This window comes from Camelus ferus, chromosome 10, assembly GCF_009834535.1.
Source record: "Camelus ferus isolate YT-003-E chromosome 10, BCGSAC_Cfer_1.0, whole genome shotgun sequence".
NCBI classification, from domain to species: domain Eukaryota; kingdom Metazoa; phylum Chordata; class Mammalia; order Artiodactyla; family Camelidae; genus Camelus; species Camelus ferus.
In genome coordinates, this window is record NC_045705.1 from 55,668,874 (window position 1) to 55,813,052 (window position 144,179).

General features: G+C 40.6%; 13 protein-coding genes and 1 pseudogene across 13 annotated transcripts; 5 read left to right on the top strand and 9 right to left on the bottom strand.

Annotated features, from left to right (window-relative positions):
• Window positions 1–4,873: 4,873 nt before the first annotated feature.
• LOC102505030 (olfactory receptor 52D1) lies at window positions 4,874–5,830 on the bottom strand. Its single transcript, XM_006185629.2, has one exon. It carries the CDS (start codon window positions 5,828–5,830, stop codon window positions 4,874–4,876), a length of 957 nt encoding a protein of 318 aa, XP_006185691.1.
• Window positions 5,831–15,816: 9,986 nt separating this feature from the next.
• LOC102512930 lies at window positions 15,817–18,002 on the top strand (annotated as a pseudogene).
• A 9,306-nt stretch (window positions 18,003–27,308) lies between these two features.
• On the top strand, window positions 27,309–28,246 carry LOC116666633 (olfactory receptor 51I2-like). The gene is given in 2 exon segments (XM_032490463.1): window positions 27,309–28,200; window positions 28,203–28,246. Coding segments are annotated over 2 exon segments (936 nt in total).
• A 12,196-nt stretch (window positions 28,247–40,442) lies between these two features.
• LOC102512697 (olfactory receptor 51I2) lies at window positions 40,443–41,387 on the bottom strand. Its single transcript, XM_006185657.2, has one exon. It carries the CDS (start codon window positions 41,385–41,387, stop codon window positions 40,443–40,445), a length of 945 nt encoding a protein of 314 aa, XP_006185719.2.
• Window positions 41,388–50,035: 8,648 nt separating this feature from the next.
• Window positions 50,036–50,980, top strand: LOC102511688 (olfactory receptor 51I2). The gene has a single exon (XM_006185627.1). It carries the CDS (start codon window positions 50,036–50,038, stop codon window positions 50,978–50,980), a length of 945 nt encoding a protein of 314 aa, XP_006185689.1.
• A 7,394-nt stretch (window positions 50,981–58,374) lies between these two features.
• LOC102504774 (olfactory receptor 51I2) lies at window positions 58,375–59,313 on the bottom strand. Its single transcript, XM_006185628.2, has one exon. The coding sequence runs from the start codon at window positions 59,311–59,313 to the stop codon at window positions 58,375–58,377; it is 939 nt and encodes a 312-aa protein (XP_006185690.1).
• A 9,491-nt stretch (window positions 59,314–68,804) lies between these two features.
• LOC102524005 (olfactory receptor 51I1) lies at window positions 68,805–69,737 on the top strand. The gene has a single exon (XM_006195450.2). The coding sequence runs from the start codon at window positions 68,805–68,807 to the stop codon at window positions 69,735–69,737; it is 933 nt and encodes a 310-aa protein (XP_006195512.2).
• Window positions 69,738–75,675: 5,938 nt separating this feature from the next.
• On the top strand, window positions 75,676–76,626 carry LOC102524253 (olfactory receptor 51I2). Its single transcript, XM_006195451.1, has one exon. The coding sequence runs from the start codon at window positions 75,676–75,678 to the stop codon at window positions 76,624–76,626; it is 951 nt and encodes a 316-aa protein (XP_006195513.1).
• A 4,355-nt stretch (window positions 76,627–80,981) lies between these two features.
• Window positions 80,982–82,030, bottom strand: LOC102524519 (olfactory receptor 51Q1-like). Its single transcript, XM_014568341.2, has one exon. It carries the CDS (start codon window positions 81,984–81,986, stop codon window positions 80,982–80,984), a length of 1,005 nt encoding a protein of 334 aa, XP_014423827.2. The 5' UTR covers window positions 81,987–82,030.
• A 4,251-nt stretch (window positions 82,031–86,281) lies between these two features.
• Window positions 86,282–87,237, bottom strand: LOC102503580 (olfactory receptor 51J1). Its single transcript, XM_006195452.2, is given in 3 exon segments — window positions 86,282–86,673; window positions 86,675–86,937; window positions 86,940–87,237. Coding segments are annotated over 3 exon segments (951 nt in total). The 3' UTR covers window positions 86,282–86,283.
• Window positions 87,238–94,268: 7,031 nt separating this feature from the next.
• LOC102503829 (olfactory receptor 51L1-like) lies at window positions 94,269–95,169 on the bottom strand. Its single transcript, XM_014568342.2, is given in 2 exon segments — window positions 94,269–94,393; window positions 94,396–95,169. Coding segments are annotated over 2 exon segments (690 nt in total). The 5' UTR covers window positions 94,961–95,169.
• Window positions 95,170–100,768: 5,599 nt separating this feature from the next.
• LOC102504076 (olfactory receptor 51M1) lies at window positions 100,769–101,729 on the bottom strand. The gene has a single exon (XM_006195453.2). It carries the CDS (start codon window positions 101,726–101,728, stop codon window positions 100,769–100,771), a length of 960 nt encoding a protein of 319 aa, XP_006195515.1. The 5' UTR covers window position 101,729.
• Window positions 101,730–123,599: 21,870 nt separating this feature from the next.
• Window positions 123,600–124,539, bottom strand: LOC106731188 (olfactory receptor 51B6-like). Its single transcript, XM_014568347.2, is given in 2 exon segments — window positions 123,600–123,981; window positions 123,983–124,539. Coding segments are annotated over 2 exon segments (936 nt in total). The 5' UTR covers window positions 124,537–124,539.
• A 5,809-nt stretch (window positions 124,540–130,348) lies between these two features.
• LOC102504321 (olfactory receptor 51B6) lies at window positions 130,349–131,417 on the bottom strand. The gene has a single exon (XM_014568346.2). It carries the CDS (start codon window positions 131,415–131,417, stop codon window positions 130,482–130,484), a length of 936 nt encoding a protein of 311 aa, XP_014423832.2. The 3' UTR covers window positions 130,349–130,481.
• Window positions 131,418–144,179: the final 12,762 nt, after the last annotated feature.

Here is a 144,179-nt window from a genome sequence, read left to right on the forward strand (position 1 = left end):
GAGATTCCTGGGGATGGAGTTGGGGCGATGGGCAGGGCAGTATTCTGGGATCCTAGAAGAAAGCTTCACCCTCCTCCATCATGCTGGCTCCAGATACCTCAGTGGGGTAACACACCTTGACAATAATGTTAGTAGTCTTCCTGGGGGCTGGACCCTGCTACCTCCAATCTGATAGCAGTTACTGGCTTCTACAAATTGCTTTCCCCCTCTTGGAACTATTGTATTCTAGCTTTAGGATTACAAAAGAGTCAAAAAAAAAACAAAAAAACAAACAAAAAAAAAACCGAAGGAGCTCTCAGGAGTGGAGTAGGAGTAAGCTGCAGAATCCTCTGTCTGTCTGTTACCTGTGGTATACGAAAGCTGAACTTTGGTCAGCAAGAGGAAACTATGGAGAAGAACAGTCCTGTGCTAGATCCCTATAGGGCATCAGCCCAGTGCATAGGGCACAGCTCAATCCCTGTGCCAAAGTGTCTGCAACTGTGTGGTCCCTGCATCTCATATTATCTCTTTAGGCAGAACAAAGGGAGGTGAGATGCTCTTGGAAAATCCAAAATTGGAAAAGAGGGTTGTCTGTGGGAGATCTCTGCTAAAATGTTTTTTCTATAATACCAGTGTTGAAGTGAGATTAAAGTTTAGGGAAGGAGGAAGGATGCTGGGCAGAATGGATGGACTGAATCCCACAATGCTCTCTTATACATGCATCAATTTGCAGAATAATATACAATGAAAAATGTGGTTAATGAGACATATGGTAGAATTATAACCTAAAGGTAGGCTAGTTCACATGGAGGATATCACACAGTCCTACAGCAATTGTACTGTAGAAAATAGAATGTGATAGCCTTATGCCTGAATTTTCAGTCTTTCATAATGAGAGAAACACAAAGATGAATTATCTCTACTCAATAGCAACTATTAATCGGATGCCTGCCGGTTGTAGATGTATATCACAAAATCATACACAGTTTCAATCGCAGGCATCTAGTCAGCTCACAGACATTTATTCACACACAGAAATATAAAGAAAAATGAAAATATAAATTGTGATAAAATGACTTCAGTTCTTCTTATAGGTAATGTAACTAAAATTCTTGACTGTTTTGCTTAATATAATATATTTAAGATCTTAAATGTCAGTGTTAGTTTTCACTGGGAGTAAAAAAAAAAATGAGAAATTCAGAAAGTGACTCCTTGAAATTTCTTCCATGTTGGAGAACCTGAGAGAAACCCAGGGAGCTGGGGAATAATAACAAAGCTAGCAACCATTCTGTAAGCACTAGAAGCCTTTCTCTTTTGAGAGAGTATACAGCTATTCCTTAGAAATTCCTGAAATATATGGAGTGTTATTTTCATTTTACAGCTAAAGAAACAGGCTCAGAGGGGTTAAGTGACTTCCCACACACGTGTGGTAGAAATTCTAAGCTGGTTTTCACGATACTAGCACCCTCATTCTGTGCACCACACAGAGAATCAGATGATGAGAGTGCGGGATTCAAAATGACCATTAAGGAAACAGAATGTGGTCAGATTACGAAGGCTTGAATTCAGATAAGGGTGATGGAAAGGCTTAAAGGTCTGCCCAGAGTGTGGAATCTTATGGAGGGTGGAACCAACGGATCAGAGTTGGTGGTCTGTGGAATAACTTCTTCAGAAGGGGCAATGGGAACAAGACCTAGGGTTGAGCAAAGATGGACAGATATATCAAAGGGATGATGCAGAAGTCTGGAGTTTGTCAGCTATACAAGGGAGCAGAGGAACAAGAAAAAGATATCTGTTGAATTCATTTAAAAATATATGAAAGAATATAGTCCAAGAATAAAAGTATAGTCACTAAAGCACTGAGATGTGTCCATCTCCCTGAAGTCTACCTCTGTCTGCCCTGTGTGGAGAATAACGTCTAGTCAGGTATTTTCCAACTTGACTCTTTATATTAAAAAAGTGTCTAAGGGTTATGCAATGCTGGACAAGGGAAGTGGACAGGGATGAGTCACCAAGATCACTGACATTGGAGAGGATATACCTTGTACAGGTAACTCAATTTCTTGGACTGGAGTAAAGTCAAAAGCATCCAGTTCCTCTCACACTGGGCTGCTGATTTTGGTCTTGTGGGATGATGATTTTATGCCCTAGCCTCTGTCTAAGTGATAGTAGAGAGAAAGGAGGAAAGAGAAAAGAAAAAAAGGGGAGAAAGGAGAAAGAGAAAAGAAATAGCAAACATCATCCCCAAAAGAAGATGTTGGGAGAGAAGTTAGACTCTCAGACACACGATATGGTGAAGAGAGGTGAAGGGAGCAGAAGTATTCTTTACTGGATAATGTCTGAGAGGTGCCTGTGAGGCATCTTCAGCCATGTAGAAAGAACAGGTCCTTTAACAATGGGGTTTTGTGCTAGTTATTCTTCCCCTTGAAGTAGTAGCTGCAGTGCCTGCTGACATCAAATAAGGATGCTGACAGCCTCCAACGTCACGGTTGACAGCCTCCCTGAAACTTTCATCCTGATGGGATCCCAGGACTGGAGGCTGCCCACACGTGCAGTACTGCCCCCTTTTGTGCCATGCATCTGGTGAGACTGGCTGGGAGTGCTCCTCTGACCCTAGTCATCGTGATGGGCAGTGCTCTTTATATATCCATGTATCTATTCCTTTGTCTTCTCTCACTCATGCCTCCTGGCTCTCACCTTCATCACTGTGCCCAAGACACTGGCCATTATTGTGGCTCCAGGCTGCTGGGTTTCCCTTTGGTGGGTGCTTGGCTCAGAAACCTTATGTCCATTTTATCTATGCTCTAGAGTCCTTGGTTCTTCCTTTCATGGTCTTTGATTAATACGTGGCTATCCACAATCTACTGAGATATACAACACAGGGAAGGATTTGGTCTGATCCATCAATTGGAGATAGAAGATGAAGACAGTATAGAGCTACAGCGGTTGGTTAAGAAATTTGTGGGTAGAATTGGGGAGCACAAAACTATGAGAATTGGGTCCTAACTGTTGGACACATCATTTGGCCGCTTGTGAACCTAAATTTCCTTACCAGTATCTCAAGCTCCTTATAGCTCTATGATCCTGTAAATCGAATCCATAGGTGGGTGCATTTTAAATATCACTGAGAGAGTCCAGAGTCCTGAATCCTGGCCCTGCCTCTGACACCAATTTTACTTTATTCCAGTGTAATACAAACAAAAATCAAATTAACGAGTATCTACTCTGTGCCAGACACTGTGCTAGGTACTCTACATACACTGTCCATTGTTGTTACTTATCACAATAGCACAATGAAGACATCATTCATTTATTCATTAATTCAACAAAGGACACGATATATACCAGTATGACCCACGCATTTGTTCCATAATATTTTTGTAATACTTAGTAACTATATGTAAGTCACAGACAAGATGCCTGCTGTGATGAAGTTTTAGAATGGCAATGAATCATGCAAGAAGCAAATAGACAAACACTATAGATTGTTTTAGGTCATGCAAATAAAATAAAACAGAGCACACTTTTATATACTTAGGGTTTATTAGCCAAATGCCATCAATAACCACCAGCTTTATTGAATACTTGATTTTATGTCATGTACCATGATAAACATTTTTACTAAGGCTGAGGATGGTGAAGTGGAATGCCCTAGTTGATGCAGCTCAAGTAGATAAGAAAGCCAAGTTTTAAGGCCAAGGTTATATGGGTCCAGGTCTCACTTTTTTTTCTATTATAAAATATTAGGTAATGTGTAAGACATTGTTCATATAAATGCATAACCTTAGGACTATTACCATCTTTAAATCACAGGCTCTTAATTTAAAATGCAGATACCAGTAACAATCTTTTTGAACCTTTGGGAGGAATATCTGCTAACCTATTTGTGTATTTTAAAACTGAGGTTACTAAGTCAATGAAGGGATATTAAAGACGACACTTGGATTCTGCGCAGTCTCCCTAAGTCCTCAACAAGGGATAATTTTATGGCTGAAAGGAAGAAAACCTCAAAGTGGAGGACCAGAGGAAAAGTGGAGAAAATACAGTTTTAATAAGCACTATTCATATCCAAAACACTATCTAAATATTTTTAAGTTGTTATATAATATAGTTATCACAGTAACCCTGTAAGGTGATATAATTTGAAACAGTACTAAACATGTAACAACTTGGCTAATAATATTTAGAGAGGTTACATGACTTTCCCACATTTATTTATTGAGCATTTTACCTGTTATGTACTGTCTTAACTTTTCTACATTCACTGATTTATTTATTCCTCACCACAACATTAAGAGTTACATGTTAACATTATCCTCCATTTAACTGTTGGCCAAGCTGAGGCTTAAAGAGATTTAGCAACATGCTCGAAGGCCACAAAACTAGTAAGCAGAGAAACCAGGATTCAAACCCAGGTACTCTTATTTCAGACCTCCTGCTCATAATCACTGCCCAAAGACTTGGATTCAGAGGAATTTCAAATGTTCTTTTCATTTTCTACTTGGACTCACAGAACACTCCCACCATGACACCCAGACTGCTTTCAAGCACAGGAAGTGACTTGATTTTTAGTACGCCATGGACACTTCTGAGTCAAGAGGAAAAATATTATCATAGCTAATGAGGTTTACCAAGGCATGGTTATTGTTAACTGAAAACTTTTTCCAAAAGTGAAAGTATTATCATCTTTCTGGGCTATTCAGAATTGCTCAAGGAGCCTTAGGGATATGATACACTCAGTGTGATTGTTGATACCTCCAGCTCATCTGACCTTTTCTTATCCTTCCTCCCATACAACACATTCCTCTTGTATCAGAGATCTCCATCCGTGAAAATGCATCCAGATAGCCATCATACACATTTACTTTTCTTATCTCCAATCTCTGCTCAGAATTCATATTGAAATTTTCCCCAAGTGAAGCAGTCTTGAAAGTCGATTCCAAATCTCCTTGGTCCTCGCCCCATAGATGATGGGGTTGAGCACAGGAGGCACCAGCACATAGAGGTTAGCCAGAAAGATGTGCACATGCCTGGGGACTCGGTGTTGCCCAAAACGGTGGGTGAGGAAGGAGAAGAAGGCAGGAATGTAGAAGACCAGGATGACCCCGAGGTGTGAGCCACAGGTGCTCAGAGCCTTGCGCTGGGCATCTTGGGATGGAAGACGAAAAACAGCATGGAGGATAAAGCCATAGGAGAGAGCAATGAGAATAGAATCTAAACCCATGGCCAGAAGGGCCACAGTCAGCCCATAGACAATATTGACAGTGATGTTGGCACAGGCCAGTCGAGCAATGCCCATGTGCTCACAGTACGTGTGTGCCATGACACGGTGCTGACAGTAGGGCAGTCGCCTCAACAAGAAGATGAAGGGAGAGACAATGGCCACACTACGGAACATCCCAACAAGGCCAATTCTGCCTATGACGGTATGGTTGAGGATGGTTGTGTATCTCAGGGGGTTGCAGATAGCCACATAGCGATCAAAGGCCATGGCAAGAAGAACCAAGGACTCTAGAGCATAGATAGAATGGACACAAAACATCTGGGCCAGGCATCTTCCAAAGGAAATCTCACCAGCTTGGAGCCACAAAATGGCCAACGTCTTGGGCACAGTGGTGGAGCTGAGAGCAAGGTCGGTGAGTGAGAGAAGGCAAAGGAAGAGGTACATGGGTGCGTGAAGGGCACTGTCTGTCACTATGACCAGGGTGAGGGCGGCATTCCCAGCCAGCGCTACCAGATACATGGCACAGAAGGGGATGGAGATCCAGACGTGTGCCCACTCCAGCCCCGGGATCCCCGTCAGGAAGAGAGTGTCTGGGAGACTGCCATCACTGCTGTTGGAAACTGGCATTCTGGATGGCAAATAGAGGGCCCTGTCTGAGGGGTGATGGTACTCCTGTCCTGTAACAGGAGAGATTGGTTCATTCACATAGCATGTCCTTTCCTTGAAATCATCTTCTGAGAAAGATTTTTATTGTTATTAACTTAATAATCTTAAAAGATCTCAAGGATGTATTGTACAACACTGACAATATTTTGTAATAACCATTAAGTGGAAAGTAACCTTTAAAAATTGTCTAAGTATCTTTAATTTAAAAAATAAAATTCAAAAACAGAAATTTAAAAGATTACCACATATGATCCGTTTTTCCATCTGCCGTTTCCTTTACTCAGAATTCGTGTTTTGAGTTCTGTGTTTCAAGCACCAAGCTAAGAACTGAAGCATTTGCCCAGTCTAACTCTTCCAGGCTCATCTCCCACCACACTCTGCACCTCATTCACGTGTCTTTTGTCTGCATACAGCTAATGAAATTTTGTGACTCTTTTTTTAGTTTATGCTATTCCATTTGCCCAAGGAGCCACTTTTCACTTATTTTTTTCTCTCTAGTTTTTAAACATCTGAACAAGTGTCTCTGCCTTTCCTCTCTAATTTAGTTCTTAGTAGTCTTTATATTTTTCATTCATCCACTGTTTTTCAAAATCCTATTAAGCTGTCTTTATACAATTGCAATCTCCACACAACATGACTGTGGCTGTACCTAGAAAGTTTGACCAATATTCTCTGAAAGACTCAATCCTGATAACCCTTAGTAACATAGCACTGCCTTATGCCTTAATGCTGCAATGTTTTATTTACTTAGTCTATATTTGTAAGGTTACTGCCTAAATGTACACCACATGGTTCGTTTCTGTATCTCACCTGGAGTGCCTGTAAGGAGGCTAGGCAGCCTGAGCACACTCAAATACCCCGTCACTGAGTATCTGCAGTATTTAGAGCACACCTGTGGGTACAGTGGAAGAACGCAAGAGAGACATTAGACATGCTAGTTGGGGAGCTGGGGAGGCAGCACTCCCAGCTATGGCAAAGCCAGCTCAAAGTCCTACATTCCCACTGGTATAACGGTTGCATGTAATGGCCAGATCAGAATGTCAAGTGCAGATAGAGGCAGATTGAGGAGGGAGTGGAATGTCTTAGAGTTCGCCAACAGTAGCCATCCTGGAAGAGAGAAGACTTTTTTCTGTTGCAGAGTGCTAGTATTATATACTTCTTCTCTCAGTAGCATTGTTTACCTAAAAGAGTCCTTTGTAGGAACACTGGGACCCTGAATGTTACTTCTGAGTCTGTCTCAAGAGTGTTGTACGACCTTGAGAATATCCCTTCCCTTCTCTGGGAAGTCTCAATTTATAAAAAAAAAAAAATCCTGAAATACTCATCTCAGATTTTCTACCTATTCACTATTTAGCATTGGATATGTCTCACGACCTTTTCTTTTTTATAAATTGAAAATGGAAACACCTGGCTTACTCTTTTTGTGGGTGAGAAAGAGTAAAGTATGTGGGATTAAAAAGTTTGGACACCAAAAATAATGTTCTCCCCATTTTTACAAGCTCTTGGTCCCATAGTACATATTGGAGTGATACAGGGTAGAGCAATTATTCTACCTCTGTCTTAGCAAAAGGAGATCCAAGTTCGTAGAAATAAACTGTTGTCATCTACATCACAAAGCATGTTAATGTCAGAACTGAAATTAGGTCTCAGAGCTCCTAATTTAAAGTTCGGTGTTCTCCTCTCATTTAACCGTCCATTTATATGGGCAATACTTTAGTTCCTATCTTTCTTTTTCGAGGCACTCTAATACTAATACGTACTGCTTCAATACCATTACTGATTACCTGGACTCCAAAGAGCCAGATAAAGTGGAAAGCCCTTCTTATCTGCTCAGAGACTTTCACAGACGGCCCCAGTGGCTAAAGGAAAGCAGCTGTGTGGTGGAGACCTTGGGGTTACTCCCATCTTCTCTTCCCCTCTTTATCCACAAAGAACAATTTCAAAAGGCCATTGTAAGGAAGCTGCTACTCTGTGAGCATCTGTGGATGTGAGGACCAGAAGGATTATGTATAAGCAGGACTGCTCTCCAAGGGAAATCACAGGAAAGAAGACATTGTACAGCAGCCCCAGTCTGGGTGGTATAGGGGAATCTTCCCAAATTTGTCTCACTCAGCCTTGTTTCTCGGTCACTATGATGGTTAAGTTTTTGAGGTCTCCCTCTAAGATCTAGACTTCAATAATTCAACTTCGAGTTCTTTCTCTGAACAGGTATTTTTGGGAAATACAATTTCAAGGACATACCTGTGTGATTCACATCCATCCACAAGTTGAGTGCACCGAGGTTGGGGCTCTGTGATGAGTGTCACATACCAGTGCAAGGCTCTACGGGAGAGTGTGTGGTGGAACAGCAGGTTGTGCAGGTGATGTGTACCTGAATGTAATGGTTGTTCAGAGATATGGAAGTCTTTTTTGTGCAGATTGTATGGTTGTGATTTAAAGGATAGTAAGGTCTGAGTGTGTAATCTGAGATGTCTGATGTAGTCTCACTTTTGTGTGCTCATTGAGTGTCTTCAGCTTAGCTCCAGCTCCAGCATCCTCAGGTAGAGGGCTAGGTAAATGTAGTTATTAATTCTCTGTGACACTCAGGTATGAAAACCCAGGGGGCCTGCTCTAGGGATGTCATAGAAGCAGAGATAATTGGATATCCACATGCAAAAGACTGATGTTGGACCCTTCTCTCAAACTACATAACAAAATTAACTCAAAATGTATCAAACATCTAAAATGTAAGACGAATCTATAACATCTTAAAAAAAACTTAAATATAAATCTTTGTGTCTCTGTATTAGACAATGGTTTTATGATATGACACACCAAAAGCACAAGTGACCAAAGAAAAAAATAGGTAAATTGGACTTGACAAAAAATATACTTTTGCCCTTCCAAGGACAGTGTCAAGAAAGTGAATAGACACCTGCAGAATGGAAGAAAATATTTGCAAATCATGTATCTGTTAAGAATTTTATATCTAACATATATAAAGAACTCTTATAACTCAACAACAAAAATACAAATCAATTAAAACTGGACAAATGGTTTGAGCAGAAATTCCTACAAAAAAGATATACAAGTAGCCAATAAACACACACAAAAAAAGATGTTCAACGTCACTAGTCATTTGGGAAATGCAAATCCAAATTCCTATGAGATACCACTCCATCCACTCTCACCACTTCTATTCAACATAGTATTGGAAGTCCTAGCCATAGTAATCAGACAAGAAGAAGAAATAAAAGAGATCCATGTCCCAGGAATCCCACTCCTGGGCATATATCCAGAAGGAACCCTACTTCAAAATGACACCTGCACCCCAATGTTCATAGCAGCACTATTTATAATAGCCAAGACATGGAAGCAGCCTAAATGTCCATCAACAGATGACTGGATAAAGAAGATGTGGTATATTTATACAATGGAATACTACTCAGTCATAAAAACCAACAACATAAGGTCATTTGCAGCAACGTAGATGTTCCTGGAGAATGTCATTCTAAGTGAAGTAAGCCAGAAAGAGAAAGAAAAATACCATATGAGATCACTTACATGCAGAATCTAAAAAAAACCAAAACATAAATACAAAACAGAAACAGACTTATAGAGATAGAATACAAACTTGTGGTTGCCAAGGGGGCAGAGGTTGGGAAGGGACAGACTGGGATTTCAAAATACAGAATAGATAAACAAGATTATACTGTATAGCACAGGGAAATATATGCAAGATCTTATGGTAACTCACACTGAAAAAAAATGTGACAATGAATATATGTATGTTCATGTATAACTGAAAAATTGTGCTCTACACTGGAATTTGACACAGCATTGTAAAGTGACTGTAACTCAATAAAAAAAATGTAAAAAAAAAAAAAAGAGAGAGAGAGAGAGAGCGATCCAAATTGGAAGAGAAGAGGTAAAATTTTCACTATACATGGATAACATGATACTATATGTAGAAAACCCTAGAGGCTCCACACAAAAACTACTAGAGCTTATAACAGAATACACAAGGTAGCAAGACACAAGATTAACATACAGAAATCAGTTGCATTTCTTTACTCTAACAATGAAATATCAGGAAAGGAAAGAAACAATGTCTTTTAAACTTGCATCAAAAAATATTAAAAAAAAAAAAAAGGAATATACTTGACCAAGGAGATTAAAGACATATGTGAGACCTACAAAACATTGATTAAGGAAACTAAAGATGACTTAAAGAAATGGAAAGATAACCTATGCTCTTGGATTAGACAAATTACAATTGTTAAAATGGCCATATTACCCAAAGCAATCTATAGGTTTAATGCAATCCCTATCAAATTACCGAGGACATTTTTCACAGAACTAGAACAAATAATTCTAAATTTTGTCTATAAGCACAAAAGACCCAGAATTGCCAAAGCAATATTGAAGAAAAAGAACAAAGCTGAAGGAATAACCCTCTAGACTTCAGACAATACTACAGAGCTTCAGTAATCAAAACAACATGGAGTTATCACAATAATAGCTATATGGATCAATGGAACAGAATAGACAGCCCAGAAATAAATCCACAGATTTATGGGCAACTAATCTTCAACAAAGGAGGCAAGAATATACAATGGAGAAGTGACAGTCTCTTCAGCAAGTGGTGCTGGGAAAGCTGGGCAGCTGCAGGTGAATCAACGAAGTTAGAGCACTCCTCACACCACACACAAAAGCAAACTCAAAATGGGTCAGAGACTTAAACTTAAGACAAGACACAATAAACCTCCTAGAAGAAACCATACGCAAGACTTTTGCTGACATAAATATGAGCAATGTCTCCTACAGCAGTCTACTCAGGCACTAGAAATAAAAGCAAAAACAAACAAATGGGACCTAATTAAACTTATAAGTTTTTGCACAGCAAAGGAAACCAGAAGCAAAACAAAAAGACAATATTCAGAATGGAAGAAAATATTTGCAAATGATGCAACTGACAAGGGCTTAATTTTCAGAATATGCAAACAGCTCATACAACTTAACAACAACAAACAAACAACCCAATCCAAAAAAATAAGCAGAAAACCTAAACAAGCAATTCTCCAGTGAAGACAGAGAAATCTCCAATAGGCATGTGAACAAATGCTCAATTATGAGAGAACTGCAAATCAAAACTACAGTGGGATATCACCTCACACCAGTCAGGATGGCCATCATTAAAAAGTCCACAAACAATGCTGGAGAGGGTATGAACAGGGAACCTTCCTACACTGTTGGTGGGAATGTAGTTTGGTGTGGCCACTATGGAAAACAATATGGCAATTCCTTAAGAAACTAAAAATAAACTTACCATATGATCCAGCAGTCCTGCTCCTGGGCATATGTCCAGAGAAAAACAATAATTCTAAAATACACATGCACCCCAATGTTCACAGCAGCACTATATACAATACCCAAGATGTGGAAACAACATAAATGCCCATCGGCAGATGACTGGTTAAAGAAGCTGTGGTATATTTATACAATGGAATACTACTCACACATAAAAAATCATAAAATAATGCCATTTGCAGCAACATAAATGGACCTGGAGAATGTCATTCTAAGTGACTTAAGCCGGAAAGAGAAAAAACAAATATAATGTCACTTATAGGTGAAATCTAAAAAAATAAAATAAAATAAATGACACAAATGAAGTTATTTACAAAAAAGAAACAGATTCACAGACATAGAAAATAAGCATATGGTTACCAGGGGGGAAATGGGTTGGAAAGGAATAAATTGAGAGTTCAGGATTTGCAGATACTATTACATACAAAATAGATAAACAAAAAGTTTCTTCTGGATATCACAGGCAACTATATTTAATATCTTGTATTAACCTGTAATGAAAAATAATATGAAAAGGAATATATGTATGTACATGTATGACTGTGGGTTTTGTCCAGAAAAGTCCCACTGTAGAAGAACGAAATTACTCAAGACTTTATCAAGTCAAGAGAGTGAGAGGGAGCCGGAGGTCAACTCCCCGAACTCCTCCAAGACCCTCATTTTTATTGAGAATAATCAAAAGGTAGATACGTCATCGGAATTTGTGTAAAGGGCAGGGGGCAAGGCACATGTGCTCAGACACAAATCAACAAAGTTGCAGACGAACGGTTTTTGTGAAAAACAAGAACGTAAATCTCAATTTCATGATATGGGAAAGGTTAAAATTTTCAAAGGCCGGGGGGCTTAACAATCGATAATAAATAACCAAGGATAAAGGGCAACTAACACTGATTGCTAAGCTTAACGAATACACAAAACAGGCAGAAGTCATAAACTGTTCTTTTGAAAGGCACAAAGTCTCCATAAAGCCTAGAGTACTCATCAAGAGGGTTGCAGTGTCCCTGTTTCAGGAACTGGATTTAAAAAATCGGTAACAAAATCTGGCCACCACAAGACTTCTTGTTAAATGATCAAAGGTAACCTGAGCAAGCAAAGCAGCCTCGCTGTTCCCAGCTAAGGGCTAAGTCTCAGCCTTCTGTGAGTGCCAGCAGCTCCACTCCAGCCACCTACGCCGTAGATAAGTGAAGTACGTCCTGCTGGTTAGAGCAAGTGAGAGTGATGGCTTTCCATAAGTACAAGCAGCCCTTAACGCATGAGCTCAAGCTAAGCAAGCAGGCAAAGCATGTCTCTGCTTCTTACGGCAAGGAGACGGGTCGTAGCAGCCTTCTGCTAGCTTTAAAGCAGCTTTAAAGCAACTAAACTAAATTCCACAGATAAGGTGACGACTTAACTGAGAGATTAACGCTTGAGCTCTTACACATTTTTCTTTACGCAATAGTAAAAAGGGTAGATACAATTTAGAAGTAAGAACTTTAAGTTTGATTGTACAATTCCATATGCTTATGTCAGATTGAGAATAGAATTTAGCAAAATTAATGTTACAATATCAAAGTTTGTTAATCCAAGTTTGTGCTCCCCCATATGACTGACACATTATGCTGTACACCAGAAATTGACACATTGTAAACTGACTATACTTCAAGAAAAAAAGAGAGATACTGCTCCATACACATTAGGAAGGCTATAAACAAAAACGAAATTAATAAAACACACACACACACAAACAGAAAATAACAAATGTTAGTAAAAATGTAGAGAAGGTGGACTCCTCATACATTGCTGGTGGAAAAGTAAATTGGTGAAGCCATTTAGGACAACAGTTTGGCTTTTCTTCAAAGTTATACATAGTGTTACCAATGAGTCAGCAATTTTACTACTAGGTATATATGTTAAAGAACTAAAAACATATTTTCACACAGAAGCTTATGTACAAATATTAAAAGAAGCATTATTCCTAATAGTCAAAGAATGAGAACAGTACAAATAGCCATCAACTAATTAATAAACAAAATATGGTATATTCATACAACGGAATATTATATTAGGAATGAAGTACTGATATAAAATGCACCTTGAAAACATTTTGCAAGTGAAATAAACCAGCCTACAAAACCCCACATATTTTATTATTATATATATGAAATGTTCAGAATAGACAAGTCTAAAAAAACAGAAAACAAGTTAGTTCTTGCCAGGGGTGAATGAGAATGGAGAGTGAATGCTAATGATAACAGACTTTCATCTTTGAGGGATAGAAATGTTCTGGAATTATATGTTGGTGACAGTTGCACAACTCTAAATATGCTGAAAAAAAACCCCACTGAATTGAACACTTAAAACTGAATTTTACAGTATATGAACTATATTTTAATGATAAAATTTAATAAAATTATAGAATCATGTAATCATTGAAACTTAAAAGTTTAACTGCCTGGGACCCATTTATCCATGTGACACCACACATAAAGCAGACGCAAAGCCTGGGTCTGGGTGAGGGGCACGGAGGAAGGGGCTAGGGTTTGTATTCCAGGTCTCAGCCCTGTGGGAAAGCCAAACATTTACAGTCATAAGAATGGAAGAAATTGATTTAGCTTCTTTTATTCTTTTCCTTTTTTAGTTTTCTCTGTTTATTTTTGAGGGAGTTTGCAAACAGAGGCAAAAGCAGAGAGACAATCAATTATAAATTATATAGGGAAAAAAAGGATAAACAGGAAAAAAAAAAGATAGAAATGATAACAATGAATAAGTGGACGCCATTTGTTCCAGGGTTTTTACTGGATAAAATTTCATATTAGGTTTTCTGAAAATGTTCAGTGAATAAATGAGTGATCTGTGTTTGAATACGGCTCTGCTACTTAGTGGTACTATAAATTCGAACTTAATTTGACCTCCTGGGCAACTCATTTTTTCTCATTTGTACAATGGGAAGATAATATTTCTCTCCAAATTTGATTGTTAGGATTGAAAAAGACAAAGCACATGAAATTCTTAGCGGAGTCCAAGGAACATTGTAAACACTGAGCATCATTGATGATTATTGTATTTTCTATCACCTATGACTCTAACCAACCCTACATCCCAGCTTCTGAAGTTTCCATAAGAAGAGAGCCCTGGAGTGGGGACTCGGCTTGGAAAAAAGAAACCCAAGAGATGAAGGTCAGGAAGAATGAGTTATATTGTTGGCACTCACACTCCTCACCTGCCCGAGGTTCCTTGGGACCCATTCTTGAGAGGATCTAAGGTGCCATGAGGACTTGGAATGGAGGCAGATAAGCCCTGCTCAGCTAGAGGGGAAGAGGTGTTACTGAAGCAAACTTGGGTACCCTGGCCCACGCACAGGAAGTCAATCTACTGATGTCTACTGACACCTGGTGGTGGCAGCAGAAAGTGCAGCATTTAGTGTAAGGCACAGGACAAGGAATCTGGGGCAGCTAAAGAGCAAAAACCCTACCTCTCCTATGGGTTTCAAGAAAGCATTTTTAAAGGCAAGGTGAGGAAGGGGAGTTGCAGGATTTGTGATCAGCTTGAGCACAATCCTCTGATAGAGCAGTGTCACAGGGATTAACATTATCAATCCTCGGCCTCCAGTAGGTCTGGGGCTGCGTGCTCATAGTCATTCAGTAGTTAACTTCCTCCATTTGATAGGGATTTTAGTACCTGCAAAATGACTAAGGAAATGTGCATCAGATACTGTTATCTGTGTATTTCAGGGAGGAGCTAAAGATTCTGTGACCACCATACAATTGATCTACTGTTTAAATTGGTACCAGTTCTCCTGGCCCAACTGCTACTTTGGTCACTACATGTTCACATCCTTTTGATGCAGGAAAAACTGATGTGGGGCGTGAGGAGGGCCGTGTCCCCGGCTCCGGCTGAGCCCGTGGGACGTGCCCCGCCAAGTGTGGGTCCTTGGCTTCGCGCAGGAAAGAATTCAAGAGTGAGCCACAGTTGAGTACAGGTAGATTTATTCAGAGAGATTCATTGAAAGGCAAGAGAAAGGCCACAAGGTGTGGGGGTTGGGTGCTCAGATTAAAAGTAGGTACACATTCCATAGACAGTGTCGGCCAGAGAGAGGGGGCTGTGGCCGCAAGGCACTGAGGCACCCAGTTACCAGTTTCTATGGGCTCAGTGGCTTCATATGCTGATAAGTGGAAGGACCAGTCTAACTAGTCTGGGGAAGGGGCTGGGATTCCCAGGAAGTTGGCCATTTCCCACTCTTTGACCTTTTGTGGTTAACCTTTTAGGACTGCCATGGGCCTGTGGGCATGTTAGTCACCATGTTAATATATTACAATGGGCGTACCTACCACCATCTTAAGCCTCAAGGCCTCCTGGGGGTTGAATCTTTCACCTGTTTGATGTTAACTGCTGTAGCATTCCTTGAATGGCTGTGCCCTGCCCCCTTCCTGTCTCACTTTCAATCATTAATTCTTGAGCCAGGCCTTTGTGACTCCGGGGAGGCCTGGGAGACTAAGGCTTTTCCAGAAACAAGAGCAGGCAGAGGACATGGGGAGGAGTGTGCCCCAGGAAGGTCCTGTAGGGTCCTGCTGGGTTACAACTGTGTTGCCTTGGCCTTTGCAGACAGGTCTGAAACACCCATGGGAATAGAGCAAGAGGTGTCCACTGGGACCCCACCGCAAGGAGCCTGTTCCCAACAGGGTTTAGCTGGGAGATATCACAGCTTGCCACAGCCCCTCCACCGCTCAGAGCCTGAGAGGCAGCTTCTGCGCAACGCGATGTGTGTGGGGTCTGCTACAGCCTTGGCCTAGCTTGGGGGAAACACAGCCCCATCGTCCTGGAGCACCTGGGTCAGGCTGGGGCACTTCCTTGTAGCTGTTCCTCTGTCTTCTTATTTGTCTTCTCTTCCTTCTCCCTCTCCAGGTTCAATGTTCCAGCCACTGTCTTTTTAAAATCCCTTCTTGGACCTGCATGCCCTTTTCCTTCCCATTTTTATATTGTTTCTTCTATATTCTTTATCTCTTTTTCTCTGTCTCTTCCCCACTCTCTGCCTTTCCTGCTGCCCTTTGATCTTTCTCCCTCTGACTTTTCACTTCTCTCTCCATCCTTTGCTCCCACTTTTTGCTTGGCATGAACATGGAGAAAAATTATTAAGGAATAGAAAAGAACACTCAGCTGAACTCAAGCATCATCTCCAATGAGGACAGGAAAGAGGTACTACAAGTGGCCGGATTCTGTGGCAGCTGGCTTTTAGTTAAGACAATTTTAGACTTCCTTATAGTGGAATATGTGACATGATGAAATGAAACTCAAGGGTGGGGTGCTCAAGAAGTTGGGGGGGCATGTGTCTCCTTAAGACAGTCTCCTCTAAAACCCTCAGTGTCAGTTCCTTTGTGCAGTACTAATCAGAGCTCATTATGTTGGACGGGTTTCCCAGGGCTTATCCAGTTCCTCCTCTCTGCCTCTTCAGACCCAGTGCCCTTACTCAGCATCTCCATCCTTCAGCAGTAGTTCCCGGAATCTGTTGTCCAAAACACGTATCCCTCGGGTAGAGAATTTCTCTCTGATTTCCCATCTGATTGTTCATTGATATAAACTGAAAATTTTCTGGCAGAAAAACATTTTCCCCCCAAGGAAAACATAAAATAATAAAGTACTCAGTAGTGGGTAATTAAACTGAAACATTAGGAATGATTCATGAAAGACAGAAGGGATCTAACAAATTCCAAAACTAGTAGGCAAAGCCACTCAGCCCAGGCTCTGGGAGGGTCTTGGATGCGCCATAGAAATACTGTGCAATATTCCTAAACGTAGCTCCTTCCTCGAATGGTTGTTTCTGAAACTCTGCAGTGCAAGAGACCAAAGGGAAAGATGTAAAATGCACTGATGACTCTTATCAGCCTTTCTCACAACCTCATTTGGTCTGATGTAAAGGCAACATTTCTCATCATCTACTCTTGAGTTCGAAAGTCTGTGAGAAGGAAAACAATGGTCTGTTACGGAAATTAAAGAATGCTGCTTTTTAACCACCCATAGGAAAAATAAGGTAATGAATAGAATGTCTTCAATGTTATAGTTTTCCTTTCTCAATTTTTCTTAAGCTTTTGCAATTTGCTTTGGCTTGTCTGCACCATAATTTATCAGCTGCCCTCTGCTTCCATGCCCGAGTGATTGCCTTTAATGCCTGCTTGGCCCAAATGTTTTTCATCCACCTCTTTGCTCGGACAGGGTCTGGCATCCTTCTGGCTATGACCTTCGATCGCTATGTGGCCATCTGCAACCCACTGCGCTATGCCTCCGTGCTCACTAACGCCCGCGTCGTGGTGATGGGCCTGAGTGCTGTCCTCCGACGCTTTGCTCTCACCCTGGTCTTACCACTGCTGCTGCAGACTGCCCTTCTGTCACCCCCAGAACATTCTCTCCCACGCCTACTGTCTTCATGCAGTTATGATAAGGCTGGTATGCTCTGATGTCTCCCTTAATAGCCACTATGGGTGGTCCATTGTGCTATTCACCTTCGGCCTGGACTCTGCACTCAGTTTCATCTTCTATGTGTTCATCTTTCAATCAGTGCTAGCCATCGCCTCCCGAGGGGAGTGCCTCAAGACACTCAATACGTGTGTGTCCCATATCCTAGCTGTGCTCATCTTCCATGTGCCTATGGTGAGTGTGTCCCTTGTGCATCGCTTTGGAGCTGGCCTGCCCCATGCTGTCCATATCCTCGTCTATAATCTACCTCTTTGTGCCTCCCATGCTCAACCCTATTATCTATTCCATTAAGACAAAGGAGATCTGCCGCAGTGTGGGGAGCCAACTCATGACCTGAGGACGGTCGGCACTAACAGGATAATAAATCTTGAGTGCTGGCGTCAGGCTTTGAGGTTTATCTGTTAAAGACAATCTCTGTCCCGCCACCCCTTGAAGATGTTTGCGTCAAGGAATCTTAAGCCTTAAGGACATCCTATGCAAATAGGATACCAGTGACATTATTAAAGAAGATATAATCAGCACACAAGTTAACAATCTTAGCACATGGTGGTTTACGATTAGGGTAAAGGTTACAATGCTTATGCCTACGTGAAGGAATGCATGCTTTGAATTGTCAAAATTGTATAAATTGACTGCTGGAAATAAACTCGGGGTCCATTCTGAGTCTTGCGTCTTGCGGACTTAGAGTGTGTCCCTCTCAACCCCACCTTTGTTGTCTTCTTGTTGTCTTCTTTCTTTTCTCAGTCCTGCAGCACAGGTTTTTGGACCTGCTCATTGTCGGCTGGCTCCGACACCGCAGATTTCTCAAGATGCTCTGCAGGGTTATGTCCTGACTCTTTGGTAGATCTAGAAGCCCTGGAAGATTTGTGTTGGAGGAAGAACCATCCGAACACCAGAGGAGGAAAGGATCAATGGATGTCAGTGTTATGCTTTTTGTGAAAGGATCAAACATTTAGTCTAGTATATGGGCCAGCACCTGCCTGGACCATCTTGGGTTTCATCCAAAAATCAACCATGTCAATGTTCTCTAGAGACAGAAAAATTATCTCTTTTCAAGAGTAACTTAGAGAATGACAAATATTACTACAATGTTAGGAGGTTTTTCCAAAAGGACCAGGGAACAAACTTCAAGACACTTGGTAACAAGGCTGGGGCTTCTGGTTATGGGCTTGCACAATTCTGAAAAAGACAGAGGCACAGATGGAGTAATTGCGGGCTGGGAATCACAGCATTATCAGCATGCAAGTTTAGCTTGGGTGAGCAGTTTCGATGCAATCAGGATCCAAAGCCCTTCTTACCTTGCTGCTTGAAAAGCTGAGTTTTAGAGTCTGATAACTGTAATGCTTAATTTCATGGGTCAACTTGACTGAGCCTCAAGGCATCTGGATGTTTGGTTTAACGTTATTTCTGGGTGTGTCTGTGAGGGTAGTTCTGGATGAGATTAACATTTGAATGGATAAACTGAGTAAGGCACACGGTCCTCCCCGGTGTGACTGGGCCTCATCCAATCCACTGAATTGCTGAATAGAATAAAAAGCTGAGTGCCTAAGAAAGAATTCTCTGTCTGATCATCTTAGAGCTGGCTATGAGCCCTCTCCTGCCTTTGGAGACCCTCCAGATGGGGACTGCAGCTTTCACCACTGGCTCTCCTGGTTTTCGGGGCTTCAGACTCGGACGGTAACTGTGCCATTGGCTCTCCTGCGTCTGGACTCCTGAGTCTCCGTATTGTGACAGTCAGTTCTTTATAATAAATTTAAGAAATCTTTTTGTACACGTATTCTATTGGTTCTGTTTATCTGAAGAACACTGACTCATACAACAGCTACGATACTAAAGCAGTCAGAACTAGACTTCAGGATTCTTGGCATGTTCTTTTTACACAGGAGGCCCTGAAATATGTAGGCACTTGGACCTGCCAACCACCGTTGAACTCAGTGGCCCTTTGTTTATATCTCTCCTGTGACCTCCCTTCACTCTTTCATGTCTATCTGCTCTCCCCTCATGGAATCTGAGCTCCCTAAAGCCGCAACCTTGTCAAACACTTTGCCCATCCACATCAGGACATACTGTGTCTCCTCCATTCAGAGCGTGGCTGATGATGAGAGCAATATGAAAGAATTAGTGAGAACCTGGATGAGTAATCCATAATAAGTGATAACAGAAGGAAATCAGGAGTGAACAAATTAATAAATGAGTATTTGAACTAATAACTAATTTCCTTAAATCAGAATCTCGTATTAGGAAATATTTCTTCTCCCTCGGTGCCCATAACTCCTCTATAGAGAGAAATGCAAATTAGAGGTGGCATTTTTTTCCCTTTGTTCTTTCATTTTCCCAGCTTCATTGAGTTGTAACTGACATATAACTTTGTGTAAGTTTAAGGTGAACAACATGATGACTTGTTACACACAGACACTGTGAAATGATTACTCCTACAAGGTTACTTACCCCATCCAAAGAGGTGACCCTTGAGTGAGTAGACTGAATTCAGTCTTAATTTCCTCAACTGTAAAATGGGATCTCTGATTCAGCTACCTCACTTGTTTATTTCAAAGAGTATATAAAATGAATTGTTCTGAAAATTATATGATAATACGCATTGCTTATTTACTCAGTGTTTGTATTCAGCAGAATCAATGTAAAATCCAATGTTTAGCTTCAAAATATCATGTGCATCAGCCATGGTCTAAAGAAATGTTTTGTCTAAGATTCTCTTGAACCCGAAATGTTACGGAAACGACAGGCCAGTCAAGAAACAAGCACCACTCGGAGGGTTGGAGTACTCAGATGTATTACGCCAGCGGGCTCAGAGGGCCTTCTGCTCCGAAGCTCTGAGCACCTCCAAGATGTGCGCATGAGGTTTTATAGGGTAAAGTACAAGCTTGGGGTATTAGGCCAATAGGCATGCAACAGCTTTAGCAGCATTATCATCACAAAAGTGGAGGCGGGGAGGCAGCAAACCAACATTCCAAAGCCAGATATGTCTCTTTGAAAACCTAGCTGGCTAGCAAAAAAACATGAACAGCAAACCAACACTAATTAACTTAGATTTACAAGTTAGTCCAGCAGAACTCAGATCAGTATTCCAATACTTAGACTTGTGAGTTATCTTGTTAGCCCAGCCCAGCCTCTCCTTCACATTCCTAGACCTGTGAGTTATCTTGTTAGACCAGCCCAGCTTTTCCTTCACACAAGTAGAACTGTTCCACATCTGCTTTGTGTCCTCATTGTACTTGGAATGTACCTTAATCATATAAGTTACTTTGGGCAGCTTGAATCCTCAACTAGACTGCAAGCAATTCATGGGCAGCAAGCCTGTCTTACTTATCTCTGTACTCTTCAGTCTCATTAACATAGCCAGACATCCTCAAAAAAGTAGTTAGGACATACTCAAAAACTATACCAGACATACTCAAAAACATACACATCTATCCATCCATCCATAAATACACACATACGTATATATAATGAATTTTTATGTCTATTAGGAAAATAAGAGCTTATAATTTTTTTTTGCCTCCTGAATAATTTTATCTATTAATTCAGAGTCACTTTAAACAGGTTGTGCATGTGTGTGCCCATGCCCCAGAGGTCCATAACCAAGAGCTGGAAAGTGAGTACTTCTGAACACTGAAAGAAATTTCTATCACTGTTTTGTGCAGTGATCTTTTATTTATGCACAGCTTAACTCAACACATTTGCATTAAACTGGTGTGACTTCTTCCCATTCCCAGTTATTCTCTCATCAGAATATCAACATGTCAACCTTAGATCATTATAGCAGCCTTTACTGATTTCCCTATGTTATTCAGCCCTAACCCAATCCACTCTGCAAATTACAGAAATGCATTAAGGAAAATTTCATTATATTATTTCCATTTCCATTACCATCAAGTCCAACCTTCTGTATGGCCCAGAGGACCCTATGTGATATGACAACTCCCTTCTTTCAAACTTTATCTTGAGCCATTGCCCCTTTGTTCTTTTTGTTGCAACTTTAATGATCTTTCAGTTCCTTGAATATTCAAGGTTGATTCCTTACACGTGGCCTTCACAAGTGCTGTTCCCCAAGTCTTGGAGGCTCTTCCCTTCATCTGGCTGGCTCCTTATCTACTATCTCCCAGCTTAAATTGCCCTGTGGAAGATTCCTAGCCTAATAAATGCTTATATTACATTCTCTATTGATCTCTTCTAGGACCTTGCAGAGTTGTGATTAAGTGAAATGGCATATTTGTTTCAGAATCTGCAAGAGGTTCAGAAAGACAGAAACAAATGTTATAAGTCTTGGAGTGAAGAGAGATCACTCAGAAGAGGAGCAGTGAAGGGTCTTGTGTACACGCAACAGCTCAATCCTTGCAGAGGGAATGATTTGATAACAGAGAATAGACAAATACAAAATTGCTTAACTGAGCTCAGAAAATGGCCTTTTGAGAGGAAGAATTCTAATCTAACTGTTTGAGATGTTTTGCATGTGGAACAGAATTTTTAAATGGCTTCTGCATATCTTAACATAGCTAATACATGAAGACAATGGATATTATATTCTTAATGGACAACCATGGGGAAATTGTGAATTCATTTTCATAGAACTGGTTACCTGACTTGTAAACTCCTCTGAATTCAGTAGTTCTCAACCAGGGGCTATTTTGTCCCTCAGGGGACATTTGGTAACGTCTAGAAACATTTTTGGTTGTCAAAAATGGGGTAGAGCATCTATTAGGTTAAGACCAGAGATGCTGCTAAATATCTCACAATGCACAAGACGTCACATTACAACAAAGAACTATCCCTCCCAAAATGTTAACAGCACTGAGGCTGAGAAATCCTGCCCTAATTACAGACTCGAAGGAGTTATGAATTCTAGGATGTAAGTAGAGGTTCCTGAAGAGAACCACTGGAAAGAGCGAGGCCTCACCTCACACCCAAGAACGGGGCAGGGAGTTACACGGCACTTCCCTTGAAGCAAAAGAGAGGATCCTCGAGAATTCTGCTCAGGAAACAAACGTCCCCTGAGGTTTGGGGAAAGCGAGGCATAGCAGACTGGTTCCTTACTTATGTCTGAAAATCTGAATAGAGCGATAAAAGCTCCCTTGCTGTTCTGATAGCAGGATTGAATGGGAGCCTATTCCTGTTCTGCGGTAGGGCATTTGTTGCAACCATTTCCTGGGTGGGCTACATGTTACAGCGTGCTGTTGTCTGAGATCTTGGCCAGAAGAATGTATGGTTTTACAAAGGGGGCCTGGCTTGTGGATGGAATCAAAGGCAACCATATATTAGTTTAAATCAAGTGGAGAAGGAAAAGATGGGGAGAAGGCTCTTCATTCATCAAGGAAAGCACCCAATGAAAGAAAGAGTCAGCTCTAAACACTTAGCATGCCTGGGACACATGACAGCAGCTAACTGAACCATAATCAACTGTGAATCTTCCCCTTGCCCTTGTGGCTTCTCAGGGGAGGAGGAGCCAGAGAACATGCTTAGCAAGTGAAGGATGGGAGAAGACGAAAGGCTGTGCCTCTGAACCCTGGAAAGCGTGACTGTCCCAAGAGGCTGAGCAGTCTAATAGTCACCAGAGGATGTTTTATTTTCTGAATGTGACCAGGACCATAGGGAACTGAGTTCTCATCCAAGGGTAAGGAAAGAACTAATCCTTTCAGTACATTTAAAGGAGTAAGAAAAGTAAACTTATTTTCTCATTAGCCCTTATTTGTCGTACTAGGTCAACAGATCACAAAATGCTGGGATTTCTTAGAAGGTAACGAGCTCCTCTCTTATATGCCTGCCCAGCGGCCACCAGACGGTGTCTTGCATTGGGTAGAGAATTGCTCTGGCAGGTTGCTGAGTTCTTTTTCAGCTAAGAGTATGTGCTTTATTCTCAGTAGTCGTGGAAAACCTCAGGAGACTAGAGCCTTCCTGATGTGTTTTCAGACATGAAGTCAGCATCACTCTTTGCTCTCTCTCCAGGGTCTTAGAATGAAACATAAAAGAGGCCGGCGTGAACGCACTGTCGCAGCTGGAGAGAAGGAAGTGTAGTTCTGTGGGTGTCTCTCATCTGTCTGTCTTCTGGTGAGTTCTGAAACCCAGTCGGGGTGAGCTAGCGGACTGTCCTGAAGCCTGCCCCAAGAAAGGGTTAAACTGGGAAAGGGGTAGGGTGAGGTGCTGAGGGAGAGACTGAGTGGTGGTTATCAGATAGAAGCATCTGAGCTGAGTGGGCAGAGCAGGTGGAAAGTTCTGTGGACTTGTGGTTCTTGCCATGGCACTATCTGATTGTGTGACTCTGGGTAATTCACTGTATTCTCTAGATTGTTCCCTTTCCAGAATCAGTTTCCTTGAGATCCATGTTTCTCTGACTCATTAACATTGTTGCAAGTTCAGAGAGGAAAGCAGGACTCTGAGTACAAGAAAGGTTCAGAAATCCAGGAGCAAAGTGGTTACTACCAGTTCCACGACTCTAACAGCAGAGCCAGCTCACATGGTCTTACCTTATGAATTCTGAGAAACAATATGTAAAAGTCACCCAGGAGATTATAAAAGCAGGAGAAATCAGCTAGTTATAAACTTTAGATGAGCATGGATAGATAAGCATTTCTAGATTTTTTTATAATCCATGATGTAGATTAACAGCTATGGCTTTTGGGGGGAGGTATAGCTCAGTAGTAGAGTGTGTGTTTGGCAAGCATGCAGTCCTGGGTTCAATCCCTAGTACCTCTATTTAATAAACAAACAAACAAACCTAATTACCCCTTCAAAAAAAAAGCCCCCAATACTATGGCTCTTAGAAGACCCTTTCTATACACACTTCCAGTCCCATCTCTACCTTATTTTTGTTGTCCTTAGCATCGCTAGCAAATCGTCACAGCTATTCTTTGCTTGACCAAAAATTAAGAAGGAAAATAAAAGAACATCAAAGCCATAAAGGATATTTTAAAATTTCCATAGAGATAGTTATAAAAAAGAAGAGATTGAGGTGTAGAAAGAGAAACAGATTTGCTGAAGCTTACACAGCCAGGACATGCCAGAGCACAGTTAAATCACAGGACGTTAGATTCCCAGGCCAGTACCTGTTCCCCTACACCATCCTGGTTCCTATAAGGCTTCAGTTAAAGAAAGGCTCTGGGTTGTGGGGTCAGAAGAAATTGAGTCCAGCATTGAATGCAGGTACTTTTTACATCATTTTCACCACATGAATCTGCCTTTAGCCACCCTCTCTCTTCAAGGATACCTGAGAAATCTCCATCCAGACACATGCACCTCTATTTTCTTTATCCATGTCCTTTCCAGCATCTTTGTGATGCCTCTCAGACCTCAGTGGGGTCTTCATATCCTTTTTTAGAGAGTCTTATGTATCTTTATTTACACTGAGGTTTATCAGCTCCTTGATCTACTCTGTGAGGCAAGCTCACCGCAGTGAGCCTTAGTTTCCACTTCTGTCGAGGATTAAAAAAGTAGATGGTTGTAAAGGTCCATGCAGAGTGTTTGGCACATAGCACATGCTCCATAAGCATTGGTTTTCTCTCACTGCGTTCTTTTCTTCACTTGCATCTAGACAACCGCCAAGTTTAGTGGCTGCCAGATATGATAAAGGATATGATCCTGAGACTGTCAGGCAGCCTTTTTGCCATGGATACTAAGGTGTAGATAGTCAAACCCAGAATGCCTTTGGCTCTGCCTTTCACAGAATCCTGGTTTCACTGAAGCCTGTTTCCTTCTCCCTTTTCTTCCTGTTTCCTTTACATTAGCTCAGTCCTCACCTGTTTTTGCTCCTTACCTTCCATGAAGCTGTGTAAGGAGGAATTGTAGTCAGGTGGGTAAAACAAGAGATGGAGAACTTTGGAGTCCTGGATCCCAAGGAATCACAGTTCTGAAGGGGAGACGTGCCTGCACGGACCGAACTCTAGGACCAGAAGGGGTGTAATCAATCCAACTCAGACAAGTGGCCACTACCTTTTTACAAATCTGGAGAAGGTCTGAGTTCTATATTGATGGAGAAAGTCCAGGAGTCTTTCCCAGAGTGTTGATGTTGCATGACAAAGCATTGCAGCATCTCTGTGGCCTTCAGGTACCTAAGGTTCCCAGGCCCCCTTCCTCTGCCATTCCCATCAGGAAGGACTCTGAGATCATGCTCTGGCCTTGCTTTGTCAGAGGTTAAAGAGGAAAGGAAAAGGATAATAGTGGTACATATTTCTGGGGTTCCCTCCCCGCCACAGAGAAGGGTGCTTTATAAGCCTGAAACACATCTGCCAGGTGAAAAGCTTTTTGCCTTCTCAACCTCTATCCATCATCAAGGAGTCAACATGGAAGGGTTTCAAAAACAGGAGAATGATAGGGGAACGAAAAATATCACTGTCAGAGGGAAGTAGCTGTGGGTTGGCCTCTAGGAATTGGGTAAGTAACACAGACGTGCCACTGTAAGAAAAACTGAGTAAATGCAACACGTGAGGTTGGAAGGAGTGTCTGTGTGGGTGAGCGGGTTAGTAGCTGTGAGCAGGTAGGAGTCTATGAACATGCAGGTGGAAGTGTTTGCTGTGTGAGGACACGAACCGATGTGTGCTCTTGAGTGTTATGCAGGTGTGAATGCGGCATATATGTCAGTGTGGACAGAGAGTACGAGCAGGACATGTGCATGTTAAAGTGTACAAAAGTCAAGAGGGAGTGCCAAACACATATTTGTATAATAAAAGTAAGTTTGTGAGACAGAGAGAGATGTGAGTGAGTGCTTTTACAGAGTATGAATGGGATCCAGCATGAGGCTGTCGTGAAGGTACATGAATGTGTCTGTGTGAATTGTGTATTTTGAGAGTCCATATGACTGTGTGTAAGGGTGTGAAAATCTCTATTTGGAACAATGCTGTCCCACAGGCTGAATGTTAGTGTACCTAGAGCAGATTTAAGGGAGAATTCATATTTTTTCCCCCAAAACAGGGGTGCCTTATGCCTTTGCACAATGAAATAAATTCTTTTTGTTTTTTTGTAGCAACTCTTCCAATGAAAGGCTGATGTCCAGAGGGGGTCAGTTCCCTCCAAGTCCCACTGCGCCTTCCCCATCCTGAGTGTACACACATGATCATTCAAACCAGCTCTGGGGAATACTTTCATTTATCAGTGACACCACTGAATTAAATGACATTTTCAGGGGAAATTTTTAAATTTCCAATAGTTATTGATGGCTCAAACTCATAGTGCCCTTTTATAATAACTATCTATGAATTGTAATTAACTTACTTCCATTCAAACTCTCAGTGTCCTATAAAAACTATCTATTATTTGTAGTTAACATATTTGCATTCAATGATGCTTGTAAAGCAGTTAAAATTGTGGACAATATCGTTAAAGTTTTTTCTTGGTGACTGATATGTTTAAGCATTTATCAATATCTTCCTTTTTCCATAAAACAGAGCCCAGGCCATAAAATATTCCAGAAAACAATAGCCCAGCCCATGCCTTGATGATCATAAAACATGAAGAAAAGAAGTTTGCCTGCAGTGTCCCCGAACCAGTGATTTCACGAGTGCATCAGCTCATACTGTGTAGACACCTCCTGCTGTGTCTTTTACTCCCTGATTCCCTCTCCTCCAGTAAGTGCAATTCTCACAAATCTCTCAGTCAGAAGGTCTGACCCTGAAAAGCTCTCTGGCTTCCTCTTGTCATGGGATTGTTCAACGTCACTCGCCCTGCTTTCTTCCTTCTGACTGGCATTCCCGGTCTGGAGAGTTCTCAGATCTGGCTAGCCGGTCCCCTCTGTGTGATGTATGCCGTGGCTCTTGGGGGCAACGCAGTGATCCTGCAGGCGGTGCGAGTGGAGCCCAGCCTGCATGAGCCCATGTACTACTTCCTGTCCCTGCTGTCCTTCAGTGATGTGGCCATGTCCATGGCCACACTGCCTACCGTGCTCAGGACCTTCTGCCTCAATGCCCGCAACATTGATTTCCATGCCTGTCTCATCCAGATGTTTCTCATCCATTCCTTCTCCATGATGGAGTCAGGCATTCTGCTGGCCATGAGCTTTGACCGCTACATGGCCATTTGTGACCCCTTGCGCTATGCGACTGTGCTCACCAACGAAGTCATTGCTGGAATGGGTTTAGTGGTGATTGCTCGGAGCTTCGTCACCCTCTTTCCCCTTCCCTTCCTCATCAAGAGGCTGCCTATCTGCAGATCCAATGTCCTTTCCCACTCTTACTGCCTTCACCCAGACATGATGAAGCTGGCCTGTGCTGATATCACTATCAACAGCATCTATGGACTCTTTGTTCTCATATCCACCTTTGGCATGGACCTCTTATGTATCTTCCTCTCCTATGTGCTCATTCTGCGCTCGGTCATGGCCATTGCTTCCCATGAAGAACGCCTCAAAGCTCTCAACACGTGTGTGGCACATATCTTGGCTGTACTTGTGTTTTATGTGCCAATGATCGGGGTCTCCACAGTGCACCGCTTTGGGAAAAATGCCCCACGCTACATACATGTCGTCTTGTCCAATGTCTACCTCTTTGTACCTCCTGTGCTCAACCCTCTCACTTATAGCGCCAAGACCAAGGAGATCGCCGAGCCATTGTCCGCGTGTTTCACCGCATCGAAATGTGACTTCACATTTGGCTTATAATCTGTTGGTTACTGTAGCCATAGGCTGTCATCCGTGGGGTCATTTTCATCATCATTATCATCATCATATCATCATAATGAATAAGATAGACTTTTTATACTGAGAGAAAAGTAAAAGATCAGGAATGGAGCTGCAAAACTTATAGCACAAAACAAGTGATCAGTCCATTCAGGAAACAGTGGCATTTATAGAAAGATAAATGTTAGAGGAAATTGAGTGACCAGACAAAACCTTACAAAGGGGATTAATCTAAGCTAGGAATCATTTCCTATAATGATAATTATTGCTAATATAATGCTAATTAATACATGGAGTCCTTAAAAGTTCCAGATTTTGTTTGAAATTATTTTTGCATGAATACACTTAATCTTTGTAACAATCTTACAAGGTATAGAGAGTTAAGTAAACTGTTCAGAGTAATACAGATAATCTGTGACCCAGAGGAGATTCAACACTAGTCTGTCTCCAGTATCTGTACCCAACCGCTACAAATCCTGCCTCTCTAACTGACATCACTATTAACATTACAACTGCTGTCCTTGCTTCCACTACCATCATCGTTCTCAAAATTTCATGAGTTGTTTTAACTTCACAAAGTGAAATTTGATGTGCTGTCAGAATTTGCCATAAGATGTATAAACAAGTATGACCCAGGAAAACTGATAGAGGCTGACGTCTAGAAAAAATTCCAGGTTCCTCTCTGCCTCCCTTATCTGCCCACCACTCAAACATGTCCCAAGGAAAACATATTTAATAGCCGAAACCATTCTTCCCTCTTCCCACTGGTAACCATTAGTTTGTTCTCTATATCTGTGAGTCTTTATGTTGTATTTGCTACTTTATTTTATTTTTCTGATCCCACATTTAAGTGATATCGTACTGTATTTGTCATTGTTTGACTTCTTTCTCTAAGCATAATGAATTCTAGGTACATACATGTCATTGAAATTGGCAGAACATCAGTCTTTTTATGGCTAAAAAGTATTCCATTATATATATTATATATAAATATAGTATATTAATTAATATATACATATATATATATCACAACTTCTTATCCATTCATCTGTTGATAGACACTGAGACTGCTTCTATATCTTGGCTATTGCAAATAATGCTGCTACAAACATTGAATGCATGATCTTTTCAAGTTAATGCTTTATTTTCTTTGGATATATACTCAGGAGTGGAATTGCTGGATCTTATGGTAGTGCTATTTTTAGTTTTTTGAAACCTGCATATTGTTTTCAACAGCAGCAAAACGAATTTACATTCCCACCAACAGTGTACTAGGGCTCACTTTCCTCCACATCCTTGTTAACATTTGTTATTTCTGGTCTTTTTGATGGTAGCCGTTCTGGCAGGTGTAGGTGTTATCTCACTGTGGTTTTGATTTGCATTTCCCTGATGATTAGTCATGTTGAGCATCTTTTCATTTGCCTCTTGGCCACCTTTTGGGGATTTTAATTCTCTGCCACACAATGACGTAATGAAAGATGTCAGAAGCATGTGTTCTAGAATTTCTAGCTCCAAAAAGTCTGGAGTAAGCAGAATAGAGTTTTTCATGATTTATGCACTAGAAAATATTTTTTAAAGCTTCTCTTATATAGATTTTTCTTGCATACTCTTTCCTTGATACAAGGGAGGTAGGATATATTAGAAAATCCCTTGACCTCATTTTAGTGCTTACGAGTAAGTCGAGCATATGTCTGTATTACACTAAAGAGGACGCCCTATGGAGATTAATCTACTCACACAGAACCTGGGCTAGAGACCTCATAGCAGCATTGCATACAGTTATTAGATTTTTTTTTTCTTGTACAAGTCTTTATTGGTGAAGTGTTAGGAAACAGAAAAAGGGAACTATTTCTTAATGGAGATAATATAATATTTAAAATCCAGGTTTCAAAAATATCCAGAAGTACATTAAGAGACTCAGAAGTGCCCTTGTTCACTAAATTAATTACTTTAGGGGCAGGATTGAATAACGTAACTCAGTAAGATATCAAACACAAAATAGTTGGGATATTTAGTGGTCCAGAGGCAGACTCTGGTCTTCAGTCAATGTAAATAATGACTTTTCTGATTCATACAAGAAGTTATTTAGTTCAACATCAAATAATAATAATAATAATAATAATAATAATAATAATAATAATAATAATAATAGCAATCCATAATGCCTTGAGAGTTATTTTAAAAGATTCTGCAGATGCAGAGACAAGGCTTGGAAAAGCTGCTATACATGAAAAGGAGGTGAACACTCATTGATTCCCACCCCAGGGAGCAGGAGGAAGATGTCCTTTTCATCACAGGCCTAACTTTGATACTAGAAAGGACAAGGAGCAGGGAGTGGGAGCCTCCTTGAAGAGCCTCGCCCCCTCCCCACTCTTTCCTCCTTGTTCTCCATCATCAATTAGAAATGCTGCCTGTGTGCAGAGGATAAGGGAAAAAGCATTTTTAGGTTTCATCTCCTCCTATGAGGCTGGTGCCTTAAAAATAGATTCACAACCTCAGCCTCCGTCCTAAGAAAGCCAATGATATGTAGAAATTCTCTTTCACCTCTTTTTATTTAACAAGGTTTCCTTTGAACTCAGCATCTTTTCCTCTTAAAGTGGTAAAATACCTGGATTTTGGCATAGTGAAAATAAAAAATAAACTCTTATACTCCTTTTTGGTGAGGGGGGGGGCACTAGGTCTGCCCCTAATTAAGAAAATGAAATACTGAACATGATTCAGCTAGGCTGGTGAGAGGCTGTTTTCAGATTTGTGGAAAAAAAATCTCTGAGTAATAAAGGTCATTCCTTACAAGTTAAACAATGAAAGCAATAGTGTATTCAACAGTGGATTGAGTGATACAGTCATGTGCAAAAACAAAAACAGAAACAAAAACAAAAAGGTCATTCTTTTGTCTGATCTTGTCGTGGGTGCATATGTCTTCCTCCCGGGCTGGTGCCGGGTGGTCAATGGAGAGAGAAGACAGAGAAGGAAGTAGAACAAGAGTTATGGGAGGATAGGATCCCTGAACTCAGGGCCTCACAGAGTCTCACAGAAAAGTTTATACGGCTAAATGTCATATAGAACTAAACAAAACCCACGTTGCATGGACGTGTGTGGTCCCAGGAAGTGGGAGAACCTTACAAAGGAGAGGGTGGTAAAGAGGGTGATGGATGGGCCCCTGGACACGGCTCACCATCTGCGCACTTCCTCAGTTCCACAGAGAGGTCCAGCCTGAGCTCATCGAAGCCGTCTCCGGACCTGATCTGCTCTGCTAGGACAAGGCGACTTTGCTGCGCGGTAACAATTCAGTGAGATGAGAGTGCCCTTCCCGCAGACACTGTTTTACAAGGTGGTAAGTAGGAGCCAAGGTGAGGAGAGTCCGTTTCCCTAGGCAGGATCATCTCGAAGGGCATTTCCTCATCAGGAGACTATCCAATACTCCAGTATCAACTGGATACATTTTCTAAATGGGCTGATGCAGTGTGGGCTCAGGACTCTCTATTGTTCTGTCTCACTTTCTGATAGGGAGGGATCTTTCTGGTGGTGGTTGTACATTTAAGCACAAGGAATCCAGACAGCTCAGTAGGCCATGTGCTTCTAAATGCTTTTAAGTCTCATAGAATCAGCAAACAGCTTATGGAGTCAGAATTGCTTTGTGAATTATCATCTTCCTGACCTCAAATAGTCAGGAGTCACTGCCGAGGAATTACCCTCTGCAGGGGAGGAGGAGGACTGCTCAGCAAGCGGAAACTCTACAGGAATGTCAGAAAGTGAGACTTGGCTTCGTGGGTTTCCTGTACTAGAATTAAGCATATGTGGTTTGTCTTCATACGTGTACTGTCAAGTGCTGATTTTTCTTTTCTTCTCTCACCCATGGAAAACTTGTAGATCAAATATTTATAAGAAAATAAGTAACATAGATATATCATCCATTAAGTGATTAATTAATTTGTTTGTTTTGAACATGAATAGCTCAGAAGTCAAATGACACCCCCTAAACATTTGCTGTTTCATTGAAATCTGCATAAGCTTCCAACATCTTCAAATGGAAAGGGTAACCCCAGCCAAAACTTTCTATACATTTCCGGAGTCGTGTATCGATCACCAAAAGCATTGGTGTGTGGCAGAGTCTATTAAGTTTAGACGACAAACAGATCTCAACTAACAGAACTGCAGAAAACAGAGCTGTTTATTGGGCAATCCTGATCTTCCATCATTTTCTGTCTGTCATGTTGATCAGGAAAATTTTGCCCTAAAATGTTTCTCAACTTCCATTTCTCCTAGCAGCGATATTTAGTCACTGTCCTTTACTCAGTCCTTGGCCTAAAAAAGTGCAGTGATTTTGGGGTGAAATGAATATAATTCTGGTGACAATCTGTTTTTCTTAGAAGCTTTGGTTTTTGTTTGTTTGCTTATAAGGCACACAGTAGTTTATTCACTTATTTATTCACTCAGCATTATTTATTGAAACCCACAATGTGGCAAGCATGGTGTTAGGTTGGAGGGCTCAGTGATTACAGAATTTTGTCATTAGGGTTTCTGAGAGAAACCTACCTGGAGAGAGATAGAAGACGGATGTCAAGTCTCCTGGGATGTTTACTAACTGCACATTCCTTTTAAATACCTCCTTACAGAGCTGTACCGCATTTGACTGGCTGCAGTGTGATGGCGGGTGTTAGTGGTGGAAATGTGGCCAGTGTTTTTGCGAACTGTGCCAAGGCGACGCATCTAAGGCAAATATCCCATATTATAAGCTTCCTGGGTGACAATATGTATGTTTACAACGAAAGACAGATATAGGTAACAATGGTTTAGAGTCAGGTTTAATTAATTATTAGTCTCGACACTCAAGTCTATAGTCTTGATTGAGACAAATACTTTTGTAAATGTTAAACAGTTTAGAACTGATAGAGGCCAAATGACTTTTTTTTATATTTGACATGACATTGTGAAAACAAGGTCTTCTGTGGAAGTTAACTCAAAAATCTAAGAATAAAGAATTTAATATACAAATCTTGACTAAATGTAGAAGATGCAAGTAAAATAAATCTGAAACTCAAAGAAATGTCTGCTAAACAGATATATTAAAAATGATTTAACTGGCTTATAGACAGCAGATTGGTATGTCAACTATTCAGCTAGGTATGGAGTATATAATTCAACAGGAAATACTACTCAACATTTGGAAACCCAATAACTACAAGAACATTTTTGCAAATAATATAGAAAAATAGATTTTGGTTATTATGGGAAAAGAGCATTGTAAGACACAACTCAGGTATAAACCGGACAATTGGTCATTATTTTTAAAACTATCCTGTTACGTTTTCATCATAATTCCTTAAAGAAGCCTTTTAACATTTAGTTCATACAAAAATATTATAAATACCTTTATTATTTATAATTTACTTACATGTCAGTACCCTGTTTAAATACTTATTTTAACAGTTTGAGCAAATACAACTTATCTCAGACAAAAGGAGCCCTTTTTCGGAACCCTCCTACACTGCCTGGTGGGGATGCAGTTTGGTGCAGCCACTGTGGAAAAAAAGTATGGAGATTCCTCAAAAGACTAGAAATAGACTTACCATATGACCTAGGAATCCCACTCCTGGGCATATATCCAGAAGGAACCCTACTTCAAAATGACACCTGCACCCCAATGTTCATAGCAGCGCTATTTACAATAGCCACGACATGGAGACAGCCTAAATGTCCATCAACAGATGACTGGATAAAGAAGATGTGGTATATTTATATAATGGAATACTATTCAGCCATAAAAAACAACAACATAACATCATTTACAGCAACTTGGATGTTCCTGGAGAATGTCATTCTAAGTGAAGTAAGCCAGAAACAGGAAGAAAAATACCATATGAGATTGCTCATATGTGGAATCTAAAAAAATTGAGAAAATAAATATGAAACAGAAACAGACTCATAGACATAGAATACAAACTTGTGGTTGCCAAGGGGGAGGTGGATGGGAAGGGATAGACTGGGAGTTCAAAGTTTGTAGATACTGACAGGCATATGTAGAATAGATAAACAAGATTATACTGTATAGCACAGGGAAATATATACAGGATCTTGTGGTAGCTCACAGCAAAAAAAATGTGGCAATGAATATATGTATGCTCATGTATAACTGAAAAATTGTGCTCTGCACTGGAATTTGACACAACATTGTAAAATGACTGTAACTCAATAAAACAATGTTTAAAAAAAAAAGGGAGCCTTTTTTCTCACAAGTCTCTTAATTAGGGAATTGATCAATATTTATTAGGTAGCAGTAAAACTCATACATATACATACATACATCTATAAGAATTTATAATGGATTATTTTTTTCTGTTAAGAAAATAAAAGCTTTAGGGGGAGGATATAACTCAGCAGTAGAAGGTATGCCTAGCATTTACAAGGTCCTGGATTCAATCCCCAGTACCTCCACTAAAAAATGAATAAACAAGTAATTAAGTAAACCTAATTACGCCCACCACCAAAAATAAAAATGAAAAAAAAATAACGTGATGTTAAAAAAAAATAAAGTTTAAATTTTCTGCCTCCTCAACAAATTTCTTTCTAATCTCTAGTCACTAAAAATAGGTTATGTGTCTGTGCATGTGTCCCAGTGGTCCTCTTCCAACCAAGAGCTGGAAAGTGAGTCCTTCTGTAACACAGAAAGAAATGTGCTGAGATCCCTTCTTTGTTGAGAACTTAGCTCTGCATATGAGTATTCAACCGCTGAGACGCAGGAAATAAAGCACCGTCTAGTGTCACAAGTTCTTTGCTATCAAGAATCAGGCCCAACCCATCTCCAGATCCCCTCTGCTTAACCCAGAGCTAGACCTGGAGTAGTCACTCCATGCACGTGTGTTAAATCAATAAAGAAGGGGTCACTGCACAAAAGGCTGAGAGAAATACATTCACTGTTACGTGGTACTCACTCTTCCCATCCTCATGACTTCTTCTGTGATTCCTCAGTTCTTTAGTTGAGATGAGGAAGTGTTTCTTAGACGGAAACCTAAAGACTACTGAACACACACTCAACAGTGTGGTTTTTAATATTCAGGTCTGGATACTGAAGCATCTGATTAGGATATAATCAAAAAATTTTTTTTTCTTTTAAAAGGAAGCTCTCCATTGTAAACATGGGAATCCCAGGGCGATGGGTTAATCTTAGTTCTTGATTTCTTTTTTCTTTCACTTTTTTTGCTCTAAATTGTATACAGAGTTAGCTATATCCATATATAAACAAGGATGGTTTTCCAGAATAACTGGAAGGAGGATTCTCTGGACTGAGAAGGGATAACAGAGTAGCTTTCCAGCTTCACTGGCTCTAAGACCCCCCTCTTTTGCTATGGGAACAGCTCAAAGTAGCACTTTTTCTTTGAGGTCACTTCTGTGAGTCAGAGCTAAGTCTCTTTCTAGAAGATGTCTGACTCCCTCTGTTATAGCAATAAAGTTCACTTGTGCAATATTTTCTCTCTGTCCATAGGTTGTCCTTTTGTTTTGTTCATGGTTTGCTTTGCTGTGCAAAAGCTTATAAGTTTAATAAGGTCCCATTTTTTAATTTTTGCTTTTATTTCTATTGCCTGCTAGACTGCTCTAAAAGAACATTGTTAAGATTTATGTCAGAAAATGTTTTGCCTGTGTTTTCTTCTGGGAGGTTTATAAGTGTCTGCCTTGTGGTGTTGGGAATACTGTACAGCTGCATGTAAATCAATTAAGTTAGAACACTCCCTCACATCATACACAAAAATTAACTCAAAATGGCTTAAAGACTTAAACATGCTAGGTTTTTTGGATATAGATTAATTTATTAATTATCCGACAAAACCTGATGAATACATTTTATGATGTCTCAAATCAGTACTGAATTTTTCAGTAGGCAGACTAAACATACATACTAAACATATATACTAAAGTCACAAAGAAATAAAATGCAAAACTGTATAGTACATTTAGATAATTTTTTTAAATGTCAAAGTGTCAATGTCTTCCTCATGAGAAAATTAGAAATGTGTTGAACTTTACAACACTTATTTCAGGGTTTCATTCTTTTAATTGTCTTTAAATTAATACAGAGGAACATCAAAGTGTTATTTAATATCCATAGAATCCTTATCACCTATATTTTTGTCTTCTTTTTACAAATGAAATATCTGAGATTCAGGGAGTTTATGACACTCGCTGAGATGGAAAAGTTATTAGAGAAACCAAGATTCCAATCTGGGTGAAAAATCATAATTATAAACATATATACTACACATGCATGCATGCACACAAGCACAGTCACCATTTGGAAGAGGAGATTAAAGCAAAGTGACTCAGTTATACATATACATACATATATTTTTTCAGATTCTTTTCCATTATAGTGTATTACAAGAAATTGAATATACTTCCCTGGGTTATAAGTAGGTCCTTGTTGTTTATCTATTTTATATACAGTAATGTGTGTCTATTAATTCCAAATCCTAATTTTTATCCCTCCTTCCCCTTTCCCCTTTGGTAACATAGTTTGTTTTCTATGTCTGTGAGTTTATTACTGGTTTGCAATTAAAATTTGTATCTTTTTTTAGATTCCACATATAAGTGATATCACATGATATTTGTGTTTCTCTGTTTGACTTACTTCACTTAATATGATAATCTCTAGGTCATTTAAAAATATATATATATTTAAAGCACCCTGCACAACATTTAGCAAATGGTAAACATACAACTATTTTTACTGTAACTATATCATTAGCATAACACCACCAGCCTTCTTTCCATAAGTTTCTGCAAAATGGATAATCATGGTATTTGGTGCATCCCATATTAAAGAAGATATAATATGCACACACCTATTCAAACTATGCTTTTTTGTCAATATATCTGGATACATATGAGCCCCACAGTACTGTCCTGCAGAATGGCCCACGCTTGGATCATTTCGTCATTTTTTTTTTAAACAAAGCTGTTCCCAGTCTGTACACTGTTTTCATTCCTGGATAGAATCTTTGTAAAGTATCTGATTCACTTTTCTACATTAATTAATTCAAACCAACGTGCGCTAGAGATAACCGTGGCTCTAAAGGCCGTGTTAGATGCCCCTTTTCTGGGCTATCACCAACAGTAACCATGGCACCATATCTCCCCAGATTGCGGCTGTTCCCTGCACCAGTAATAACATTTATGTTTACTTACTGAGTGTTTTATGTGTTGGTCAACTTCATTAATTCATTTAAACCTTAGAACAGCCTTATGAAGCAGATATTCTTATTAGCTATCTTTTTTCACATAAGGAAACTGAGGCATAACGAGTTAAATAACTTTTCCAAAGTCACAAAAAGTATCAGTAGCAGAGCTAGTGTTCGAATCTAGGTACTCTTTTTCCTATTTTTACCGAGTATATTTGATTTACAATGTTGCATCAGTTTCAGGTGTACAGCAAAGTGATTCAGTTATACATACACATACATATATTTATCCTTTTTCAAATTCTTTTCTAAGTTATTATAAGATATTGAATAAAGTTCCCTGTGCTATACAATAGGTCCTTGTTGTTTATCTACTATATAAATAGTAGTCTGTGCATGCTAATCCCAAACTCCTAACTGATCCCTCCACCTCTACCCCTTTTCCCTTTGGCAGTCATACTCTGTTTTCTATGTCTGTGAGTCTATTTCCAGTTTGTAAAGAAGTTCATTTGTGTCATGAATCTAGGTTCTCTTAACCATTATACTCTACGGTCACACTGAATTCAGAGGGTAAGTGCCCCTCTGCTTTATTCTCCATGGACCCCTTCTGTGCCTGACGTGAGGTCTGGCACATCGTGGACGCTCAATAAAGAGCCACTGAATGGCCAGATGAGCCTCCTTTTCATTTGGTATCTTGCAGATCTCCAGCCCAGACTAAGTATCGTTGGTGTTAAGTATGTGTGGCTGTAGATGGCAATGCACATGAAAGATAAGAATTGCAAGATGCTCCAAAGCAGTGTCATCGACTCAAAGTCATACTAATTGGACTCAGGAGTGGGGCTTCCTGGGTCCACCTCCTGCTCCTCCTCTCACTAGCTATGTGATCCTAGACGATTAATCTATTCTGTGTGTCTCAGTGTCTTTACCTATAAAACAAGAATAATAATTTTACCTACATCGTAGGCTTGCCGATAAAACCTAATGAATTTTTAAGAGTAAAATAAGTAATAAAATAAAATAAAATAAGCTTTGCACTTTGACTGTCTCCTAATAAGCTGTGAGGAAATGTTACCCTTAGTAGTACTCCGCTACTGGGAGAGTGAGCATCAGAGACTTTAAATGATGGTGTAGTTACTCCAGTTGAATGAAGAGATCAGTGGGATTAGTCCTGACATCAGGCCTGCCAGGGATACATAGTCTGCCATTTTGTTTTAAACTAATGATCTCATATTATCCTTTCATGCTACAGAGTGAACATTCTGACTAGCACAGGCTTCTGCTGAATCGGGATATAGGGGATGAAAGTTTGATGTGTTTCCAATATGCACCACAGAGGAGGTGAGTCCCTTGGGGCCTGGAATCAAGCCCCTGTGGGTAGTGACGTGGGCCCTCCACAGCCTGTGGTCACATCTGGAAGGGAGCGGCTCTCCTGGGACAAGAACCACTTATCCCCTGAGAGAAGCAGAGAGGAGCATTCAGAAAGCACCTGGTAGGTAGCCAGCAGGGGTGTCAACGCTCAGACTTCTCCCTTGTGAGGCTCACCTCCTTGAACTGTCTGATTATTTTCATTCGACTGCCCCCCCCCCTTTCGTTTGATTAAAAGCATAATGTATATGTTTTATGGAAAAGCAGAAAATGAAGGTAAATAGATAATAATCTTCCCAATCTTTCCTAACCAGAAACAACTACTAATAAAATTTCCATTAATTCTTCCAAATATGTTTTCCATGCAAATATATGCATGTTTAACAATAATATTACATCTTAGTGTTTCTACCAAGAAAAAAATTGAGACTATGCTACAAACACTTTTTATATAACGTTTTATTTGAAATACTGCTCTACAGTGGTTTACACATTCTTCTAAGCTATCCTATGCCAGAAATCTGCTGTTGCAGCCACATCTCCTTTTTTAATTAGTATAGATTTTTTTTTGTTTTTTTCCTTTATGTTTTAACATTTGAGAGATCTACTCTATTCCTGTACCATTTCTTTTTTTTTTTTTAAGAAATTTTCAGAGCAGATAATCTAAACTGTACTAGAATTCTAAATTTATTTTTAAATCATTGTTCTGTATTCCCCTAAATATTCAGAATGAAGCAAAATGAACTGGGAAAAAACAATACCTTCAATATTTGTTCAATCTTTCCACCAAGGCACATGATTTGTGTCCATTCATTCAAGTGTACATCTAAGTATGTGATAAGGGGTTAATCTCCAAAATATGAAGAAACTCCTACAGCAGCAAAAAACAAAAACAAAAACAAAAAACAACTGATAACTTCATTTTACTGTGGGCTAAGGAATTGAAGTTTCTCCAAAGAAGACATTCAAATGGCCAACAGGTATATGAAAAAATGCTCAATGTCACTAAATCATTAGGGAAGTACATATTGAAACCACAATGAGGTATTATCTCACATCTGTCAAAATGGCTATTTCCAAAATTACACAAAGTCTGGGGAGGATATTGAGAAATTCAGAGCCTTGCACACTGTTAGTGGAAAAGGAAAATCATGCATTTTCTATGGGAAACAGTATGAAGATTCCACAAAGAATTAAAAGAGAACTACCTTTGGCATAATCTTGGGGAAAAGAATCATTTAGCCATTATGACAGCCTTCCCATGGTAATAAGTAACTTCCTCTGTGATGATTCACCTTAAAAAGAGATGATAGAAACTTACTATAACAGAATGAGGGAAGGGACAAATTTTGAGGATGTACTTCTTTGGCTTTAAGAAGAGGAAATTTTGTCTCTCTCTTTTTTTTTTTTGGTAAATTATGACCTGGTGTACCTTGCCAAAACTCTGGTTTGGGCCTTAACTAGTGCCAGACTGTCATCAAATATCTGGTGACAGAAATCCTAATAGGTTTGTGCCCAAAAGGAAATTTTAAAAGTCTTGTCAAAACAGGTCTTAACACCTCAAATTTGTGAAGTAACAGTAAATATCCTCTGAATTTTGGCCTTTCAGTATGCCTCCTGATTAAAACTTGGATCCGACTAGCATTCTGCTAAGCTTTTGATGGATCTCTTTGGTTTTGATGGAATAGATAACAGGGTTGAGCATCGGAGGCACAAAGGGATAAATAAGGGACATGAGTGTGTGCACATGGGCTGGGGCATGCTTCCCATAGCGAGCAGCCATGGACACACCAACCATGGGCACATAGAAGATGAGCACAGCACACATGTGTAACACACACGTGTTGAGTGGCTTTACCTGTCCCTCCCAGGATGCAATAGCAAGTACAGAACGCAGTATGAACATGTAGGAGAGGAGAATGAGTACAGAGTCCATGCCAAAGGTAGAGATGACAATGAAGAGACCAAAAATATTATTGATGGTGATGTCACCACAGGGAAGGCGGATCAGATCTGGATGCAGGCAGTAGGCATGGGATAGTACATTGGTCCTGCAGAAGGGCAACCTCTTCAGAAGGAAAGGCAGTGGGAAAACCATGCAGAAACTGCGGATGATGACAGACAAGCCCATGTGTACAACACGGGCATTAGTGAGCACTGTGGCATAGCGCAGTGGGTTGCAGATGGCCACATAGAGGTCAAAGCTCATAACCAGCAGGATCCCAGACTCCATAAAGGAGAAGAGGTGGATAAAGAACATTTGCGCCATGCAGGAATCAAAAGTGATCTTCCTTAAATGGAAGCAAAATGTGGCTAGCACAGTGGGCAATGTGGAAAAAGACATGCCTAGATCATTAACTGACAGCAGGGACAGGAAGTAGTACATAGGCTGATGCAAGCTCTGCTCCTCCTTGATAATGAAGAGGATGAGAGCATTGCCCACAATGGAGACAGTGTAGAGGGCAGCAAGGAGCAGGAACACCCAGTGTTGGGAGGTCTCCAGCCCTGGGAGTCCTGTCAGGGTGAAAGTTGGCAACTCTGAGCTGTTGTGACGGTTAGCTCCCATGCTGGGACAAATGTGCAGACTGCAGGACCACTATCCTGTAAAGACAAACATCCAGTTTATTCATGACCTAGACCTGATATTTGAAGACTCTCACCTACCATCCAGCCCCTCACTTTACACCGTTAATCAATTCTGTTCACCAAATCACTCATTTTTGTCTCTTTTTGTCACCATGATTTCTAGACTTGTCTTGTTACGGAAACGACAGGCCAGTCAAGAAACAAGCACCACTCGGAGGGTTGGAGTACTCAGATGTATTATGCCGGCGGGCTCAGAGGGCCTTCTGCTCCGAAGCTCTGAGCACCTTCAAGACATGCACATGAGGTTTTATAGGGTAAAGTACAAGCTTGGGGTATTCGGCCAATAGGCATGGAACAGCTTTAGCAGCATTATCATCACAAAAGTGGAGGCGGGGAGGCAGCAAACCAACATTCCAAAGCCAGATATGTCTCTTTGAAAATCCAGCTGGCTAGCAAAAACACATAAACAGCAAACCAACACTAATTAACCTAGATTTACAAGTTAGTCTAGCAGAACTCAGATCAGTATTCCAATACTTAGACTTGTTAGCCCAGCCCAGCCTCTCCTTCGCATTCCTAGACTTATGAGTTATCTTGTCAGACCAGCCCGGTTTTTCCTTCACAGTCTGAGATTTTTCAGTTTATCCAGCTGGTTAAACAGGGCTCACTGCCTTCCTTGACACCCTTGCCTGTTTCCTCTGTGCTCTATCTCACATTCAAAGCTATGATCTTATCAATCTGTGGGCATTTCTTTCTTCAAGACCTAAGACAAAATTCTGATGACTGCTGCCTTGACTACTCTGCCTTCCTGAGCATTCCACTTTTTCATCAAGCCATAAACTTTCCCCCTTCCCACTCTCTTTCTACTGAATATTTACTGCCTTATGATGACGCCCCCAGCTTTCTTATTCCTGTACAATCTTTCAGCTCTTCGATCTACTCATCCAAACTGAAGATAGATGCACAGAAAGATACCCATCCCTAGTGAAAGCCTTCTAGAGATTCATCAAGATGCGCTTGACTGCTGTATTTCCACTCATCTTTTCGTTCTTCTATCCATTTATCTTATGGCATTACTTTTCTTTGTGAACAACTTTACGGAAAGTCTTCTCTTAATTAATTTCTTTCAGATCTGAATAGCACCTAGCTCCCTAAAGCCACTGGATTAATAAGCAGTTCTCAAAAGGAATATATATGTATGTGTGTGTGTGTGTGTGTGTGTGTGTGTGTGTGTGTGTGTATAACTGAATCACTAAGTTGTAATCAGAAATTAACACAACATTGTAAATCAACTATACTTCACTGAAAAAAAAACCAGCCCCCCCCCCAATATCATTTCTCTATACCATGGAATTGCCTCTCAGTGTTCTCCATCTCTCTGAACAATACTATCATTATGCCTAAGATTGAGACTCAAAATCCAAACGTCATTTTGACTCTTTCCTTTACTACTACATTAAAAGGGGTAATAATCAATGAAAATGCTGACCCCTAAGTGCCTCTGCCAGCCTTTGTCCACTTCCTTCCACTGCAGTTTCATGCTTCAGATCCAAGAAATCACATTCTTGTACCATAATATTGCCCTCCTAATAAATCTCACGTCTCTATTTCATTCTGTAATCTGGAGTAGGACTAATATTTTTAAAGGGCAAATCTGAAAATGGTGCTGTTCTGATTAGAAACCTTGAATGCTCCCTTATTACCAGAGGGTCAAATTGAAACCCACTGGACTAGAATTAAAAGCCCACTGTGGCCAGTACTAAATGGATATTTCTGGTCTCATTCTAAAAATTTCTGGACTTGTACCTCCAGATATCCAGATGGGTGTATTTGCTTTTATCCAAGCATGAATTACAGCTCCCAGATCTCAGACTTGCCCAGAATGTGTGGGCAATATGTTCAATCCATCTTTCAGGGCCCAGGATCGGTGATGCCATCCTCCATACAAATTTGACTGGTGATTGCTAGAGGAGGTAACTTCTCTCCATGCCCCACCACTCTTACAGCTACAGGTTTACATCTTCTTTTGCGCCCCTTTCTCTGCCTGTTCTGCATTATAGCTTTCTATCATGCAGCTCTAATAATTCCCATAGAATCACGAATCCCATCTTCCCTCCTGACTCGGCTCTGACTTTTATTAATTGTTTCAGCCCCTGCTGCGCAGGCTGAGCACGGGAGGTGCACTCAGTAAGTCACTGATCCCTTCCGGTTTGGGGTTCTCTTCATTGTAAATTGGAGATGCGAAGGAACTTTGCTGATGAGGTTGCGAAGGTCCAAAAGTGGACAGTTGTGAAAACTCTTAACACCAAATACTATGCCACTTGGAGTTCCAAAGGCTGCTTCAGACCCCCACCTCCAGCCTCTCAGCTGCCTTTTCAACTCCATCTGCATCAGGCCTCTTCTGTCCTTTCTTTTCAGGATTCATTTTTTTTTTTCTCCATTACATATTCATAGAATCTCTATGTTTTCCCCACCTGCAGGCTCCTCCTAAACATTTTTGTTTGCCTCTGTATGCGATAAGCAGACATACTGGAGTCTTTTAGCACTGAGTAGGATCTTGACAAATGGCTTCTAAAGCAGCCATTGTCTTTTTAAATGTCCCCTCTCCTACCAGATTAACTCTGAAAAATGCACACAAAGGTATCTACATCTAAAGTGTAGCCTGAAGGGGTTTCCATGCTGAGAAGTAATGCCTGAAGCAAAGGCATGGCAGGATTTCAGAGAACAAGAGCAACAAATAGAAAATGAAGAATCAGGTAAGTTTTAAAGGTGAAAACAAGCAGAGAAAAAAACCAAAAAACTGACCCCAATTAGGGACAGTCTTTCCTTCTTCAGATTGTCACATTATAACACTCAGGATTTCTCAGCTGGGTCAGAGTGCTTTAGAGCCTGAGTCTGGAGTGTCTGACCCTCCAACTTACCTACAGGAGAGAGCTCTATGCACGGAAGGAAGGGCAGCAGTCGGGGCCCTGCATGCCCTGCCCATAGCCCCCTATTACCTCTGCCAACTCTCTGGCCTGAGCAACATAAGGCTGCATCCAGGGAGTCCCTTGAGCTTACGTCAGCTCAGGAGCTCATGGGCCGCTGGGAATAAGGGCATCTACTGTGTCCCGCCCCTCTCTGACTTGGTGTTTCATTGCTCATAGGGGTATGCAGGAGTAGAAATAATCAGAACGGGAAGGGGTCTGCAAGAACATTGTATATAGCCCCTCGTTTTGTAGGAAAGGTCTTAGAGCCTAGGAAGGAGAAGAGACATCTCAATTTTATAGCTTGTTAAAGATCAACGGAGAATGTAATAGAAGCATTTATTTAGGTTAGGAGGTTAGGGGAATCCTCCGTGGGGCAATCTAAGCTAGCAGATACCGGATAGGGATCCAGCCAGATGAAGGGAAGGGGAGTAAGGAGAAGCTTCCAAGACTTGGGGAGCAGCACTTGTGAAGGCCACGTGGGAGGGGTCAACTTTGCATATTCACGGAACTGAAAAATCTTTGTGGTTGCAACAGAAAGAACAAATGGCTCAAGATAAAGTTAGAAAAAAAGGAAGTTGTCATATTACTCAGGGTCCTCTGGGCCATGTGAAAGTTGGATTTGATTATATTGGAAATGGAAATAATACGATGAAATTTTACTTAAAATATTTCTGTAATTTGGAAAGTAAATAGGAAAGGGGCTGAATAATGTAGGGAGATCAGCAAGGACGCTAGCGTAATGATCTAAGGTTGACATATTGATATTCTGATTAGAGAGTCACTGGGAATGGGAAGAAGTCGATTAAACAGATGTTTAGGAGGTAAAACTGAAAGGACATAATTATTTCTGCAAGTAGAGTTCACTCCGACACTTATTTGTTGAGCTCTCTTCTCTCTTCCCCTGAACATCTCTAATTTATCCTTCAAGACCCAATCTAAACTACTCTTCCTGATGTTTCCTATTTATAGCTGTCCAAATGTCTTTTCTGAAGCAGACTGACACAGGAAATGACTTGTTTAGTCTCTTGTCCTGATCACTGTGAGAGCAGAGAGGAGGCCTATCCTCTTCGTTCTTCTACCTCAGACTCCCTTCCGTGTGGTTCTCTCTCAGGGATGAACTCCCACGAACCAAGACAGAGGCATACGTGCACAATGTTATCAATTAACAATGAGAAATAGAATTATTACGTGGGCAAAAATTTTCTTCTCAACTTGACTAGCACATCCTACCTACCTGGATAAGAGACAACCATAGTTACATTGGAGGTGAACAAAGAGGTAAAGGGCATAACCATAAAATTCAAAAGTTTTATGTCTTAAATTCTGATGGACAAGTATCTTTCCCCAAAACCCTAAAACATTAACCCTGTAGTCCCCGGTGCTTAGTGGGCCAGTCATGTCTTCTCCTTATAACTGCTTGATGGATGCTGTCCTTCAAGTCTCTTTTTTCTTTGCTTTAATCTCCTCTTCCAAAGGGTGGCTGTGCTTGTGTGCATGCATGCATGTGTAGTATATGTTTATAATTATGATTTTTCATCCAGATTGGAATCTTGGTTTCTCTAATAACTTTGGCAATGATCTTGGCAAGTGTCTTAAACTCCCTGAATCTCAGATATCTCATTTGTAAAAAGAAGACGGTAAATATAGCTGATAAGGATTCTGTGAATATTACATAAGACTTTGGTGTTCCTCTATAGAAATTTAAAAACAATTAAAAAATGAAACCCTAAAATAAGTGTTGTAAAGTCCAACACATTTCTAGTCTTCTCATGAAGAAGACGTTGATGTTTTGATGTTTTTAAAAAATGTTATCTAAATATACTAAACATAGGTTTTTTGTGTGTTTCTCTGTGGCTTTAATTCTGTATGTTTGGTCTGCCTACTGAAAACTCCAGTGCTGACTTGAGGCATTATAAAATGTATTCATCAGGTTTTCTCTGATGATTAAGTAAGTTCATCTTTATCAAAAACCTAGCATGGTCACAGACACTTTGCAGGTGCTCAACAAAAATCAGCGTCACTTCTCTCCCATCCAAATCCCTGGTAATAAAAGATGGCCCTGACAGTGGAGATAGACCTTGGGACCTGAATCAGGAATAATTATGCACAAGTCTTGACTTTGTTAGCAATTTCATGGTGGATGTCAGCAAGCCTCTTACTCCTTAAAGTCTTAATTTCTTCATTACACAATTTGGGTGTGATAAAATATGGTCCAAAGACTCTCTTAATTTTAAGACATTTGAATTAGTATCTTGGGACTCAGCCTGCCCACACAGCCCTCAGGATTCCCAGAGCCAATTGGCTATCCCATCTTCTCAAATTATTTCCTGACAAATGGAAAACTGGCAAGTCATTGTAGTTCTGGTTCATGATGACTTACCATGTAATATTGAGTTTCATGGTCAACTGGATCATTATGGGCATTTGTGCTCCAATTTTACAAATGAGGGATTTGGAATTTGAGTGAACTAAGTAATTTTCTTAAGGACACCGAGACAGGGAAGGTGGTGGTTTTGAACCCAGATCTGGGCAAAGGGTGACAAACTGTCCCAGTTTGCAGCTACAGAGGGTTTGTCCCCTGTGCAGGCCCTTCAGTGCTAAACTAGCACAGTTCCAGGCAGACCAAGATAGTCACCTACTTGCTGACTATAACTATTTAAGCTCTTAGTGGTTATGTTGTTTTGTTTCTTGAAATCTCTTTGGGTTGTGACATAATTCATAGAAAGATCTCTAACTTGGCAATCAGGTCTGGGATTCAGTCTAGTTGTTTTCTGACTAATTGAATGGATTCTCTTAGTTCCTCTTCTATATAATGATGGACAACACAGTTATAACTCAAATCCCTGAAGCGTGTAAGGGGGAGAAGTGAAAGGACACAGAGGAGCCATCCACTCAAGAGTTTTCACATTCCCTGCTGCCCCAGCCACCTCTCTAAGTCCTGAAACTTACTGGGCCCAGGGGGCCCTTAAGATGAAGCTTTATAGCTCAAAGGAAGAGGCTGGCTGGGAGGTTGTGTGCAGAGCCCTCCATGTTTCTCCCTAAGAGACCCTTCACCTTTCCTCTCATCACTAGAGCTGCCCTGGGGAGGTAAGTTGGGGCTTCAGCTCTCCCTTCACAGAGGTCTATAGGAATCACATTTATAGCTTCAAAATCCTAAAGTGATTTAAGGTACACTTATCTGTCTGTGATCTAAGTTTAGAGACTTTCTCTTCATTCCACTTCTGCCCTCAGACCAATACTCCTCATCTGTAGCCCTCGGTGCCTGAGATCCCCCAGTTGTTGTTTGATGCGGTTGCTTGCGTAATACTAGTGTTACGAGTAGTAACTCGTACTCTAGTATTCTCACTGCAGAGTGGATACACAGCCAAGATAAAAGGAGATCTTTTGTTCGGGAAACTGAGAGTGGTAACGCAGAGGACCAGGGAACCTCAGCCCCTAAATGTTCCTCTTCATCAGTTGTCATTTATTTAGTACATATCTTGCACAAGAGTCGTGAATATGAATTTTAAATGTTTTACTCTGTACTTTGCTATACAACAGCTGCAAAAATAAAGTATAAAGAAGTAAATTAAATTCATAGCTGGCAGGTGCTAAAGCTTAGGTAAAAACTCAGTAATTAGATTTTAGGAGAATTATTTACGTTATCTGAATTTATTTTACACTTCAAAATGTGGGTCATAATACATTCTCCCTTGGATAGTTTATTTATCCATTTAATCAATAAGAATGAGTAGCAGGAATCTCTGAATCCTAATCCTAATCTACGCCCAGAGACTTGGCTAAGCATTGAGGATAAAATAAGAAGAAAAAGAGATGATTATGGGATCCTGTAATTCACTGGGGGAGAAAGATACTAATCAAATGATCAATTAATAAATTAATCAAAATAATTAATTATGATTCCAAAGTATGATAAGATTCATGAAGTATGTGTGAGGATACATAACAGAGACATACAACCCATGAGCAGAGAAGTAACCGATGATTGGTATCACTGGAAGATTATGTGTTCCCAGGCGGTGCATATGCTGCTGCAGGCCATAGTAAAACTGTTCGAATTTTTGCTTGAATTCTTATTTTAAAAGTGAAAGGAAACCACTGAAAGGTTTTCCATAGGAGTGTAATATCATTTTATTTATATTATTAAGAAATGATTTGGCTGCCTCGTGAAGAATGGATTAGAGAGAGGCATGACACTGAGCTGGGTGAGCAGCAAGAAAGGTTCTGCAGACATCCTGGGGAAAGATGCTGAGGGACAGAGTAGTGAGACAGATGGGACTGATGGATTAGCTGGAAGTGAGACAGAGAGGAGAACCGGTGTTAAGCATATTTTGGAAAGCTGGTAATTAGACCTGAGAGTGGAAGAGTGTGAGAGATTCCTCCAAAGTTTTTCTGGCTTAAGTGCATGGATAAATGCTGATGGATTTTCATGAGATAAGTAATGTTGCAGAGGATCTAGTATGATGATTAACAGAAGTTCAACTTTGCATGTTGTGTTTGAGATGCTGATGAGCTATTCTAATTGACAGCCCAATAAGGAGTCAGGTGGTTGACTCTATAGCCAGAAGAGAAATCTGAGCTAGTGACATAAATTTGGGATAACTGATGTACAGAAGAGAGGTAAGAACATTATGAGTGGGAAATAATTTTGAAGATACTGGTTATGAAAGAGAGCAGAGGAATGAGTGATTACTAGAAGAATATGTGGGACAATAAGAGGGATTTTGTTGTTGTTATTTGTCTTCTTTGGGATTATATCCTGAAATTGATCCTCAATAAGGAAAAAATTGGTGTAGTTAGGACATACGAAACTGATAAGAGTGATCTAAATCCCTTACTCTCAAACTTGGCTGCCTGTTGAAATTGCCTAGGAAGTTTCTTTTAAAAAAATACTGATTTTTGACTCCCACTGCTAGAGATTCTGATTTATGGTATGAGTGTGGTCCAGGAAAAGGAGATTTTTTTTTAAAGATCTTCAAGTGAATCGAACATACAGCACAGTTTCAGAATCCTTAATCTAAACAGAGGGAAAAATAAGAACATTCAAGAGAGAAAAACCAAGAGCAATCAAGAGTGGAGGAGCATGAGAGTCTGGACACTTGGTGAATAAGTGAGGAACTTAAGCAACAAAGAGAGGATAAAGAGCTGGAGTGATGCTCAGGTGCAGGCAAGAGAGGGGACACAGCCCAGAGTACAGACAGAAGTGTCATCACCTGCACTCATGGGAACGCATTAGTAAGTGAAGAGAACGAAGGAAAGACCTTGTGGAGGTCATACCGTACCTCACTTCTTGAAGAAGGTGATGGCTAGAATTGGTAGATAGAAAGGGAAAGTCATTTTCTGCTATTGGAGAAAAATTTGAGTAATTTTGCCAAGAATACTGAGACAGGGAAAATAAGATATCATGTCCAAAACAAGAGTCAAAGGATTTTGTGGGGAAGGGATTGGAAGCTACGCCCCATCTGCAGATATGATGAGACTGCAGAAGGCCTGAGATCTAACTGACGATCCCCCAGCATCCTCCTTCCTAATCTTTCATGATCTTTGGTATGAAATGTAAGTAATATGTCCTTTCCATCCTGGACAGTGACCAATCCTTCCACTGTCTGACCTCATTTTACTCTGGTTGTATTTCCCCAAAAGCTGCTCAGGGACCCTCATGGGAAATTTTGGAACCAACATCTCGAGCACTACCAGCTTCACACTAACAGGCTTCCCAGAGGTAGAGGGACTGGAGCACTGGTTCGCTGCCTTCCTCTTGCTGCTTTATGCTATCTCCATCCTGGGCAACATCCTCATTCTCTTCATCATAAAGGAGGAGCAGAGTTTGCACCAGCCAATGTACTACTTCCTGTCTCTGCTGTCTGTGAATGACCTGGGTGTGTCCTTTTCTACGTTGCCTACGATACTGGCTACTTTGTGCTTTCATGTACCAGAGACTGCCTTTGATGCCTGCCTGACCCAGATGTTCTTCATCCACTTTTTCTCCTGGACAGAGTCTGGGATCTTGCTGGCCATGAGTTTTGACCGCTATGTGGCCATCTGTAACCCCCTGCATTATTCTACAGTGCTCACTGACACCCGTGTGGCTCACACGGGCATATCCATCATCATCTGCAGCTTCTGCATGGTCTTCCCGTTGCCTTTCCTTCTGAAGAGGCTGCCCTTCTGTAAAGACAACATGCTGACCCATTCCTACTGCTTGCACCCAGACCTGATCCGCCTGCCCTGTGGAGATACCACCATCAACAGCACGTATGGCCTGTTCATTGTCATCTCTGCTTTTGGTGTAGACTCAGTGCTCATCCTCCTCTCCTATGCACTCATACTGCACTCTGTGCTGGCCATTGCATCCCAGGAGGAGAGGCTGAAGACACTCAACACATGTGTGTCACACATCTGTGCTGTACTCATTTTCTATGTGCCCATGGTTAGTGTGTCCATGGTCCATCGATTTGGGAAGTATGCCCCTGAGTATGTGCACAAGTTCATGTCCCTGGTATATCTCTTTGTGCCTCCAATGCTCAACCCAATTATCTATTCCATCAAGACTAAGGAGATTCGTAAGAGGCTACACAAGATACTACTGGGGACTAGGTACTGATCAGAAAGAGAACTTCTAGAAATCCAGGTTTCTAAGAGTTTGTTGTTATTGCCAATGTTTGGGTTTACAGGCTAGTCTGTTGGATGGTGTCAATCTCCTATACGTGGACCTAGAGTTAGCTATATGGTGTAGCCTGGCTATAATCCATAACTTAAAACATCAGGCTGCCCTACTTTGTACTTAACTGAACCACAGGTTTCCATCAATGATTTCTCTCAGACGCAATAAGGATGAGTCTTCAACCAGACTCTTTTATTTGTTCTAATCTACTGGTATCATCTATACTTTTAAGTAAAGCTCAAAAACAGACAAAACCTGATGCATACATATAAACCATGTTATAACTGGGGGTTATGTTACTTGAGATCATAGGTACCACCCAATACTTTTATTATTCTGAGACCTATAAAATGGCACATATATGCTTGCCATACTGACATTGCAGCATCAGCCTGGATTCAGAACTTTAAAAGCAGGAGAAAAGTTTTGTGGAAAACAATCATTTGTTGCCGTGTCTCATGCATGATGAGGGGAAGGCTCACCTTTCTTCTAGGGAGCTAGTAACCACCCTAATGGGAAGGAAACCATAAACAAAACAAAAAGACAACCTATGGACTGACAGAAAATATTGTGCAAATCAACTCTAGGACCATAACAGGGAGCCAGACATCTTCTAGAAAGAGACTTAGCTCTGACTCATAGAAGTGACCTCAAAGAAAAAGTGCTACTTTGAGCTGTTCCCATAGTAAAAGAGGGGGCCTTACAGCCAGTAAAGCTGGAAAGCTACTCTGTTATCCCTTCTCAGTCCAGAGAATCCTCCTTCCAGTTATTCTGGAAAACCATCCTTCTTTATATATGGATATAGCTAACTCTGTACACTGTTTTGAGCAAACAAATGAAAGAAAAAAGAAATCAAGAACTAAGATTAACCCACAGCCCTGGGATTCCCATGTTTACAATGGAGAGTTTCCTTTAAAAAAAAATTTTTTTTTAAATTATATCCTAATGCTTCAGTATCCAGACCTGAATATTAAAAACCACATTGTTGAGTGTGTGTTCAGAATTTTTTAGGTTTCCTTTTAAGAAACACTTCCTAATCTCAACTGAATAACTGAGGAATCACAGAAGGCATGAGGATGGGAAGAGTGAGTACCACGTAACAGGGAATGTATTTCTCTCAGCCTTCTGTGCAGTGACCCCTTCTTCATTGATTTAACACACGTGCGTAGAGTGACTACTCCAGGTCTAGCTCTGGGTTAAGCGAGGGGATGTGGAAGTGGGTTGGGCCTGATTCTTGACAACAAAGAACTTGTGACACTGGAAGGTGCTTTATTGCCTGCGTCTCAGCGGTTGAATACTCACGTGCAGAGTTAAGTTCTTAACAAATAAGGGATCTCAACACATTTCTTTCTGTGTCACAGAAGGACTTACCTTCCAGCTCTTGGTTGGAAGAGGACCACTGGGATACGTGCACAGACACACAACCTATTTTTAGTGACTAGAGATTAGAAAGAAATTTGTTGAGGAGGCAGAAATTTTAAAGCTTTCCTTTTCTTGTTTTCTTTTTTTTTAACATCATGTGATTTTATTTTTTTTTATTTTTGGCGGGGGGGGGGTAATTAAGTTTACTTATTTATTTGTTTATTTTTTAATGGAGGTACTAGGGATTGAACCCAGGACCTCTTGAAAGTTAAGCATGCCCTCTACCAGTAGGGCTGCAACCTTTCCCTAAAGCTTTTATTTTCTTAATAGAGAAAAAAAAATCCATTATATGTATGTATGTATGTATTCATGTAGGTATATATAATATGTGTTGGGAAACAAGCTGCTGGAAAACAAGCCACACCTAAATTTCCATGAGCTTAAAATATTATACTCACACTTGCTTGCTTAAAATGCACATGCTTGCTTTGTTTTAATGTTTTAAGCAGCAGATGACCTATAGCACATATTATGCTAAAGAAAATTTCAGGTGAGCTATCCTGAGATTGACTATAAGGGCATGAAAGAAAGCAGATGTTTCCTTAGGGTAAAACAATGGACGGTCCTGAAAGGCCAGATCATCCATTAGCAGAACTTTGTTCTGGCATGAAAGCATGTGGTTAAGCCCAGGGGAAATATTTGCTATCTCAAGATGTCCCGGAGGCAACAACAGGATAGATTTAGAAATTTTGCATACCCCGAGGAGGGTGATTGTTCCTGGAAGGGATAGGCCTGAAGTTAATCAGTTAAACAGCAAGCAGAACTTGGTGCTTCTCGCATGGGCTATCTAAAGCCCCACCTCTTTGATCGCATTTTTTCTGAGCTGTATACTCCTAATAAATATGATGTTGACCAGGCATTTGGGGACTCTCGATCCACAAGATCTTGAGTCCCCTGGTCCCACCTTGCTCTTTACTTTGTCTCTTTGTTTCTTAAGTCTTGCATCGCCGTCCTCAGACATGGTCCTGAGCTGCGCTGGATGCAACATATGTGTATGTGTTTTATTGCTGCATAATAAATACTGACCAATTCCCTAATTAACACACTTGTAGGGAAAAAATGCTTTTTTTTATCTGAGATAAATTGTGTTTGTTAAAACTGTTAAAATGAATATTTAAGTAGGGACTGATCTCTAAGTAAATTATAAATAATGAAACTTTTTATACTATTGTTGTGTGAACTAAATGTTAAAAGGCTTCTTTAAGGAACTACAATGAAAACATATCAATATGGGTTTAAAAATAATGAGCAATTGTCCGGTTTATACCTGAATTGTGTCTTATAACTCTCTTTTCCCCTAATAATTAAAGTCTATTTTTCCACATTGTTCGTAAAAATGTTCTTGTAGTTATCGGCTTTCCAAATGTTGAGGAGTATTTCCTGTGAATTATAATCCATACCTAGCTGAATAATTGGCATGAGAAATATTTCCAATCTACTGTCTATAAGCCAGTATAAATAAAGTTTTGAATATATTTGTTTAGCAGAAATTCCTTCATTTGAGTTTCAGATTTACTTTACTTGCCTCTTCAACATTTAGTCAAGAGTTGTTTATTAAATTCCTGATTCTCAGCTTTTTTGAGTTAAAATCCACAATACATTTTGTTTTCACGAACACGTCAAAGATAGAAAATGTCATTTAGCACTCTAAGCTGTTTAACATTTCAAAAGAACTTGTCTCAGAGACATTGGACTTGAATATGGAGACTAATAATTAAATCTGACTCTAAACCATTGTTACCTATAATCTGTCTTTCATTGTAAATGCAGATTGTCACCCAGGAAATTTCTGTTTCCCAGTTAATAATATAAGATATTTGCCTTAGATACATCACTTTGGCACAGTTCACATAAATATTGGCCACATTCCCACCAGTAACACCCCCCATCACACTGCAGCCATTCAAACGTGGTACAGCTCTGTAAGGAGGTATTTAAAAGGAATGTGCAGTTAGTAAACATCCCAGGAGACTTGACATTCCTCTTCTATCTCTCTCCAGGTAAGTTTGTCTCATAAACCTAATGACAAAATTCTGTAACCACTGAGCCCTCAAACCTAACACCATGCTTGCCACATTGTGGGTTTCAATAAATATTGCTGAGTGAATAATCAGCTATGTGTCTTATAAGCAAACAAAAAGCAAAGTTTGTAAGAAAAATACACCGTCACTAGAATTATATTCATTTCACCCCAAAATCACTATATTTTTTAAACCCAGGGTTGAGTAAAGAACAATGACTAAATATTTGTGCTAAGAGGATTGGAAGTCAAAAACCACTTTAGGGAAGAATTTTCCTAATCAACATGAGTAACAGGAAATGATGAGAGATCGTGGTTGTCCAATAATCAGATCTATATTTTGGAATTCTATTGAGATGTGTTTGTCATCTAAACTTTTAATAGACTCTTCCACACACCAATGCTTTCGATGATTGATACATGACTCCGAAAATGTATAGAAGTTTATACTTTATACTTACAGAAAGTATAAACTTTCTATACATTTGAGGATTTACTTTCCATTTGAAGATGTCGGAGGCTTATGCAAATTTCAGTGAAATAGCAAATGTTTCCGTGATGTCAGCTGACTCCTAGTTATTCATGTCCAAAACAAATTAATTAAATAATCACTTAATGGACAATATATCTACTTTACTTTCTTATAAATATTTGATCTACAAGTTTTCCCTGGATAACAGAAGAAAAGGAAAAAAACACACTTATACTATAAATAGGAACACAAACCATGTATACTTGATTCTAGTATAGAAATCCATGGAACCAACTCTTGGTTTCTGACATTCCTGTAGAGTTACTGCTTGCTGAGCAGTCCTCCTCCTCCCCTGCAGAGGGTAATTCCTCAGCAGTGACTCCTGACTATTTGAGGTCAGGAAGATGATAATTCACAAAGTAATTGCTGATTGCATAAGCTGTTTGCTGATTCTATGAAACCTGAAAACATTTAGGTGCTTGTAGTCTACTCAGTTGTCTGGAAGGCATCTGGTTGCTTGTGCTCTAATGTATAACCATCACCAAATAGACACTTATTAGAAAATCATACAAAATTATATAGGATCCTGAGTCCACACTATATCAGCCCATTTAGAAAATGTATCCAGTTGATACTGGAGTATTGGATAGTCTCCTGATGAGGAAATGCCCTTCGAGATGATCCTGCCTAGGGAGACAGACTCCCCGACCTTTGTTCCTACTTATCACCCTGTAAAACAGTGTCTGCGGGAAGGGCACTCTCATCTAACTGAATTGTTACCACGCAGCAAAGTCGCCTTGACCTAGCAGAGCAGATCAGGTCCGGAGACGGCTTCGATGAGCTCAGGCTGGACCTCTCTGTGGAACTGAGGAAGTACACAGATGGTGAGCCGTGTCCAGGGGCCCATCCATCACCCTCTTTACCACCCTCTCCTTTGTAAGGTTCTCCCACTTCCTGGGACCACACACGTCCATGCAATGTGGGTTTTGTTTAGTTCTATATGACATTTAGCCGTATAAGTTTTTCTGTGAGACTCTGTGAGGCCCTGAGTTCAGGGATCCTATCCTCCCATAACTCTTGTTCTACTTCCTTCTCTGTCTTCTCTCTCCATTGACCACCCGGCACCAGCCTGGGAGGAAGACATATGCACCCACGACAAGATCAGACAAAAGAATCACCCTTTTCTGGTACAACACAGTATCACAGAATCCACTATTTAATAGACTATTGCCTTTGTCATTTAACTTGTAAGGAATGACCTTTATTACTCAGAGATTTTTTTTCTGGAAAATCTGAAAATAGCCTCTCACCAGCTTAGCTGAATCATGTTCAGTATTTCATTTTCTTAATTAGGGGCAGACCTAATGCCCCCCCCCCAAAAGGAGTATAAGAGGTTTTTTTTGTTTTTTTTTTTCACTATGTCAAAATCCAGGTATTTTACCACTTTAAGAAGAAAAAATGATGAGTTCAAAGGAAACCTTGTTAAATAAAAAGAGGTGAAAGAGAATTTCTACATATCATTGGCTTTCTTAGGACGGAGGCTGAGGTTGTGAATCTATTTTTAAGGCACCAGCCTCATAGGAGGAGATGAAACCTAAAAATGCTTTTTCCCTTATCCTCTGCACACAGGCAGCATTTCTAATTGATGATGGAGAACAAGGAGGAAAGAGTGGGGAGGGGGCGAGGCTCTTCAAGGAGGCTCCCACTCCCTGCTCCTTGTCCTTTCTGGTATCAAAGTTAGGCCTGTGATGAAAAGGACATCTTCCTCCTGCTCCCTGGGGTGGGAATCAATGAGTGTTCACCTCCTTTTCATGTATAGCAGCTTTTCCAAGCCTTGTCTCTGCATCTGCAGAATCTTTTAAAATAACTCTCAAGGCATTATGGATTGCTATTATTATTATTATTATTATTATTATTATTATTATTATTATTTGATGTTGAACTAAATAACTTCTTGTATGAATCAGAAAAGTCATTATTTACATTGACTGAAGACCAGAGTCTGCCTCTGGACCACTAAATATCCCAACTATTTTGTGTTTGATATCTTACTGAGTTACGTTATTCAATCCTGCCCCTAAAGTAATTAATTTAGTGAACAAGGGCACTTCTGAGCCTCTTACTGTGTTTATGGGCATTTTTGGAAACTTGAATTTTAAATACTTACAATATCTCCATTCAGAAATAATTCTCTTTCTCTACCACCTAACCCTTCAACCCTAGAGCTTTGAATGGAGTGAAAAACTCAAGGTAAGTGTATGATCTGCAACTATGAAGCCTCTGGCCCCGAGTCCCTGGTGAGTAGGTAAGTCTCCACAGGGCATCTCCTTTAATGCATTCTAGATGTATGCCCAACTTAGTCTACGAGCAGTAAAATGAGGACAAGGGATTTCGTGTCATAGCTTATCTCCCAGCTATCAAGGAAAGAGTATGCAAAAATAATTAACTTAAGAGAATATCCAAAAAATTATTTTCTAGTGTATAAATCATAAATGCTCTACTCTGACAATCCCCAGCCTTTCTGAGCTAGAAGTTCTGGAAGGATATAATTTTTGTCATCTCTATTTCATCAAGTATAGAAGAAAATTAAAACCCCAAGAAGGGGAGAAAAAGGTAAATCGTATACTTAGCACAATGAAAAAAGTCTATGGTTCAAATATCAAACATTATTTTCCTTGGGGAAGGAGTGATGGGCAGATAAAAGGAGAGAGGAATCTGGAGATTATTCTACACATCATTCTCTTTCAATTTTCCAGGGTCATATTCGTTCATACATCTTATTGTAAGTTCTGACATCAAATTTCACTTTGTGAAGTTAAAACACTCATGAATGTTTGAGAATGACGATGGTAGTGGAAGCAAGAGCAGTTGTAATGTTAATAGTGATGTTGATTAGATGGAGAGGCAGGATTTGTAGTGGTTGGGTACAAATAGTAGAGACAGACTAGTATTGAATCTTCCCTGGATCACAGATTATCTGTGTTCCTGTGAACAGTTTACTGAACTATGTATACTTCATAAGATTGTTATGAATATTAAGTGAAATAATGCAACGTTCAGGACAGAACTCAGTACTTTTAGAAACCCAATACTATAATAATTTCTGTTGTATTAGTAACTTTTATTATAATAGAAAATGATTCCTAGCTTAGATTAATCCCCTTTGTAAGGTTTTGTCTGGTCACTCAATTTCCTCTAACATTTATCTTTCTATAAATGCCACTGTTTCCTGAATGGACTGATCACTTGTTTTGTGCTATAAGTTTTGCAGCTCCATTCCTGATCTTTTACTTTTCTCTCAGTATAAAAAGTCTATCTTATTCATTATGATGATATGATGATGATAATGATAATGAAAATGACCCCACGGATGACAGCCTATGGCTACAGTAACCAACAGATTATAAGCCAAATGTGAAGTCACATTTCGATGCGGTGAAACACGCGGACAATGGCTCGGCGGATCTCCTTGGTCTTGGCGCTATAAGTGAGAGGGTTGAGCACAGGAGGTACAAAGAGGTAGACATTGGACAAGACGACATGTATGTAGCGTGGGGCATTTTTCCCAAAGCGGTGCACTGTGGAGACCCCGATCATTGGCACATAAAACGCAAGTACAGCCAAGATATGTGCCACACACGTGTTGAGAGCTTTGAGGCGTTCTTCATGGGAAGCAATGGCCATGACCGAGCGCAGAATGAGCACATAGGAGAGGAAGATACATAAGAGGTCCATGCCAAAGGTGGATATGAGAACAAAGAGTCCATAGATGCTGTTGATAGTGATATCAGCACAGGCCAGCTTCATCATGTCTGGGTGAAGGCAGTAAGAGTGGGAAAGGACATTGGATCTGCAGATAGGCAGCCTCTTGATGAGGAAGGGAAGGGGAAAGAGGGTGACGAAGCTCCGAGCAATCACCACTAAACCCATTCCAGCAATGACTTCGTTGGTGAGCACAGTCGCATAGCGCAAGGGGTCACAAATGGCCACGTAGCGGTCAAAGCTCATGGCCAGCAGAATGCCTGACTCCATCATGGAGAAGGAATGGATGAGAAACATCTGGATGAGACAGGCATGGAAATCAATGTTGCGGGCATTGAGGCAGAAGGTCCTGAGCACGGTAGGCAGTGTGGCCATGGACATGGCCACATCACTGAAGGACAGCAGGGACAGGAAGTAGTACATGGGCTCGTGCAGGCTGGGCTCCACTCGCACCGCCTGCAGGATCACTGCGTTGCCCCCAAGAGCCACGGCATACATCACACAGAGGGGACCGGCTAGCCAGATCTGAGAACTCTCCAGACCCGGAATGCCAGTCAGAAGGAAGAAAGCAGGGCGAGTGACGTTGAACAATCCCATGACAAGAGGAAGCCAGAGAGCTTTTCAGGGTCAGACCTTCTGATTGAGAGATTTGTGAGAATTGCACTTACTGGAGGAGAGGGAATCAGGGAGTAAAAGACACAGCAGGAGGTGTCTACACAGTTTGAGCTGATGCACTCGTGAAATCACTGGTTCGGGGACACTGCAGGCAAACTTCTTTTCTTCATGTTTTATGATCATCAAGGCATGGGCTGGGCTATTGTTTTCTGGAATATTTTATGGCCTGGGCTCTGTTTTATGGAAAAAGGAAGATATTGATAAATGCTTAAACATATCAGTCACCAAGAAAAAACTTTAACGCTATTGTCCACAATTTTAACTGCTTTACAAGCATCATTGAATGCAAATATGTTAACTACAATCAGAGATCGTTTTTATAAAAGAACACTGAGGATTTGAGTCATCAGTAACTGTTGGAAGTATTTAAATTTTTCCCTGAAAATGTTTTATTCTGACATGTCACTGATTAATAAACACTCACCAGAGTGAGTTTCAATGATGATGTGTGTTTGCTCAGGAAGAGGATGGGGCAGTGGGACGCTGAGGAAACTGACAGCCTCTGGACACCAGCCTTTCATTGGCAGAGTTGTTGCATGAAAGCAACAAAGAAACCACTTATTTGTGCAAAGGCAGAAAGCTGTTTCTGTTTTTGGAAAAATATGTGAATACTCCTCTAAATCCGCTCTAGGTACACTGACATTCTGCCTGTCTAAACACTTCAGTTTTTTAATTCACATTTTTTATTAAAGTATATTGTTAATATAAGGACCATAGTTTTTATCTTTGTCACAGTTATAAACATTTAAAAATGCTTATCTATGTATGATTCATCTGAAGTTTATGACATGCTGATTTCTTCTACTCTTTTAATCTCCTGAGGGACTTTTACATACTATTTCTCAGAAATCGTAAGATGAGAACAAAGTTAGACCACGTGAGCTGGCATTGCTGTTAGTTTGAGTCATGGCATTGGTAGAGATGACTTTGCTTCTGGATTGTTAAAAATTTTTCTTGTACTCAGAGTCCTTCTTTCCTCACTGAACTTGCAACAATGTTAGTGAGTCAGAGAAACATGGATCCCAAGGAAACTGACTCTGGAAAGGGGGCAATCTAGAGAATACAGTGAATTACCCAGAGTTACACAATCAGATAGTGCCATGGCAAGAACCACAAGTTCACGGAACTTTCCACCTGCTCTGCCCACTCAGCTCAGATGCTTCTATCTGATAACCACCACTCAGTCTCTCCCTCTGCACCTCACCCTACCCCTTTCCCAGTTTAACCCTTTCTTGGGGCAGGCTTCAGGACAGTCTGCTAGCTCACCCCGACTGGGTTTCAGAACTCACCAGAAGACAGATAGATGAGAGACACCCACAGAACTACACTTCCTTCTCTCCAGCTGCGACAGTGCGTTCACGCCGGCCTCTTTTATGTTTCATTCTAAGACCCCTGGAGAGAGAGCAAAGAGTGATGCTGACTTCATGTCTGAAAACACATCAGGAAGGCTCTAGTCTCCTGAGGTTTTCCACGACTACTGAGAATAAAGCACATACTCTTAGCTGAAAAAGAACTCAGCAACCTGCCAGAGCAATTCTCTACCCAGTGCAAGACACCATCTGGTGGCCGCTGGGCAGGCATATAAGAGAGGAGCTCGTTACCTTCTAAGAAATCCCAGCATTTTGTGATCTGTTGACCTAGTACGACAAATAAGGGATAATGAGAAAATAAGTTTACTTTTCTTACTCCTTTAAATGTACTGAAAGGATTAGTTCTTTCCTTACCCTTGGATGAGAACTCAGTTCCCTATGGTCCTGGTCACATTCAGAAAATAAAACATCCTCTGGTGACTATTAGACTGCTCAGCCTCTTGGGACAGTCACGCTTTCCAGGGTTCAGAGGCACAGCCCTTTGTCTTCTCCCATCCTTCACTTGCTAAGCATGTTCTCTGGCTCCTCCTCCCCTGAGAAGCCACAAGGGCAAGGGGAAGATTCACAGTTGATTATGGTTCAGTTAGCTGCTGTCATGTGTCCCAGGCATGCTAAGTGTTTAGAGCTGACTCTTTCTTTCATTGGGTGCTTTCCTTAATGAATGAAGAGCCTTCTCCCCATCTTTTCCTTCTCCACTTGATTTAAACTAATATATGGTTGCCTTTGATTCCATCCACAAGCCAGGCCCCCTTTGTAAAACCATACATTCTTCTGGCCAAGATCTCAGACAACAGCACGCTGTAACATGTAGCCCACCCAGGAAATGGTTGCAGCAAATGCCCTACCACAAAACAGGAATAGACTCTCATTCAATCCTGCTATCAGAACAGCAAGGGAGCTTTTATCGCTCTGTTCAGATTTTCAGGCACAAGTAAGGAACCAGTCTGCTATGCCTCGCTTTCCTCAAATCTCAGGGGACATTTCATCTCATTTTCTTATCTCCTCCTCCCATGGCTCTCTTCTTTTGCCCTTATTTTCTCTGTGTTCTCTTCCACTTGTCCCTTTTTATCTTCTTTCACAGCAACAGCTATGGTAGAAGTGATTCTTTTCGCTTGACATCATCAAACTGTGTGCTTTAGCTAATGCTGTTCCTTATCTCCTTATCTCCTTCACTGCAGAAAACAAAGCAAAGCAAAGCAAAAATGAAAAAAATAAAAGAAAACAAAACTCTGATTCTACATTGCCCAAGTCACTGGACTCCTCTGATTATTCAATCAATATAGAGAGAAGTTTTTCTAAGTGCCAAGGCACCATGCAAAGCATTGGCAAGCCTAAGAATATGACAATATGTTCTTAGTTTTAATCTCATTTTCTTCATCCCTCTTTTCACTCTGAAATTGCCTCATTACTTGTCTGTTGCCTATCATCTCCACTATACGATAGACACCAGATAAACGGGCCTGGACTATTTTGTTCACGGGTTTATCTGCATTATTTTAAATATTGTAGGACATGCGCTAGACGCTCAATAAGCATCTGCTGAATAAATGAACTTATGACCCCTGTTCTTTCTGATGAAAACATTGTGAATGTACCTCTTGTTTAACATCTTTGAAGTTTTAGTGTCTTTGCAATTCAAATATTTCTGATCATTTGCATCATAAATGCTTTGGCATTCCCACAGTAATTTTTACTTTCCAACAAACTTTCACATTGATTGTGGTAGATTCACTTGTATTTCCAACTGTACCGTGAGTTCTCCTGTAGAAGGATCGCACTGGTCTTGACCAGGCCCTAGAATAGTGCTTGGGATGTGATACTTGGTGACTGTCTGTTGAATTTATATGTGTTAGTTGTAATCCAACCCAGGAACAAAAAACTATGATCTAGTTATGGTCCAGTCAGAATATAAGAACTACACCGATTCCTTTAATTGAGAAAAGTTAATGTAAAATAATTTTAACCAAGCATTAGAGAATGCACAAGACAAAAAGAGGGTATGATGTCATCATTAGAGGTAGGAACTTCAGGAAGCAGCTTCTAACCACAGGACAAGAAGAACAAAGTGAGACGTTTGGAATGACTAATTCTTAGAAGCTTGAAGAAAGATGAAACCTGTGCCAGAGACTTCTTTAAGCAGGAGAGTTCAGTGAGTAACATAAGCTCTGTCTACCAGTGTTTCTTAACTGCTGAACCCATCTGGAAGCTAGCTGATATTAGAGTTTGGGATATTCTTCAAGTAATAATTGGACTCCTGTGATGTGGACAAGAGCCACAGAAAAGTGAGAAGTGGATCTCAAGGTAAACAGGCCATTTCTTGGTATAGAGCGTAATATATCCATTCACCTCAATCTTACTATACCACTAGAACTGTAAGAGACAAGATCTTTCATGGACTTTCATATTCATAGCCAGCGCCATGGAATGTGTCAACTCACTGTAGTCTGTGAAAAATCATGGTATTGAACTTCTCATGTTCTGAGAAGTAGAGTTTGTGTTGTATAAAATGATCTTCTCTCTCAAAAGCTAGACAAGCCAGATTTTTCTGGGGACGACTTCAAAATTGGCACACAATTTAGAACCTACTTATATCCCTAAAACTGTACCCACTCAAGTAGGAGGGAGGATACTTTCTTCATGACATTGTTCACTTCTGCCATGCGAGCAGTTATCTCACTCTGTTATTATTGGCTCTGGGGGGTTCTGGAGCCTCCACTGGGGAGAGAGCAGTCTGGGGGACGAACCAGGTGCCCCTAGGATGGAGCTCGGACATGGTATGGAGTGTCCGTTTGTTAGACATTAGTGGTTGACCTTGGGACAAAACAAGTTGCAGCTGAGAAATTGGATTTTGTCTTTAATCATGTGAAAATATATCAACGATGCCAAGTACATAATATTTAGCCCATAACTTATACAAATACTGAGTTTATACAGAAGATGTTCAGGGTTGGTTTAAACTGGGACTTGAGATCATTCATGTTAGGTTGAATTTTCATTGCAGTTGAACGTGGTGTATGCTTTCAGAAGAATGGTCTATGGCTTGCTCCTTCGGTAGTTTTTTTTTCCTTTTATTTCAAAAAATTTCCCAACATTTTATCAGGAAGAATTACAACATGGAAAATCTAAAATAATTTTACAGTGAACATCAGTATACCCACCACCTATATTATATCAATAATATTTTGCTTGTTTTGTCATGTATCTGCCCACAGAGCCATTCCTTCAACCACTCATCAGTCAATTGATTTTATTGTGCATTTCAGAATAAGTTGCCACATCAATACACTTCCTCCTAAATGTTTCAACCTTCATATAATTAATTGAAGTTTAATATTTTGTATAGTTCTTTGGGTTCTTTCAAGCATATAGTGCACAGATCTTACATGCACATCAGGTAAGTTCTGACAAATTTTTTGGTTTGGTTATGAAACATGGTTTTGGTTTATGACATATTTCTAGGTACTGTCTGGAGGCCTGTTTGCCTCTGAGAGGCATCTGGACTGTTGAGTGGATTAGCTTTTCAATATTTATCTTCTTTGCAAGAATCAGTGCTGTGTCTATATTGCTCTGCATAATTTCAGTGCTGACAATAATAGCTGGAGCAAAACAGTGCTCAAAATGCATTTTTCATTTTTTTTTTTTTTTTGGTCTGGTCTTAGTTGAACTGAACTAAGTTTGTAATTTTAAGGCCTCATCCAGTGATGGAGTAAAAGGAATGCTTGCATAAGATGCATGTTGAATGGATGTTGATATGCAGTTGAAGTAAATGCAAAGCACTTCAATTCATATATGGATCTGTAAAGAGACGTGGCAATATGAACTTGTTGGACATTTTGTTGATCTGTTCATGAGAATGTGGGTGTTTGTTTGAAACACTATATAGTTTTAGATACGTGAGAAGGGGAGTAAATTTGAAACACATTTGATTATTTCTTTGATTATGTGTATGGGTCTCTACTTATTTCTGAAATTGTGTCTCTAATCTGCATTAGTTTCTTATCATTAATGTAAGATGCAGCGTGTATGCTTCCAGATATGTGACTAAAGCATTGGGCAGGTGTATGAAAATATTCAGGTTTATCTATACGTGTAGGGATCTAAAAGAAGCAATGTGAATGTTGATAAATAAATAGCTGAATGTGCTTATGGGTGTGTCTGCGGGGGTCTCAGAATGTCCGTGGTATGAATCTTTGTATGCATTCACGGGATTGCATTCCTTGACTAAGGAAGGATTAACGCAGTAATGGAGACAGATGGTGACATCAGCAACAATGGGGCTGAGAGGGAGAGTCCCCTGGAGTAATTCTCTGGTGGCCAGCTCCTTCCTCATTGATACCACCCTCCCTATTATCTTCCCTCTCCCTCCTCTGACCACAACAAACAAGCCTAGGGATCTGATAAATTTATTATGAGTCATAGGAAGCTGAGTTGATGCCGCTCTGCCCGAGGGACCCACGGACCAGTACATCTAGCCACAGGGAAAAGAAACGTCTGCCACCCAGTGAGTGCCACCGCCTTCACATCACTCATGGGGCTCCTAGACAGAACTTACCTCAAACTTTAGCACTCTTACTGCTACTCCAGGCAGACTCTCTCACAATTCTCCTCTAAATAGGAGCCAGACTTTTTCCTTTCCAAAGCCTATCACAGAACCTGATGCCAGTTTCCCTTCTTAGAATCAAAATCCTACTACCAAACCACACACGTTTAGATTAAGGGGCTGAGTCATCATGTCTACATTTTATCTTGAGGGTATCCTATACATTTTTCTGTTGCAATTTGAATTATTGTCTCCTATACCTAACTCTTGGGTGTGCATCTGTAAACAAACAAACCAAAAAAAAAAAACACAGACCCAAAAGTATTGAAGTCATTCAACCAATGTGATGTGAGCTTCAATCTTAGCTGGATTTTCAATACTGAGTATGCCATGGGGACGTAACTGATGGGGATATTACTGTGAGTCTGTTAATGCTGATGCGTTTATGGCACTGTGTGTGTGTGTGTGTGTGTGTGTGTACACTTATCAGTACATGTTCAGGTGGGTATAAAAATGGGAAGATATCTGAAATATATCATGTAAAGCCAATGAGTACTATCTGTCTTCTAAAATTCCGTGGTTGTGCTAGTGTTACGTGTGACCAGAGGAGCATGCAATAATTTCTGTTCTGTATGATGTGAGATAATGCCTTTGAATACCCGAGAGTGTAAGTGTGTACAGGCGTGTAAAACAATGTAATGTGTTGGTACCCTTGTGTGACCATGTGTGTGTGTGCATGCCCGTGTACATTCTGTGCAAAAGACATGCATTGCTTGCGTTTGTTCCCATTTTCTTGATGTTTATCCCTAGATTAGACACATTTAGGAAAACTTAACTGACATCCTTTTGGTCAAAACAAATAAAAAAAAAAGGGTATTTGGGTGGTGACAGAGCATGTTCTCCTTGGGGCAGATATTTTCAAAGTCGCTTTCTGTACTGAGGAAAATTTGAAACATTGACGATCTCTGCCCTTCTGGATTACCTACATTTGCGCACCAGTGGTTCAGGATAGAGGGTAAAACTGTCTTGTATAATCCTTAGTGTCTGTTGGTGCTCAGAAAAGTCTTTCCATTTCTTTAGGACCTAGAAATAGTCTTGGAGTGAAAATGATATCAAAAAAAGTAGATACAAGACAGTCTGTATGCAAGACTTCTCGGAGACATCAACTTTAAATCTGGGTGGGGAGGAAGAGAGACGTTTACAGGGGAAGTAAGGAAAAGAAATCCTACTTATTAAATGCTTCTTTTGAATTCTCAGTTGGAAGGGAGAGAAATCAAAAGAATAGAATTCCTACTCACAGCCCATATATTTTCAGGATTATTACGGATATCAGGTCATTCTCTAGCCTCTAGTCACCATCTCCTTTCACTGAATTTACCAAGAGGTTTGGGAAGAGGAATATGAAAGTTACTATGCCTGTATTTCAGAATAGAGCTTTATTTTATTTTCTTAATTTTAAATACAGATTTTTCCAACTTTATTGAGCTATTATTGACATACAACATTTATAAATTTAAGATATACAGTGTAATGATTTCATGGACATATGTATTACAAAATGATCACCACAGTAAGGCCAGTTAGCACCTCCATTTCCTTACATAATTACCATTTTTTGAATGTGGTGATAACATTTAAGACCCCCTTTCTTAATGACTTTCCAGGACATATATTACTGTATTGCTAATTTTAGTCACCATGCTATAGTTAGACCCCCAGAGCTTATGCATCTTACAACTGGAAGTTTGTGTCCTTTGACTGACATCTTCTCGTTCTTCCCCCAAGCCTACCCCAGCCCCTGGCAACCACCATTCTACACTCTACAGAGTGGAGCTTTAATTTTAAGATATCTAATACCATAAAAATGTGGTTACAGAGATATTTTGGACAAAAGCTGAGAAGTCCTATATGATGTGGTTTCTCAATTTGTACTGTTCTGATTCTTGCTTACTTTTCCTGGAGTCTGGCTGGTGCTGCTTAGGGACAAAGCCAGAGAAAGAGGAATCAGTAAAGAAGGCAGAGAAGAAGATGTCAAGGCTGGAGGAAAATTAGGGCGAAATGATGCCTTTTAAGTAAGAAGGCCATTCTAAAAGGGGAGTTACCACCGGTGTTGACTCTGGCAGGAAGGCCAAATGGATTAGGAGAGAGAATATTTTCATTAGATTTAGTGACAAAGAGGTCACTAATGATCACCCAGAAATTAGTTTCCGTTGGGAGGGTGCCGTGTGGAAGCCACAATACAATACATTGAGCAGTGCTAGAAAGTAAGGACAATAAGATAGAACTCCTGAATTGGGGGATCTCAGAATGGACTGGAAAAACAGACCCAAGTTCCCCTTCCTTGGCATCCAGAGAGACAGTGTTTCAAGAAGTCTGGTTATGAATTGGAGAAGAGTAAATGAATGGCAGCTAAAGAAGGAAGGTTCTGTTTTTATGATGGGGTAGTCTTGCCCATACTTATTGTGTAATGGGAAAGAGACAGAAATTGAGAGGTTGAAGATGTGTATAATGGACTAATGGAAAAGGTCTCTGAAAGAAATGGCAAGAAATAGAATCCTAGAGGTGGAGGGTCTGGACTAGGAGAAGAAGAGATATCAGAAACCAAGAGGCAGGTGTAAGTTTAAACTTTCAGTAGTGGTAAATAATATGTCTCCTTGTCTCTTTTCCAATAAAATACTTGCTTCTTTGGTTTTATCTAGCCATACACCTGGTTTGATTATAGAACTGATCAAAGGTTGGGGTTTACTGCGTGAATGTAAAAGAGAGGAAAAGAAGAGATGAAGGTACCAGTCCTAGTGGGAGATTAGGTCAGAAAAAAGTGAGGAAGGAAAAGCTAATAGATGAATAGATGAGAAGAAAATGAAAGAATGAACAAAACTCTGAGAGTCAGTTCATGGGCATGAGAACGTAAGGGAGCTTATAGTTTGAAGGCTATGATCAGAAGCTTAAAAAATAAACAAACAGAATTTAAGATTTTAAAGTTGGAACATGGGATTGGGAGGTTGAGGTGAAGTCTGAGTAACGGTATTGATTTTTTATCTTTAGAGGTTTCATCTTTGCCACCTCAAAAGTGTCCTCAAAGGCACGGGCAGTGTTTCCTTTCCCTGTACAGCTTACTTTCTTTTTTATTTTTTATTTTTCCCTCAAAATTCCCAGAATATGGCTTCTGGGGTAAGATGGGGAAGTAAAGGGGTACCACAGTTTAAGGTGATCTTAGAGGCTTTTCTCACATTGTCTTTCGCCTTGTCATTTTATGGGTACTCCCTCGTTCATCATACATTCACAGAGTTTATACTATGGTTGAGACAGGATACTGGGTTCTGGTGATACAGAAATAAATGCAACCTAGAGCTCATAGTCTAATAGGGGAAGCAGGACCATAAACAAACACTTTCAATCTCTGACCTTTTGTGTTGGAGACAGGATGTCTGAAACAAAGTGAAGAGCTTTCCCAACACACTCTCTTGGGCACATCCCCATCTGTGTTCCCCCACCTGCCTGCCATGTTGATCCTCAATGTCACCCCCTTCCAGCCAGTCACACTCCAGCTGACAGGCATTCCAGGGATGCAGGCGGGCCAAGCCTGGGTGGCCCTGGTTTTCTGCATCCTCTACCTGATCTCCATCATAGGCAACCTCACCATCCTTGCTCTGGTGATTAAGGAGTCTGCTCTGCGCCAGCCCATGTACTACTTCCTCTCTGTGCTCTCTCTCAATGACCTGGGAGTGTCCTTCTCTACTCTTCCCACTGTGCTCGCTACCTTCTGCTTCAACTATCGTCGTGTTGGCTTTGATGCCTGCTTGGTTCAGATGTTCTTCATCCATACTTTCTCTTTTATGGAATCAGGCATACTACTGGCCATGAGCTTTGATCGTTTTGTGGCTATTTGTGACCCACTACGCTATGCAACCATGCTCCCCAACAACCGCATCATGGCTATGGGCCTGTGCATCCTTGCCAAAAGTTTCACCACTCTCTTCCCTTTCCCCTTTTTGGTAAAACGACTGCCCTTCTGCAAGGGCAATGTTTTGCATCACTCGTTCTGCCTCCATCCAGATCTCATGAAAGTGGCATGTGGAGACATTCATGTTAATAACATCTATGGACTCTTCGTGGTCGTTTTCACCTATGGCATAGACTCAACTTTCATCCTGCTTTCCTATGTATTGATCCTGAGAGCTGTGCTGGCCATTGCATCCCAGGAGCAGCAGCTCAAAGCACTCAACACCTGCATGTCACACATCTGTGCTGTGTTGGCTTTTTATGTGCCCATAATTGCTGTCTCCATGATTCACCGCTTCTGGAAAAGTGCCCCACCTGTTGTTCATGTCATGATGTCCAATGTCTACCTGTTTGTAACCCCCCATGCTCAACCCCATCATTTACAGTGTGAAAACAAGGGAGATACGCAGAGGGATACTCAAAGTCTTCTATAAATCTCAGAGCTTAGGAAGGTTGCGGACCTTGAGAGAACTACCTTAAAGAAAGGACTGGGCTTGTTTGTCATCTTTAGGAATGCTAAAACAAGGAGGAGAAGAACCAAGATCTTGGGAGTTGTGAATATGGAACTAATAAAAAAATCTGACTCTATAAAATGACATAAATATGTATTGAACATTTACTATATGAAAAATTTTGTACTAGTTGCTAAGAATGCTATAACAGTGAGTGAAACATATTGTTAAGTGAGAGATACATGCTGGGAAATACACAAAAAAAGGATAAAGATACCCTGAACATGTTTAACATATATGACAATCATGGATTTACAGTGCAGATAGCTTTGAACAGAGATAATTCTGCTACTACCCAGTGCAAGGAAAACACAAATAAATTTCTGTGGCAGCTTGGCGCTTCATGGGAGAGAGAGGACCTATTGTTTTGTGGAGATCAAAATAAGTTTTTTCTGTGTGTTTGTAAGTACCTTGTGAAGGATGAGAAGAGTTAGAGTAGTTGGTCAGGGTGACAGGAAGAAGGGAAGATAATGATTTTCGCATAGGTAGCTGCCTGAGAAAAGATATTTAGGCAAGAAAGTTTAGAACCTTACTATCCCAAGCATAGTCTGATGATCTACAGCATTGCTCTATTTGGTGTTTTTTTAGAGAAACAGAAACGTAGTCCACACATAAGACCTACTGAACTCAAATTGCATTTAATAAGGCCCTGGAGTAATGAAAGCTGAGAAGCGAAGTGCTTCAATTTTGTAACACCTCAGGTTATCTTGCCTATCTGATGTGTAACAAAGATAACAACATTCCTGACTAACAAGTGATCTGGAAAGCGGTTCTCAAAGTGTGATTCCCAGACCAGCACCATCACCATTGTTTGGGAAATTTTTAGGCATGCAAATTCTCAGGCATTTCCTCAGACACCCTGATCAGAAACTCCTAGGTGGTGAAGTACGGAAATTTGGGTTTTCATTAGTCCTCCAAGCAGTTCTAATATCTGTTAAAGTTTGAGAATCTTTAATCTAGAATATTGGTCAGGAATATTTGGGAGATTTGCGAACAGCTTTATTTAAAGGGGGAGGTTTCATTTTGAGAAGCTCTGGAAACAAGAACCTGGGAGATTGTCTAAGTCAGATTGTGGGTGGATGTCAATGCTGGAGGAACCCGAAGTGCATGACAATTAGGCATATGGTGTTGGTGGCAAAGGGAAACGCAGACTTAGAGCCTACTATCTCCATGAGGTGGCACAGACGGGACACAGAAATAACTTCACAGAGGAAGCTTCACAGACGAACAATCTCCAGCCACTTCGCCATCACACAGAGGCTCCTGCCCCATCATGCAATTCTCTTCTTCTCCCAATTTCCACCCCCTGAAATCCCAACCTACCTGAAATCCAAAATTTAGGTAAAATCCAATGATAATTCTGCCCTCTAAGCAAAGAGAACCTAGAGGGGGAAAAATCAATTGGTTGTTACAATGAGATACAGGATCAGCAAGATTTCTTGGAGTGGAACTTGAATGTATACAAGCTTCTGATCAAAGCCTCTCTGAGACTTCTTTTTTCTTTTCTACAAAGTCTATTAACTTCCTTCTGGAGAGTATACTCCTCCCTTAAATGGAAAATGTTTACTCTGGTTGTATGTTTCCACACCAAACATATACCTGCATTGTGTCTACCTTTGCTGTGCTCCATGGTGGAAATTTTGATTTCCAAACCACAGTACAAATTTATTTCCCTATTTAAGCTCTATGGGGGAACTGCTTTATAATTTTACCATAAATAATATTTAACATTTATAATATATCCCTTTTGTTGGGATTTGCACAGACATTATGTTTGGCGTATCACTCTCAGAGTGAGCAAATACTCTGTTTTCTCTGACTTCTTTTCTCATTTAGTGGAGGCAGAACTAAGCCTTGAAAGAACTGTTCAAAAGTGAAAAAAAAAGGTCAAATCTAAAATCCTACAAATAGCACAGTGTTCGGTGTGCCTAGTACATATGAATTAAATAAACAACCAAATGCTAATTAAATAAATGAAGGAATTGGATCCAAGCTGATTTATTTCCCTTTATTCCACCTCCAATGGCACAGCGAGAGTCATGTTGCTCTGTGGCTTCTCAGAGCCCCCTTCCCCTCACCAGGAACTGCTGCTCAGTCTGAGACACCATATCGGTCCCTTTCTTTTCCCATAATTCTATGACCTTATTCACAACGTTGTTTTCTGCATTCTCCTGAATTTCATTCTCTTTTTCCTAACTCATCAATTTTAACCCAACCAGTTCTACAATCAGGGAAAGCAGAGCATTTTTCAAACTGCTTCTCTAAGACAGTTCAAAGTTTTATATGGTGAAAGGAAAATTTTCTCTATGTCCGGCTTCTGTTTTCATCCCCTACCCACAGGAAAAGAAGAGAGCTCTCCCAGTATTCTTTTCCTTGATACACACTTACTCTATATGAAACCGAAGAAAAGAGGAGGTAAGATGTGCTATTTAATGGGAAGACTAGGTATTTGGGAAAATAAACAATTTGGAATGCCTAAGACTGAAAACTGCAGCAGATCTTCTGACAGGCGTAATTATCACGTGTGGTACAATCACATTAAAAGAAAGTCACTTTCTTCTTTTTATTTGAATCTCCCCCGTAGATAGGATCTATTCTCTTTACAGATCAGGTTCCAAGTTGAAACAATACTAATGTCATGAAATCATGAAGCCAACAGATGGCAAAGCTAGGACTCAAACCCACGTCTGTGTGAGTTTGGACCCCATGCCCTTTCAATACCCTGCGAAGTCTCTCCTGGAAGAGACCTCAGTCCTACGGAACTTGGTAGAGAGTTGGGTGGGAGATGGTGGGACTGGAGCTGAGCAGGGAACAGCAGTGGTAAGTCAGTAAGGCAGCCGTGGTCATATATTCTATTGGTTAAATCCTGGGACGGCTTTACATTTCAAGTTCTGTTCTCCTGGCTCTGAGTTCTGAATTTTGCCCATTGGGCCTAAACTTGAGGTTCTGCCTGGAATATGAGTTTTCAGCCCAGAATTCAGGGATCTAAGCGGGGTCTGGGCTCGGAGCTCTGACTCTGAGCCTGGATAATTGATGTGGGAGGGCTGTTGCTAGTGGAGCTTGGGGGAATCTGTCTCCATCCTCCTCTTCATCACAAGGAAGGAGCTGGAATTTTATTTTCTCTGAGAAGAGAGGAAAGTACTTCCAGGGGGAGTATTTTTTGTTTTCTTTTGTTCCCAGGGTGAGATCTAATCCCCCTCCTTTCCCCGTCGTCAGCACAGCATCACACGCAGGAAAACCAGGACCCCAGAGGCCCTGGCCCCTGGGAACTCTCATTCAGAGACATAAATCCCGCCCGTCTCTTGGCTAGTGCCTGCCTGAGGCCCATTCTGGAGCCACTGTGAGCTCTGGCTTCTGTCTGTCAACTCAACTCTCACTTCACAGAACTCTTTCAGGCGGGTGTGAATCTATTTGCGTCCCCGGGTATGTGCGCAAGAAATGTGTTTCTGTGTCAGTTCTCTCTGCTCCGCTGTGTGGTTCCCTCAGTCTCTCTCAGGTCTCTGGATCTTTGAGTGAGTCTCTGTCCACGCGTGTGTGTGAGTTTGTATATTTGCTATGATTTGTTTGGCCTATGATGGAGGTGGAGATGTCTTTAAAAAAGGAAAAAATTCTCAAAATCTGATTTTTTGTGTCTGTTTTCTTAAAAAGAAATAATATACATCCTGATGCCCTGTGTCCTCCCAGACACTTTCAGATAGAGCTGCCGACACTGCTCCGCAGGGAAAGACACGTGCTAGTCACATGACGGGATTGACGTCTTGCCTCTGTTCTATTTCACACAGGTCCAAAGTCATGATATTCTCAGGGTCACAGACTAAGAGAGATTTTTGACCTTCTGGAACATCCTGCCCAAGGGCAGGAGAGTTGAAAGGGACCTTAATCCCAGTTCAGCAGATGCTGGGATTCTCCCTCCAGCATTCCCATCAAAGGTCATTCAGCTGTTGCAGTTGTGGCTTGAATATCTTCACTGAACAGAAATTTATTACTTCATCATGTAGCTTTGACTCTCAGAGAAAGAATCTTCCTTACCTGTGCCCTAGACCATCCCCTGTCATCTCTGTTGTGGGCACACAACATGGTGACAGTGACACGGAGGTTGGTGTCGACTAAAATAAATGTGTACCCTGAAAGTTGAGAGTTATGTTTTATTTGGCGGGAGGACTCGAGCCGGGATGACAGCCTCTCAGATGGCTCTGAGGGACTGCTCCGAAGAGGTAGGGGAGGGGCTAGGACATGTAGGACAAAGACCAGGTAGTTGGAACAATAAAAGATCACTTGTTATCTAGAGAAAACCAGGCATCTCAAGTTAAAGAATTTGGTGCTTTTCTATGTGAGAAAGCAAACATTTGGACTCATTGAATTCATTCCTTTGACAAGCACCTAGCTATCTAGGGCCAGTATCCTGTACTTTCTTATTCTGAGTCCCCTCAGAGGGCACCATTGGAGCGGCTGCAGAGGCCAGGCTGCAGGCTTGTCTTCACTGGGGGGTGGCGGCAGCCGCTGATGACCTGACACCTGACGGCTTCAGCATTCTTTGTGTACTGATATGGTTTGCAGTGCTTTTCGTTCACATTGGTAAAGAACTACCAGAGACTGAGAAAAGTTTAGGAAAGTTTAATAGACACGTTGCTACAGGCGACAGTGGGCCACACAGGTGACAGCTGCCTGCATGAGGGCCCAGGATGGGCGTGCAGGGTCTTTTATTGGGGGGAGGGGGCTGTGCACACAAGGAGTAGGGGCTACCTGATCAGTTTGTGCACAGGCACCTGATTGGTTGTAAGATCTATCAGGGATTTCTCTGAACAATAGGTTTTCTGACTTTGATAAGGGCAGAATGTGAGGCCAGTGCCCTAGGCTATTGTGGGGCTATCTCCAGGGATGATGAGTTTTGTTAGGGAAAACACACATCAAGAGAAGATGTTTTATATCTTGCAGAAATGCAGGTATGCGAAGGGTCCTGCAGTGGGGAGTTGGGGTTAAGGTGTCAAAGGCTACAAGCACACAGGCACACAGAGAGCCCAGGGGTGGGGGTTTTATGACACCAGAGAGGGCCAGCTGTCAATCTCCACCCGTCACCCACTTCCTCTTACAGCCATCCCCACCCATCTCTGCATGCAGTCTCCTCTTCTCAAAACAAAACATCACTGGTTCCTTCAATGCTCTTTCTAGGACTTGGTTCTCCTTGCCTTTGAGTGCTTCCCAATTGGTTTAACTCTGATCTAGAACATGGAACCCATACTCCGCTCAGAATGGGCCTCAGGCAGGCACTTTCTGAATGTACTTCAGTTATAGCCCTGAGCAGTGTGTTCATGGTTTCATTAATTCATGAATTCTTGAGCATGTCTTTGTGCTAGAATCAAGAAGTGGTGGGGAGGCAAGAATGAATGAGGCAAGCGTTTAACCCTAAAAGAGCCCGAACTATGACTGGGGGAACAGGGGTAAAAGTACTTCCCCAAAAATAAAAAGTATGTATAAAATATTACAAGTCATGGATGAAATTTTATTATTTCTGCTTAAACAGTGATAGGAAAAGCTGCAGATAAAAATAAAGGTTTTGAATATGAATGATAGTAAGAATTCAAAAGCAAGAAAGAGAAAGAAAATAAAAGTAAGAAAAAAAGAAAACATTGAACTGTAGATGCACATTTTAGAACATATTATCTTCTGAAGAAAATATTCTTGCTCACGATGCCTAAAGCCCTGACTATCCATGGGACATCCTGACAGGAGGACTTGAAGTAAGTGAATTAAGTCAGTTTCTTTGAGTAGCTAAATAAATTTAAGGTAGGTGAGAGCTAACTTTTGTTTTTGTTTTTGTTTCCCAAATGTCAGGTGAAGACTGATCTCTGCTGTTGGTGACATGAAAGCTGAGAGCAATGAAAGTCTTGACCTCTTATCTGTCTTCCTGACTGGCATTCCAGGATTGGAAGCCCAACACGGCTGCCTCTCCATCCCCTTCTTCACCACGTACACGGTGGCCATTGTGGGCAACAGCCTAATCATGGCAGCAGTGCAGGCAGACCCTGCCTTACATGAGCCCATGTACTTGTTTCTCTCCATGTTGGCTGTCACTGAGGTGGGTGTCTCTGTGTCTACACTGCCCACTGTCATGGGCATTCTTTGGTTTGATACCCGCCAGATTGACTTTGATGGCTGCCTGGCCCAGATGTTCTTCATTCACACCTTCTCTTGCATGGAGTCAGGGGTCCTACTGGCCATGAGCTACGATCACTTTGTAGCCATCTACAACCCACTGCGATATACAGCCATCCTGACCCTGCCCCGTATCATCTCCATGGGTCTGGGCATCACTGTGAAGAGTGTGACTCTCATGGCTCCCCTTTCAATCCTTTTGAGGCAACTGCCCTATTGCCACACTAACGTCCTCTCCCACTCTTACTGCCTCCACTCAGACCTGATCCAGCTGCCTTGTGCTGATACTAAGCTCAATAGCATCCTGGGTTTGGCCATTGTCTTGGCCACTTTTGGGCTGGACTCACTGCTCATTGTGATTTCTTATATGCTGATTCTTTACACAGTGCTGGGCATTGCTTCTGGGGAGGGACGACGGAAGGCCCTCAATACGTGTGTGTCACACATCGGTGCGGTGCTTGTGTACTATGTGCCTATGATTGGTGTGTCTGTGATGCATCGTGCTACCAAGCATGCCTCACCTCTGGTCCACACACTCATGTCTAGCATCTACCTCTTTGTGCCCCCTGTACTCAACCCCATCATCTACAGCGTCAAGACCAAGCCAATCCGACAGGGAATTGCCACCTTGTTTTCCTGTAAGAGAGAATTACTCTGAATCATTCCCAGGGAGCAGGGACTTTGAGTTAGTCCATAAACTCTGATGGTATTTCTTCTGTGGGCAAAGTGGATTCAAAGTGTTGCCTACAGGCTTGAATCTGGATCACAAGACTTATCTTAACCCCTCCCCATCTCACACCTCATCAATGTATGTGTGTCTCTGTTTGTGCCCATGTGCATGCCATCTCTGGCAGATATGATGATCTTGAGGGCAGAGATCATGAATTCCCTTTTCCTTTTCCTCTCAAAGCTCCCAGCAAAAAGCCTGGCAAATAATAAGTTAACAGTAAAGGCTTAAGACTTGATGATATTTGAGTTGAAATAAAACAAATTCTTGTTTAGAGGGGTCAGGCAGGAATTGTGTCTCCTCCAAGAAAAAGTCATCCTAGGAATATGGTTTTGAGTAAGGTAAGTACATTTTCTGGTTTGTCCCAGATAATCATGATTTACACTTATTCTTCTCAGCATCACTATTAATAGCACTCCTTTCTCCTCTCAAAAACGTCCTTGTTTAAACAGTAAATTAATGCTAAACCTATTCATGAAGCAACCTCCTTCCTCTTATGTAAGGAACCAGACTCTTTCAACAACTCACCATCTAAAAATCTCTACCCTCAGAGTTTATGTACTGGGAGATTCTGAGGATGAGGAATAGCTGAATAGATGGTGTCAGCTTAGGTGTCTAGTAAAATATGGCAAAGCCAGGTTTCAGATCCTAAGAATCCCAGGAAAAGCTCTGAATTCTGCTTTAGCAGAAACTTGGGTCCTATTTTTCTTAAGTCATTGTGGCTGGAAATACTTGTTCCCCTCTCCTCCCATCCTTCAGCCTTCAGCCAGCTCACCACGCCATGCAGCAGGTATATTTTTACCTGTCCCTTCACCCCACCCCTTCTCTAGCTCTGTCAGCCTAGCTCTAGTGGGCACCGCTTGCTTCTGCCCGTGGCTGTCTGTGGTATCCCGGAAACCTTTGGTCAAATGGGAGAGTGTCCCCACACCTCCTAAACAACACAGGTCTGTGTAGGGTGGATTGATAAGGCCGTGCTGGTCGATCAGTAACTGGTCTCAGATTTTAGCCTCTCTCACTTCAGGGCCTCCAGTTACAATGGGAGTGTTTTCCTCACCATGTGCTATTCTTCCAGACCTCATCTAGCACATCAGGGTCACCTTTACACAGGGAAATTTTTTAAGTACTCAATCTGTTTAGGATAGTGATTGCTAAATTTTTGTGTATGCTATAAAACAGTTAATGAAAGAAAAAATAAACTATGTATCTTTTTATGCATTTTCAGATTGACATCAAAATTTTATCATAAATTTACATAGTCGTTGAGCATGCATTTTGGTATATAGTATAAATATAGTGAGTTTAAAATAAATTGTTATATCACATTTAAAAATAACTAATGGAAACTAAATATGATATTTTGATACTTGACATCATGGATTTAAAAATGCATGAACACATTCTTAAACATTCACATATTTTTATATCAATCCCTTTTCTCCTTGAATCCAAATTTTTATTTTATCCCCACCAAAGAGTTTTTTGATCATGTAATATATTTTTCTGTTTGAAACAATTTTAATGATCACTCTGTCATAATACTTTTCAAAAAATGTATATAAATGTGTTTAAATTTGATGTTTAATAATTGATGACACATAGAGCATTATTTTTAAAATGTATTCTGCATTGAGTTATTTTCCTTTTTTTTTGCATTGAGTTATTTCTCTAATGCTTATTAGTACATAATTAATCAAAACAACATAAGCATGACACAAATATTGATATATTCAAAGTAAAATTTGATTGGCAATTCATCTCTTAATGAGCTGCATGAGCTTTTTTTTCTTGGAGCTGAAAATGAATATTATTTATTAATAGAATGAGACATAGTTCAGCAGCAATTCTGTTCCTATTGACTTTCTCCCTATTCCATAATTGCTAATGCTGATATGTTTAATAACATAAATAGGATGATGATATGGGTACTGTTTTATCATTGCCCACTGCCATTTTTAATGCCTTTGGAATTAAAAAATAAAAAATAATATGACTATATACTTCAATTAAAAAATAATAATATGATGATGATCTGTTTGGAACAATTATTTGAATGACCAATAAATCCATTGGATTCCTCTTTACTTTTGTTGAAAGCAATGAAATTGATACCATTTGTCTTACACTAGAACATGTTACCTAGTCATTGGCATCATTTACTTCATCAAAATCTACGCCAATATTTCCCATGGTCCCTTTGGTATCTCAGAAATGTTTATCCTTTGAGGGTATATCATGGAAAGAGGCAATGGCTTTAGGAACTATGAATATTCATTTGCTTTTTTTCCTTTTTTAAAATTAAATTTTATTTATTTTTTGGTTTAGTGAGAGAATGGGACTGTAAAAAGGAAGAAAAACGGTGTAACAAGAGACACAGTCAGACCAGATTCATTCTTATACAGCAATTTAAGCAAAGAAACTATATGGGCATTGAATATCTAAAAATTTATTCCTTTAAAAGTATTTGTGCTCAAGCACTTCCAAAAATATTCTCTCATTTCTCTAGGACTGCATGTAATTAATTTATAGACCACTAAATTAGATGTTCACCAATGACAACTTCTATAAAGCCAAAGTGACTTTCCTAGACAAAATCTGGTCGAATTTCACAGTCAAATATCAGAGAAGATGATTTCTTCTGGACTGGTGCCCCAGGGACTTGGACTTACACATAAATATGCACTTCTGTCACTGAAAAGTGACCAATCATTTTCTTCATTTATTCAAGTAATATTTTGAACTTTGGGGTGCATGTATCTTTTCATGTATCTTTTAGAGTTTCCTCAAGGATGGACCTGGAGATCATCATACTAAGTGAAGTAAGCCAGAAAGAGAAAGAATAATACCATATGATATCACTCACACATAGAATATTAAAAAAAAAAAAAACCAAACCCACAAATGAACTTATTTGGAGAACAGAGACAGACTCAAATAGAAAACAAATTTATGGTTACTATGGTAGAAAAAGGTGGAGGTAGAGGGATAAACTGGGAGTTAGGGATTGGCTGATACAAACTAGTATATAATAGATGAACAACAAGGTTCTACTGTATAGTACAGGGAACTATATTTGAAGCCTTGTAATAGCCTATGATTAAAAAAATACAAAAAGGAATATATATATATATATATATATATATATATATATAAAAAATTGAATCACTATGTTGTACACCAGAAATTAACACGTTGTAAATCGACTATACTTCAATTAAAAAAAATCTACATTGATTCTGATATAGGCCACCTGTACTATGAGTTCAATAATCAGAAATTGTAACCAAAATGATGGCTTCCTTTCAAACTGGTATTTCTTAGAGAACCTACCTGGTTTCCACAAAATAATCTTTATGATCATTAAGGCCATATCCCATCTATCAGAACCTTTTCTAGTACAAAATCCATGATTCCAAAGGGAACTGGCTAAGAATCTGAACCACATTAATAGCATTAAGGTTAAAAAGAAAAAAAAACAAAAACAAAAACACAGCCTGTTGTGGTCAGAAAAATGAGTTCCTGTTCCCACAAATGTTATCAGTAGATCCTTGAAGTTTTAGTTCTAAATACTAGGGGTCTCTGGCAAGGCAGGAGGCTTAATCTAGCTATGGGGGCTCTTACTGTCTCACCCCAGTCTTTAGCCTCTTTGCATGTGTTCATCTGGTCTGCTGAACTCACGCTGGGCGTTGATTAGGCAATCTGAGCTGAAAAGCTGTTGATCTCAGCTGGATAGTTCAGAAACTTGATCTGTATCCATCTTCCCTCAGATAATTCTACTCTTTTTCAAGAGACAGAGAACACACATACCCACTGTATGAGCCCGAGAAATGGAGTTTACCTGAAGGTCTCAGTGGAGCTGCCTAGGAGAATGGCTGGTGGGGGCAACAACTAAGGGTTTCATTCATCTCATCTCATTTCATTTCATTTCATTTCATTTCATTTCATTTCATTTCATTTCATTTCACTTCATTATTTAACCAAACCCATGAGAGAGAAAAGTATCTAGAAAGGAAGAAAAAATTTAAACAAACTTTTACTCAGTCAATGATGCTTATCTCACTGGTTGGTAAATGTGCATGAATTTAATCAACTTGGACCCACAACTCTTTTGGATAGAATATTTGCTGCAGGCACCTCCCCAACAAAAATATAAAAAAGCCTAGTTCATGTCAAACTGTGCTAAAAGTGTAATGGGATTTTATTTTTCAGTCTGCGTTTCCCAAATCTGACTACACTACCCCTATAAAACTATGCTAATGATTTCTGAGTAATTTAATAAATTCATTCCTTTATCTTAAATGCTTGTTTCTTTGGGAAAAGAGGCGGATCATTCCCTGGCGGATCTGCTTGGTCTTTACACTGTAAATGATGGGGTTCATCACAGGAGGCGCCAACACGTAGATATTGGCCACGATAACATGAACCAGTGGAGAAGCCTGCTTGGCAAAGCGGTGGGTCATTGACACCCCAACCATGGGCACGTAGAGCAACAGAACAGCCAGAATATGGGACAGACAGTTGTTGAGGGCCCTGAGTCTGGCAGTCCAGGTGGCTGAGCCCAAGATACTTTTCAGGATGAGTGTGTAGGAGAGCACAATGAGCAGAGGGTCCATCACAATAATGAGCAAAACCAGAGCAAACCCATACCAGCTGTTGACTCGGATGTCAGCACAGACCAGACGAATCATATCCTGGTGGAGGCAGTAGGAGTGAGACAGGAGGTGGGAGCGGCAGAAGGGCAGGCGCTTGAGCAGGAGAAGGGAGGGGAGAACAGCCAGAACACAGCGACAGAGGATGGCAACCCCAATCCTGCCAATGACTTCACTGGTGAGGATGGTGGCATAGTGGAGAGGGTGGCAGATGGCCACATAGCGGTCAAAGGACATGGCCAGCAGCACGGAAGACTCCATGAAAGAGAATCCATGGAGGAAGAAGAACTGGGCAAAACAGCCCTCAAAATTGATCTGACGGATGTCAAACCAGAGGAGCTGCATGACTGTGGGCAGGGTGGTGAGGGTGAGACCCAGGTCAGTCAGGGCCAGCATGGAGAGAAACAGGTACATGGGCTGGTGGAGGGAGGGCTCTGTGCCGATGACAGCGAGAATGGTGGTGTTGCCCATGATGGAGATGATGTAGAGGCAGCAGAAGGGGATGGAGATCCAGACATGGGAGGCCTCAAATCCAGGGATGCCCGTGAGGATGAAGTAGAAGGGGTCTTGGGTGGTGTTAGTCACATCGGACATGACAGATGAAGAAAAAACCAGAATCTGTGTGTTCCATGATAAGATTTCCATCAGTGTGCTGCTGCCACAGAGACATCTACTCAATTTGCCTCTAACTTAAGGTCTTAAATATGTGTCTAGGATTGCTTTTCTAACATCACAGAAGAATACAGCAGTCAGACCACTAACAACAGAGCTGTGGCTCTTTCTGCCACACATTTTCATTTAAAATGACCTTATTTTTTCAACTTTCATATCTGACACTATGCACTAAAATTTAGCTTTACGCATCATGCATTCCTTGTAACACACTTCCCAGCAGCTCGTGTATATATGTATATGTACATATAAACCTTCACAGGTGCAATTTCTAACTGAAACTCCAAACAACTTTCTAGTAACCAAATCCAGATACAATTCAGTTAATCTTTTGCTCAACATACAGACAAATAAGATTCTACTCACTGCTTCCTTGTAACCCACTGAATGGAACGATTACTGAGAAAGTGAAGGGTGGCTATGTCCAGGTGTCTTGTTTGAGCATTCTGTGATTGCAGTGGCAGCTGCTTTTATTTGGAGCATTAGAGTAGGCGGAGACTAAGAGAAAGATCACCGGTATGGTTTGTGGTTGCTGAGTTTGATGTTCATAGGAGCTATCCAATAGAAGTGACAATTAGGCAGATGACCAAAAGGCTCAAGAAACAGAGATGTCTACAAGGAGTTTGGGGAGCCTTTGGCACATTGGTAGGAGCTGAAAACCTAGAAGTTGATGTGATAATTTGGCTAGAGTGTAGGGTGAGAAAGGAAGGGGGTTGAGGAAAGGTCTATTAAAAGTGAAAAATTTATCAGCAGTGCAGATGTAAAAGAAACAGCAAAATAAACTGTGAAGGTCTGCTCATAGAAGTAGGTAGAAAACAAGGAAAATGGGAGTCAGAGGATAAGAAGGTAAAGGGTGTGGTTATGACACTAGTGCTTCTTAGATACTCAGTAAAACACACAATCCTAAAAAGCACCCACTCAATTTAGGGATGTAAATGCCAGTAGTAACTTTTTGGAAAGACATTTCAATAGAGTGATGGGACAAGAAGCCAAATTGAAGTGGTCTGAGAAGCGGGTTAATATGAAGGACTGGAGACAGCTTCTGCAGACAAAGGGGAAGCTATCCTGCCCCCTAGGGGACAAGTGGAGACTTTTATTCTTTAAATGAATGAATATAACTTGAGTAAATGAATGGTAACCAATTTTGGGGGTGTACTGAGAAGGAAAGCTGTGAATCTCCTTGTGAAAAAATACACAAAGTATTTAATGGGTTCCTAGGATTAATGGAGTCCACTCATACTCCCCCAAAGTGGCCAAAAATGCCAAACTAAGAATCCCTGAAAAATTATTAAACTCAAGAATTTAGAAAATAATATAAAATAAAATTAGGAGAAATGGGAAAATGATGACGAAGAAAATAAAATTTTTTTCAGTTAGAAAAAGTTTTTAAAGATAAATATTCAAAAATGATGTCTTTGAATGGATCAATGTAATCTGAAACCCTCTAGCAAATCTGATCAAGAAAGAGAAATATAGGCAAACATTTAGAAATTAAATAGAATGAAAGAAGCAAAACTGTAGAGAAATTGCAGAGGCCAATGGGAGGACTCAAATGAAATAATAAATAATAGGAATCAGAGTGTCCTCCAGGACTTAAGCAATAAACCAAAAGACAGCGGCCAGAGCAGTTTTTTTTTTTTAAACTTAGCACTGAATGTTAATGGACTTGCTCAATATAGCTGAGGTATTAGAAACTTCTAAAATATTCCAAATAAAGAGCATGCTAGTCAGAGAGGTGTTTGGCCATTTGTAGAAGCATAAAGGAAAGAACATTTCAGACACAAATGGCAGGTGTTACCTATTCAAGCACTCCTGGAGATGTCCAGACCCACCTGTGTGCTTTCCTGTTCCTTCAGTGCTCTCTGCGGTTTCTATTCTCTGCTCTGTGGCTGAATGTGGTTTTATGCTCCTGAAGCTCCCAGGCTGGAATGCAGAAGGTGGATGAAGAAACCTCGGAAAAATCTTACAGGAATATGATGGTTGTGTTCTGAGATCTGAGGCCCCAGGGGGACAGAACCGGGAAAAATAACAGTAATAATAAATATAATAGCAGCTAACGTTTACTGAGCGCTCAGCAAGTACCAACAACTGAGCTAGCTGACTCGTGGAAATGTGAAGATTTTGTTGGGCGATGTAGAAAAGACATAGCCCATATTCTGGCAATTGTTTCTCAGTGATCATTGGTTCATTTCTGCTTACGACCACAAGAGAGGGACTATTATGTTACGCATTGATGTTGTCATCTTGGATGTGACCAAACTCAGTTTTGATATGGCTTAAAGATTCTTGAAGCAAATATCCCAGATCTCTTGACAGAGTCAAAAGTCAGAGAGGCAAAACGGGATATTTCTCTCCATGTCTTACAGATATTAGCCTCAACATACGTTGCATTTTCTGCTTTTTTCTTTTTTTCCTATTGAAGTATAGTTGATTTACAATGTTGTGATAATTTCTGGTATACAGCATAATATTTCAGTTATATATATATATATTCCTTTTCATATTATTTTTCACTATAGGCTATTACAAGATACCGAATATAATTCCCTGTGCTATACAGAAGGAACTTGCTGTTTATCTATTTTGTATATAGTATTGTGTATCTGCAAATCCTGAACTCCCAATATATCCTTCCACCTCTACACCCTTTCCCTCTTGGTAACCACAAGTTTGTTTTCTATGTCTGTGAGTCTGTTTCTATTTTGTAAGTAAGTTCATTTGTCTCATTTTTTAGATTCCACATATAAGTGATATCATATGGTATTTTTCTTTCTCTTTCTGGCTTGTTTCACTTAGAATGACAATCTCCAGGTCCATCCATGTTGCCGCAAATGGCATTATTTTATTCTTTATTATGGCTGAGCAGTATTCCATTGTGTATATATACCACATCTTCTTTATCCAGTCATCTGTTGATGGACATTTAGGTTGCTTCCATGTCTTGGCTGTTGTAAACAGTGCTGCTATTTTACTCCTTCCTCAGGAAGAAGTATGTAGAGATAATTGATCTAGGGTTTTATATGTGACTTTATTTAGATTGCACTTCTCTCCAGATAGTGGAAATCAGCAGCTGTTCAGGTGTTCACTGTGAACGTCTCTTGTTTTCTACCACCAAAGGTACAGTGTTTCCTGCAAATACAGCTTATCTTTGTGATTCCTTCTATATCTGGCTTACTTGGCTTTTTGGAGCTTTTTTGGCTCCAGGGAAGATCCACCTCTACACCATTCCCATGACTTCAAAAGGGACATTATGTATATAGAACAGAATATAAATTTATAAACCTTGAAAATACAGAATTTAAATAACACAATTTAGTTGGGGATGTAGTATTACACACATTTGAGAAGTAGTCTTAAATGTATGATTACTTCCTCTTCAGTAGTTAAGGCTTAAATGACATAATTTAAAATTGAAAAATAAAGTATTAAAACTAACATTATACTTATAATTATACAGATAAAATTGTCAAAATTGATAATACCTGAAGCTGAGGTTATATAAAGAGTACAGAAGAGTTCTGTATCATGTTCAATTTATATATATATATATATATATATATAAACATTTCCCTCCTAAAATGTTTTAAAAATAAGGTAGTAGGTAGTATTGGGAAGTCCAATTATTTCATTCATGTTTATAGTAAAAGATTAGTAGGTATTGTCTAAAGACAGAGAATATTAAATGTGTATCATTCTGTACGGCTCACAGGATATAGTGGATGGGAAAACAGTAACAGGAGGGAAGTTTTAAAATGTGAATTATAGAAAACATACAGATGAGTGATAACTGATTTTGCAAAGCAAGGAGATATAGACCCTAATTGACTACAGAGGAACAAATAAACAAGAAGCTAAGAGAGGCTCACTCAGAAAGTGCCATTAATTTGAAGCATTTGGAACTTAGGAAGGCAGAGTGTGTAGGAATCAGAACTGGAGATTTCATGAAAATCAATGGGAAGACAAATTAGATGCAAAATTCACTCCTTCCTACCACACAAGCAAATGATTATTTCACTCTAAAATTGTCAGATTGCATTTTATACACATTTTAATTGGGATATAATGTTCATAGATAAAAGTACCCACATTATAAAGTGAAAAGTTCAATAATTACCACTAAATAAATTAATCTTACATCCTTAATCCAGATCAAGAAAAAAGCATTACTATGTCCCAATGGTCAATCTGGGTAGGTGTTCTATATGCACTTGAAAAGAGTGTGTAATACCTATGATTTTAGAAAAAAATCTCTTCCGACTTTGTCCTTTGTCTAAACTCTGGCTCTCTTCTCTGACAGCATTCGGGCAATGCCACGATGGATTTCCTTGGTCTTAATGCTGTAGACAATTGGGTTGACAACAGGTGGGAGGAAGAGGTAAGCATTGGCCATCACTGAATGCAGCAAAGGGGACACATGACATCCAAAGCGGTGCACCATAGACAAGCTAATCATAGGCACATAGTAAGCAAGTACAGCACAGACATGTGAGCCACACGTGTTGAGTGCCTTCTTCCGTCCTTCCCCAGTGGTGATACTCAGTACAGTGTGGAGTATAAGCCCATAAGAGACCACAATGAGCAGTGAATCTAGCCCAAAAGTGGAGGTGACAATGAAGAGTCCATAGATATTGTTGATAGACTTGTCCCCACAAGGTAGATGGACAAGGTCGGGGTGGAGACAATAGGAATGGGAGAGGGCATTATGGCCACAGAAGGGCAGGTGCTGTAAAAGCATGGGCAATGGGGCCATGAGCATAATGCTTTTCAGCCCAATAATAGCTCCAGTGCCAAAGATGCGGGGCAGAGTTAGGATGGCTGTATAGCGCAGTGGGCTATAGACAGCTACAAATCGGTCGACAGACATGGCCAGCAACACAGCTGACTCCATAATGGAGAAAGAATGGATGGGGAACATCTGGAAAAGGCATGCGTCAGAACTCATCTCAGTCGTGCCAGAGAGGAAGACGCCTAGCACTGTAGGCAGGGTGGGTGCAGAGACACCAAGCTCAGCCAGGGCCAACATGGCAAGAAACAGGTACACAGGCTGGTGTAGAGCGGTGTCTGTTCTGATGACATGAAGAATGGTGCCATTCCCCAGGAAGATGATAATGTACATCAGGCAGAAGGGGATGGATAACCAGATGTGTTCTGCCTCCAGCCCTGGGATTCCAACCAGAATGAACTTTGTAGGTAAGAACTCCAAAGAACTATTTGAGTTTTTCATGTTGGAATCTCTCTCCTTAAGATCAGTGCTACCTTGAAAATTAAAAACAAACCAGTGAGATGACATTATAATGGAGAAAGATCACTGGGCATGAGGAAAGAGAAGGAGAAAACAAAGGTCACAGACTCAAGGGGCCAAAAATCTCATGCCTGAAAATTGACAGATGACCTCCATCAGGAAATCCCCAGTTTTAAGGGGGGGTTACAGTCTCCATCAGAAGGAAGTTCAAGGCTAGTAGAAAATTATTGCTGTAAATTATAGTGTATTTTGAATCTGGCAAGAGAGAAATGACTGCCCTATCTTGGTGTGAAAATGCCTGACCCTAGAAAGCTACTGGGAGACAGGCATGTGTGGACAATCTCAGTGTCAGATATGGAATAATGTCAAGAATAGATGAACAGAGGTATTATTGGTAAATATATAGATATAAGGCAAAGAGCCAGTATATAAACCACTAAAAATACCTGATAAGCAAATATGGATATACAAATAATTGAAGTCCAAAACAAGACTGAGAAATAGCAGTGACCCAGAATCTGGAGCAAGTGGCTGAAAAATTAAACTAGAAAAGAATAGAGCTCAGATCCTCACTGGCTTTGGCTATTCTGGGCTTTGAAAGGACAAGGAAGCACCTGTACAGATTATGTGTAAAGGACAGAATGAGGTAGGGACCAAGGTCGGTAGATTTGTATGTAGACTTTCAGGCTCATAAAAATATTCTGTCGTTGTGTGAATGCCATCTACAATCTCTCAATTCACAGTTCTCAGAGACAACCTACCTGCCCCACTGGGACTTCTTTCTGGCTCAGACACACCTCTGAACACACTGCAGCAACACTGGAAACCCAAACAGGCTTTAAGGAAGGTTCTCCTGGGAAGAAGAGAAAGGCAAGAGAGGGAAGGAGGAAATCACCTCTTTAAAATGGGCTTATTATAAGCTGAGCATTTTCCATGTCAGCACAGGACTAGAATTTCAGCACAACAGAATTCTGAATTGACAAGTAGGAAGGTCCTCTGAAGGTATTTTTCAACTCATTCATCCAAACACACACACACACACACACACACACACACACACCTGCTAACATATTTGCCCATGCACATACTACCAACACTTGCTGAAATCCTGTCTGAACTTCCCTGTTGTGAACTATTTATTCAGCCACTGCTGAACTTACAGGGATCTCATTGTTACATGGTGATCATTATTAAGTTCTTCTTTTTCCCGAACAGCTATGACCAATCCACACTCCTTTCTGCCACATAGGACCTGTATCTTATAGGACCTGTATCTTACAGGACCATGGCAACACAGAGTCCTGGACTTACTAGAAAATCTCTGCAACTTTCTTTTCCCACAAGGATTCAAATACAATCACCAAGTGCCCTGATGTCTTCTCTCTAAGCGAGTTATCATTATGTTAAGTGCTACAAAAGAAAAGTTCAGAAGCCAATAGGAAGGAACTAGAGGGGAAAACTTACTTTATTCTAAGAATCAGGGAATTGTTTCCTCAAAAACTAATATTTCAGCTGAGATCTGAGGAATTAGTAGACTTTTTCCAGGTTAAGTGGAGAGGTTGGGTATAATAAAAGGCAGAAAAAAATTACCACGCCAGTGGGCATATAAAGCCCTACTTTGACAAGAACTGAAAGAAAATAGACAGGAAAGGAAGACTCTTGATGCACTAGGATATTGAACTGGTGATTTTTTTCATAATTTTTACTCCCATGAAAATATGAGAGGAAAATATGAAATAAAAGACCGCTGCCTGCCTAAATGCAGAATCATGGGCTGATGCAATTAACCTCAGCAAATACCAGCTTAGGAGAGACTCTGGGCTGTGGGCTGTGCTAAAGTTTAGGACAGGGAAATTCCAGAACAAATTATTGACCTCAAGAAATGATCACACATGGCAGAACTTCCTTTGTTTGAGGGACTTGAGGGAAATTTCTGTTCCCTACTTGTTAGGGCCTCTTCTAGTTTTCTCCTCACCTCCAATGCCCAACCCTTTCTTAACCCTTTCAATGAACCAAATATAGGCCTGCCTCTGGGTTGAGCAGCTATTCTCCTGTGGGTAGCCTCATTGCAACCTTGATCCTATTGCACCCCTATTTCTTGCCTGTCCCATGCCAAGTGACCTGATATTGGAAGAGACATCTCTTGAAGGATACTTGGACCTAGCGTCTCCCCTCCCTGTTATCAGCTATCTTCTTTGCCTCTGCACGCTCTTTTGTTTTCTTTCTTTCTTCCTTCTATCCTTTTTGCTTTTTTTTTTTTTACAGGGTTCAAGTTTTCTTCAAAAAGATCTTAAAATGTAATTATTTGTCTGAGTTTAGGATTTGTAGGACAAGAACATTTCACACTGCGAGAGGTTGAAAGGAAATATTCAGCCTGTAGTCCACTTAGTAAGTCACAACAGATCTGAAGAAAGAAGAGCGTATTATGCGATTCATACTGCATCCCTGGAAGTGGACAGAATTGGAGATGAACGCTGTGTGCAGAACACCTTCACATACTTAAGCTTTGTGGAGCTTGGTTTCTTTATCTTTAAAGATAGAGGTGTTAAAACCCACCTCAGAGAGTGGCTTTAAGAGTTTCAGGTGAGCTTTCAGCAACCAATGAATATAACTATTCTCCACTCTTTCTGCCTTCCTCTCTCAGGCATTCTCAGGAGGCAGAAAGGAAGGAATCATTCAAAGTCAGGTTGTCCTGGCATTTCTATTGATAATGATTTTTTTTGGTCATTGCTTCACTGATACTCAGGGCACATCTGTGAGGGAAACAAAGACACAAAGATTTTCCACTTAACAAATGAACATATAAATAAGATATACGCATGGCATGACTAATTCAAGCTGTTATGACGACTAAACTATTTCTAAAATCCACGGTAGTCTCTGACGTCTTTGTTGTATTCTTCACCTACCATCAAGTTTAGGGAAGTTTTCTCTTGTTCTATCACACAAGCTCAGGAAGCTGGAAAGATGACTACTGAGGAGGGCTAATTGTAGGGTAGAGTTGAGAGTCTTTCTGAAAGCCACTGCTGAAAGCTGCTTCAGGAGGCAGGGCTGGAGATCACAGGCTCAAGACTCACCACACGCAGAACTGACCTCTGAACATCAAGTGACGCTGGGGAGCCCACTCCTGCAAGTCCCAGCCACACTGGCATCAACATCTCCCCAGGCCTGGGGCCAAAACGCTGCCTCCTTCTTTGTAAGCTGATCAGCTCTGGGGAGTGGAGGAAGAGAAAGGGATTTGGGTTCCCAGAGGAGCAACTACCCAGGTAATTAAATCACTTTTTTTTTTCTATTGAAATACAGTCAATTTACAATGTGTTAATTTCTATTGTACAGCATTGTGATTCAGATATATATATATATATTCCTTTTCATTATAGTCCATTACAAGGTACTGAATATAGTTCCCTACTATACAATAGGACCTTGCTATTTATCTGTTTTATATATAGTAGTTTTTATCTACTAATCCAAACTCCCAATTTATCCCTTCCCACCCTCTTTCCCCCTACTAACCATAAGTTTGTTTTCCATGTCTTTGAGTCTTGTCTCTGTTTTGTATATAAGTTCATTTGTGCCCTTTCACTCCTTGTCAATGTCCAGGGATCCTTGAAAGAAATGAGCAAGGGTACAGAGTCAGGGTACCTCTATGAAATGAGTATAATAATAATAATATACATCGCTGACATGTAAGTCGCTTAGAAAAGTATCTGGCTTGTAAAAAATGCACCATAAGGGCTAGCTACTGTTATAACTCTTATAGGACAATTATATCATGGAGAAATAATATATTACTATTATTATTAAAATTCCTAATTTATCCCTCCCTTCCCTTTTCCTTTTGGTAACCATACATTTGTTTTCTATGTCTGTGAGTCTCTTTCTGTTTTGTAAATAAGTTCATTGGTGTCAAACTATTTTAGATTCCACATACAAGTAACATCATATGCTATTTTTCTTTCTCAGAAATTTGTGGCTTACTTCACTTAGTATGACAATCTCCAGGTTCATCCATGTTGTTGCAAATGGCATGATTTTATTCTTTTTATGGCTGAGTAGTATTCCATTATTTATATATATACACCACAACTTCTTTATCCAGTCATCTGTCAGTGGGCATTAAGGTTGTTTCCATGTCTTGCTATTGTACATAGTGCTGCTGTGAACATTGAGGTACACATATCTTTTTGAATTAGAGTTATCTCTGGATATATGCCCAGGAGTGGGATTGCTGGATCATACGATGAGTCTATTTTCAGTTTTTTAAGGGACCTCCATAGTGGCTGCACCAATTTACATTCCCACCAACAGTGTAGGAGGGTTCCTTTTTCTGCACACTCTCTCCAGCATTTATTGTTTGTAGACTTTTTGATGATGTATATTTTGATTGCTCTCATTTAGATGACAGAAGCAGATTGTATTTAGGTGACAAAAGCAGACGAGTAATTTTGATTTTCAAGTCTCATTATTTCTGAAATACAGATTGTAAGGTTATAGCTGCCATAGATAGTGATTCCTCTGAGGATCTGGGCAAAGAAAATTGAAAAGAAAAAAAAAACTTCTGGAAAATATTCATCATTCTAGATACCATAAAGAACATTCCTGATTCACTGGAAGAGGTCAAGATGTCAACATTAACAGGAGTTTGAAAGAAATTTCAACCCTCATGCATGACTGAGGGGTTCAAGTCTTCAGTGAAGAAGTCTAACTGCAGATGTGGTGGAACGAGCAAGAGAACTAGGACCAGAAGTGGAGCCTGAAGATGTGACTGAGTTGCTGCAACCTCACGATAAAACTTCAGTGGATAAGGAACTGCTTCTTACAGATGAGCAAAGCAGGTTTCTAGAGATAGAATCTACTCCTGGTGAAGATGCTGTAAGGGACATTGAAGGATTTTGAATTTTATAAAAAAACAGAAAAACAAAAAACTTGGTTGATAAAACAGTGGTCAGGTTTGAGAGGACTGATTCCCACTTTGAAATAAGTTCTCCTGTGGGTAAAATGCTATCAAACAGCACTGCCGCCTAAGGAGAAATGCTTCATGAAAGGAAGGGTCAATTGATGCAGTAAACTTCATTGTGCCTGTCTTTAAGTAATTGCCACAGCCACCCCAACCTTGAGCAACCACCACCCTGATCATATGGTAGCTATCAAAGGGAGGCAAATGCTTCACCAGCAAAAAGACTAAGACTCATTGAAGGTTTAACTAGTGGTTAGCCTTCTTTAGCAAGAAAATATTTTTAATTAAGGCATATACATAGTTTTTGAGACATATTTCTATTGCACACTTAATAGACTACAGTATAGTGTAAACATAACTTTTATAGACATTGATAAACCAAAAAACAAAAAATAGTGTGACTAGCTTTATTGTGACAATTGCTTTATTGCAGTGGTCTGGAACCTAACCCACAATATCTCCAAGACATGCCTGTATATTACATTATATATATATATAATACATACATATTGTATCATATTTATTGTATTGTATTGTATTAATTTATCAGATTCAGATTAAAATCACAGTCACCTTTCTATTTAATTAGCAGATAAAATGTATTAAAAGAAAAATAACTGATTAGAAACAAAATCCAGATACAGCCTGATGAAGTAAAAAATTATCTCTTTTTGGATGATATAAACATAAGGGTCAAGGAAATACATGTAGACTTGTATTAATTCATTCAATAAAGAATTTATTCGCCAAATATTTATTGAGTGACTGGTATATTCCAGAGACTATGGGGGTACCTAGTGAAGAAAAGAGACACAGTCTATGCCTTACTGAGCTTAGAATGTACTAGACAAGAGAAACTTAAAAAAAAATAAGACAGTGCAAAGATAATTACTTCATTACAATTGTGACGTGTGGCATGAGACAAACAACAAGAAACAAAAAACGCAACTAGTCTTCACAGCCGCTTCAGGCTACTGTGAGGGAGATAGGGACACAGATTCAGGCCCTTACAAATCCAAAGAAAACAGGTGCTCGGGACACTTCCCCCTCCTGTGTTATCCCGCTAATACTTGGTCTGCAACGTCTACATCAGGTCGGCTTCTGAAGCCTCACATTTCAAATTCTTCAGCCAACTAAGGATATCGAGCATTAGCAGACTTTCCTTTTTGCTTTCCGCTTCATCTTAATAGCTATGCACAGTACATTTCTCCAGTAAGGTCTCAGCAGAGGAATTAGTGTGATTGCCCAAAGTCAGCATCCCTCAAGAACCTTACAGTTTCCTGATTTACAAATGTCTTCCCTCCAGGCTTATTCTCAACATGTATTCTCAGTTATAGAGCTTTGCTCTTAGTACCTAGTTTGCTTCCCATTGTCCCAAGGTTTAAACAGGCTTTTGGTGTAAAGATAAATATATGTGTAGATACATAATTGTATATATACAATAATTATGTATATATTTATAACAGAAGAAAGTGTTAACTGTATTATTCTTAACATTTTATAAGCAATGCAGATAAGGTAAGAATTCCTTTTGTTCCTCTCTTCACTGTCACAGATTCCCTCAAAAGAGTTATTATTGTTATCAATTTAGGGGGTGTTTTTACAGATACAAACAAATTGATGCTTTTATGTGATTAAATTGTTATACAACAATTATGTGTATATATATAAATATATATAATTTGCTATATCTTGCTTAAGCCTATCAATCTGGGTCTTCTTTTTTTCTGCAAAACATTCCATAGTATGGACAGATTCTAACTCATTTAACTGTTTACCTGTTGACTGCCAGTTAGTTTTCTTTTTTTAATCTTATTTCAAGCATTGCTGAAGTGAAAATTCTTATTCAAGACCATGCGTCCATGAAGAAGCATGAGAGTATGAATCTAGGGCAGCACTAAGAACTGGAATTTCTGGGTTAAAGAGCATGTGCTATGTGAGTTGACACATACACCAAAATAGGTGATAAAATACTGAACAGCACTAATTTAGATTACAACGTGTAGTGTATGAAAATGCACGTCCTCTACACATTCAGCAACATGCAGCTTTATCAAGCTTTCCAACTTTGAGGGTGATGAGTGCTCCCTTCTTCCCTGGGGCAGAGGGGGATCCTGTAGGAGAGCAGGATGAAGAGAACGTCCGTGCCCATGGCCAGCATGATGAGGCCCAGCCCGCAGAGTCAGAGCGGGCCAGGCGGATCATGTCCTGGTGAAGGCAGTGAGCATGGGGCAGTGCCCCAGGGTGACAGTAGTCAAATCTCAGGAGGTGCAGTGATGGTGCCACCGTGATGGCGGCACTCTGAGTGCCCAGCATGACCCAGGCCAATGCCACACGAGGACCCGTGAGCACAGACGCATAGCGCAGTGGGAATCGGATGGCCACCAGGTGGTCCAGAGCCATAGCAAAGAGCACGGCTGACTCCACGAAGGAGAAGGAGTGCAGGGAGTGCTGCTGCAGAATGCAGGGCGCCGAGCCCCAGCGCACCCAGCACTGGGGGCGGCATGCACCGGCACAGGCCAAGTCCGTCACAGCCAGGTTGGCCAGGAAGTAGTACATGGGCTGGTGGAGGGAAGGGTCAGTTCTTACCAGGTGCCAGATGGTGGCACTCCCCAGCAGGGCCACCAAGTGTCCTACAAAGGCAGGCAGTGAGATCCAGTGGTGAGCCCACTGCAGACCTGGGAAGCCTGTCAGCAGGAACACAGAGAAACTCCAGTTGGCACTTGCTAGGGTGAACATCTCCATTCTCCAGAAGCTGCTTTGTTCTGTGAAAGGCGGTGGCGGGTGTGTTGAGGGTTACTAGGCCAGTAAGCACGAGATGCCCTGCTGTCTTAGGGCGGCAGTCCCCTGCTGGCCGGCCTGGCCTCTCTGCACGCTCGGGGACTCAGTGACCTATCAGTTAACCCCTGCCTTCATAAGCAGTCTGTCCTCTTCCTGCTTTCTCCCTCTTTCTCTTATTCCCATCAAGTCTTTTACTTACCCCTGTGACATTAAACATCAACAAGGGTTTTCTCTGCTCTTCTTTTGGACCAGCTAGTGAAAGGCAGTTTTTTTTTTTAACTTCTCTTAGAAAAATCTATATAGCTCAACCTTCACAGAATGCTCAGATGCTCAGAAATGTTGTTACTCCCAAATTGCCTTCTCTATTTGGCCTTACCTCTTCAAGCTTTTTCTGTAGAAGAATTTATCTCTAATTTTTCTAAGCAAAATGAGGATGCCTGTAGAGAGCTTCCTCATGCAATCTGCTCTTCACTTTATCTCCTTATTGTCATTCTGTGACCCTTTCCACATGTCTGTATGACTGGGAGAAGTTGTATCTTGCTTCTCTCTTAGCTCAACCCCTTTCAAAGAACCCAGAACTCACTAGTGAGTATCTCATGCCTCAAGCATCTTCTCAGGTCCTCTGGGAACCTCGTTCTTCCTCTCACTGAGTCACACTAATTCATCCTGTAGTGTCTTCATTGTTAAAAGCTGTTACCTTTACTCTAAGTCCTGAAATTTCTTTTTTTTAACAAATCTAATTTAAGAGGGGACTGACGTGTCTGCTCCCTTAGTTTTTTGTTTCTGTTTCTGTTTTTGTTTTGGTCTCTGTGTTTTCAAAGTTATCTCTCCTTAAAAACCAAGCTGGATGTCTGACACAACTCACAAAATTTTAATAAATCAGGTAAACTTATTAGAGCAATGTTTCCTAAATAGGTATTGTGAAAAGCAACTATCAGAATGTGTACCTTGAAACAGAAGCAACAAAGACAAGGGGAGGGTATAGCTCAAGTGGTAGAGCACATGCTTAGCATGCATGAGGTCTTGGGTTCAATTCCCAGTACCTCCATCAAAAAACTAACTAAATAAGTAAAATTAATTACCTCTCCCTGCAAAAAAAAAAAAAAAAAAAAGAATTTAAAAACAAAATGTTAAAAAAAAAAGCAACAAAGACAAAGCCTGTTCCTTGCTCAAATCAGTTTATTAAATACTGAAATGCAGGGGTACCTGGCGAGAGGCTCACAAGACAAGCCCTGCTATGCCGGATCTCAGTGTCTGATATAATATTTGCTTCTGTATTCTCACCTGTAAAATAATGGTAATGATGCCTTCTAATCAAAGAATGAATGTGTTTTAATTGGCACACCGTGTGCACAGAATTTAGCACTAGGTCTGGAATGTAAAAAACAATAAATGTTACTGCTCCCAAACCAAACACTGATTTTCTTGTAATTTTTTCCCATTGTCTGTACTGTCTCTTATTATACAGAAATAAACTCCGATCTCCTCTTTAAAATGAGAGCATATTGGATCTCAGCATAAGGTGCCATATGACTTTGAAAAACTGAGGATCTATTGAGGGAGGAATTGAGGGACAGTGATAAAAGGGGATCCTGAGGAAGAGATCACAGCTTACACTGAGGGACAGAAAGCAAGGCTAAGGGACAGACTGAAGGATGAGGCTGAGCAACAGAAGAAGGTATAGTGAGGGTCAGACGGGGGAGAATGAAAGGCAGTAAAATGGTGGACTTAATAAAAACATGCTGAGAGGCAAAGATGGAGATAATCATGGTTCAAGAATGCTGGAAAACAAGCTGCTCAAAAACAAGCCGCTGGTAAACGAACAGCTGGAAAACAAGCCACACCTAAATTTCCATGAGCTAAAAATATTATACTCACACTTGCTTGCTTAACATACACATGCTTTGTTTTAATGTGTTATGCAGTAGATGACCTATAGCACATATTATGCTAAAGAAAACTTGGGGTGAGCAATCCTGAGATTGACTATAAGGGCATGAAGGAGGGCAGATACTTCCTTAGGGTGAAACAACAATGGTCCTGGAAAGCCAGATCACCCATTAACAGACCTTTGTTCTGGCAAGAAAGCATGCGGTTAAGCCCAGGGGAAATATTTGCTATCTCAAGATGTCCTGGAGGCAACAACAGGATAGATTTAGAAATTTTGCATACCCCGAGGAGGGTGATTGTTCCTGGAAGGGATAGGCCTGAAATTAATCAGTTAAACAGCAAGCAGAACTTGGTGCTTCTCGCATGGGATATCTAAAGCCCCACCTCTTTGATCGCATTTTTCTCTGAGCTATATACTCCTAATAAATATGCTGTCGACCAGGCTTTCGGGACTCTGGACCCATGAGATCTTGAGACCCCTAGTCCCATCTTTGCTCTTTACTCTTTCTCTTTGTTTCTTAAGTCTTGCGTCACCTGTCCTCAGACGCGGTCCTGAGCTGTGCTGGACGCAGCACAAGAAGCGGGGAGGCGGGAAGACCATACAGTGAAAGAAGAAAGGGGTGACGAACGCGTCTGTGAAAGACGGTGAGTGTCACGGAGAAAGGGGGTTGTGTAACTTAGCTGAAGCAATGGGAGAGCAGAAAATAAGGGGGGATGCGAGGCAGAAAGGGATGGTGTGAAGGGCCTGGAGAATGGGGAAGCTAAGGTCGGAGGGAGGGACTTTGCTGAAAGACTGAGAGGAGGGAGGAGGATGACAAAAAGACAGAGAGAAAACTAGGGGGCAAAAAACACGGGCTGAGGAACTGTGAAGGGGAAAGCCAAGCGATACATTGGCAGGAAGCTCAGGGACTCAGAGTGGATGTTGAGAGGCAGAGGGAGAAACAGAGAAAGAGGTGGAGAGGCGGAGTGGGGAGTCAGGTAAAAGAGGGGAGCCTGAGGAGAGGAATCTCTTGTGAGACAACAAGGAAAGAAAGGGCAGGTCTAGGCAGCAGGGAGGATGGGAAGTGGAGGAGGAGGCGGTCAGACACCAGGGGACTGATGCGGGGAAGCATTAGGAACAGGGAGAGGATGGGGAGCTGGGTCTCTCACAGCCCTTTGTTCAGGCTTCTCAACTCTAGACAGGGTTTCATTAGGCAGTGCGGTGGTTGAGGACGTAGCTCTCGACCCGAGAATCAGATCTGCACTCCAAGCACAGCTTCAGCATTGACGAGCTCGGTGACTGTGCAAGCCGCTTGCTTAGTCTCAGTTTCCTCGTCTGGAAAACTGGGACGACAACACTGTCGTTAGGTTATAGAGCTGTTTATCTGTGGTTCTAAATGTGGTGCCGTTAGAACCACATGTAGATGATGATTCTTTGCAGTTGTCAGTGCTGCCTTCTTATTGAAAATTCTCCACAACCATGATCCACCATCTGACGGCTACAGGTCCTCCCTCCACACCTTCAGTGGGCGTAAGTCAGTGATCGGACAACTGCTGAGGAGTGAGAGGCTGAAGGTTGGGACTTGCAGCTTGTAAGTGGTTTTTGGATGCGCCAGCTACATCACTTTGGTGAAGGGAACAAATCCCTCTGCGCATTAGCTTCTTTCTGTGATGGAAGGTTTTCCCCTATTGCCTGCCTCCTCTCCAGGGAAACTACAGGGCTTAACAGGAGTGTGGAAAAAAGTGCTCTGAAGTGTTAGAAGTCACATCAACTGGGGGAGGAGGGAGAGTTGTTGAGATTATGATCCCTTGCCTGCCACAATACTGTATCACTCCACTCCCAAATCCAGCCTAGACACACATTCTGGTCTCTCTTTCCAACCAAAATGATAATGGAGAGATAGCATGGAGCAGCAGCTCTAACCACAGACCCGCCATCATCCTGGGATGATGGGTTATCATCCCATAACCCTACTTAGAGACCTGCTAGATAAAGGGTGTCAGGGAGGTCACTGGACTGGCTGCCTGTATCCACAAATCAAGGGGCTTTCAGCAACTTACTGGTCCCTTGCTGTCTGTAGATTCTTTCCCAGCCTCTGAGGTCCTTCTCCCTCCTCACTCACACCTTTCCTATCCTCTTCTAATTGACTCAGGACTACTCTCTGCATCTGCTGCACTTGTAACTATAAGACTATCTGTTTTTCTCCCTTGGGTCTTGGGCCCCCAGAGGAAACTCCTTAAATGGATGCAGACCTGACAAACACCAAAAAGGGATCAGCATTCTCCTGGAACAGTCTGCAGGCACCTGAGTTATCTACCATGGAAACTCAGTGATCTTAAGTAGCAACATGAAATATTCCAGCAGACATGATGTTCCTTCATTCTCTTCTCCCACTAGCTGCTAGAGTTACCAAAAATGTATTGGGTGACCCTCAGTCCTGTTTTCTGTCATCCTCTTTTCTCTAGTCTAGCCTCCCTTTGAGACTGTTCTTCCTACCAGGTAGTTACTCACACTCATTCATTGAGTATATAGGGACTGTAAGCTTTCGGCCATATACATGGATGCAAAGATTTGTAAGACAGAATATCTGCTCCTGAGAAATTCATCCGTCTTTTGCAGGATATAGATACGAGAAGGCCAAACTGCCTGAGAGAGTAAAAAGGGATTCACAGGAGATACAAGGATTTAACAGGTATTCTTTACTAAAAGCTGCTGTCTCATTAGATTCAACATTCCAGAAAGAAAAGGAAACACAGAATTTATTCATTGAATATCTGTTACAGGGCAGTAATTGTATTTTGGAGATTTACTGGTGAGCAACACATTCATAACTCCTACAAGGAGATAAACTTAGTCATGTATTCTGAGAGACAAAAAAGTAAACAACAAAGAAAAAAGATCTAAAACACAGAAGACTCCATTACTATGTGATAAATGTTACAACAGGAAATGCAGGATTCTGAGGGAGCAGACAGATGGAGCATCTGCTCTGGTTTGGGAGAGAGAGTCTGTCATGAAAATGTCTCTGAGACTCCAAGACGAATTTCACATAGTTAACGGCAGGGGCAAGCTTCTCTGCCAATTTCAGGTTCACAGCCTCCTGCACAATGGGATCGTGACTTAGACATGTTTGTGGTAGGTCCTTTCATTGAAGCTTTGTCACATTGCAGGTCATTGTGCAAGATCTCACAACTAGGGTGCCTAGAAGCAAACACTGACTTCATTTATCTTCAGCAAATACACAGGAAAGGAAAATGAGAGGTGAGAAGTGTCAGGAGTGGGGTCAAGAGTGTCTACTAGATGAACAGAGCCTGAAGAGAGCACAAGATGAGAAGGATGTGGAGGAGTTCTACCTGAATCAGTCATGAGAGAAGAGTGAAGAAGTTCTGGTTCTTCAAATGTGACACAAGAGTCTAAAGGATATAGTTTACTTAGGATAGAAACCTAAGAGAAGGACTTTACCAGGCAGGGAAGAGGGAGGCAGTCCCAAGGAGCCATGGAGAGAAGAGGTACATTTCCTGAGGTGAATTTTGAACAACAAACATTGATCTATTCTCTGCTAGGTTCTGCTCTAGGTGCTTTTTACTTATTTCTCCTTTAAAATTTTTGCATAGTTTCATTTTAGTTTTAGTTTATGCACATTGATGAGACTCTTCCTCTGGGCAGTTTTTGATGCTACCAAAATATCTAGGTCTCATATATAGGAGAAAGCATTGTAATTTAAGCAAGAAAAGGTTAGCGTTCATAACCCAAACTCAAGAAAGAAATTCATCCATATTTTATTTAGGGCGGTGAAAAAAAAAAAAAAAAAAACTTGGGAAAAATAGGGTGTGATAATAGGTACAAAATGTAGTAAATCTTTGGCCTGATTTGGGACCTTCTTCTGGGCACCAGTGAAATTTTTAGCTCCAGGATTCAGCACCAGCCTTTCTAAGACCCAGGAGATTGCTGATGGCATGACGGATCTCCTTGGTCTTAATACTGTATATGATTGGATTAAGCATGGGAGGCACAAAGAGGTAGACATTGGCCATAAGAAGGTGGACAGCAGGTGGAGCATGCTTCCCAAAGCGATGAACCAGGGACAGCCCCACCATGGGCACAAAGAACACCAGCACAGCACAGAGGTGTGAGGTACATGTTTGGAAGGCTCGGAGCCGCTCCTCCTTGGAGGCCAGTCTTGCCACTGTGTGCAGGATGACCCCATAGGACAGTGCAATGAGCACCAGGTCCAGCATCACAGTGAACACCACCAGGCTCAGCCCATACAGGTTGTTGAAGGTGGTGTCTGTGCAGGCCAAGTGTATGACCTCCTGGTGCAGGCAGAAAGAATGGGAGAGGACTCGAGACCCACAGTAAGGAAAAGTCCTCAGGAGGAGAACAATGGGAACAGTGGCTACAGGTCCCCGAAGGATGACAACCAGGCCTGCCCTGACCACTCGCTGGCCGGTGATAATGACCGAGTACCTCAGGGGGTGGCAGATGGCCACAAAGCGGTCAAAGGACATGACAAGGAGTACTGAGGACTCCATGAAGGAAAATGAGTGGATGCACAACATCTGGATTTGGCAGGCTCCAAAGTAGATATCACGTGAGTTGAACCAAAAGATTCCCATAGTGGTGGGCAAGGTGGACACTGACAGGCCCAGGTCAGTGAAGGCCAGAAAGGAGAGGAGATAGTACATGGGTTTGTGCAGACGAGGGCTGGTCTTAATAATTATCAGGATGAAGCAGTTGCCAGAGATGGCCACGAGGTACATGAGGAAGAAGAAGATGAAAATCCATTGCTCAATGGTTTCCAACCCTGGAAAGCCAGTGAGGTAGAGCACGGGGCTAAACTGAGTGATGTTGGACAAGTGCATCCTGGGGGGATGCTGGGCTGACGTTCTTCTGGGGCTGAGCTGAAAATAAATGATTGTTCTGGTTATTAATTCTTTGGCTTCAAGAATATTCACACCGTCATTATCAGAATCATGCTCATTGTCATCTTTGGTATCTACTTTACTACTGTCAACTCCACCGTCCTCCTACCTGATGGAAACTTTCTTTAAAGTACCAGGCTCACTAGGTTTTCTCTCGATTTCTATTCCTTCTCTGTCTCCTTTGAGACTTCTCTTTCTTACTCAACCCTTAAATACAACCATTCTTTTTCTTGGCAGTTTTCTGTCCATACTTTATTTTTCCTCCTTAGAGAACATCATCACTCTCATGAATGTATTTACTAACTTTATGTTGATAAATATAAAATACATAACTGTATAATTCTCTTCTTTTTGATTTGCAGACTCACATATCTAACACCAGGTTGAGCATCTGGATCTAGTGTTACCCAGTTTTTTCAAAATTTTAATTTATACTAACTTCCCCTAACAGGGCTTTCATTCAGTTGTTTTCACTAACTCAGGAGTAGAAATGTGGACTTCAGAAATAAGTTGAAGATGAGATATATGTTTGAGTAATAATAGTATATAGGCTGGATGAGGAAACTTAAAAAGTGAGGGTAGAGGGAAGTTTCTAGAATTGAGCTTTGGGAACATCTGAATTGTAGAGTTGGAAAAGAGAAGGCTCCACTAAAAGAGACAGAGGGGGAAAAATGCCAGTTAGAGGAAAACCAGGAGACTGTGGTCTTGTATCAGTTTCAAGAGGGATAAATCAATGATATGTAATGTTGCTAAAGGGACAAAGTAATAAGACCTGGAAGTGACCAAAGGATTTAGCAACATGGAAGTTACAGCTGATCTTGAGAAGAGCAGTTTCAGCGAGGTAGTGGGGAATAAAACCATCCCTGCCCCCACCCCCAGAAAGACCATGACCATGTCAGTATTTCTGTTTCCCTCTGCTGTGGCCGTGGCTGCTTTTGGGTCAGAACAGTGACAGGTCCCAGCCGTTTTCCACAGGACCACCTGAGTGGGCAGCCAAGCATTATCAATAAAGCAGTTCTTAGGAGGGAAAAAAGTGTGTTCGTGAGCCAGAGAACAAGTGGACAAGAACAATGTAGTAGGTTTCCAGGGAGTGATGGTGGCCCAACTGAGGTTCAGAAATTCAAAGTGGAACTAGTCAGTGCTTAAGTGTGTTTTTAATCACTGTGTTTACCTGTTTGAAATCAGAAAATGACTATACAGAGATTTGAACTGAACCAGGTTAAAGTTAGGATAGGCTAGAATGAATAAAGGTAATCTTAAAAAATGATGTAAATTCTATTTACAATCCAACAACAGACTCACGGACATAGGAAACTATGGTTATCGAAAGGGAAAGGGGTGGAGGGGGAAGGATAAATTAGGGGTTGGATACTAACAGACAAACGTCACTATATATAAAATAGACAAACAATGACAGACTGTATAGAGCAAAAGAAACTATATTCAATTCCTGGTGATAACATATAATGGAAAAGAATCTGAAAAGAAAAAAATACATATATATGTATAACTGAATCATTTTCCTGTATACCTGAAATTAACATTGTAAATCAGCTACACTTCAATAATTTTTTTTTAATATAAGTCAGGCTATATGGCTGGACAAGGAGGCATAGCAGTGATAAGCATGCTGTCATGCCCTGAGAAGAACTGTGGGGGGAGGTGGCAAGAAGGAAAATGTTTAGGAATGAAGACCAGGGCCAGCCCCTCATCACTCTGACAAGGAGGTGAAAGAACCCATCACACTTTTCCTCTCCGCGTCCTTATTCCTCAGTTCACTACTCACCTACCACCAAATGACTGTTTTTGTTTTGTTTTGTTGGTTTTTTTTAACCCTCTTGGCTAGAGCAATGCTCTTCAAATTCACCAATGACCTCTAAGGCTGAAATTCAATGGAGACTCAATCATACCTGATTCCTTTGCAAACTTGTGTCTTCTGGCCACATCTTCCTTTTTAAAGCTCTCTTTTGGAATTCTTGACGCCGGCCCCTGCTGATTCCCTTTATTTTTCAGGGCAGTACATATTCAGTTCCTTCCATCCGTTACTCAGATGTTCATATTACTTACTCCTGACCTTAGACACCTTCTCATTTATTGTTTTCTCTTTTTATTATTTTTTACTGTTATTATTAATAGTAGTAGTACTAGTAGACTGATAACCCATAGAAGTTTATCCCTAGTCCCGACAACTCAGCTGTGTAGCAGACCTGAATATCTGCCTTCTTATTAGATGTCTCCCAATTGACGCCAACTAAACCCAACACATCTAACATTGATCCATCACCTACTCTCTCCACACCTGATTCTTTACAATGTATTTAATCACTTTCCAAGACAACATTTTGGATCTCATGCTTTAATTGACCCTCTCCCTCTTCCCACACCTCATTTTTTAACTGACTTAATAAGTATGTTCTACTTCCTAAATATCCCTATTCCTTTGTTTCCACTTTTGTGCTGTCATCATTCCTAAGTTTTTCCTGCATAACTGACCTCTCCGACACTTAACTTGCACAGCCTGACACCCCATGTCCTAGATCTATTTTCCACTTGAGTCATGGGGTTTATCCCTAAAATGGTAACTGCTCTGTTTGCAGTCTTTCAATAGCTCCCCTTTCACCAGGATACAGTTTAAACTGGTCAGAAGAGCTCTGCTGAGACCTCCAATTTATTGCATTCCGGCACGACGCAGACACTGTGTAACACGTTACATAATGTGACTACTTCTCATGACCACGAGGCATTTTATCCTAGTTCACAGAGGAGGAAACCACAGAAAAGGTAAATAGCTCTCCCAAAGTCTGACTTCAGAGAGCAAATCCTCAGTCTGTGAGCTAATCCCACGTCTTACATTAATTCACAACATGAGTTTATCAGTGAGCTGATGTCAAGGATGGGATTTGAACCCACGTCCACCTACTTCCAAAGTGGGCAGTCCTAATACAAGGTAATACCCTGTCTTTACTCAGCTATTCAGCGTTGACATCTTTCCAAATTCATTTTTTTCTACCATAGTCAAAAAACCGATACTGTTTTTTCTACAATGCCTCATATATACTTTTCTTTTTTCTATTCTTTCTATTGCTTTATATTTTGCTTTCCTAGCAGAAACTACTTTGCTTTTTTGACCAGTGAACAATACTGATCCTTTAAGACAACATAAGTATCATTTTCTCTGACAAATATCTCTTGGCGTCTTGTGTAGAGTGAGGCAAACCCTTCTGTACTCACACAGCAGCTTTGCGGCTGCAAGATTAAAGCGTAAATATACACATACATCCTTTATATTTTATATATAAGCATATTGATAATTATATATTGTATCTAATGTTATATATAAATATATATATGCAAAATATGTAAACATTAACATATATGTGTATTTACTTGTATATACTTTTCATATAATATACTACTTATATGTATTCTTTATATACTATACATTCTTTATATATACATAAAAAGTATAAGTATTATAAGCATAAATGTATGCTTAAACAAATATTTATGCTTACATATTCATACATGTGTTTATCTAATACATAGTATATATAATATATATTACTTTTATATATAGTCCTAGATGTGTTTTTTAGGTTATGATTTTTAATTCCTATTTTGTACAAACTTGACCCTGGAGCCCAGTGCAGTGTCTAACACATGGCTGGCACCACTCTATACGAAAAACTGAGTAAGTGAATGAGCGAGTTGAGTGCTTACCCTTTGTCCAAATTAATTGTACCTAAAGGTGGAGGTTGAGTCTTGTTTTTACTGAGTTCAGAACAAGCAGGACAGGGAGAAGGGTATGGGGGAAATGGGACTTTTATAGAGAGACATGGCAGGGCTGGGAGAATTCCTGCTGGAAAGGAAGTTCTACTGAGTTTTTCCTGGAAATGAAAGAAATTGTCCATGTTGAGGGCCAACAGATGTTTCTCTGCTTCTAAAAAACAGGAATCCATTCATCAGCACATCACCGTGGCTACCGACAATGTAATTACAACATTCACAGCACAGGGGACACAGGTGAGACTTAAAGAGAAAATCCCTGAAAAGAGAGACTTTCACTATGCAATGAGCAATTAGCTCTGTACTTTAAGTCCATCTTCTAAACATTCTTCTGCTTCAATTTAATGTATTCTATGTTAAAAAATGAATCAGTGAAGGAGACCACTGTCTCTAAAATGCAGAAGATGCAGATGGAGCCAGGCCTAAGCTCAAGGACAGGAATCAGAACAGGGAGGGGACATTCCCACGTGGTCAAACTCCTGTCAACCCACGTCTTGTGCCCGGGGTGGCAGAGCACATTGGAACGGGGGAGAGGGGATCCCGGATACTGGGGAAGTCACAGGGGTTGTCCATATTAATACACAAAGACTGAGGGCTGGGCCTCCTCTGCTTTGTTAACTGCTCTGGCACACAGAATGCACTTAATACGTGTGATGTTAGATGAATGGCTGTTTGGTGAAGAAAGGAAAGGGAAGGCTGAGAGCACCAGCCAGCCGGGCAGGCAGGGGTCTGTGGAGACCAGAGGGTTGCTGACATCCTGATGCAGTGGGAGGCTGATTTCCAGGCAGAAGCCAGGAAGGGCCCGGCTTGGCCACGGAGACCCAGGTCAGGAGGAGAGAGGCAGCCCTTCCCTCTGGCCTTAGTAAGAGAATGTTGCAGATAATTGCTCCTCTTCTCTAGGGAGAGCAAGCCCTGAGCCTTTCTCTGGCTCTGGGTCTGTGCAAACATGCTGAGGGTATCACAAGTGAAAGCATCTTTATGGGATCGTGGATTCAGGACTTCATTTTGAAAACGAAGAAACTAAGTAAGGCCCAGCTGGGGAGTACATCTGCCTGAGGTCTTTTTAGCCTTAAGAGAGGAACCAGGATTAGAACTCAGACCACGTCCTTCCAGGGTCACTGCTCGTTTGGATGCCTCTACCCTCCCCTCTTCTTGTCTCTTCTCTCTTTCTTCTCGTATGACCCCCTAATATCCACCCCTGAAACCCTGGCCCCGGACGGCAGTGCACACTCACCGACAGCTGCTGACTTTAGAAAAGAAAAGCCAGGTCATCTGCACTGAAGGAGGAAGAGGGCGGGCAGGAGGGCCCCGGGGTCAGTGAGCGGCACCGCTGTGGCTGTCAGGGAGGGATTTATCCTCCTCCTTCCTCTGTGCATGGGAAGCACCACGGCTCCACCTGGGAGAAGCTGGGGACAAACAGCGAGTCCCCAGGGCTGGGGGCTCTGAGGACAGGAGCTGTCAGGACTCTCCCCTCCTTGGCCTGCATCCCTCTCTCCTTCCGTGGGCTCGCGGGAGGCCAAAGGGCCCTGACTTTATAGTGTTCAGTGTCCAGGCTTTGGCTGCTGACAGGTGTCTGCTGCGGCAACGTGGTCCTGCCTCAGCCACTACTTCTGCTTCATGAGGAAACCAGTCCCAGGCACCCATCACCTCACTGACCCCTTTGCTCACTGGAAGGAGCCAGAGTTTGCTAGAGAAGCGGGACGTGACGGATGAAGATTATCCATGTGACCTGCACAGCGGCTCCAAATTGCTCCTCTTCCCTGAAGCCCCACAGCCCCAGGGCCCCAGGGGCCTCTCTCTCCTGCTCTCGCTTTCATGCCTGTTTCTGCATTCCCTTTACAAGGCCATGAATGTGTCCTTCGTCTCTGTCAGTGATGGTGTCTTTGAGCCCAGAGGTCAACCAGATTAAAATGTTTTATCTACACCCCCACCCCAAATACATTTTCAGGCCTGTCTCAGGCTTTTCCAAGGCTCTCTACTCAGCCTTGAGTGTGTGGGGCAATCCTTCAACGAGCCCTATGGTAAGCTAAGTGTCCCTAACATTTCCGCTCTTCTTGCCTTCTTCTCTCCTCTGGTAGCACACACCATCATTTTAGAAAATCCATTTTCCCCTCTCAGTCTATGTTGTAGAACCTGAATTGATGAGGTCAGGTCATATGCACATTTCTTTTCCCTTTCCACGTGTGTGCACACACACAAAGGCACAGATTGGCATGAACAAGGCAGTATATTGTTATTATCTTTCAAGCTGCGAAATACTGATCAGAGTTGTGTGAGGGCAAACCCCCAAATGGGGCAAATAGATCCAAAACACCCAGGTAGGATGCAGTACAAATTTAGACCTGGTTCAGAACACGTGGTTATGGCCAGATGCAGGCAGGCACAGTCAGGTGACAGGGCAGGGTGCAGGGGGCATCTTACTGAATTGTACTTGAGGATGTGGTCTGGGCACAGACTTCATCTAGGCTTGTAGGAGAGGAAGTCCCTGTCAGAAAAATTTGAGACTGACTGAGCTCAGCCCCTTTCCACAAGGAACACAAGACCTGACCCTGTTCTGTATCAGAGATTAAGAAAACTTGTATGGGAGAGAGAGACAAAGATATATTTGATTCTAGAATTCTTTTCAGGGTCCCAATATATGTTATGTTTAAGGGACCTTTTACCCAGAATCAGTACCAAGTCAACTGGGTCAAGCTTGATGGGGTAAGAGATTAATGCAGAAATGAAACAGTCCCGCCAGTATACATGCTGTAGTTTTTCAATACAACCATCAGGGGGAGCCTTATGCTCCCAAATAGGCTTAAATTCAAATTCTTCTCCCCCTCCCTTCATAACCCCTTCTCAAAAGGTTAAGAAAATAGAACTTTCCTCCCAGCACCATCTTCCCACATCCTCTGCACCTCTCATATAGCTCTGAAAATTTCCAGTCAGTCTATTCCACCTCTAAAGATGATCTCCATCTCAGGCACACACACGACAAACCCACTCAAGCCCACCTGAAATCCTGAACTGACAGAGAGGATACATATTTCTCTACTTTCTCAAATTTTGAAGACAGTTTTATTGACCAAGCTTTGGATCCCCAGTCTGGCCAGACAGACCTAAATGAAATCCTTGCTCAGAGTTCTCTGTCGCTTCATGTTCACCGACTCAGTTGGGGACGGGTGCTCTGTCACAGAAAATGGCTGTAGGTTGCAGGGGAGCAGAATTTGTCATCCCAAAATATGCCTTTTTGGCATAAACATTATTTAAGACTGATTATTTTTAAGAAACAGCAGACACAGGAGAAGCTCTGAAAACCTTTTGTACGTGATATTTATCATTTATAAGGGAGCTCTCTATTTGTAAGCGTGTCTCCCTCTCTGTAACAAGAAATGGAGACTGACTAAATCTCTAGAGACTTATCTGTGGAGAAGACATGGACTGAAACCTGCATAACAAACTTACCCTTGTTTACTGTGCTTTTCCAGATTGCCTTTCATAAGCGTATCCCCGACACCCCAACATCTTCTTTTGTCTTTGGCTGGAGATGATATTATTTAAGGTAGTGACCTGGGTCATTTCAGGGAACTACTCAGTTTTCCTGGGTCTCTCCCATGTATATAGGAGTATACACAATATTAATTAAGCTTTTGTTTGTTTTTCTCCTGTTAATCTGTTGTTTATAACAAGGGGTTTCTGCCAAGAACCGAGAAAGGTAGAAGAAAAATTATTTCTCCTCGGCCACAAGGCTGAGCTCACTCTTTTCTGAGCTGAGGTGCAGGCCTGTTGGATGAAGCCTTCCCTGGATGAACTCCATTTTGTGGTGTGTCACTGACTGCATCTTCGAGGCTGGCAAGACCCACAGAGTTTCAGATTGCAGAAATACTCTATCCTTATCTAGAGCCCTTGAAAAAGTTTCCAGTTGTAGTTTATTTTGTCCGTTCTCCTGCAACACTGGCTGTCTGCAGCTACGTAAACACAGAACTGCATGATTCCAGAAAGTCTGCAATGTTCTCCTAGTGGAAGGTTCCACATCTTCCCACAGCAGCCCTTTTAGAAAGTTCTTCTTTCTTTATAGCCTCCCTCTGTCTGTCCACTCATTCTGAAGAGGAACAAATTTCTATTCTTTTTTTTTTTTTTAACATTTTTTATTGATTTATAATCATTTTACAATGTTGTGTCAAATTCCAGTGTTCAGCACAATTTTTCAGTTATTCATGGACACATACACACTCATTGTCACATTTTTTTCTCTGCGAGTTATCATAACATTTTGTGTATATTTCCCTGTGCTATACAGTGTAGTCTATTCTACAATTTTGAAATCCCAGTCTATCCCTTCTCACCCTCCACCCCCCTGGTAACCACAAGTCTGTATTCTCCGTCTGTGAGTCTATTTCTGTCCTTTATTTACGCTTTGTTTTTGTTTGTTTGTTTGTTTTTGTTTTTGTTTTTTAGATTCCACATATGAGCGATCTCACATGGTATTTTTCTTTCTCTTTCTGGCTTACTTCACTTAGAATGACATTCTCCAGGAGCATCCATGTTGCCGCAAATGGCATTATGTTGTCGGTTTTTATGGCTGAGTAGTATTCCATTGTATAAATATACCACCTCTTCTTTATCCAGTCACCTGTTGATGGACATTTAGGTTGTTTCCATGTTTTGGCTATTGTAAATAGTGCTGCTATGAACATTGGGGTGCAGGTGTCATCCTGAAGTAGATTTCCTTCTGGATACAAGCCCAGGAGTGGGATTCCTGGGTCATATGGTAAGTCTATTCCTAGTCTTTTGAGGAATCTCCACACTGTTTTCCATAGTGGCTGCACCAAACTGCATTCCCACCAGCAGTGTAGGAGGGTTCCCCTTTCTCCACAGCCTCTCCAGCATTTGTCATTTGTGGATTTTTGAATGATGACCATTCTGACTGGTGTGAGGTGATACCTCATTGTAGTTTTAATTTGCATTTCTCTGATAATTAGTGATATTGAGCATTTTTTCATGTGCTTTTTGATCATTTGTATGTCTTCCTTGGAGAATTGCTTGTTTAGGTCTTCTGCCCATTTTTGGATTGGGTTGTTTATTTTTTTCTTATTGAGTCGTATGAGCTGCTTATATATTCTGGAGATCAAGCCTTTGTCGGTTTCACTTGCAAAAATTTTCTCCCATTCTGTAGGTTTTCTTCTTGTTTTATTTCTGGTTTCCTTTGCTGTGCAGAAGCTTGTAAGTTTCATTAGGTCCCATTTGTTTATTCTTGCTTTTATTTCTTCTAGGAGAAAATTTTTTAAATGTATGTCAGATACAAATTTCTATTCTTATTGTAGGCGGTTATCAGAGATACCCCTTTTGGAAAGCCAAGGTTCTATCCCCTCCTTCCCCCAAACATGGGCTAAGCCCACCTGTCTTTTTCATCTGTCTATCTCAACTCATGGCCCAGGAAGCTTAGAAAACTCAAGCACCTGTCTCACCAAAGCAGGTCTGACATTTCCCAAACTGTTTCTGAGGCCACTTCCTCACCTCTACCACAAACCTTTTCTATGTGAAAAAAAAAGACAACTTCCCCAGGCTGGTCTCCTTGCTGTTCAATCAGTGGCCACCAGTATGTTGTGTGTGCATTCCACCTGACTGGACAGCCCCTGTCCCGCGCGCTCTAGGCAGACAAAGGATTAGACTCTGCCTACAGTAAGTATATCTTGCAACTTGTTGGAGAAATGATACTAAGAGTTTCAAAGCCTTTAAAATGCTTTAAGGAGAGTAATAAAAACAGACATTATTGTTGATGTTAGAGGAATGGAAAATACTTGGGAAAATCTTATAATAATTCCAGTAGGAGATGAACAAAGTCATGGGATACAGGCAAAGAGAAGAGACCAACGAGGCGCATGTTCAGAGAGTACGATCCCCATAACGTGCAGACATCAAGGTGTGAGTGGAGTCTGATACCCAGACACTTTGACACCTATACATTGTATTTCAAGTCTTATTGTTGAGTCCTAGCTTCCCTAACTGCTGGGATCCTCCCGGTTTCTTTGTAATAACCTATAGTTTGAGTCCAGATAGATCCATTGCCTTCTGAAATCTTCTGCTCATTTCTCTTTTTCCTCTTTATCGAAACCATATTAGTGGCTGAGCTATGATCAAGGAGGAAACATCAGTTTAACCAGCTACTAGACTCAGTGTGGAGTTCCCCGAAGAGAAAGAATTTCTTAGAAAGGCTCAGTGAGGGAGTTGCCCTCCCCTCTGCCCCCAAACAAATTTTGAGACCAGAGCCAGGCCAAGAGTAAGCAAGATAGGCACCCAGAGAGCAAAATTTAAGCAGACACTCGTTAGTGAGAAGAGATGCCACTAAGAGAATCTAAGAGATTCTCTAAGAGAATCCTGGAATGGTGACCATGTCCTTCATTTCAGGTTTTGATGGGCCATCTCAAGTTGCTCTCCACAATCTAGCTTCAATACAGAGCGAAGGCATTTTGGGTGAGATCCAAAAATGCTCCTTGCTTCTCCTTGGTTAAGTAGTGTTCTCTCAAACAGTTTGACTGAAACCAGCCCCTTATCTTTCATTAACTTAACATTCTTTGTCTTGTTCCCTAATGTAGCTCCATAATGTCTATAAGGATGAGAAATTTGGATATAGATAAGATGAGGATGAGGAATGTAAAGTAAAAAAAAAGGAGAATCCCAGTAGAGAAGAAAAAAAAAAAAAACCTAAAATCTAAAATGTATTGAATGAAATAAATTCACAAAGGAAAGAAATTTATGGTTACCGGGGGGAAAGGGGGTGAGAAGGGATAAATTGGGAGTTCGAGATTTGCAGATACTAGCTAACATATATATAATAGATAAACAAGTTTCTACTGCATAGCACAGGGAACTGTATTCAATATCTTGTAGTCACCGATAATGAAAAGTAATACGTAAAGGAATATACGTATGTAAGTGTATGACTGAACTATTATGCTGAGCACTAGAAATTGACACAACATTGTAAACTGACTACATCATATATGTATGACTGAATCACTCTTTTGTACATTTGGAACTAATACAACTATGCAACATTGTAAATTAACTATACTTCAATAAAAGATTAAAACAAAATAAATGATAAATAAACAAAAATAAAATTTATTGGATGAAATCCAAATTATTTGAACAACAGAGGAAAGGCTAAGTTAACTGAATTTTAAGACACATCAATATAAATCATCCAAACAGAAACATTGAATAAAGCAAAAATATATTTAAAAATTAAGAATCTCAGAGGTATGTGAGACAGTTTCAAACTATTATATGAGCAATTAGAGTTGTAAAAGAAGAGATTTTTTTCAAAAAAAATTTCAAAACACTATTGCCTGAATTTTTAAATAATTTGAATGTAAACAGTAGTCATGATTTCATATGCTCAGCAAATTGTGAGCAAGGCCAATTAAAAAAGAAAGCATATAGCTAAATGTATATATTTCAAATTGTAGAAAACAAGTAATATACACACACAGAAACGGAGCAGGACTCTGTTGGGTCCTCCCTGGTAGAAATCTTTTGCGTGTCCCTCATTTCTTTTTGTAGGAAATACACTTCATTCACACTCCCTGACCTTCCCTGAATTACAAAGGGTAGGCTCAAAAAGCTGCTAATCAGGGAAGGGAGGGAATGCAGAGACATGAGAGGAAGACTCAAGCAACAATAGTGCAGACTTGGGGCAGGGTCCTGGGTCTGCAAGGAATACACATAAGAGTATCTTTGAGTTCTTCCGCAGGAACTAGGGCCCCTACCCAGGTGCAGGATGGCAACTTCAGGCTGAGCACTAGATTCCTGTACAATGCCCTGTTACCTCAGCACCAGCCATTCAGGAGAACATCACAAACCCTGCCACCCTCACCCCAAATTTGGCCCATTAAAAAAAAAACCATCAAAAAGAAAAAACAAAAACATATCAGGGTGTTTAGGTTTTTTTTGAACCCTGAGCTTCATGTTCTCATTGCTTGGCTCTGCAATAAACCTCTCTCTGCTTGAAGCTCCAAAGTTTTGGTTTCTTCAGCTTCACTGTGAACTTCTATTCAGACACACACACACACACACACACACACCCCTTAAAAATAGCCATAGATAAAGACACTTTCATTACATAACAGAAAACTATTAAAAAAAAAAAACTTACCAAAATTTTCATGGGGAACAACAGTCAGGGGAAGAAAAAAGACACATACCACATGACACAGGGTGTGCCTTCACCCCCAGGCCTGGGGGTTGACTAACTGATTAATTGGTTGACTGATTGACTGATAACTCATGACACATGGTGCACTTCAACCCCAAGGCCTGGGGCTGGAGGAACAAACCTTCTCATAGAGACATGACACGGGGTGTGCCTCCATCCCCAACCCCGTGTCACCCTCAGGCCTTCTGATTGACTGATTGATTGATTGATTGACAACTCCGTTTCCCAGAGCTCTGGTTGATTGAGGGCTCAGGTTTCTTGTGTTCTGGATTTTTCCTTTCCCCTTCCTCTCCCTTCCCCCAATGCTCATTTCTATCTAAGCTACCTTCGATTCCCCCCTCTAGTTATAGAACCCCAAATCTTGGGGACGTTGAGAGTGAGGGCTGCTCTAGCTACTTCCTGCTGATCTGGGGTGATGATGGAGCTTGTTGGGGTCCCAGATTAGCTGGCTGTCCTTGCACAGGATGTGAGCAAAGGGTTGGTGTTCATCGAGGTGCTTGGATATGTGTGGTCTTGGCTGACTGGTTGATTACCTTGTTATATAATCATTTGAAGTTTATCTCTAGATGAGAAGAAACACTTTTCATAAGAAGGTTGAAAAGACAGAGGTCAAATATAGAGAGCTAATCCTAGCCAAAGGATGAAAGGGGCAAATAAAGGTCTTAAAAATTTTTGAATTCTGTGCTTTCTGTTGGTTTAGGGTTTAGAAAGCAGATGTTGGAGTGTTAGTCCAGTGAACTAAAGGAGGAGTAAAAAGAGGGACCCTAATGTCAGAGACATTTTCAATTAGTATTAAAACAGTTTGGTGGGGGCCCTCAAAGAGAAAAGATTTGAACCAGGAGACATTTAAGGAAGAGGTTTCTCTAACAGGGATCCATAGTCCCCTAGGGCGATGGAAGAGTCTCACTGCAGTGTTTCTTGGAAAGCAGTTGCAGATCGCTAAGAGGTTCACGAGAATGTGTGCGGTGAACCAGATCTCATCAGGGTTTTCCAGGGGTTGGTCGGTGAGATCTGTTCTAGCTCCTAGAGAAATGGATAGGGTCTTATGACATAGGCAAAAGGGAAGAGACTCGTCTGGTGATGGTAATAGTGTAGCAGGATTGAGTGTCCCACAAACAGAGACAGTGACATCTGGGTTTTCCAGTAGTAATGCTTGATATTTAAGAGGCCGAACATCTGAGAGCCAGAAATGTCTCTTGCCTTTTAAAAGGTCAGAAACTTGATGGTTAGCATATGCTTGTATAGGGGTCCCCAGAGTTAGCTTAAAAGCTTCCTCCAGGAGAGTGGAGAGGGCTCCCAACACTCTTAGGCAGGAAGGCCAGCCTCGAGCAGTGGGATCTAGCCGCTTGGAGCGGTATCCCATAGGCTGTTGGGTAGGACCCAGCCGTTGGGTGAGGACCCCCAAGGCTATTCCTCCTCTCTCATGAACAGAGAATTGGAAGGGCCTTGTGGGATTTGGAAGCCCCAAGGCTGCGGATCTCACTAGGAGATTTTTGTGATTCTTCTATTGCTTCCTGTTGGGAAGGACCCCACTGGAGATGTCTTCCCAATCATCTACCCCTAAGGCCCCTTCTGGGCAGCTGGGGACCCCAGACCCCCATGAATCAGCTCATGGATCTGGTGTTTCAAGTATTGAACAATAGAGGCAGGGCTAAAGAGGCAAAAAGGCTTCAGGGACAACAGCAAAAGGCGCAGTTCTTAGCGGCAGCCTTCATCTCCGCACCACCTCAGAGTTACCCTCCACCCAAGACCCGTGGTGAGGACAGGATCCCGGATGCCTGCATCAGAGCCACTGTCTCACCAAAAAGGAACTTGTTTTAAGTACAGCCAGGAGGGCCACTGGGAAAACAAATGCCCTGTGAATGGGAAAAGTCCACCAGGACCCTGCCCCCTACGCAAACAAAAAGGCCACTGGAAACAGGACTGCCCCCAGTCCTGAAGGGGGCTTGCGGCTCCCAAACCAATGATGGCTGAGATGACTAAAGACTGACGGGGCCCGGGACCCTCCCTGGCTCCCACAGGACACCGGGTCATTTCTCTGGTGGAGCCTTGAGTAACCCTTGATGTGGCAGGTAGAAAAGTTGTCTTCTTATTAGGTAAGGCAGCCACCTACTCTGTGCTGACTGATTTCCCTGGACCCTTGCCCTCCCAATCCTGTGTAACAACGGGGATCAATAGAAGGTCCCAAACAAGGTGCTTACTAAAAATTTACTTTTACACAGGAGTTTTTGCTGGTGGCTGAGCGTCCCTTCCCCTCGTTGGGAAGGGACCTACTTGCTCAGTAAATACTAAGAAATAATCCAATTCAAAGGCCCTTACATGAAAGACACGCACCCCAAAAAAGGTCTCTTGGCTTCGGGAGCCTGCCTCAGTCCCAAGCCAGAAGAGGTCTCCCTTCCACCCCATATTAATTCTCAAGGAAACCCTCCTGTCTGGGAAACTGAGGTCCCTGACAGAGCTACTACTGTTAGGTTATCATCAGAAATGGGACCACATGAGGCTACAGGCAAGCCTCTTCAGATCAAAGCCCAAACCAAGAGCCTTAATTAAAAAACCTCTCAAACCCAGGAAGTCTCCTCAAAAGTGTTTGTAAATAGATGGCCAAATGGGAGGCCATCGGTTGGACTAAACTGACCATTGCTGATATTCAGAGCCTAATAAACATTTTTTTGGAAAAGTCTCCCCTAAGCTAAATGAGAAAAAACAAAACTGTCTTTGTTTTACAAATCTAGTCTTTACAGGACCAGAGGTGTGGCTCCAAAACTGATACAAAGCCCACCGACCCTTCTACCACTCCCCAAACCTCCCCTATGTATTTACCTTAAGAGGCAAGTATTTTAAAAAAAGATGTTTTTTTCTGGCCTTTGAAAAACAAAGTCTTTCTAGGAAAAACTTGCCTTTGAGATACAAATATTCTACCTTGTCTTCTCCAGGAACTCTGATCTCACCATCTTTTTAAAATGCAAATTTCAAAAAAGGGGGGTGGGGAGGGATAAATAATTTGGAACTTAATTTGTGAAGGACAAGTAAAAATTTTATCTCTTTTTTATAAATATTAGTAAAGAGGCTTAGCCATCTAGATGGGCAACTTTGATTTGTTCTATCTGCCAAAAACCCCAGTTTAAATCCAACCTCTTTTGGAGCCAATGGGTTTTACTCTGTTATATCTGATTCATGACTGAAATTTAAAAATGGAAACTATAAGGTGTCTGGTTTGTGTGTCATAGACGTATGGTATCGGCACAATTAAATGGTAAAAAAGCTCTTTAATTGGCTGAAAGGAGATTAAGTACTTATATAAATACTCAAACATAGAGAAAACTGGCCAAAATAAATTTCAGGTTCACGTTATCCAAAAAGGATTCAGTGCTGGTATTGGTATTGAAGCCAGCTTAAGCTCGTTGGTTTAATTAACATAAACTTGTCTTTAGAGACAACAGTGTTAAGTATAATACTTCGGTTGTGCCCAGGCTTATAGAGGTCAAGCAAAACTTTATTATATCTGTTACAAATTTGTCAACAAAAAAAGTAACTCAATGTAAAAAAACTTTCAAAAAGTAAACAAAATAAGAGATCTGGGGTAAATTCTATAGGAGTTTTCTTTTGAAAGTCTACCTAAAATTATCTCTCCAAATTTTGGTACTTAAAACTTAAAACTAAGTTAAAAAGTTCACTGACTACCTATGTCATTTATAAAACATTAAAACATTAATTGATGGGCAGATCTAAGTTTATCTACCTTTGCCTTAGGAAAAAAAAAAAAAAAAAACACTAAAGTGTAAGTTTCCAGTCAGGAAACGGTGATATGATAACCAATTCACAGTTGCTTGCTTCTTGGTTTTTGCCAGAGATTCATGGTTTTTGAGGGTTAAAATAATAATACATGTAGTTAAAGCTCCTAAAATAAGTACTTCAGTATACAGTGGGAAAGTAAGATGTATGTTTCAGTAAGAGTTCGTAAAAAAAAAACTACGGAAAAAAACAGTTTTCATACATAATCAGGATTTTAAAAATCTAACAAATTCAAAAAGTTCTTTGTAGCCCCAGGTAACTTTAAGATGCTTTAAAGAAAACTTGAGACATCTCAGATATTAAGCTAACTAGGATTATTTAATATGTTAAATTAAATATAATCAGTCATAATTCTAGTCATTACAAACAAATCTCTATCAATTACAGGTGTTTAACCATGCCTTTTAAATCTTTTTGTTGTTACAGAATGTCAAGTTGTTACAAAGGTGCTTCATCTTTAAAAACAATTCATCAGAAGTCAATGGAAACAGTGGGTTACAACAGTCCCAGTCAAATGATGGCCCATACCCTCAGCACTCTGGACACAAAAACAAAATGCTGTCCTGCCCCTGGGGCCCCGAGATTAGGCATTCAGAGGCTTTTTACTCCCTGATAGGCAGGGTCAATGCTCCTACTCAGCCTGGAAGTGGTTTCAGAAGACGACCATCATCCCTCTACAACCCCTTAAGAAGATTATGGGAGTAAAATCTCTGAGATGGGGATGAGACAGGAAGGGGGCAGGGCACAGCCATTCAAGGAATAACACAGCAATTAACACCAGAATGGCGAAAGATTCAACCCCCAGTAGGCCTTGAGGCTCAAAATGGTCTTTCACTTTATATTTAACATGTATGAAGTATAAATATTATGTTATATTTATATCATAGACATACTTAAGGTATGGAAATTTTTAAAGAACTCAATTATTTACTGGTTTATGTGATCTTAAAGATTTTCTTTATCAGATTTTATTTTTTATTAGTAAAAATAAGATGTAAAAAATGTTTCATAGAGTTTTATTGAGGAATAATAAATATAAATCTTCTAATAGGGCTGCACGTGGCTCATAGTGGCTGCTAAAAACCACTGCTGATGGATTTTTACTGACTGTTAATCATCATTTTTTGCCAACTACCCCACACGCATGCACATACATATCGTCTTCTATCATGTTGGCCCCAGGCTGTGCTAGATGATAAGTAGGTGCTTAGGTTACACTTGTGAATGAGTGAATACCTGCCTTTAAAGACTCCATTCTCCCAGTATGTCTAGGCTTAGATCCTGGTCATACAGCCACGTGCATTTTGATAGCCCAAACACCCTAGCACAGATTCTACTCCACAGGCACCTAGCAAGTGTTAGTTAATGGGTATCTGTCTAATCTGGTCCACACGACTGACCCACAATGTAGGCTTCTTGGACGTCTGCACTAGATCTGTGAGGGCCACAAGGAAGGTAAAAAATTCTGAGTAGATGCGTCCAACATTCACAGAAGAGAGTTCCTCTAAATCCTCGTGAGAACATGCAGATTCAACATTCTTACTCCCTAGAACACATTGGCCTACAGAGGAAAGCCATCACCAGCTCTATAAGTTTGATTCTTCCTATTTCTAAGCATAACACCTTAAGTCACTCAGTCTCTGGGAATCTCAAAATCTTCTGATAAATAGAACTAAAACCTCTACTAGGTTCTGCTTTCTCACAGGGTCCTTAAGAGAACAGAATATCAGTCTTTACATTAGAATATTGTACATACTATCAAGCATTGTGCTTGTAAGCAAGTTTTCACTAAGTCCTCACCTTTTTTGGCAGACCAGACTAGGTTTCTTCTCACTCCAAGTATCAAATTATCCCATTTTCACAAAATGTCTAATAATAAAAATAGCAGTCATAATAACAGCTAAAACTTCTGCAGTATTTACTATGGGCCAGGAACTATTAGATGCATTACATATATGAATACATTTAATCATTAAAATAGTCCAACACACTAAACAGACCAAAGCACAGATGGATGAAAAGATTTGCAAAAGAGCACACAGCCAGTTAGTAGAAGGTGGCATTCTAAACCAGACTGTTGAGTCCAAAACCACTGCACTAGCGTATATACAGAGAAGCATGAAACAACGAGTTTCTAGAAAGCTAGAGCAGTCGTAACTGGCTTACCCATGCTGGGCCACAGTTAAGTGGTTGAAGATGCAACAAATCTGAATTGAGCTGGAGGGCTCAGATGCAAAGGGCCAACAAAAGACTGGATTACTTGTGAGGTGCAATTGGAAGAGGGGTAGTTTCGCTTTGGTAGAAGTAAAACTTTGAAGAATGTCTGGCTCCTTACTAACTGCTGGGTAAGGACCAGGAAACACTTAGACTTGGTCAAGGTTAGGATGTGAGACGTTAGATGATAAAAATAGGCACAGGGAGAATGCTTAAGGAAAGAATACCTTGGAATGCATGGATTGTGCCAGTGCCTCTATGGTGATGGACCAGCACGTTGAAAATACCGTTTTTCATTTTAACTTCAAAAATCTCTCTTAACAATGGGTTTATTCGAGTTAACAATGCAAGAACTAAAGCCTAGTGGTTCAAGGACTTTGCAAGTTCACATGCCTGTATACAGCAGAGATCCTTTTCCACCTGAGCCATATTGAGACTTTAGAGACTGTCTTCTGCCCTGTTCCTAGAGGCCTTTCTCCTGGTTCGTTCACTGTAGGCAGAGATGGCAGTATTTGCAAAGTTTGGGAGGGGCGTGGTTGTAGACCCTCAGTCCTGTGTCTAAGAGATAAGAGTTCAAGCCCTGGGAGGGGCTAAAACTTAGGGCCTGTGTCTCATGGCTTAGATAGCACCCTTACCTCAACCCTCCTAACTCTGTGTGCACAGGAACTCCTGCTTGGGACTGGACAGGGGTTAGTCATAGGTGAAGAATTATTTTCCTGCCATTTATGAGCTCTTGCATTACCAACTGGCCCACAACCATAGCTGACTTCCTCTAACCAATGTCCAACTGCTCCCAACAGTCCTTCGACTTGTATGTTTCCCAGTGCTGGTGATGGTCCTGGTTCCCCGCCTTCCATCCTAAATTCACGCTTCTATAGCCACATTCAGACTCCTCAGATCCCCCAGAGAGGCAGGTAGAGGTCCTCTATGAATGGTTAGGGACATAAACTTCATCCTGCCATCAGGCCAACATATATTGAGCATCTATGATGTGCTGGAGAATGTTGATTTAAGTGGAGATGATGTCTGAATCATAGCCCCTGCCCTCAAAGTTTATTGCTAAAGACATTAAAAAAAAAAAAACAACTGTATAATTTAAATGTATCAGATTGTGCTGTATAAAATCAAGCGCATTTTTATTGCAATGTTAAGTCTCACCAGGGCCTCAGTTCCCCTGGAATGGTGTGAAGCCAGCACAGAGTCACTTCCAGAGCCCTGTCAGGGCAACAAGATGACATGTGTATCTCACTGATGTGTTAATTTGTTAATACACTTTATGGAAGGACTTCCTTAGGGTAATAAACCATGTCCACTCCTCTGACTAGAGAAGGTGGCTGCTGACTGGGAAGTCAAAATACACTGGGCTGTTATTTATTCTATCTGTATCTAAATGCATCTCTTCGCAGCATTTTTTACCGTGTGCTTACCTCAGGGGAGGAGGGGTAAGATCACTTCGATGCCTTGTTGCCAGGCTGGAACCAGCCTAGCATTGTTTTGTCTTTGGCATCTCTGTATGCTCTAACCCCATGGTTTCCGTAGATGGCAAACACCAACGATATTCTCATAACACTGATCTCAAAGCACTGAACCTGTCGCTGGGTGACCTCTAATCCCTCAGGTTCACTAGATACTTCCACAAACTCATGGTGTAATAAAGACCTTATTTTAAGGTCTGGCCCAGTTCATGGCCCTAGTGCTCCAAACGTCTACAGCATACGTCACCAGACAAAAAAAGAAATGTTCTTTGGCAGCTGCAATAAACCACCACTTGAAGTCAAGGTTATTACCAGCATTATTAAAGACATTCTTGGTTTTACGGTCTTTTCTTTGCCCTGTGCTGAGTGGGCTGCTGTGGCAAAGAGGAGAAACAGTGGTAGTTGCATGGACAACACTCTATAGTCTACTGTGTATTTCCTTTTCTCTTTTTTTCTTTTCGTGGGTATCCAGCAGCTCTTAGGAAAACATGGAGACCACCACAATGATTGAAAATTGTTCACTAAAAATCAACCTTTCACATATCCACATTTAAAATGAAAATTCATCAGTGGAAACTCAGGAAAGCTGAAAAAGATGCCCTATGAGCTTGGCTTCAGGATGCTCAGAACACATGCTCAGGAAAAAACAGGTAGACCCTGCACACAGCGGGCTTTGGTTGTTCACTTTTGGAGTCTCCTGTCACAATGGGTAGACAAACAGCTTAGAGGGGTGCCCCAGAGTGGCAGGAATATCCAGACATGTACATGGAGATGTGGGAACAAGAGGAATAGAAAGGCACGGAAACATCATCCACCCTTAGTTTATTACTTTGTGTAATAAAGAACATTTTAATAAGCTCCAACTCTATTCAAAGCATTGTGCTTAGAATGAGTATCATAGTCCACAGGGAAAGGGGAGAGAGAGATACGGAAGAGGGAGCTTCAAGTGTGACAGGCATTTCTTAACAGAAAGAAACGCCAGTCTCACGGGCCTGTCAGTACGTGACACATTACACGGCTCGTAAAATGCACCAGAGCATTTGCCATAGCCCCACTTTTGCATATTGGACTTGCCTCCCTATTACCCTAAATTCCAATGATTCTGTGATGTTCTTCTCCTTTAGTGATCAAGGGCAAAGGATTTTGCAAAGGTCAGAAGTTCACCTGTGTCTAGACAGAACCAAGGGACCTGATTTCATCCCTCTTCAAGGAATTGCACTGCCCTGGGTGGCCTGCACAAGGCTTGTTGAACCCTGGCATCTTAGTCTTCCCACTTCCTGTATTGAATCTATAACCACCGTTGCTGCCACCATTGAGAATGGGATCTTACCTGGCCGAGAGGTCCTCCTCACCTGGTGTGTGGGTGACACCTACACCTACAGCCTGCTGTGAAAGCCTTTTCTCCAGCCCAGGACTTCTTTCACACCTAGTACAAGTATCTCCTTTTTCTTTCTTTCCCAGCTAATTACACACATACTTTACCCTTTATGGCATGAGGAATACATGCCAAGCTCCATTCGTGTCCAGTTCCAACCTGAATTAATTTCCTCTCCAGGCTCTGATTATACATAACTTCTAATAAACTATTTCTCATCAAGATTCATAATAAAACTTCTTCCTCTGGACCAAGAATTGACTTACTTCTTTATTTTAATTAACTGTACTGTGTAAAAGCTGAGCATTCGTATTTTAGATATACACTGTGCTCAATGGTCATCATTAGAAATTAGCTCAAATAGACGCTGCTTCACTGATGACAATATTCCAGAAAAGGCAACCAACTTTGCACAAGGAACAAAAGAAGTGAAAGTCATTGGTTGTGGGAACATCCAGTCCTTAAGGAAAAGACAACTGTAGATGGAATCTGCTGTAAATTTTTTGGACCATGCCACAGGACATCAGAGCTGCTGTTAGTAGGATAAGAGTATTTGAGTACAAAATGAGTATCAGTTGAGCACATGCTAAGCACCTTGCACTGTGTTTAAGTTTTTACACAGCTTACTATACTTCACCCTCATAAAAAAGGGAGCAGCAGAAGAAAGAGTTGTGTCTGAAAGATATTTTTTTGACAGCTGTCCATCTATTTTAATATATTTCTTAGAAACTTGTGCCAGTCAAATTATCCTTATGTTTATAATCTCTTAGTCCTTTCCCAGATAGGAAAGTGTAAATGTCACGTTTTTTTTTTAAATTTAAAAAAATTTTTAATTTTTTTGGGGGGTAGGTAATAAGGTTTTTTAAAATTTATTTTTATTTTAATGGGGGTACTGGGGATTGAACTCAGGACCTGGTGCATGCTAAGAACACATTCTACTACTGAGCTCTACCCTCTCCCCTGTAAATGTCATGTTTTTGATGATGGCAGAGAGAATAACTGGAGTATGCTACTGCGAATCTGCTTAGTTTTAATGCTGTAGATGACAGGATTCATAAAAGGGGGGGGAAACAAATAGATGTAGCTCATTGTGATGTGTACCAGATGAGGGGCTTTCTTCCCAAATCTGTGGATGAATGTCAAACCAACCACAGTCACATAGAAGACCAAGATGTAGCAGATGAGGGAGACACAAGTGTTGAGGGCTTTGGCCCTCTCCTCTCCAAAAGCAACGCTCACGACAGTCTTGAGAGTCATAATATAGGAGCAAAAGATTGTCAGACAGTCCAGTAGGGCCATAGAAAATATCACCACAATAGGATACAGACGATTGAAGGTGATGTCAGCACAGGAGTTTTATAACATCCTGATGGAGGCAGAATGCATGAGAGAGGACATGAGATCTGCAACAGGAAAACCAATAGAGAGGCAATATTGGGGGCAAGATGAGAACAAATCCCCTCATAAAAATGCCCGCCCCAATCTTTATCACTTGAGTGTTGGTAAGAATGGAAGTGCATCTCAGAGGGTTGCGCATGGCAATGAACCGATCATAGGCCGTGGCAAGCAAAATTCCAGACTCTGTGATGGAGAGACTATGGATGAAGTAGGCTTGAAGAAAGCAGGCTCCATGGCTCATTTCTCTGTGACTCATCCACACCATGCACAGCACAGTAGGCATGGTAATCTGGGTCATCCCAAGGCCTGCAGCTGCCAGCATGGCTAAGAAATAGTACCTAGGCTCCTGAAGGCTATGGTCATTTCTGAAGAGAAATATGAGAATGCTGTTGCCAAGAAGGATGGAGATGTAGACTACAGATAATGGGATGGAGATCCAGTGGTAGGCCTTTTCCAGGCCCACAAATCCAGTCAGCAGGAAGGGTGAGACACTCGTGTTGAGTCCCATGATGGGCACTATAATAGGATAAGGCTTCTCTTAAGGAAACCCTATGTATAGGTCTGTAGGTCTTCAAAAATTTTCCTTTAGTGACTTCTTTTTTTCTGAGTGTAGAGCTTCCCTGAACTGCAGTGACACCAAAGAAATAAAGCATCCATTCTTGGGAGAGTCTCAGAGATGGAAAGAAGTAACAATAATAGGAACAACAACTATAAATTTAGTACCTAGTAAATCTGCCAGGCAACATACTAGGCATGGAGGATACAGTCATGAGTGTGCACAACAGAGTGGGTTCTTGTTCTTGTGAACCTTAAAGCTTTAAATAGCTTCAAGGAATAAAAGAGAAATAACACTGATATAAAATAAAATTATGATAGAAGACTTACAGTATTCTACAGGAGCATATAAATAACTTATTTTAATAAATCTGGCAAGGTTTGGGAACAGTCAAGGAAGGCTTCCTCAGGGTAATATCTGATAGATGTGTGGGAATCAATCGTGTAAAGAAAGGGAAATATTTGTTTTTTTCAGAATTTTCTCAGAAGAGAAATTTCTAAGGCAAGAATGAATTGAAAAAATAATGGATATTCAATACAGTTATAAAAATGCAGGTGAGAGCAACAAATGATTAGACTGCCGAGGTTTGATTTGTTTGAAAAGTCATACAAGAGGGCTAATGTGATAGCTTGTTACCACAGGTAAGGCTCTAAAATCGTTAACCATCTGCTCTTTGTAAATACATTTATCAGTGTTGGGATAAACTAGGACATGAGAAATGCCAATATATCATCATAGACATTAAGGAGAATTTTCTAGAGTGAGTTTATAACATATATGTATAACTCCTCTAAGACCTCTAGACTTTGACTTTTAGAAAACTCCTTAGTTGAGGTCCCAGCTCCTCCAATTTTTAACCATGTAATTTTGGGCAAATCCTTTGGACTCTCTCAGCTTACAATCCTCAGCTGGAAATAAATGAGACTAGCCAACTTCGTCTTGTCCTGTGAGGAGTAAATGCAATATCATTTCAGAGTTGGTCACTGGTAAGACACTGTGCATTTGTAGGGGGTTGGGTTACATTTATTGTAAAGGGCCATTCTGATTCTGTCTGGCAGAGGCAGGTGGGAAGCCATCACACTCAGATATGTTGACTCATTCTGATTTATTCAAAATATTTAGTGGAGAAGAGGTTTAGGATAGTGGGGTTTTAAGAAGGCTTGGGGTGATAGTGACTGAAGCAAATAGCTAGGATTAGTGAAAGGTTACTGGTGTCTGTTGTGGGGTGGGGAGAAATGAGAAGAGGGGGGACACTTTGGTGAGCACAGACCAGACCATCTTGAGGCTTGGGCTGCCTATGAGGTTGGGGGCGGGGGCAAACTTGACCTTGGTAGAATTCAGAAGAGAATCAAAAGTATAAAACAGAAACAGAAACAAAACAAAGCAAAATAACAACAGCAAGAAACAATATTTTGGCAGGGATGGGTCTCCCTGAGTTGCCTATTTGCACACGTCTAGTCAGTGTTGTTTCCTATGCCAGGCTGAGGCAGGGGGAAACAGAGAGGGAAGACAGAGATAGAGAGAATAATTGCTTCTTATTACACAACAAACATGGTCTACATGTGTTGCATATGCCCCCTTACTTTTAACAGAATGCCCACAGAAGTCTTATTTTCCCCATTTTTAAATAACTGATCCGGAAAATGATTAAAAGCACTTCAAAAGGTCAAAATGCAAGGAAACAGTGGAGTTGTTCTTTTTCTGTACGACATTAGACAAGAGGAATTCCAGAAATTTATAATCTGTTCAGTAGTATCTGTGAGAAAATCAGCTTTTTTACCCTCCTCAATTCATTGTGCTAAGCTTTGGGTTTACAAAGGAACAGATAGTAAAACATTATCCCTGGAGTCAAAGGATTTCATTTATAGTGGAGTAACATATATAAATGTAAAGTGAGAAAATATTCTACTAGATAAAGAAAAGATAATAAGTGTAATAAATACAAAGTGAAATTTGAGTTAAGAGGAAGAAGCATCTGAATCTTCTGGGGAGACTTTCACATAGGATGTGCTCTAAGAGGTGAATCTGGAAGGCAAAAGGAGATTCCATGATAAATGCAGAGAACAAGGGAGAAGAGGGTGATTCATATTCTAGGCTTAGGAAAGAGCATGTTTGAAGGCAGAAAAAAAATGTAAGAAAGGCTAAATGTATTGGAAAGCAACAGGATATATGTTATTGGGTAATTGGGAAAACTAGATGAGATTCAGTAGTTGTGGTCTTGGTGACAGGAAATTGAGAGGTGCCTTCTCTTTCCTACAGCCTGTTTTATGAACAGTGTTAATCATTATTTGCTCAATAAAAAAAAAAGTCTTAATATGTCATCTTTCTGTGTTCACACTCAAGGACTAAGCATCTCTGCTTGGTTCAATCAAGTAATGAGCATACTTTGTGGAGCTGGGTGGCGATAATGTGTGTGTGTGTGTGTCTGTGTATGTGTGTGGGTGTGGGTGGGTGTATCAAGAGGCTAGGGATTGGAGGAACAGTTAATTGGTGATTATAGTCATGTACTCAATGACATAGTTTGAAACAAAGTCCCATAATTCTAAGACTGTTGACTTATAACCTTGAAAACTATATCCATCAGCTCAAAGGAGGGTCCTTCTCTGGGAAGCCCTTGATCTTATATTGATGAAAAACTATTTCTCCAAACTAAACATTCTGTTCCAGAAACTTGCAGTCTTCAGGAGAGACTCTGAGCCTCTCTTCCTCTAAAATTCTTCTCAAGGAGAAACACCAGCCAGACATTTATGTGACAAACTTTACAACATTTGCCTTTCCTTGGGCTCTTTTTCCCACTTGTTTTCAATCTTCATTCCCCCAATCCTTGTTTGCCTTTTAATTTTTCTTCTTATCTTCTGCATTTCTGACCTCAACTCTGCTCTCTGACTAGGTAATCTATAACTAACAGTGCTATCTATCCTGATGGATAGTATCCAGTAGACCTCACTTAATCACCGAATTCTCATTAGAAGTTTCAGTACATAATGTTTGTTCTTTTCCAAATCCATGGATTGATTATTTGACCTACAGTTACACTAAATTCTTGACCTTCTTACTAGTGACTGTTGGCTCTGAATGGTCTTCTATCCAAAGCATCCAGCAGAGTTTTCACTTAGGTAGTGTCCCTTGCTGGTAAAAATGGTGACCACCTTCCCCTCCCCCCTCCAACCCAACACCAGGTCCACTCCCTCTCTGTGTGGGTTTTGAGATGCTCAAAATCTGCAGTGCCTATACTTCAACATGGAAGACAATGAACAAAGAAATTCTCCTCTGCCTTTGGTTTTCAGGATTTGTACATTTATTTCCTGATGGATCCTGGGCTCACCTCTGGAAATACATAGAAATTTAAAGCATGTTTAATGTCAAATCCCCTCAAAGTATGTCTTTGCCCTAATCTGAGAATGGTCTACTTGACAATGTTTTCTTTCTGTTCTATACTGTTGGTCATCATAGTGCCTCCTCTCCATAGCCTGATTTAGGCTCTTGGGGAGTAAATTCCTGGTGGAACATGCAGGAGCAAAGAGGAAGCTGGTTCAAACAGCTGAAGAGAGAAAGAAAGGGAACAACAGCTAATCCATCCCAGAGTCCTGAACCACACCAGAGATATCTGCCGCTATTCCCACAGATGTTCTGCCTTTCTCTTCCCCATCCACCTAGTAGGGAAGGGAAGGCAGATTTTAAGCATTTTCCTGTTGCAAAAAAATATGAAGAAGAGATTACTCAGAAGACAATTTTTAGGGGAAGCTTTGGGGATATGTTCCTATATCCCATTACCTCTTGACTGACATACTGCCACCTTCCTCTGTAAGTTCCAATAAACCAACTCTCTACACCTCAACCTACCCTGCCATGCCCTGTTATTTACACTTAGCCCTCCAGGACAAGACACACTGGAGCCACTTACTGACCTGTTCATCAGTCCTTTGCTCATCGGTTCCATAGGTGTGACTCTAGCCTGAGCCTGGCCAAGGTCTTACTTTCAAGATCACCTCTTTAAATCATACCCAGAAGCCAAGCTTCAAGAAGCATTTGTTTCAGAAGGTCCTCGCCAAGGCCCTTTTCTGCCTCCTCCCTCCTTCTTTCTTCTCATAGCCTTGGGGATTGGAAGCTTTGGTACAGTGGTCCCCCACGTTCTCACCCTATGTTCTGGTTTGGGCAATAGTCTTGTCACCAGAAAGATGACTAATTTTAAGTATCACATAGAAGCAAGAAAGAAAAGGCTAGTAGGATGGCCTTTTTGAGAACTCTCAGAAATTTACCTCTACATTAAGGTATGTGTGACTACAAGTATCCGAGCAGGACATTAAATTGATCTATCAAGAAACTCTACACCCAATCTCTTTTGACTTTACTCTTGAGATGCCACTGCAACCCCAGAGCTTTGCTCTGTTTCATAGGAAAAACTGAACTTCCCAGTCATTTATGAGCTCTTTCTCTAATGTCTCTATCGTCTCTCTGCAAGATAAGGAAGGACAGAAAGAGAGAGGAGAGAAATTTTAGGGGTTGCAATCAAATGTACCCATTTGAAGACTTTAGAAAACATATTGTTATTCTAATACCATTTATATTAGTCTACTGTGGCAAGCCCTAGGATTACTGGCCTAAAGATAAAAATCAAGAAAATTTTCCTTTGATTTAGCTTAGATCTCCCTTAATTCAGTCCCAAGAGCATGAGCAAGGAATGGACTCCTACTGAAAGACTGGTGACCTTATATTTTTGAAGGTATTAAATGAGAATACAATGGAAGATGTCCAACTACTTGAAGGTATTACAGGGCGTAGTAACAAGACACTCAGAAGTTACACATATTTAGAGATAGAAAACCAAGAGACACACACACAGATATGAGTCACTTTAAGTTTCATTCATTTTAATCAAAACTATATTTTACTAAAGATGATGCATGTGGTAGTTTCTATAATACAGTAGGGAACAGACCTATGTTATCATTATTCCCCTGAAATACACAGTCTAGAAGCTATGAAAGAAAAAATATAAATGTCATACTTAATTACAGACATACAGCTGAGTTGAGTAGAAGTTAATTAATTAATTAATTATCAAACAAATAGTCCCTTGAGCTGATCTGATAAAGATCATTTATTAGCCTGAAAGTTGCTAAAGATCTTGTTTCAAGTTTGTTTTCTCCATATTAGGACTAACTCATCAAGACAATGATCATCTGGATGAAGAATTATATTTCTATTTAGTAGTAGTTGTAGTAAAAATAACAGCATAGATATAATTATATCTGTTATATTACTTACATATAAATAATATTATTTAATAAATGTTTATCAAAATTTTAACTGAACAGATTTAGATATACTTAAATGTACTTTCTCTAGAGTTGTCATATTGAACTGAGAACAAGGTAAGGCTCATTGCTTTACTTAGTGCAGTTTTCTAGAAACAGCAATTATTTCCATATAAGCAAAAAATAAAAACAAAAACAAAACTGGATACAAGTCTGAAGTCAAGAGTGTGCTATTTTTAGGTATATCAAAGCCAATACATGCAGAACATAGTGAAAAAACAATGAGCTTTGACTTAAATACTGGTGACCCTTACCATAAATCCAAGAATCATATAATAGGCACCAGAGGCTCACCAAACAGGGTGATTACCTGGGAAAACAGCAAACACTTGGACACGAGATTAGTGTTGTATATATATTATGTAATATACAACTCAGCTACAAATGGGCAGAGTGAGATGATGTTCTATTATTGTATTATTTTAATTTCTTTTTATTTTGGGGGGAGGAGGAGATGATGTTCTAAATAGCACAAATGTTGGCTTCCATTAACATGGCTTTCCCTAGTTGCTCCCACCAACAGAGCTGTCAGCTTGTCCAGGTTCCCTGAATTATTCTTCAGAGAGCAGTGAGTCAAAGTTATGCTCTAGAATGAGGCAGAGAAAAGAAGCGAATTATACCACTCTGGATCTGCTTGGTTTTAATGCTATAGATGACAGGGTTCATGAAAGGGGGAAAAAGGAAGTAGACATAGCTCATCGTGATGTGGACCACATGAGGAGCATGTCTTCCAAACCTATGGATGAATGTCAGACCAACCACAGTGACATAGAAAACCAGGATGCAGCAGATGTGGGAGACACATGTGTTGAGGGCTTTGGCCCTTTCTCCAGAAGTGATGCTCATGACAGTCTTGAGGATCAAAGTGTAGGAGAAAAATATGATGAGGAAGTCCAACAAGACCATTGCAAATACAACCACAACTGGATAGAGACGATTGAAAGTAATGTTAGCACAGGCTAACTTGATGACATCCTGGTGTAGACAGAAAGCATGGGAGAGTACCCGGGATCGACAATAGGGAAACCAGGGAAGGCAAAGAATTATTGGCATAATTGACAGACCGGCCCTTGTCAATACCCCCATCCCAATCTTTATTACCTTGGTGTTGGTAAGAATTGAAGAATATCTCAAGGGGTTGCAGATGGCAATAAAATGGTCATAGGCCATGGAAAGCAAAATACCAGATTCTGCTATAGAAAGAGTATGAATAAAGTAGGCCTGAAAGAAGCAGGCCCCATGGCCAATCTCCCTGTGATTCAACCACAGGACCCCCAGAACTGTGGGCATCGTGGTCAATGTCACTCCAAGGTCAGTGGCTGCCAACATAGCTAAGAAATAGTACATGGGCTCATGGAGGTTATAATTATTCCTGATGAGAAAGAGAAGGGTGCCATTACCAAGAAGTATGGAGATGTAAACCACCAATAATGGGATGGAGATCCAGTGATGTGCCTTCTCCATGCCTGGGAAACCAGTCAGCAGAAATGGGGAAGCAGTGGTGTTGAGCCACATTGCAGGCCTTGCAGAGAGGAAAATATTCCCTTCAGGTCATGCAATAGGGTCTCTAGTCCTGTAGAAGTTGCTTCTGAGTGTGCTACCTGTTCATAAGATGTTTATCAGTCTTGACTTCCAGTGACAGCAAAGATGGTAATTTAGTCATTCCCTGGAGATTTCTAGGCACGGGAGAATACAGTGTATACAGAAAAACTCAATGTATTATTCCGAGTTGATTATATATAAGGCTTTGAACAATATATACTAGGGACACAACAATATATGCAGAATAGACCCGGTTGATGTTCTTAGAAATTATATAACCAAAAAAAAAAAAAAAGACAAAATCAACAAAGAAAGCACTATATTTGAATAGCACCCTATTAACACAGGCAACTTACAGGGTGTTTTTCATGGTGCTCCTTATCTTGACTGCTGATATCGAGGGCAGATGTAAAGGTTTCCCAGCAAGTATGAAACCTAAAAGATCAATGGAAAATTGATTCTAAGCTGTGTTGGAAGAGCAAGTATGAACAGCCTACGGCAAACAAGGAAACAGTTAATAAATAAATAAGCAAATAAATAAAATAAAATAGACAGTTGATTTGAGGGAATAACTAATATTAACTCAGTATGCCTGGGAGGAAAATTCAGTTGATAAACCTCTGGAGACTTTGGGAAGCTACAAAAAATGGTAAGAGTTCATTATAGGTGTTCATCTCCAAAACACATACACCTGGAAATCCATGTTGCCTAGCATCTGAATACCTTAGCTACTGATGTGCTGAGTCTCAAAGAATTCAAAATTTCATAATATGGATTCGAAACTTATCCTTAAAAGGTAGATTTTATGATTAACATTTGAGAGCACTAGTTTTCAACAGTACAACACAAACTACTGTTGGCATATCACCTATTTGGAGATATAAGGATAGAAATTGGTTATTTAGGAAAGTTCAAGGAGAATATTTTTTGAAAGCTGCAGAGTCTGATGAGATTTAACAAAAGTGAGAAGTCTCTGTGACATTCAAACGTTAAGGTATCATCTAGTGCCGGCAGCCAATCTCTAGGAGTATAAAAATTGTGCCTTGGTGGCATCAGCCGAAGAGAAATGGGGCCACTTTCTATTACGGTTTGTATGGACTATCCATCTCACATGCTTTGAAAAGAATATCTTGGTGTGAATTTAATGCATGACTCCTAGGACCCTTTTCCACTACAAGAAAAAAAAAATGTCTGCAAGATTACTGGGCCTTCATCTTCAGAAGAATTTTGTTCAAATGCCAGCTCTGCTACTTAGTAACAACAATGATACTGGGGAAGTCACTTAACCGTGGGCTTTGGTTTTATTATATTTAAATGGTACTAGTATTTGCCTTGGCCAGTCATGCTCTTCACACAGGGTGTGAGAATAGAATGGCGTTTCCAACAGGAAAGTGTTTTGCAAGGGTTAAATTATTCTTCACTTTCCAAGTTTTGTTACTATTACTGAGAAGAGACTCCTTTCTCTCTGTCTGGTGGGTATACACCAGTGTTATTCATTCACCCTGAGATGTGTCAAGTGTTCTTAAGAAGCCTGGAGAACAGGTATCAGATGATGGGGTTTTGAGGAGGCTGGATTTGATTGTCACTGGAAGTATTAAACTAGAGGTCATCTGAGCAGCGGATAAAAGATAATGTGTCTGAGTGAAAAGGAAAAAGAGATGAGGAGCATTGTGAGTGAGGGTGGGCATTTCTGATGGTAAATAAGTACAACATCAAGCCAGGAGCACTAGGACCAGAGTAGGTTGAGGGAAAAGCGACTCTGTCTTCAGTCGGGCAAGAAGAGGAGGAAAAACCTGACTTCTACCAGTAAGTGAAAGGCTCAGAAAATACTCATGCAATGTTAGAGAAGCAGGAGTGGGGGAGGGAAGCAGACAGGGAAGACAGAGTTGAAAAGGAAATATAAGGAACAAATAATTGCTTGAGTTTCCATTATGTGTCAGGACACTAGGACATTACACATGCCTCAGTCTTTAGTAGAATCCTTACAATAGCCTTTTCCTTCCATTCTATAGAGTTATACTGTATACGTCTAAGGTGATACACTAAGCAAATGACAGAGTCCTTTGTATGCACTGTAGGTTAGAAAGACTCCAGGAATGGGCGAAATCTCTGTAGCATTTAGGAGTACAACCAAGCCTGTTGCTTTTCTTTCTGGTTTCATACTGAAAAACTGAGCGTTTGTACTTGATTTGCTCAGAGCTGTTTTCTGTGGTACATGAGATTATCTGTGGGTTCTGCAGGGGTTAAAAATCATAGACCTTTGTCTCATCCCTGCAGCCACCCAACATTTCCCAAGGCTCTGACTTAAAGGGGACTTGGGTTTTCATTAATCAGAAGCTAATTCTCAAGGTCTCAAACCGTGTCACATAAACTGTGGACCCCATGCAGACCCCAGAGATTCAGCTCACACTTTTACGCTTCATGTGTTTCCTCACCTTCTCCTGGGCTCCTTGTCTTCACTTTTCTTGATAATTCCTTTTCTATCTCAATTACTTAATCCATTTCTCCATTTTTAAAAAAATCTCCTAACTTTTGTCCCTTGTCATTCCTTTCTAAATAGTTTAAATACGCAATCCATTCTTCTGTTTATTCTACCTGTAGGATTTCCCATGGTTGTATTTTTAATAATGGTAATATCCTTAACACAATGCCTAGCACATAAATTTGTGTTCTTTTAAAGTCACTAAATGATCAATTTCCCTGCACATGCAAATTGATTCTCTGACCACCTTACATTCCTGATTTTAAGCAGATTCTCAATTCATCAAAGCATATAGATTGATTGACATGCCCTACAAGCGGTTAATTGATTCAATACATAGCTGTGTCCTCAGGACCTGGAAATTCCTTCAGGGTTGTTATAAGGGATATGGAAAGAAAAGTCCTACCCTATTTTCAATTTAGGTGGTATTGAATGACGATTGCACACTGGGTACTTTTCCAGGTGCTGAAGATACACAACTATGTCCATCACTGTCCTTGATTTAAAGGCACATACAGCCTAGGCTCCATCCAAGATTCACTGATTTGGCTTATCAGTCTTGGCTGACAGTCAAATAGTGACTTCTCACCACAAAGTGTTTGAATCTCTGATGATTACAGAGCTACCCCTCCTCACACTTTTGGAAGAGATTCTATCTTCTGAGCTTACCTGGACTTCTGGAGGAAAAAAAAAGTCACACAGGAAATCACAGGGTTAGAAAGGAGGCCAAAGAGGTTGAAAGTTTAGACATGAAGAGAGCAAGTAGGACTGTATCATTTACCCCTGAGTCTACACCTGCTATCTGGTTTGCTCCCATAACTCTTCTTCGCCTCATGTGTTCCAGATCTATCTTTGGCCTTATTTTATACATTTGAGGAAGTAATCCTTAAAGATGCCAGGTTTTAGAGATGTCTGAGAGTCTTAAGGACCCAAGCCCACTCTCCACGTACTCTTGATATATAATACCATCACTTTTTTTTTTTTGCTGAGAAACCAGATCCTTTTGCTGCCCTCTCTACCCTTGTGCCTGCAGTGAGACCTCAGTGAGAAGATTCATCAGATACTCTAACTGACCTGAATTTTGGTTCTTTCCCATTCTTCACTGCCATAGTCATGAATCTGGAATTCTTAGCCTTATCAAGGATTTAGTCAAAACACCGTTCTTTTCATCATCTTCACAAAAGCCTGGCTGGTGGGAACATTTATTTTAGAAGCTCCTCTCCAGGTTTTATTCCTCATTTTGGTCACTCATTGTCACTTCCTTTCTGTCCTCTCTCTCTCTCCTCTTTTGTGTGTCTCTTCTTCTAAGTCTTCTTCATCCTTATTTGCACCCTCAGCTTTAGAGATCTGGGGCTTTGAACAGCAGTCCCCAAGGTCTCTGTCCCAGCTTTTACTTAAGCCCTGCTGCTAGGAGAGTGATTAGTTATTTATATCTATTATCACATGGAAAAAATAAAGTGGACTAGTTAAGGATCTGGAATGAAACAAAATCCTTAAGGGAGCTGCTTGGGAGAACTCCCATACCCTGTCTATAAAGTGAGGAATGTATGTGAATTAGAGGAGAGCAGGGTATTGGTTCTGGTGAAGTAAAAGAGATCCCCCCACCCCATTCTCTTTCCCCTAAGCTAGTCTGGCTTCAGGCAATGGGAGCTCGGGGCCCTGTCTCATGGGAAGGAGCTCCCCTTTCCAGTCCCTAATTTCCCCTTATCTCTCTGTCTGTATCCTCCATACCCATCTTCTCTATAAGGAGACAGAGTAGGGCGAGAATCATTTTCAGTCAGGTCATCAGTAAGACATGGAGGACAGGAATCCCAATGCCCATTGTCTGGAAGCCAGAGGTCTTACTGTCTTCCCGTAGAAAAGCAGCAACACAGTAGACCATTAATGACTTAGACCATTAACGCAGGAACTTGAGCATTTTGTTTACACTATGATTGAGGCTCTTGCTGTGCCACTTTGGACAAGTGATTTAACGTCATTGTTCTTGTGTTCCTCATCCATAAAATACATGCAATGATAATTACCACTGCATAAAGTTTTTGTGAGGTTTAAATACTAATTACTAAGAATAGTACTCAATATGTAATAAGGACTCAATTGATGTCAGCCATTATTACCTCAGTCATAATTAATCACACTTATTTTAATTATTTGTATTTTGGACCATCTTTCCCTACTGAAGAATGAACTGTTTGAGAAACAGACTTCACCTTTCACAATTTAATGACACATAGAATCAATGTCATCTTTTCTAATTTCTGCTCCTGGAGGTAGATGATGTCACAGGCAATTTAACAATGTGTCCCTGATTCATGGAGAGGAACTTTCATTTCCAGATTAAAACTACTAACTCACGAACACCATTCTATTTACTAAAAAAACTTTTAAAAAATCTACATTAGATTTTAGTCATAGATCTATAGAGGATATAGAAATAAACACACAGATGTATTCCTTTTTCAATTAAGCAATTAATGAGACTCAATTAATTTAATTACCCATTGTTTTTTATGTATTTAATTATTGAGACTGTGAGGAAGAAAACAGAATTGAGAAAATGTATTGTAGATAAACCTAAACCGGCAATTGGGAAAAGCTTCAATGAACAAATTTTTTAAATAAAAAGATTATTAAAGTTAATTTACATAAAGAAATATGAATGAATTATAAAGGTCTAGCTCAATGAATGTCATTTTTTAAAAATTGAAGTACAGTTGATTTACAACATTACAGTAGCTTCAAGTGTACAACATGGTGATTCAATATTTTTATAGATTATACTCCACTTAAATTTATTATAAGATATTGGCTCCATTCCCTGTGTTGTACATTATATCCCTGTATCTTACCTATTTTATGCCTAGTAGTTCATACCTCTTAATCTCTTTCCCCTATTTTGTCCCTCCTCCTTTCCCTCTCCCCACTGGTAACCACTATTTTGTTCTCTGTATTTATGAGTCTGTATTTATGAGCCTGTCTTTGCTTTATTATGTTCATTTGTTTGTTTTATTTTTTAGATTTCACATATACATGAAAACATACAGTATTTGTCTTTTTCTGTCTGACTTATGTCACTAAGCATAATAACCCTCCAGGTCCATCTATATCATTGCAAATGGCAAAATTTTGTTCTTTTTTATGGCCTGAATAATATTCCATTGTGTGTGTGTGTGTATATATATATATATACACACACACATATACCACATCTTCTTTATCCATTCCTCCGTAGATGGACACTTAAGTTGCTTTTATATCTTGGCTATTATAAATAATGCTGCTATGAACATTGGAGTGCATATTTTTTTTCAATTAATGTTTTCATTTTCTTAGGATATATAACCATGAGTGGAACTGCTGGATCACAGGGCAGTTCTATTTTTAATTTTTTGAGGAAACTCCAGATTGTTTTCAATAGTAGTTACACCAATTTAAATTCCCACCAACAGTGTACTAGGATTTCCTTTACTCTCCACACTCTGGCAAACATTTATTTGTTTGGAGCAGAAGCCCTGAGGGAGTTGGCTTTCCAGAGTGTGACAGCAGTCTTCCCCTTGGCCTGGGCTGTGGCCAGGCAGCCTTGGGTGCAGCTTATCCTGGTTTCACTTTTCCCCACTGTGTATACCTTGCTTAGAGGCTGCACAGGAGCCAGAGGGGCTGATACCACACTACTCATCTGGCTTCGCTCCCTCCCAAGTTTGTGCAGGCATGCCAGCTTTGGCAACGGTGGCAACGGTGGTCTCTGCCCTGGAGCTAGTTTTGCTCCCTCTCTAGGGGCATTGGCTGCCTCTTCTCTGGTTAGAGGCAGGGCTGGGGTCCAAGCTGGCTCCATTCCCTCCAAGTGTGGGCACTCTTGTTGGCAACAGCAGTCTCTGCCTTAGTTGGGGCGTAGCCCGGGAGCAAGGGGTTAGCACAGGCAGGGGTCATGCTGGGGCAGTTCTGGCAAGTAGGTCAGAGCCCCAGGCAGTTTTTAATCTATGACTGGGAGTAAACAAATCTGTAAATGTGCTCTTAAAGAGTGGAGTCTTGGTTCTTACAGCCATCTCGTAAGTCCCACTGGTTTTCAAACCAGCTAAGGGGGCTCATCTTCCCAGTGCCAAACCCGAAAGGTGGGACGCCTAATATGTGCTCAAGCCTCTTGCTCCCTAGACAGGATCCCCCAGCCTGTGATATTATTCTCCTCTTCTCTGTCCCCTGCTAAGGTTGTGGGTCCCAACCAGGTTGCTTCTCCTCCTCTCCTACTAGACTCTTGTGTAGATCTTTCTTTCTAGTCTTGTTTGTGGAAGAGCCATCCTGCTAATCCCCAGGTTGATTTCAGTGAGAGTAGTTCTATATGCAGTTGTATTTTTGATGTGCTTGTGAAGGGAGGCAAGCCCAGCGTCCTCCTACTTCACCATCTTGATCTCCCTCCTCCAGTGATAACATCATGCATAACTACAAAAAAAAAAAAAAAAAAGCAAAACCAGCAAGCTGACATTGGTAGAATCCACAGAGATTATCTACATTTTAATAGTTTTACATGCTCTCATTTGTGTGTATATGGGTATAGTTTTATGGAATTTTACCACATGTGTAGATTCACATAAATACCATTGCAGTCAAGATGCAAAACTGATCCATCCCCACAAGGCTAAACTCATGCAACTCCTTCATAGACATGCCTACCTTTCTTCCTTTCCACCCTCCCCTCATCCGTAACCTCTGGCATCTACTATCAACCTATCAACAAGTAGTTGCCGTAACCTCTGGCAACTACTGTTTTCCATATCAAAAAATCTAGACATTTTTCCAAAGAAGACATACAAATGGCCAACTGGTGTCTGAAAAGATGCTTAACATCTCTAGTCATCAGGGAAATATAAGCCAAAACTACAGTGAGGTATCACCTCACACTTGTTAGGATGTCTATTATGAAAAAAGACAAAAGAAAACAAACTTTGGTAGGGATATGAAGAAAAGAGAACTTTAGTGAACTTTTGGTGGGAATGTGAATTGGTGCAACCATTATGGAAAAGACTATGGAGGTTTCTGAAAAATTAAAAAGTAGGACTACCATATGATCCAACAATCCAACTTCTGGGTATACACCTGAAGGAAATAAAATCATTATCTCAAAGAGATCTCTGTACACTCACTCTCATTGCAGCATCATACTCCATAGCCAGGACATGATAAACAACAACCTTCATCAATGGTTGAAGCAATTAAAATAATATACATCACATTTTTATTTACCATATATTACACATATATATTTATATATACATATACACACACCCTACATACAATTCAGCCATAAAAAAGAAGGAAATCTTGCCCCTTGCAGCAACATAGATGAAACTTGAGGACATTATGTTAAGTGAAATAAGTCAAATAGAGAAAAACAAATATTGCATGATTTCATTTACATGTGCAATTTTAAAAAGCCAAACCCATAGAAATAGAGTAGAACAGTGGTTGCCAGGGGCTCGAAGTTGGGAGAAATGGGTGGATGTTTCTCGGAGGGCACAAGCTTGCAGGTGTAAGATAAGTAAGTCCTAGGGATCCAATGTACAGCATGGTGACTACAGTCAACAATACTTCATTATGTACTTGAAAGTTGCTAAAAGAGTAGTTTTTAAAGGTTCTCAACACACACACACAAATACTAATGATGTGACATGAAGGAGGTGTTAACTAGCCTTATTGTGGTAATCATTTCACAATATATACATGCGTATATCAAATCGGCACAGTGTTCACCATAAACTTAACATATGTCAAGTATATCTCAAAAATGGGAAAAGTTAAAACCTATAAACCTAAAGACAACTAAAGATAATCAATTGGGTATGTTTATGTGAGTCTATTTCTGGTTTCTCTCTTCTGTTTCATCAGTCTGTGCGCCTGCCTGTCCACCAATACCACACAGTCTTGATAACTACAGCTATATAATAAACCTTAACTTTGAACAGAGTTATTCTTCTCATTTTATTATTTTTCAAAACTATTTTAACCATTTAAATCCTTTGTCTTCCCATATAAATTTTAGAATAAGCCTCTCTGTATCTTTGAAAATATTTGTTGGGAGTTTAGCAAAAATTACATTAAACCTACAGCTCAGTTTGAAAAAAAATTGACATCTTTCTATACTAAGTCTTCTGATTCACAAACATAGTATGTCTCTCCACTTACTCAGGTTATCTTTGGTATTGCTCTTCATTATGTTATAATTTTTAGCATCTACTCCTGCTCATTTTTTTATTAAGCTTACGCCTAACTATGCATTCAGTATTAGAGAGGTTGTATACCTTAGCTTGTTCTGTTTACTTTGCTAGGGCATTGATTTGCTAGGGCTGCCATAACAAAGTGCCACTGACTGCACGGCTGTAACAACAGAAATTTATTTTCTCGTGGTTCTGGAAGCTGAAAATTCAGGTTCAAGGTGGCAACAGTGTTGGTTTCTTTTGAAGCCTCCCTCTTTGTCTTGTAGATGGCCGTCTTCTTCCAATGTTTTCACATTTTTTTTTTTCTGTGTATACTAGTGTCTTTCCATGTGCTCAGATTTTCTCTTCTTATAAGGACACTGGTCAGGTTCGATTACAACTGACTCTAACAGCCTCATTTTAACTTAATCACCTCCTTAAAGGTGATAATCTCCAAATACAGTTACATTCTAAGGTACTGAAGGATAGGACTTTAATATATGATTTTTTTTTTAGGGGTCGGCACAATTCAATCCATAACAGCTAGTAACCGATTGATGGTTCCAGCAGGAATCATCTGGGCCTCTGACTTGCATTAACCATTACTTTAGTCCTAACAAAGCTTGACTGGAAATGAAATTTTCTTCAAGAACGGGAAATTTGTTATTCTGGTAACATATATTTATTTTCCCTTAAAACTGGTAAAAGGCAGGATGGTTTCTATAAGAGTTGAGGGGAAAATCACAAATACTACCCCTAGGTCTAGAGTGATGGGATACTCTTGGCTGAAACACTGTGCTATAATTACGTTCACTGCATTTCTAAGAAAAGAGAAAAATTCTGGCAAGATAAACAATAAAGGAATGGCGAGAACTGTAGATTTTTGGGTTCATGTGGGTTCTAGGAGAAGCTGCCTGGCTTTTACCATATTGACTTTAATCCATCTAACTTTCCAATCTCAAGCTAGCTCTGAGATAAATCAGCAGAAAATATAATTAATATTCAAAAGACCAGCCAGGAAGATGCTTAAGTTTCCTCCAGGAAACAACCTGGAAAAACTGAATTTTCAAGTAGATGTGGAGGGATACATGGCCTCCCACAGGTGATACCAGAGTCTGCTGGGGCCAAAAAGACAAGCTTTCTGACTTCTCACACATAAAGCCACCACCTGAGGCTCTGTTAGCATCACACCTTATTTGGAGAAAATGCTCTAAGACCTTGGGGAGGTCAATTTAGTATTCCATCTCCTTCACAGGAGTGGCTAAGATAGAGAAGATGTTTCTTAAGATCCCAACTGGCTGGAAAAGGAAGAACTCTAGGGAGATGCTTTCTTTATTAATAACCTCACTGACTGGGTCTCTTAGCAGTCTTTGAGAAGCAGTCAAAACCTTACTCCTCATTCTTAACAACAAGCTATGATGCATGTGAGTGGGGAAACACCCAGGAGATGCAAAATGAGGGTATCAGGAGACTCCTCTCTAAGCTGACTGGAGAGATGACAAGGGGCAGAAGGGAAGGGTATCTATAGCTCACAATTCTCAATGAGGGCACAGATCTCAGACTGAAGTTGGTAGCACTTGGGAAGAATTTTGGTCATGAGTATCTAGGACCTGCCCTGCCTTGTGGTATAAATATGGTTGACCTTCCTATATGTCTCCTATCCTTTCTAGGAGGTAAATACAGAGGCACCTCTTATTCTACCAGACTTTTAAAATGATACAGAGAAGGGTTGTGGGTGTGAATGGCATTAGGTTACCTAAATTTTGGCATACTCAACTAGAGAGTCTTCCTGTTCTATCCTCAACCTTAGGAACCTCTTTCCTTCCCTATAGTCTTTCCTCAGCTTTTGTCTCTTCCCTCAAGGTTCTTCTTTTCAGAAACCTAGAGAAGCTCCCATTAAAGGCATGAAAATTTCCTACAGCATGAAGTACAATATAGATCTGCATGCATTTCTTGGGAATAGAGAAGAGGAAACTGATTTGAAGGCAAATAGAATTGATCCCTCCACTAGTTCACTACTTGTGCTACATATTCTTTTACAAGAGGGGATTGTTACCAAATTGCAGTAAGAGATTCGGCTAAAGAATATCATTGCTGAAGGGCCAGAGAAATAAAGGGAATGAAGCTGTACTAAGAACACACAAGAGGAGCAGTGATGTGGGATTATCTTTGCATCTAGTGACTGAAGAATAAACATCTCTTATTATAGTCTCAATAAATTCTGGTTTGTCTCACTCCTGGGAACAGAGTAGGGAGAACGACAAGTGATTTTATCGATTTTCCATCCCTTAGGGTCAAGCCAAAAGGGTTGAATTATTGTCTTATGCCCAGTTGTCTGGCACCTCTTCACTGCTGGGAACCAGCTAGATCTCACTGGTACAGGTACAAGGTAAGATGGTTTTCTCTGAGAGCATCTCAAGAGTGGTGACTTACACTGACAAAATAACTTCAAAAAAGCCTGTCTGAATAAGAATATATTTTTTTAATTTGAGAGGAAAAAACAGAACAGCTTGAAGAAACTGTTTCAGTATGTGACAGGCCAAAAAGCAGGACATGCATTTGCTCTAATTCAGTCATTTACTGATGACTCTTGACTTTTTCACAAGTAAATATACACCTCCCTCACACTAACCCTTTTGAGTAAAAGACTTTTCCATTCTCCCATTTATTCAAGCTAGAAATCTAGACTCAGTCTCATTTCAGTTTTTCCTCATTCCCATTTTTAACATATCAGCAAGTACTGATACTACCTGAAAAATGCATCCTTATCTGTGGTTAAGTTTCTTTTCTTTTTTTTTTTTTTTCATTTCCACTGCTGCTGTTCTCATTAGTCACCATCACTCCTCATCTGGATTATTTCAATAGATTTCTAACTCCTTTCTTTTCTTTTATCTTTCTTGATTATCCATTCTTTACATCATAGTCCAAGTGATAATTTAAAATGCAAATCAGAATATGTCACCATCCCCTCCTCCACTGAGTTTTTAGAACTCTTCAGTGTTTTTTCCATCACATTTGTAGTAAAAACAAAATTCCTATTGTTGTCCTTAAGATCATTTGATAACTGACTGGCTGCTTGAGTTTCTGATGTTACCTGTTATCCCTCTTCTATTTGCTCACCAAGCTCCAGGCATACTAATTTTCCCCTCTCAGTAGGACAGTCTTCCTCTAGATCATCATATGGCCAGCTCTTCCTTGTTATTATTGAGGTATCAGCTCAGAGTAACCTCCTCAGAAATGCACACTCAGGTCACCCAAGATACTACACTAACCTAGATGCAGTTCTGTCCCCATCAATGTATTAAATAGTGCTACTTTATTTTAAAATTGCACTTCTATGGATCTAAATTTTTCTTATTTATATTTAACCTAATTTATTATTTATGAGACCAGAGACTTTGTCTTATTATCATTTAATTCCAGTGCTTAAAATATCATGCCTATCACATATTGGGTGTTCAAAAAGTATTGGGTGAATTAATGTATATATGTATAATATATATAAGTATATGTACACACACATGCATGTATGTACATATGTACATGGGTGTATGTGTATATATACACATATGTATGTATGATTGATGCATATATGATATATGTATCACATATTAGGTACTTTGCTAGGTGTTAATCAAGGCAAGTAAAACAAGAAACCCATAGTCTAGTGGCAGAAGAGATGTAAAAACCTCTAACATTAATTGACACCTCTAAGCAGCAATAAAGCCCTCGTTTAATATTGGGTAAGACAAATTCAAAAGCCTACGACTGGATGTAAAAAGAAGATCAAGAAGATGCTTTTTAAAATACAAATGGAGAATTTGAAAGGAGAGAAATCAGGTTCTGGGGAGTTATTTTAGTGGGCCAACAGAATAATAATGGGGAAAGAGAAAGAAGCTATGTGGAAATAAGAGAAGATGAAATTTTCAAATGAAAGGAGAAATTCTATCATGAGCCATGTCCTTGGCCGACCTAACTGTTTATTCCAGCCTGAGGGTCTATGATCATCTGAATTCCAGTTCGTTTAGGGCCATGGTAGTAAGCAGTGAGCATTTCTGTAGTGTCCAG

What these genes read in the sequence shown, in the direction of transcription:
- LOC102524005 (XM_006195450.2), top strand. Translation starts at nt 68,805, where the DNA reads ATGTTGATCCTCAATGTCACCCCCTTCCAGCCAGTCACACTCCAGCTG.
- LOC102504076 (XM_006195453.2), bottom strand. Translation starts at nt 101,728, where the DNA reads ATGCACTTGTCCAACATCACTCAGTTTAGCCCCGTGCTCTACCTCACT.
- LOC102504774 (XM_006185628.2), bottom strand. Translation starts at nt 59,313, where the DNA reads ATGGGATTGTTCAACGTCACTCGCCCTGCTTTCTTCCTTCTGACTGGC.
- LOC102504321 (XM_014568346.2), bottom strand. Translation starts at nt 131,417, where the DNA reads ATGTGGCTCAACACCACTGCTTCCCCATTTCTGCTGACTGGTTTCCCA.
- LOC102524519 (XM_014568341.2), bottom strand. Translation starts at nt 81,986, where the DNA reads ATGGAAATCTTATCATGGAACACACAGATTCTGGTTTTTTCTTCATCT.
- LOC102512697 (XM_006185657.2), bottom strand. Translation starts at nt 41,387, where the DNA reads ATGGGAGCTAACCGTCACAACAGCTCAGAGTTGCCAACTTTCACCCTG.
- LOC102511688 (XM_006185627.1), top strand. Translation starts at nt 50,036, where the DNA reads ATGGGAAATTTTGGAACCAACATCTCGAGCACTACCAGCTTCACACTA.
- LOC102524253 (XM_006195451.1), top strand. Translation starts at nt 75,676, where the DNA reads ATGAAAGCTGAGAGCAATGAAAGTCTTGACCTCTTATCTGTCTTCCTG.
- LOC102505030 (XM_006185629.2), bottom strand. Translation starts at nt 5,830, where the DNA reads ATGCCAGTTTCCAACAGCAGTGATGGCAGTCTCCCAGACACTCTCTTC.